The following is a 144,179-nucleotide window of genomic DNA, read 5'->3' as shown; positions in this document are numbered from 1 at the left end:
ACCAAAATTGTTTCTGTTTATAACAGACAGTAGAATTCCACTGTACATTGGTTCAGTGTTGTCTATATTTTTATGGATGGACATGCCCTGGTCACTCTGTACAAAACAGCAACCTCACTCTCCCCAGTTCCCTTTCTTCGTTTATTTTTCTCCCAAGCAATTGCCATCATCTAACACACTATATATTTTATTTACATATCCTGTTCACAGTTGTCTCCTTCCACTAGAATATAAGCAGCAGTTTTTCTCAGTTTGTTCATCTCTGCTCCCTGGAAGAGTACTTTGGATATGACAGGCACTTGCAAATATGTATCCAATGAATGTATGTATGCAAGTATGAAAAGGAGAAAGGAGAGGGAGGAAAAAGAAAAGGGTAAAACTGCACTAAGAACACACATTTCACACTTCCCTCTGCTAAGGGACAAAGGAAATTCAAACTCTCTGGCTTTTTAGGTTTCCTATATCCACACACATACATGGAAATAAAAGAAGGAAAATTTTAAAGTTATAAGTAAATTAAATGAAGAATTGTTAATTCTTAAAAACCAAATGCAACTTTTATGTATTCATGTCCCACAAATTATATCGAGTCTGGCCACATTTTCTTTCCTCCAAAAGATTTGAAATCATGCCAGTTCCCAGTGGGTGGGAGATGAAAGCTATGGTAGGAGTTAGAGAAGCTATGATATGGATATTTTTCAATGAGTGTTGAGCAAATAAATCAAGTGACATTGTTCTTCTGAATAATGCTGAACTGTATCAGCAACATTTAGTGGCTCAGTGTCCTGAAACCCCTTAGTGAAGACACTGTGCTATGCGCTTATTATGTATGAACCAAAGAATTGAAATTTCAGGGCTCAAGGTCAAGACTCAGAAGACTGACCTTTGCAACCCCAGTCCCCATCAATCGCAATGCGGTATAGCCGGCAGGCATGAGAGTGATTTCCTGCCGCTGCATCAGTAATGCTGTCTGCTGTAACTCTTCCTGAATTTGGAAAGGGCTTGAATTAGACCTGCCTTTAGAATACTTTCAGTTAAACCATATGTAATACACAATTTCAGTTGGCAGTTCACAAAGCATATTTTATGTATCTTACGCATCCGGCGGGCAAGGTGCAGTTCCTTTCCCCTGGGAAGGGGCAAAACTCTTGAGTCCCCACGGTCCTTGTGCCGGGTGTATTCCCTTGGCCACTCTAGACATTCTCCTCCTTCCTCCACTCCCTCCCCCTTCTCTGCCCTCTGAGCCTGGGAAGCCATTGGCCTGCAGCAAGGACCCCCTGCTGGCTTCTCACTGGGCTCAGCCAATGGAAGAAACTTGTAGGAGAGAGGAGGGTAGTGGAAAGTGAACCCTGAGCTTTATCTCCCCCGCTACCTTTCAACAGGGTCACGGTGAATGACCTGTACCCTGCTAGGCAGACCGCAGCTCCCTCCTGGTGGCATGTCTGGGTTCCAATTCAACCCCTTCCCCTTGCCCCTTGAGACCTAGAGATGGTATTATGTCAGTTGCCCCAAATACTGCCCTATTAGCTGATTTTCTTGAACTTGGCCTTTGCTCTGTACATAGTCCCATTACTAAACCCACTCCTGTCACTTAGTTTTAGTGTGTACATTGTTTCCTGCCAGAATCCAGCTACACATGCACTTGATAGGGGAGAGGAAGAGCAGGATTTGCACCCAGGTCTGTTAACTCCAAGTCCAGGCCTCCGCCCCTCTCTAATGGTCAAGGCTATCAGGTGATAAAGCCAGTGCCTTCAAGGAAACTCGATCGCCCCCTTCATCTTCCAAAAACACAAACGCCTCTCTTGCTCTGAGTACCGTTTATTCAACCTGCCCACCAGCAATCATTGAGAGGGCACTCTGGGTCAGGCAGTGTGTTGGGAGCTGGAAACACAAAGGTGAACAAGGCACAGCCCCTGCCCTCAAGTTGCTCACATCAGAAGGTAGGTGTCACACCTTGGGATCTCTGGAAGCTGACATAAGGTGGAGATCAGTATGAAGGAGTTCCGTGAGGGAGCTCTTGGGACCAGCACCCAAGGGAGGGCAAGAAGGAAGTAGGATTAGGGACATAGAGCTGTGATATAGCCTCAGTGGGAAGCCACAGCCGCCCCTGCAGAAAGTTCTGAAGCTCAGGTGAGTTTCAGACATGAACGTAGTGTGAGGGCTGATCCTCTCCACTCCTGTGCTGATCAGCTATTGGAGGTTGACCACCCCAGAAAAGGGGTGTGACTTGGCTCAGGGGGCCTCTTTTCAACAAAGGTGATGCCTACAAGGAGCTGTCAGCTGAGAGCTGTCTTCGGAGGCACTTCCAGAATCTCAGGGAATGTGTTCTTCATCCTGAAGTCAGAACCATGTCCTTTGCAGTAGGGAAAGGCACAGAGACAGATAATTATACAAAAATGTCCCCAGGTCAGCCACAGGGATATGCACAGAGCACTGTGGGTGCCCTGAAAGGGAACCTATCTCAGTCTTGGGAGTCTTGAAAAACATTTCTGAACAAGATCATATTCAACTTGAATCTTAAAGGATAAAGAAGACATTAGCCAGACATAGGAGGTATGTGCAAGGTCATTGTGGGTGTTATGGACAAAGGCGGAAACTGAACGCAGCATGGTGCATCTAGAAGAGGGCCTGTCCATGCACTACATTTGAGGTTGGAAAGGCAAGGAATTAAACTGGGAAAATGAGCAAGACCATATGAGGGAAGCTCTGGACACTGTGTCAAAGGTCTGGGCCTCTAGCCTAGAGGCCATGTGGAGTCACTGTGAAGAAAGAGGAAGCCTTCCCCGGGACATCACCTTCTTTCAAAGGGTTTGCAGTGTCTGGGAAGGCCCCTGTTGGGGAGAGTTTCAAGTTCTCCTCAACCAGGTTCACATTTCTGCCATGAGCACTCGGAGCTTTTTCCTTTGGCTTAGCTCCCTCTTCTGTACTTTGAAGGATGTTCTCATGGAGAAGGTACCTGCCCAATGGCAGTTGTTCATGAAATGTCCCACCTCCAGATGCAGATCTACTCTTAGCCCGAGTGAGAGCTTGGAGGACTAGATCTCATGGGGAACCACCCTTCCACTCTGTTCAATGTCATCAGCAGCAGCCCTGAGACATGTGTCCACCAGCAGCCCTGAGACGCCCAGAGGGAAAGGGTTCCTGATCCTCTTGCTTTTGCTCTTCTACAACACTAGCTGAGCCAACTAGTTCTTTTCTTCTACGTGATGCAAACCTGGAGTAAAACGATTTAATGTGAATCAGAAGGAGGTTAGGATCCTACAGTGACAACTGTCAAACACAAAACACTAGCTGGGTCAGCCAGGTGTCCTGTGTTGTGACGGATTGAATTGCAGCAATGCAGACCGTCAAACATGTTGGCTGTACCCTAGACAACCACCCCTCCTCATGATTCTATTGAGAGGACGCTTTAGAAATATGTAGGACAGGTGACCATGGCCTTTAATTCCAGTTAACAGGCTTGATTTCTAGTTGAACTGTGTAGGATTTGTCAAACATTATTTTTTTTTCCAGGTGAGACAGAGGCTCCAAGTTCAGCGTGTTTGATTTAGACTATTAAAGTGTTAGACACGTGATGCTGTGAACAAGAACGGTCTGCACACCTGGATTCTTCCATTTTCCTGAGAAGTGCCCTTGGGCTCTCCTCACTGGCCACAGAAATTGAAAGATAAAATTCCATGCAGAACATTTTGCTCTCTTCCAGGGAGTAAAATGAGAAGACTAGGGGGAAGGGAAAGCAGCTTGGGCCAGGGAGGAGCCCAGTGAGGGTCAGAGTGGAGAACAACCTCTATTTGTCCAAGCTGTTGCTATAGATTTAAAATATATAGCCACGCAGTGTTTTTGGCTGATTTCCCAGGGGTATATATGCTCCAAATTCCTGGCCCATCTATCAAGAGCTGTAAGTCGTTTAATGTTGCTTAAGACACTTTGGGTGTTGCCAATACATTCTTCCCTACAGGGAGCATTTTTCCCTTTGAATGTTTTCGTCTTGGCTTGTTTGAGGCAAAGGCTTCAAAACACATCAAGCGCTTCATCCTGGGTATCACCACCCCCTGACTGCTTCTCCTTATGCTATATCTCACGATGTACAGAAATGAGGTTTTTTTCATTCACCATGTCGTTGAGGATTATATCTGTCCCAGATACTAAGCTCAAAGGACTGAGGCAGGTGGAAAAGATCAACAAGTCAACACAAAACCATACCCAGGGGTTATTATTGCAAGAGATTGGAAACAAAGTACTTCGGGAATATTTTTCCACAAGCTTGTCCCCAACTCAATTATGGGCTTATCTCAGTGACTGTGCCTTCTTAGACTCTTCACCGTGCCCCCAAATACAAATATCTCTCTTGGAGCTCAGCCCTTTCCAGAAGGGAGCATTATTCTCCAGTCTTTCCAATGAATGGGCCTAGAAAGCCCAAGCATGTTTTGTACAAAGCTATTCATTTTTTATTCTATTACAGCTCTATTGTCATCCCCCCATCATCCAGGTCACGGGGAGATTTTTGACTCTCTTCTCTAAGGGTCCATGTCATTCCAAGTAATAGGTGAAGAAGCACCTGGGCTTTCGTGCCGGGGAATTCACGCAAGAGGAAGAGGGGCCTTCCTCTTGGAGGGTTCCATGCAGAATATGGAAGATGTGAATTCAGTCACTGGCCGAGGCACAGAGATCTTTCAAAACAGGAAGGAGTGGCAGCTCAATGTTCTTTCAGTTAAACCGTCTGAAAACATAAACACAGGAATCCCGCTTCCTTATCAATTTATTTATCTCGGGCGCCTCTGACGGATAAGAGAGGGGATCTCATATTGTTCATTTGGTTGGGTAACTATTTTACTTAACCTCTCTCGCAACAAGACATTATTTGGAATATGTTATAGGAAAGAAAAAGTAATGCCAATTTCTAAGAACAATCATGGAGAAACTGCCAGTGGAGCCGGCATTTCTTTATAAACAGTTGGCTCTGGAGCGCACCAGAGATTAACTGACTGGAAGCGGGGTCGGCCTCATCAGCTTTCACCTTGACGTCATGAAACTCCCATTGCTTGCTCTTCTCCCCCTCAAACAAAAGCACTCAGCTCCTGGTGAGTTTATATACCTATTCTTATCACCCAAAGCCCTCACACATTTAAATGTTGATGCCTCTCCAAAGAGCCCACAGCCCCACCGAACCAGGAAGAGGGAGAGCAAACAGAAGCTTATCTGCAGGACCAGAGGGTCAAACTGCTCCCGGATCTGAACCTGAGTCTGCAGCTGAGCCAGGCAGCTCGAGGATACTGTCTGGCAGCAAGCCATTGTGCGGCCCTCTGCAGAGGCCCAGCGCCCTGAAAGACTTCATTCACTCCACATGGGTGAGCAATTTCCTCCCAAGTGGCTACTCACCAATGGCAGACCCAATTACAGACAAGATTGATGGGTCTGCCTGGCGTGCGGGTCTACCTTCGTTCTTTTTTCTCTCACACACAAGAACTGAAACTCTGGGACAAATCTTGCCTCAAATAACGGGATGATTTTTTTTAAATGGAAGGAAAGAGGAAAGCCCCAAGAAATATTGCAGAAAGTGATGCAGGAAGCACTGACTTCCACACCACACACACGCGCACACACACCTCCAAAGGACAATAAATCTTGGGGCCGAGAGTTGAAGCCGCTTTCTGACCAGTGTGGGAAAAGCCATCAGCTCTGCCCACTGGAATGCCCTGGGCTCTGGGAGCTGAGTCCCCTCCCTCCCTGCTGGGCTCCTGCAGCCGGGGTCAGAAGCTAAGGGGGTGAGTCTGCCTTTGTCCCGTTTTATCTAGAATAACTTCTTGGTAAAACTCTATTCAAACCCCAAACCCTCTGAATTTCACGTACTAGCATTTTTCTCTGCAAAATACAAATGTGGGCCCCTTGTCCACAAAAGCAGGAAAAGAGATTTGTTGTTGTTGTTGTTGTTGTTGCCTCTCTTTCAGCTTGTCAAGGTGTCTTGTATCTGCTAGTTAATGTCACACCGGAGGGCTACAGAGAACTCAGGCAAATGGAAGCCTTCCGCGCAGGTGTCGGGAGCCTCGCTCACCCTGCGGTGGGGGGTGGGGGAGGAGGCATGTGCCTGGCCCCTGCCCTGTTTCCATCCGTACCTATGCCCCCACCAGGGAGAGGAGACAGCAGCGGTCACTGGGCCATCTCGGGGAGCGGGAGGCAGAGAACACAGACGTGTCAGGAGGTAAGAACACAAGAAAGCCAAGGCCCCAAACCCTCTGTTCCTGCGTGACTGTCCCATCGGACTTCACTTACAAAACACAAATTCAAAGGTAAAATTATTAAGGATTTTGTGATGATGACCACAGAGCATTAAACCCCACGTACGAACCCTTTTCTCAGCACGGAACCCCATGCATCTGCACGGGTCACCCACTTACGAAGCCAGTCATGTTTTCTTCGGCTACAGGAAACATGGATATGAAGGAAAACATTCCGAGAGCTTCCCCAAACACGCAGATGTGGATCAACAAAGGATGCGTGCACACACGCATTTCTGTGTGTGTGACCGGGCCTTCCCTGTATTGTTTTCTTAAACCGGTTGCTCAGATGTCGGATTAGAGACAAAGGTATAAACACTGTTGATGGGCGCTGACAGATTATTTTGCTGAAGGGTGTGGTGACTTCCAGCAAACCCCAGGACCAGCTGACTGTGTGTGGTTAGTCACTAGGGGGTTAGGGGGAATTCCGTGCTGTTAAACAGTTTTGTTCATGTACTATAACAAAGAAGAGCCTAATGTCATTTTCACTAGATTAAATATTACATATGAGATTTTTCTGTCTGAAATATCTTGCAATTTTTTAAACCATCAAAACTTTTAAAAACTTACAACTGAAGCCTGCTTAGTGATGTCAGGCAGCTGACACTATTTTAAAATGTCACCTTTCATGTTGATCTTAATGGGCAGGTCTGTGTCTCCCAAAAGAGGAGAGGAGAGGAGAGGCAGGAGAGAAAAAGAAAAGGGAAGGGAAAATTTAACCACCATGGAAAAGGAACTTTTCTTCATGTGGCAGTTGGACCTATCGCTTGTCATTGTTTGGACAAAGACACCTGGTCCCGATAGCGTACACTATAGGTATTCATCGTAAGACCTATATCACATGCTGCTCTTAATGTAGTTGCCTTCATGTGTGCTGCAGGCCTCACACTTCCGCCCTCAAACAGAACACAAGCCCCTCGGGTTTTATGCAGCTCTGCATGACCCCATGACACTTAGCAGCGGTAAGCACTGCGCATGGTCACCACCAGACTTTCTGAAAGCATCGGGAAAACTCAGACAGCTTACACACGTTGAGGTCCTTCGTCCTACCTCTCACTTTCACGAGTTTATGAAACTCGTAATAGAGAGATAAAGAGAAAAATCCAAAAACATTTATGCTGTACATATAAACACATATACAAATATATGCATACATATGTATACAGACAGAGGAGAATGACGTTTTTTGACACTTCAATACCTGCATTATTCCATAGGTAGTTGCACTTTTACCTAAATTATTTCCTAATTAATATCTAAACTCAGTAACTTTTGTATGTGATAGAAGAATAGTTTGTCTTTAACTCAGCAAGTAAAACTATGTATATATTAAAAGTTTAGAATTAATTAAACATGAAAAGTTTCCAAATATTATGGTGAAGCTGATAAAAATTAAAGCTACACATATCTACAGTCGAATACTTCACAGACTGAATATTTTTCTTAAGCCAGAGTTGAAATCAATAATAGTAAATCAAAATTGAATGCAAAACACTTTACAAATGGAGAAAAATACTTTTAAAGGAGATTCACCAGACAATGCAGTTACTAGACACCAGTGTCCTGGCTAGGAAGAAACCCTCTCTGTATATTTACATCCACACAAATGTGGACGATAGAGACATGGAGGTATTGTATTATGGATTATTCAGAAGACTAAGATTACCAGGACCTCCAGGAAGAGGAGGTACTATGTAAAAAGACTAACAAAAAAACAGAATTCGTTGAGCATCTTCATGTGATGGTATTCTGGATTATTTTATTTAATTCTCAAAACAACCCTAAGGAAATAGAGACTTGTTACCTGCCATTTTGCAGAAGAGGGGAGCAAGACTCAGGAAGGGGGAGTAGGTTAGTAAGCAATGGAACCACAATACAACCCAAGCCATGAAGTCCAGCTTTAGCATTTACATTTGTCTACCTCCTGTGGTGTTATGAGTGAGTAAAGCTTGGACCAAGACACCAACTGCTTCTAGTAGGAGGCCATCTTGTAGGGTTGACAAATTTATCAAATTAAAAGTGCAAGACAATGCCCTGGCTGGTGTAGCTCAGTGGATTGAGCACGGGCCTGTGAACCACATGATCACAGTTCGATTCCCAGTCAGGGCACATGCCTGGGTTGCAGGCCAGTTCCCAGCAGGGGACTCATGAGAGGCAACCATACATTGATATTTTTCTTCTTCTGTCCTTCCCTTCCCCCTCTAAAGATAAATAAATAAAATATTTTTTAAAATTCTATAATATTCACCTTTCTTCTGGTAAGCCAACTCTCTGAATAAAATCTAAAAAAATAAAAAAAATAAAAATAAAAATAAATTTTAAAAAAAGTGCAGGACACCATGTTAAAATTGAACATCACATAAACAATGAATATTTTTTACATAATTTAAAATTTATGTTAAGTGTTACATGGCACTTACTCATATTAAAAATGATTCATATTTTATCAAAAATTCAAAGTTAGCCCTGACTGGTATGGCTCAGTTGGTTGGAGAATCATCCCATAACCAGAAGGTTGCAGGTTCGATTCCTAGTCAGGGCACATGTCTAAGTTGTAGGTTTGATCCTTGGTCTGGGAGCATAAGAATTGGCTCTTGGTGTATACAGGATGGCAACAAATCGATGCTTCTTTCTCACATTGATGTTTCTCTCTCTCCCATCCTCTCTAAAAGCAATGAAAAATGTCCTCAGATGACAATAAAAATATAAAATTAAGTTAAATTCAAATTGAACAGAGTGTCCCATTTTGTATCTGGCATCCCTACTGGCTTGCCATCTCCTAGTACTTCTGAGTGGCTATCACAGTATCTGAAATGACAACAGTGTGGCTTTTTGAGATAGACAGAGAGTAATTCTAGGCTAAAGTCATTATCAGAGACAAGGATAGACCCTGTTTCCAGAGACAGAATCTTCACTTACTAGCAGCCAAAATGAACATCTCTCTTAAGCTGGCAGATTGGGTCAAATGGCTCCAGCAAGCACCTCCTCTCCTGGGCCTGTAACCCTTAATCAATATTCACAGAATGAGGCCCTTCTTCAGACTTTCAGACTTCTCACCTGGTAAATAATGATAACATTCCTCTGGGTTGTTTTGAAGGTCAAGTGAGGTTATATATGTAAACATTTACTGTAAATGCTGTTTGGGGACTCCTGTTTTCAGACATATGAAATTAGGAAGCTGTATTTTTTCTAAGAAGCAAGAATAAGTGCTGTTAATTCAAACCACTTTCAGTGGACATTTAAACCAGGAAGCCTAATATTTAAACAGATTAAGATAAAAATTAATATATTTGAAAGTCTATTTTTTAAAGAAATAATTTAAATTTTGAAATCAGCCGGAAAAAATCACTTAGCATCTGTTTAGGCAGTTACTTATTAGTAAAAATGGCTCCTTATACATGATATGTGTATTATTTATTTATGCAATGCCAACTATTTTAAATGATATCAAAAGCAAATAATAGTAATTAAAGATCATCTTTTTTCTCTTTTACCTGAAAATTACAAAAACAATTACATAGAACAATGATTACATAAAAACTGCCAGTAGCCAAGAGTACTGAATGAGAAGAGGAAAAGTAAACACGCATATCCATACAGGATGACCATGAAACAATGATTGTTGAATGAATGCTCTAATTTATCAACATTTTTCAGATATTTCCTCAAGTTCTTGTTTTTTAGAAGTCTTCTGTTTTTCTTTTGGAAACCTCCCTTAAACCTGAAAATAGGAATTTCAGACTCTCTTTTGTTCAGAAGGAAGCATTTTTCTTTTTTTTTATTTTAATCTTTTTTTATTTAATTCTTATTCAAGTACAGTTTTCTGTCTTATATTCCCTGCCCTGCCCCTGCCCAGTGCTCCCCACCTCCCTCCCATTTCTGCCCCCCACCTTAATTATTGTCCATGTGTCCTTTATACTTATTCATGTGAGTCCCTCCCCTTTTCCCCTATGATTCTCTCCCCTCTCCTCTCTGGACCCTGTCAGCCTGTTCCATATTTGAGTGTCATTGGTCATATTTTGCTTGCTTGTTTGTTTTGTTGTTTAGATTCCTGTTAAAGGTGAGATCATATGTTATTTGTCTTTCACCACCTGGATTATTTCGCTCAACATAATGCTCTCCAGTTCCATCCATGATGGTGCAAAAGGTAGGAGCTCAGAAGGAAGCATTTTTCTTTAAGAAAAAGAAAACACCTCTGAAGAAAAGTTCATTGAACAAAAGACTCACATATTCACGTTGGATCGATTGGTCAATGCAATTTGTTCCCCCAAATTTCTTGGTATATGAGCAGCCCTCAGTCTTATCAGAGTCAAAGTAACTGAAATATAATTCTACTGATAGATACTTCTGAAAGAGTTTGAAGAAACTCTGACTTTGAAGAGAAATGATGGAGCGATGGAGCAGAGAGAAATAGTGGAAACTGAATTGGAAACATGAAACATGATGATGTTCCATCATGTTTGTCATCCGGCATGTCATCCTGAGGAGCTGAAGAGATGCGGTTGTAAGGAGCAGGCTGTAGACCTTGTAAGGCCAGAAGACCTGGATTCTTATCCTGGCTCCGCTACCAACTTGCTGCGTGGTGCTGGGCTGATGATCCAACCCCTCAGAGCCTCCACATCCCCATCTTCACAATGGAGACGATAATACCTCACAGGGCTATTGTGAAGAGGAAATGAGATAACATGGCCAAAAATGCACTTACTTAAGGTTGTTACAAACAATGCTCTTAGAATATCTGTAAGGGAGTAAAACCTAAAGGCTAGATAGATTCAATGAGGGAAGATATCATAGGCAGAATTTAAAAACTTTATACAGTGAAGTTCATTTAGGTGCAGCAAGAGGAAACAGGATGGAAAAGTAGACAGAAAGTCCAGAAAAAGAATTATAGTTCCAGAAAGTTCTGAAGTTAACTGGGACATAGCCAGTTAAGTGGGAAATTATTTTAAAGACTTCCACTGTCTGTGCACTCATAGGTAAAGTCATTGCACATATAGTTGGCCCTACAAAATCACTTCACACAGTAATAACCTCATCTGTGCTGTGCCTGAGTCTAAGTGGAGACAACCCAGGATGGGAGCAAAGACTTGGGAGGGTATAAAAGGAAGGTCTTGGGTTTGGAAGAAAAATTCATGATTGGGTGTGATGGAGGAAGGTTTCCCAAGTGTCATCCAAACCAGATGGATGCATTCTGCCTGGATGATTTCACATTTTGCAACAGTTCCAAATTGAAAACAATTGGCAGACAGTCAGAGAGGAAATCAAGTCAAATAAAATCAATTTATGAGTTCAGCTTCATCTCTCCCCTCTGCTGCCTTGCAGGTAGGGATATAGGATGAATGAGGTATTGGGCATCACATTCCCCACATTCCAATATATGCATCTAAGTCCAGCTGAGTGGTTTTCTTGAAGTCCCCTTCTCAAACTTGGCTTAGGGAAAAATGGAAGTGTCTCCTGCCCCCATCCTAAGATGTGGGTTACCCCATCATGCTAAAAATGTTCTCCAGTGATATGCTCCCATTAGCCTTGTCAATCTTCTTATTAATTCATAGCCTTTTAAAAAACATAACTTCTTATAAGAGCTAATAATGGCAGACTTGGATCACTCACTTTGCAAATCCTACATATTCTGATAACCCTGGTAAAGAATGTAGGTGTTGGCACCTACCATGTTATTCTTGACTTTATGGACCTCTAGCAGAACTGAGACATCAAGAAAACCCTCAATTAACATCCCATTTCATTAGCATGTTGATTGAAACATCTAAAGGAATATGTACAGATATACCATGATTTTCAGGTAAGGGGATGATCACAAGGGACTTTAACTTTCTACCTGGCATAGTTCTACTTAGTTCAAATGTTTTGTATGTCTATTTTTCACTTTGGCAATAAGGGAAAGAATCATTAATGTGAATGTTCCCAGGATCCTAGGTTAAGGTATTCACAAGGAATGTTGACTTGAATATGAAATCCAAAGAGAGAGACCCTGGCTTCAAGGTAGGGTGAATCTGTAGGTTCAAAAGATGACATCAGCTCCCTGACCTCTCCCTTCCAATACATGGCTTTGCTTTCCCCTGAGTTGGCTTCTTTCCCAGACAGACTGTCCCTATGGAGAAGCAAGCGTGCCTCCAAGAATTTCCAAGTTCACCTGGTTTCTTGGTGCTCACAAAGTCAGGAATAGGGTAAGTTAGTCCTTCATACAGGTCATAGTAATCTGCCCAACCCCAAAGGTTCTCAGTGGCCCTGCTAAAGCCACAGGACCAGTCTCAGTCTCCAGGGAGTGGAGCACTTTAACTGGCCAGCATGCCAAGGGGCTACCATGTGACAGTTGAAATAGGAGGCACGTGCTTGTCAGCCCCATCTAAATACATCTAAAGGAGAAGAGGATGTTCCCCAAAGAGATGTAGGGCAGGCACAAGAAGAAAGGAAGAGAGGAAGGGAGGAAGGGAAGGAAGGAGGGAGGGAGGGAAGGAGGGAAGGAGGGAGGGAGGGAGGGAAGAAGAAAAGTAAAAGATGACTACTATCTCAGAAACACAACATCTATAGGGAGCATGTATTGACCGCTTACTGCATGCATGCTACTGAGTGAAGATCTTTGGAAATCTAGAATTTAACATTGAAAGTTTTAGCTATAAGAAACTTCAAAGATCCAAGGTATGATACCATACAATCAATCCTATGATTGATCAATTCCTAAACTTTGGTGTGTATCAGCAGCACTTGGAGGACTTGCACAGATTGCTGACCCAGTAAGGTAGGATGGGGCCTTAAGGTGCATTTCCAGCAAGTCCCCAGGTGATGCTGATATTGTCAGGACCATACTCTGAGAGCACTGCCCTGCATCAAAGGATTTCATGAAGGCAAAAATAAGTAAGGTGGCTCCCACAGATTTGAATCTGGTTCCGCAACAATGGTAACCTTATTTGGTAAACAAGCTAATTCAACTTCTGCATCTCAGTTAGTGGTGTTCTTGATTTTAGGAACACCCTCAAGTCTATTGGTATGTTCACCACAATTATTCGGGGTGTTCAAGGAAGTTTACCCAAGGGTCCACCCTGCAGGGCAGTGAGATTCAATGGCAAATGCTGGTTCTGACTGAAGCTAAAGCCTGGAAGCAAGTGGCCCATGATGGGGCCCTTTCCCCACTGTTGCCCCACCCTACAAAAAACAATGCAAGGCTTGGCCTAGTCAAGGGCAGCATCATAAGGAAGCCAGCAAAATAGGCAGAAAAGACACCAAGAACTTTAAACTCAAGGTGCTTTCATCTCCAAAACAGCATGTTCTTTCTCTTTGGTCCACCCAGTGTTTCTGACGGAAGTTAAATTCTTCTCTGGCATCCAAGAAAGATTTATGACTTAAAAAGAGCAGATTTTACCTGGCAGCGGGTATGTGCAAGGTTTGTTCTCTTTCATAGCAGGCCCAATTGCTCTTTATTTTGCAGATGCTAATATTAGACCCAGTTAATCATGGCACATTCCTTTTATTAGGTGAGGAGCTACATTCTTGAAACCACTCTCAGGAAAACAATCCTTTACGTCCAGACCACCCTGAGTTTAGACTAGGTTTTCAGCAGTGGTAGCACTGTCGGGCCATGTGGCAGACGTCTGGGCAGCCCAGAGACATCTGCTCTGCAGCCTCAACCCTTTGCAAGTGGTTCAAGAACTTCCTCTTTTCTTGTTCGCTTGGCCCAAGGTTGCTCCTTCTATAAACATCCAGAAGGTGTTAGTACCACCAGAGTATCAGACTTTATTGCCTCTTCCCCTGTGGGCAAATCAGCCTGTAATGAGGGCAAGGCTGTTGGAATAGGATGCATTCAATATACTTTATGTGCTGGCCCTAATTCAGACAAGTTAGATCCATCGGAGTTTTGTGCAAAATATGAAATTGTTAGACCATATTCAGTTTCATTAGTTCTCAGTGAATATGTCTTGATTTTCATAGTCATTTCTAAGTTGATTATTGGCAAATTAATAGCCAATTTGCCATAGAAACATTGTGGTTAGGTTCCGAGCCAGCCCCCAGATGCTTCCTTAACTGGTTTTGTGCCTGAAATACAGTACTACACTAATACTACTGTGAAATCTCATCACCGCATTCAACTCTGCTTTTGAAATTAAAACATCCTGAGTTCCAACTTAGGACTTCCGGGGGTGGTTGCTGAGACTCTCTCGCCCATTTCTGTTCCAGTCATGGTCATCTGCAGAGTTCGCCCCAGTGAGATGGGCCTCCCAGAAAGCAGAAACAGGGTGCCAGAGACAGCAGTCAAAGTCTTCAGTGAACATTGGCAAGCAGTAGCTGTTGAATACATTTTTACGTGGTGGTCCCAGTTCTTGCTCAGTGACAGTGGTGGTGGAAATGGGGAGTAAGGAAAGAGGAACAGGAAAAGGTGGTAAGGTGGTCCCTCACCGAAGCAGAGATACCCACAGGGAGATAAGCTTGGAGTACAGTTCACAGGAAGAAAATACTTGGGAGTCTTGAAGGAGGAAGTGGTCCACATGCTGACCACAGTAGAACCACAAACATGTTGCCAACAAATCCTTAGCAGGGTCTTTCAGTTTAATAAAGGGCATCATGAAAAAATGACTTGTTGCTAAGTTAATCCTTTGGGAAACTGTAGGCATAATGGAGTTTAAAATGTTACTATTAGTCAAAATAGTGGCTTTAAAATGGAACACTAAAATAGGTGAAAAAATCTCCTATAAGGTGTTCATCATTGGTCAGAAGGCTCTTCTGTCAGCTCGCATGATGCAATATAAACTCTAGCTGTTATTAGTGGAGAACAGCCTTCCTAATCAAAGATTTCTAATGAATTGCTATAAGTGATTATTTTTAAATACTTGATAAATCTTTATGATTTTCTTTATTTCTGTTAAACTCAGCTACAGTTAATGCCAGAATATCCTATCATTTGAGTAAATAGGTGGATTTATTATTTAAATCTAATTTTTAAGAGCTGTATTTCCTCTGGGGTTGGGGAGGTGGTGGGAAGAGTAGATAGGCTTTAACCTTTAAGTTATTGAAAATATGTGCAAACACACAGTTATTAACAACCACACCTAAAACAAAAGCAAACCAAGAGGACAGCTAGATCAGGAGTGGAACCATAGAAATGAAGAACACATGGAGGGTTAGAAACATGTGTTTCTAACACATGGGAGGGGGAGAAGGGGGGAGAAGGCACAGAAAATAGCATGGATGGTAGGTAGAAAATAGATAGGGGGGAGGGCGAGAATAGTGGGGGAAATATAGAATCTAAAGAACTTGAGACACGTGGTTATAAACTAAGGGGGGGAGAATGGTGGGGGAGGGAGTGTGCAGGTGGAGGGGAATGAAGGGGGGGAATAGAACAACTGTAATGGTATAATCAATAAAATATATTTAAAAAATTAATAAAATAAAAAATAAATATCAACAACAACAACAAAAAGAAAATATGTGCAATGTTCTGGATGTCAGCAAATATAAGTTGAGGCAATTTCCATGGTTTGGTTACTCAGCTTAAATTTTAACTATGGCTTATTTTATACATGATGGTTTAAAAGAAATTTAAAAGAAATTCAGAAAATTCACATGGCATACACACATTTTGACCTCCTGAGAAAATTATATTTATATCAGCATTGAGTTTTGGCCCATGCTCCAGTATAAGAAAGTTACTGTTTTGAAATAAAGCAGTTTTATTTCCCTGAGACATAAGGGAAAAAAAGATCTTTAAAAGACCCACTTCACACACACACACACACACACACAAATCTATAATTGACACATCGATTTGAAACATAAATATGCTTCAAAATCACTTATTTCCTAAAGTCTTTCAGCACCTGCCTCCCTGCCCCAGGTTCCTCATCAGGCTTCCCCCAGTGACTATTTTATTGACTACTCTATGCCAAGGTCAGCCTCATAGATCTATTACTAGTTTGCACAGCCTATAAAGCATTTGTTGTATATCTGAAATAAGCTCACTTGCTTTCTTCTTCCCCACATATACCCTCTGGGTCCCTCTTTCTTCCCTCATTTTACTCCTTCTCTACATCTCTGTGATTCACTTAACCTGACTAGGGCTTCCTAGACGGGCCTGTGGGTACAGCTAATTCCAGAATCTCGTTCCTGGTCCTATCCCAAGCCCAGATAGACAAGACCCTGCCTGCTCCCAGGGCAAGGAAGCGGACACCACCAATCCTGGCATAGCCCGACTGTGAAACAGTCTCTATTTCTGTCTGCATTCTGTCTCCTAAGCTCTAGTGAGATTTGCTTCTCTTTTTTTTCTTTCTCTCTCATGTTCTTCCTTCCTTCCTTCCTTCCATTCTTCCTTCCTTCCTTCCTTTCTTTCTTTCCCTTCCTTCCATTTTTTTCCTTTTGGATCCTTCCTTTTTCCTTCTCTTCCATTTTCCCTTCCTTTCGACCTTTATCTGTGACACTTTCTCACTGCTAATGAGCAGCATGGAAGAGCAGGGAGGGTATTAAGTGTATTCATACCTAACTCATACGAGGGACAGGTGCACATGTCGGTGATGAACACGGAAATCCAGAATCCATCCCCAACAGAATTCTACTTGGGAAGGCTCCTTGAAGGCATTCATAGAAGACTCCAGCCTCTTAGACTTAGTTTACACTTCATAGCATTTACTGAGTCTTCTCAACTTGCCTCTCCAACCATACTTCCCTGGGCCCTAGACCATTTCCAGTGAAACTTGGATCATACTTGGTACAATTCCTGTAACTTGGTGAGAATCTGAGACAGGCCATTCATTCCTAAGCAAACTTCTCCTCGAAAGGATCGTGTTTGCCATCTCCCCATCAGCACTACCAATAGCTCGACCCTTTCTCCTTCTGATGGTCATGGTGGTCTGTAGCTCCCTAAAGTAGTCATTACTGAGACCTGCTTGCCACTTTTCAGTCATTGCTTTTTTTATAGACACATTCATTTATTAAACTATGAATGAGTCTAAATTGCTTGGGGCCAAATGGGAGAGAAAAGCTAATAACATTTGATACTCCCAGGCTTCCCCCACCTGTTCCTTTTAAGTAAAAATCTTTCATAGTGAAACTTACAACAGACCAGGCTTAGAGGTGACTTTTCCCAGTGCACTGCGTGTAGCTGGACTTAGGCAATGTGGGATTTCGAGAAGGGAGCATGAGGTTGTGACTTGAAGCTCCTGCTTTATTACACCACGAAAGTGACCTCTTACCTCCGACCCCTTACCTCTGTGGGTCTGAGTGTTCTGAGAAGTCAGAGGAATTGCTCACCAGCCCTCTGCTTCCTAGAGTTTCACTTTTTAGATGACCCAGATATAATTAGGAGGTAGCCTGGCCCATCAAGACCACCTCCGGCAGGGGGCTTCTCCTGCAGGAGGAGGCACTGGTCCTGCCTTCACCTCTCCCTGGACATGGGGAGCACAGAGGCCAGCTCCTGTATGAGCCACCTGGGAGAAAGACAGCCTCTCTCCTGGGAGTCTAGCCAATAAAAAGAATGTTTTGTTAATCATTACTCATTATCAATTTGGCCAAAGAATGATGGGTTTGTTTTTGTTTTGTTTTGTTTTTCCATCTGGGTGGTACAGACTCTGAGCAAATTTCATCACATCAAAAGCCAGTTTATAATTCTGGGTGGTTTCCCTGGGGCAGAAACTCTCAAACTCGTCCTTCTGAACTTCCAGTGGGATCTCTTTCACCTTAAACCAGACAGACCTGGCATTCCAGTCGTCCTCTTGACTCGGTAAAATGGAATTCCCCATGCATCTCTTCAAAGCTCAGGAGGCTTTCTTGCCAATAATAATAATAGCAATAGTAATAATAATAATAAACTGTTTCTACAGACTATCATTTTCATTACATTCACCCTAAAATGGAATAATAATTTAAAACACTTCTGTGTATTCTTCTGCCCTCATCATTCGTACCACAGACTCAAGGGCCCGGCTTGCCTTTGGGGACAGGGAGACACTTCGCAGGACTGGTAGTGGGTTTAACTTTTCTTCCCCAAAATTAGTTATCCAAACAGTGACCTTATTAGTTAACCAGCAAGCCATGTTGGTTCTTCTGCCTTCAACAAGTGGAAAAATTTGGTAGAAAATTCATGGTTACACTTGTGGCTGGCGGATACGCATTATTAATGGCTCTAATCCTCAAAGGCGATTAGAAACCTGGGTCAAGTTTTCATCTCTCACGATGGCCCCTAGGGGAGTCTCAGGCAAAAATCATTTGCTTAGGTAGGCAGGAAATAATTGTTAGTATTTCATTTTGTTTCATTTCCTGAGAAGACTTGGAAAAGCTGAGAAACTTCCGCTCTTCTGATATAGGATATAGAAAAAAGTTAAAATATTCTGCTTAGAACCCACCAGAAGGCAACTTGAACTTGCCAAGATTGTCCTCATTCTAAGAAAAAGTCAACTCACTCAGGTAGAATCAAATTGTACTTTACTAGAAGGTTAATTTAAGACAGAAATTTTTAAACTTTTGTCTTTGCTACAACCCATAGCAGAACTACATCTTACATAATTTACACACATTTATGTATTTACCCGAAATACATTTTGTGAAACATAACTTGCCCTTGGTACATGCTATGAACCCTGATATTTTCTTCTCTGCCACTTCATACCATCCAATTCTGTTCCATTCTTTTTTAAATGTTAGGTGTGACCCACGAAATTTATTTCCCAAGCGATGACCCACAGTGTGAAAAAAACTATCGAAGGTGAGGAGTAAAGTAGTACATTCTCATAAATCCTCTGAATCGTCCCACTTTGGTTGGAGACACTCAAATCTCCCCATGGAGGATGTCATTGCTTTGGCTAAAAATGTTCTCTCTTATTAAAATGTAAATGGACGCTGAATAAGTCAGAGACAAAACTTGATCCATCATTTACACTTTTATGACACTAAGTACATATTAGATTACATCACATCACATCCATCACATCACATCACAGTAGAGAAAGGAGGTCAGGTTGGATAGGGAGGGGCTGGGAGTAAGAACACAAATGTTCCAAGGAAAGAATGAGTCAAGAGCTTCTGCTGAGGTCAGAGCGCCTTGGCGATTCTAGGCCTTTGCCCCCTCCCCATGCAAAGGGGGAGAGAACCTGGGCTGAAGGCCTCCTCAGCCCACCCAGAATTCCTTGGCTGCCCCGCTCCACTCCTGCACATACCATGGGACAAGAATGGGAAGTAGAGTGTGTACATGGGAGGGTCAGAACCAGGAGCCCTGAGGCCTGCACGGCTCTTCCATCAAGCACGGGAGAAACCTGGGATCAGGAGGCCCCGCCTGGCCCTACCTCTTCCCTTCCCTACACTCTTTCCCCCTCCGGGAATGTTACCCCCTTTCCTCTCCACCTTGGTTACTTTTTCCATTAAGAGGTTTCCAACTTGGCCAGCCTTTCTGCAGGTCCCAGGATCCCTTTCTGCCAATACCTCTCCTCTGTCCTTTCAAAGCAACTTGTGCATACATCCATCAATGTGTGAGAACACTGTGGATGGTATTAGGTTGTCAGTTCCTTCAGGATCCTGTGGTCATCTCTATGCCCATCTAAGTGAAGACGCCCCCTCACTCACTCACATATTCTTTCATTCACTTAAGAAATACTCATATGATGCTGGTACACTGGGCCAGGTGTAGGGAGTGCATTGATGAGTTGCACTTGTGGAGCTCATCTATTTGCTAATATTGTCTATTTGTTAACAAATAAAGATTTGCTGAATGAATGAAGGGATGAAAGAGTGAGTGACAGAACCCTATACTGCCATATATTGTTATATCACTGCTTCATCGCACACATCCATCCATACTGGAACAGTTCTAATTATGAGGATGTCCTTCTATCAAATCGGTCTGTTGCCCTGACGCTTCTGTGTATTAGTGCATAAATAGGAACCACTGATGACAGCTGATATGCCCCTGGACCATCTGCTCTCCGGAGGAAACATCTTCAGTGCTTTCAGTGGTCCTCAAGATAGATATATCAGCAATAACATTAAATGGTTTGAGTGACCCCAGCAGTATTCTTGCCTCCCACAAAATGCCCTTCATTTGGTCTATAATCTCCTCTCATCATGACCCCATAACAAACACCAGCCTCCAGATGTGCTCACTGCTGACCCTGAACTCCGCATCCACAGACCCAGCTTTCTGCTACATCAGCTTCTCCAAACAACACGCTCTTCCATTGACTTAACATGAACAACAGTGACCACATAATCACACTGGGACTCCATGGGTTATTTATCCAGAAATTCCCTTTACTTATTGAAATTTTGCAAAAGCCCTCCTCTCCCCCTCCCCATAAGCCCACTTATTTTGAGAATTGTCCCTTTTCACCTGACTCTGTTCCACTGGCTACAGGAGAGCCCTTGCTAGATTTCCTATCAGAATTCTTCCACAGACTTTCTGAGAGTCTCTCAAGTCTAGTAGCAAAAGTCGGAAGAGGTGAGACTCACAGAATTTAAGGGCCATAACTCTGGTGATGCAGGAGAGAATTTCACCCAAAAGAGAAGCTTGGAGACTGGAACAGAGAGAGCCCCAGAGCTCTGTGTCCCTTGCCTCATTTATCCCTGAAACCCCTCCTTCCCCCAGTCTGGTTGTTCTTGGATTCCAAGAGCTAGTAAATTCCCTTTTTGTCCTTTTGCCTAATTCCAGTTGGGTTTCTGTAAGTAGCAACCCAAAAATTCCTGACTAATACACCCCCTAATTTTTTCTTCCTGAATGCTGCCACGCTGTTTCTAAACCAAATATTCACGTCCTGTACTTGCGTGTTTTTTAACTCAAAGGAAGGATCTTACATTTGCTGCTGTGGAACATCACTTTGTTTTGTTTGATTCATAGTTCTAATGTAGCTAGTCACAGTTTAGGGTAACAGAGCTAGTCACCCTCATAGGACCCTGCTGGGTAACAAGAAAAAAATAAATTTTCCAGTAATGGTGTCTCATTCAAAAAAGACTTTTAAGCTGGAAGGAAATGGTTTGGTTCTTTTTAGTAAATTGTCAATTCTTTGGAACACTGCTGCCCCTTTTCCCCAAGATGTTGACTGGCTGAAGGAGGAAGTCATGAGACCACATGATGATGGAAAAAAGTCCCAAAATCCAAGTTAATTCTCTGGTCCTCTTGTCTAGACTGTGGAGCAACTTGTCCAGTCTCATCTCTGAGATGCCAAGGGCTCATCTGAGCCTTGGGTCAGCATAGCGCCACCCACAGCTAGATTCGTGGTTCTGGCCATTTACTTGTGGTCACAATTCACTCTATGTTGTAGTCAAACAAAAACAGATCTGCACTTTGTAAGGAGAGACTTTATTCAAAAGGATTGTTGCAAAAGGAGGAACGATGATTGCAGTAGCAGGAGGGGCCATTGTAAAAGGGAAGATCCCTTGATTGTAATGTCTACAGGCACCTCAAGAGTTCAGCGAAGGGTTTTTCTCTTATACAGAGGAGACAACATGGCCCAAAAGACTGGATGTGGGAAAGTGGTGTGAGAGGGCAGTGTGAAGGAGTAGCAGATTAGAGAATATTTTACCCTCAGGCCAGCCTATTTTTAAAAATGTTTTAATCCTTACTCAAGAATATATTTATTGATTTTTAGAGAGAGAGAGAGAGACAGAAGCACCAATGTAAAAGAGAAACATCATTGGTTGCCTCCTGTATGTTCCCCAACCAGGGATTGAACCCATAACCGAAGTATGTTCCCTGGGTAGGAATTGAACCCATAACATTTGGGTATACATGATGACGCTCCAAACAACTGAGCCACCCCACTAGGGCCGGCCTAGTCTTAAGAGAGGTGGTACACTGGCTCAGGCTGAAGGTGAGCCAAAGCTCAGAGACCTGGGGGAAGGAGTCCTATCTCTTACTCAAGTTTGACTAACAAGCATTTTGTTTTCATTGACCGGTACACAAAAGCAGTTCAGCTAGTCATTTATGAAGCAAATATGAGAATTCAGAGGGTGTGTGTCTGGCTTTGTGGTAGGTAAAGCACATGGCATCAGAGTTTTATCTAGGTCATATGGGGGAGAGTGATTCTTTGCAATCACTGGAGGAAGACAAAAAACGAGGGGCTTTTTTTTACCCTTCACCCCAAGACCTCTCAGCATTTCCATGTGCCCTTCTGGCGCCCAAGAATGACACAAGCGGAAGTGGTGCCCTGGGTCCATCTACCCCTGTCAGTGATCCACCACACTGAAATGATGGCTGCCCAGCAAAGAGTGAGACCAATCCCAGAGCTGGCAGGTTACCTCCAGCTACACCTAAGGAAACTGATAAGTCATCCCGATATGACCACTTATACCTATCTGGATATTCCTGCAGCCCTTGCATTGTTGGCCTTGTACAGGTCCCTCGGGGCCCTGCCATCTGACCTCCCTGTCCTGTTCTGGCTCTTTTCTCCTTTCCACAGCCTTCTGAGGTGGCAAGGGTCACTTTTCCTCTTTCCTTAACATCAGATACTTCTGTGGCATCATATCTAAGTGCCCTCTACCTTGTTATTTATATTAAAACTCAGTAATAAAAAAAGGTCCCTGAAAGCTAAAGAAGTTTAGAAAGTCTATTCTCTCTCACCAATGGCAGCCTTTCAAAATGTTGTTAGTCTGTGAGCTCAAAACTTTCCATTTTGGAATTTATAATTTCATCATTGCCTTTGTCCTTACATTCCTGTTGCAAAATCCTAATTATCCCCCAAAATAATGAATTACCTCTGGGAGGCTAGGAGGTCACCTAGAAGGAAATTCAAATACAAAGGTCTTTTTAATATAAATCAAAAATATTACTCCCCATTACACTACCGTGGAAATAAAAATGGAACCTAATTGCATCACCCAAATTATTTGCTAACTCTGATGTCATGGACTCATAAATTTGAAAAACATACTTTTGTATCTTTGTGAAGACATTGATAAAAAGGATAAAATTATTAAATAAGATAGAGGATAGAGCTTGCAGATACACCAGGAGGAACGTGTTTATAAATGACAGTGACCCACAGTGAAAATATTGTTTGCCTGGCATTTATTCCTCTGTCAGCCCAGGTAAATCATTTTGGGGGGGTTGTAGTAAACAGACCCTAAGGTGACTCCCAGTCATCCTCATCTTCTGATATTCATGCTCTTTTTCAGGTGCTACTTGTGAGTTTCTTCTAATCAATACACATAGTGTAATCAATACACTGTGGCAACTGTGATGCAATATGTTTCCTTGACCTTCTATAACTGTGTTAAGTTATAGAAGACTATCTTGCTAGAGACTTTCTCACTTTCTGGCTTTGAAGAAGTAAATGGCCATGTGAGAAGTCCACATCTCAAGGGGGTGTGGGTAGTGCCTAGGAACAGAGGATGGCCCCTAGCCAAGAGCCAGAAGGAAGCTAGAGCCCTCAGTCTCACAGCCACAAGGAAATAAAATTTGCTAACAACCTCAGAGAGCTCGAAAGAGCATACTGCTCCAGCTGGGCCTCCAGGAGAGAATGTAGCCTGGTGGATGTTATGACTGTGGCAGCCTGAATCCAGAGAATCCAGTTAAGCCTTGATCAGGTTCTCGACACTCAGAAAAAGCAAGCTATATGGTATAGGATACATACAGTGTGATAAAGTATGTAATAGTGAGATAGCAAATGTACATTGTTTTAAGACACTATGTTTGTGGCAATTTGTTACATAGCATAGAAAACCACTATGGGGCCATCGGTGAGGTAACATAGTGTTCAAATATGTGCCTCGGATCTACTCTGTGTTTCAGGTCATTTGGCCTCTTTAAGGAGGTAGCTGAGTCAAGTTCTAAGATACATCCCATTAAACTATGACCAGCAATCCCCTTCCCTCCTCTGTGCCTCATTTTTCTCACCCATAAAATGAGGACATCCTAGTGGGTGAATTCTAAAGGACTTTTCAGCTCAAAGATCAGATGTCCTATGCATCCTGCAAAAGGTAGATACCCTTGAAATGCGTTTGAACTGAGGTGAGGCAGAAAGGAATGAAGTTTAGAAATAACGGAACAGAGATGAGCAAGTACTGAAGACAAAAAGGAAATTCAGTTCTAAACAGAAAGTTTAAAAAGCCCATGTACTGATAGCCCCACAGAAACCAATGAAATGAATGGCATTGGACCACTTACAGACGAGAAGCTGGCACATCAGTCCAGGTGAACGACAGGGCCATTAATGTCACCCACTTGGTCCTACAGATTTCATTCTGAGGATATCTGGTTTTTCAAAACCTAGCTCAGATCTTTTCCAGTGAAAGAAAAAAGAACCTACCCTCAGCCCAACTCTAAGAAACTTAGATGGAATTTCTCTTCATGTTCTCCACCCCTAATAACAGACATTGCTCAGTTATTAGACCACTGTGATGACTTCTGGTCAGTCGGAAGAGCAGAGCCAATGTTCTTAGAAGTAAACCAGAGCAACAGACTCATGTGAAATAGTTTTGTGGGTCTCCGTTTTCTAGTGCTACATAAAGAAAGGCTTTGAATAGTGCTGGGTTCTGGGAAGAACCATGGTGAGTATTTTCTAAGATTTCAAAGTCAATGGGGTATATAACTGGGAACATAAATTCTAAAACCATCTTAAGCTGAATGTTGGAAAAAGAGAAGAAAGTGTTCTTTTTCAGTGCAAAAAAAAAAGAGCCTGCTCATTAGGGCCTTAGAATGAATCTACTCTTACAAGTCTAATCTATGAATAAACTAAGAAATAGAACTTTGCTTTAAAATTCCTCATGGATTTACAAGTTGCTATAAGTCCCCAAGGAGTGGGGTTTGAGCTGTAAAGTTGCTTGAGATACACAGACCCACACAGTGTAGTGAAAACCTGAAAACTGATATCTTTCCACAACAAAGACACTTCTGATACCAAAACCAGACCTATCTGGCTTGTTGTCTTCTATGTTAAAGCAGTACTTAGTTTGGACTTAGGAGTGACTCAATGGATGGCGGCTCAAGAAAGAGGCGATTCTTCAGAGATTGTTGAATGTGTGAAAGTAGAAGCACCAATCTAGAGTTCTTAAAAACCTGGGGCTTGAAATCATTTCATTTTTATTTTAAACTGATAGTTATAAATGGTTTAGTAATATTCAAAATTCTTAATTACTTCAAATACATTGGCAAAACCAAAAAACATATTTCTTTATGCCTCTTGTCAAATGAAATAATGTGTAAGATTCCAGCAAGCAGAGAGCACTCATACATGTTGGCTTCATTTCATCTTCTCTTCTGTGTTTTACTCACTTTTTTACCAAGTCTTAGATTTTATACAAAACTCCGATGAATACGAAATGTATTGTTTTGGATGGAATCAGGTAAAAACAGTCACAAAACTGGACTGTATGACAACTAAACCGATAATAGTGACTATCTTGCAGATTATACAGTCTCTGATGCTGAATCCACTTTTGAAGCCCAGTTTGGCCAAATGCAACGTTCCTTTTTTCCTCGACTGATGAAGGATCCTACTTGGAAGTACTGTATGAGCTAGGAAAATGATCAACGTCTTTAGAAGAAAGCCTGAGCAGAGTAGGGATTGCTGTGTCTTCTGTATGTTTTGATCATTAGACTGAGTCAGCAATCCGTAAGCCAGTGATTGGTAGTGACCACATGACCTTAGAAAGCTTGGATGCTCTTCATGTGGAAGACTTCAGAGGAATATTCCATGACCCTTAGAGCCCTTCAGGATGGGTTTTTATTTACCTGTAAGTTTGATCAGACTTTCTACTTTGTGTTTAAGAATTCAATTTTAAAATTTAGCAATTTCACTCAGTATTTTTAGTCACCTAACAAATATTCATTCATCAAAGAATGTATTGGTGTCCAACTATATTCAAAACAACTTGATAATTGTTGGGGGGAACAGTTTGGGAACATAAATAAAGAAATAAATAAGACATAATTCCTGTCCTCTAAGAACAGTGGGTCTAGTGAGACAAATAAGACATAGTCACAAACAACCACGATGCAAGGTAGGCTAAACAACAGGAGGAGTGTGGAGTACCTATAATATACATTGACAGTTCAAAGGCAGAGGGATTGTTTGAGTTTGGCAGGACTCAAAAAAGATTCAACAGTATTTATCACTGATGCCACAGTATAGAACAATCAGAATTATCTTAGAATCAAGGATCTCAGAAGTAGTAGAATTCTGAAAAGTCCAATCCTCTGTCCTATGGTTCTTTTCATTTATTTTTAGTTATAGTGGGCATACAATGAGTCCTAGATGTACAACACAGTAATTCAACATTTATGTATCTTAGGAAATAATCATAATAAGTCTAGAAACCTTCCATCACTGTACATAGTTATTACAATGTCATTGATTCTGTTCCCTATGCTGTATATTACACCCCTGTGACTTATTTCATAACTGTAAGTTTGAACTTCTTAATTCCCTTCCCCTTTTCTACTAGTGCCCCTTTCCTCTCCCCTCCAGAAACCATCAATTTGTTCTCTGTATCTATGAGTTTGTTTCTGTTTCATTTTCTAAGTTTGTTTTATTTTTTAGATTCTACATGTAAATGAAATCATATGATATTTGTCTTTGTGACTTATTTTACTTAACATAATACTCTCAAGGACTCTCTATGTTGCCACAAACGGCAACGTTTTAGTCTTTTTGTGACTGGGTAGTATTCCATTGTATATAACACTATGTCTTCTTTATCCAATCATCCATTACTGGATACCCACACTGCTTCCATATCTTGCTAGTGTAAACAATGCTGCAGTGAACATGGGAGTGCACGTATCTTTTCAAATTAGTGTTTTCATCTGCTTCAGTAAGTACCTCGAAGTGAAATTGTTGGATCACATGGTAGTTCTTTTTTGTTTTTTATTGTTGTTCAAGTATAGTTGTCTGCATTTTCCCCCACCCCTCCCCACCACCCCAGCTCTCCCCACTTTCTTCCCTTGCTTCCACCCGCTCTTGGTTTTGCCCATGTGTCCTTTATAATTATTCCTGAAAACCCTTTCCTCCTTTCCCCCTATTATCCCTTCTCACCTCCCCTCTGGTTACTGTCAGACTGTTGTTAATTTTAATGCCTTTGGTTATATTTTGCTTGCTTGTTCATTTTGTTGATTAGGTTCCACTTAAAGGTGAGATCATATGGTATTTCTCACCACCTGGCTTATTTCACTTAGCATAATGCTCTCCAGTTCCATCCATGCCATCACAAAGGGTAAGAGCTCCTTCTTTCTTTCTGTTCCATTGTGTAAATGTACCATAGTTTTTTGATCCATTCATTTACTGATGGGTGCTTAGGTTGCTTCCAGCACTTAGCTATTGTGAATTGTGCTGCTATGAACATTGGGGTGTATAATTTCTTATGGATTGGTGTTTCAGGGTTCTTTGGATATAATCCCAGCAGTGGGATTGCCAGATCAAAAGGCAATTCCATTTTTAGTTTTCTGAGGAAATTCCATACTGCTTTCCACAGTGGCTGCACCAGTCTGCATTCCCACCAACAGTGAACTAGGGTCCCCTTTTCTCCACATCCTCTCCAACACTTGTTGTTTGTTGATTTGTTTATGATGGCCATTCTGACTGGTGTGAAGTGATATCTCATTGTGGTTTTAATTTGCATCTCTCTAATGGCTAGTGGTGCTGAGCATCTTTTCATATGTCTCTCGGCCCTCTATATGTCCTCCTTGGAGAAGTGTCTGTTTAGGTCTTTTGCTGATTTTTCAATTGGGTTGTTTGTCTTCCTGGAGTGGACTTGTGTGGGTTCTTTATGTATTTTAGAGATCAAAACCTTGTCCGAGGTATCACTGGCAAATATGTTTTCCCATACAGTTGGTTCTGTTTTCATTTTAATGTTGTTTTCTTTAGCCATGCATAAGGTTTTTATTTTGTCATATGGCAGTTCCATTTTTAGTTTTTTGAGGAATCTCCTTGGGTTTTTAAGTGAAAATCCATGTACCAAAGTTAGGGTATTCAGACCCTCCACATTGCCTCTCATTCTGTGTCCTTTAGAGGCTGACCCTCTTCTATTCTGTCATGAAATACTAACTCTCCTCAAGGATTCACCCCAGGCCATCCAATCCATATTCATGACTTCAGTAGCTATATATATCAATGACTCCTAAATTTATCTCTCTGGACAAGATCTCATTTCTACATTCCATATATTTCACTGCCCACTTGGCATCTCCACTAGGAAAACTTAAAGGCAGGTTACATTCAATATGTTTAAGATGTACCTCATAATCTTCCACCTCAAACTTGGTCCTCTTTCATACTTTTCCCCCTACATCCATCCTAAAACCCCTACAACCCTATTTCCATGCACTAAAACTATGTTAGACTATCTTTTTTGGCCCACATCTGATCTTTGCACATTTTTGTTAAAACTTCTTTAGCAGCTTTCGATTGTTCATAAATTAAAGACCAAACCCTACACATGGCTTCAAGGTTTCAGATGCTTTGGGCTGCAAAGAACAGAAAATCCTCACTCTACAAGCTTAAATAATAATGATGTCACTTAATAAAAAGTCCTTAAAATGCTGGCTCCAGATGGATCATCAGAATCTTCAAGGACCCAGATTCCTTCCATCTTTTTTCTCTATCACTGAATTTTTTGAAGATTTCTGATTTCTGATCATCATACTTTTGGTCATGGAAAAATTTTCTTTCCATGTTAATACTTTCTTGAATTGTTACTTAAAGTGCTTTCATTTTGTCTATTAATTATAGTGAGAGCACTTTTCCAAGATATTTTCAAGTGTGAGTAGGTAGGGGGCATCCAGTTGCCATACCAGGGCACACAATTTTGAGAGTGACCACTCCCTTCACATGACCAAAAAGTGCCATGGTCCCAAACCAATTTCTTTGTAAAACAGCAGCAGCCAATGAATTTCAAGGTCAGGAGCCTTCAGTTGTATTGGGTGAAAACGTTATTAGAGTTTAGTCAAGCATAGGTTGGCACACTGTGTTGCCTTCAAACTTTCTCCCAATAAGATAAAATATCCATCAATTGTGAGTTGTAAATTCTCCTCTTGCAATGCACTTTGCTGTGTTGAATGGTTGCAGGCCTATAACTCAAGATATAATAGGGAAAAAGATATGCAAGAAATTGGATTTTTTTTTATTTTAGAGCCATGAATTAGAGGAGAGGCATGCCAGGCAGAAAGGCATCATAAGATACCCTCTTTGGGAATGGCATAATGCTGACAGGAACACAGGCTGCCAAGCTAAATACTCCATGCTCTGATCCAATATGAACTGCAAATAAAATTTGATAGAAAAGAAAGTCATTTGCCATGAAAATGATATGTAAGAGGTGGTCATTACTTACAGCCAAGGTGACCTTTCTGACCTCCAAAAGAAGCCAACCACCCCAGCATAAGACCAAGACTGAATCAGAAGGAAATGGACTCCTGTCATTCTAGTCTAGTCCAAGCATATAAAAGCTGTAGCACAATCACTGTAGCATGAGCTCACAGAAGAAAAGCAGAAGCCAAGATGAAACGGTCTTTCCATGATTAGGAAAACACACTAAACGCTTGTAAGGAGAGCTCTATAAAATTTATGCAATGAAGCCAGGTGGCATTTGGTGGTGAACAGTAATTGAGTAGTAATTTTGGATGGAAAGTAAACATGAATGTTCTGGATGTTTTCCACTATTGATCAGAAAACTCTTAATTTGTTACAGCTTCTTTGAATTTTGAAGATCATTTGCATCCCCTCCTGCCACTGAAAGTTGAACTGAGCATCCTAGGGTTGACTGATTTGGTATTTTTGAAACATCCATAATTCCAGGGATCTTATGAAGAAGTGTAAGAAAGACATTGCTACCTCATACATATTAGGATAAATACTGTAAAAATAAATAAAACAAAATAACAAGTGTTGACAAGGATGAGGTGAAACTGGAACCTTTGTGCTGTGTTGGTGGGAATGTAAAATGGAACAAGTGCTACAGAAAATAGTATGGAAGCTCTTCAAGGAATTAAAAATAGAACTCTCAGATGATCCAGCAATCCCACTTCTGGGTATATATCCAAAACAATGGAAAGCACAATCTCAAGGAGATATTTGCACACCCATGTTCACAGCAGCACTATTAACAATAGCCAAGAAGCAACCCAAATGTTCACTGACAGATGAATGTGAAAATGAAATGTGGTATAGACATACAGTAGAGTATGATTTGAGCTTAAAAAGGAAGGAAACTTTGCCACATGCTACAACATGTATGAAACTGGATGACAACATCATGCTAAGTGAAATTTGACAGTCACAAAAAAACAAATACTGTATGAGTTCATCTATATGAGGTACCTAGTAGTCAAATTCATAGAAATAGAAGGAAGAATGGTGGTTATTAGGGGGTAGAGGAGGGGGGAAAGGAGACCTGTTGCTTAATGGGTATAGAGTTTCAGATCTGCAAGATAAAAAAAGTTCACACTACTGAACCATACACTTAAAAATAGCTAAGATGGTAAATTTTACGTTATGTTGCTTTTACCACAATGAAAAAAGAAGACGTTGACAGTTCCCTCATTGGCCATTACCTCAGGAGTGGATGGGTGAGAGACATAACAGGAAGATGGACAAGGAAAAGAACACAGGGTTTTAAGGAGTCTGGACTTGATGCCCTTCCCACTAACTTGGGAGCTATTGAGTTTGTGGAGTGTAAATGAAGATAGAGCTGAGATAATAACTTTGGAATTAAGAAGGGATTGAAGAGGTTCATGCATGACCTCCCTTTCACTAAGTTCAGTTCTCAATTCTGAACGCCTTGATAGATCCACATATTTTGATAGTACAGGCCTACCCACACTCTCCTCCTTAGAATCTATACTACCTGAACTCTCAAAACAGAGTCTTCATAAAGATTTGCCTCTATCCATGTGAGGGAGAAGACTCAGAGAAAGAACTGTGTCTCAGGAGCTAAAACACAAGAGTGGATTGGGCCTGGGGGGAGAGCTGGGGAACAGGTGAGCCATCTAAGGGTAGATATTTATGTTTCTTTAGGTTGAAGCACTCAGTGAGAAACCACAAGATAACAAAGTACTGAAAACAAGGCCAGCCAGTGGGTCAGGGCCTAAGGAACAGAGATTGGTATGGACCACAGGCATGAATAGAGGCCTCTGTCCCCTAGGTGGAAAGTGTGATGAATGGAGGTTTAGGGACTCAGTCGGGTGATCCAGGCAGCAGACCCAAGAGTCCCACAGCAAAATGCAGCTGATGCCCCATTGAAAAGCTCTTTCCAAGAGTAATACAGATCACCCCATACAGAAACTCACCTCACATATCAAAGACCCTGTGATTCAGGACTTTGCTAATGCCCAACCCCTCCTACTCAGGGTAAGAAAAGCCATCCACTGTTAATCTCTCTCAATCACATTTACATCAGATTGCAAAAACTTCATTGCTGGCAGTATGGAAAGTGTAATTACCTGAAAACTGCTTGCTACAAAATGGCTAGAAGTGCTGGATGTATACAACAAGCATTCTTGTAAATGCATAGCTGAGCTCACCAAAAAGTAAGGGGAAATGCCAGAGGCCCAACATGCAGAAGAAACTGAATGAACAGTAGAGCAGCAAGAACAGGAGCCAAAGGGCCACCGCCCTGGGCACAAAGCAGGTGGGAAGTCCCCCAGTTCATGGAAACGAGAAGTTAGGTTTTAAGAGCCAGGCAGGAACCTAGAATGAGGATCTCAGAGAATACTTACAATAATTATGTATCTCTCTTGGGTTACCTTGGGTGACTTTGAGCCTACTAGTCAGAACCGGTCCGCAGCTCTTTCTCTTCATTAGCTGATCCTGAGGATAAACGCAATGAACTTTCTTCAGCACTGCTTCCAGTTATTTATCTCAGAAAGACATGGAAGCTTCATAAGTACAGCCACAAACCCTGAAGGCCCTCAGAGTCCTTTAGCTTTGGCAGCATTTAGTCACTCATGAGCCTCAGTTCCTTGCCTTCTCACCCAAGTTCACAAAGATTAAGGACACATCTCTTTGCCCCATTACAAGGCTTCTAGATTCCAGAATCTATAGCCTAGGTGATCCTGGACCTACTGGGCCTTAAAATAAACACTCAAGCCTAGAATGATCTTTCAGAAAACTTAAACACTATACCTTTCAGAAGGAGAGAGTCTGCCTGTTTTTACAGCCAAATATGGTGTTTTTCTTTTAACAAATCTCTTTAGTGACAGTGACAGCTTGGTCACAGCCACCTTAAGTCTGGAACCAGCACCCAGGAGAAGAATTGGAGGTCTCAGGGTATGGTACCAAACTGTCCTGTCAGGAAACCAGACACCTGGAGGAAAAAAGGAACACACAGCTACAGCAAAAAAGAATTCCTTATCAATGATGTTCTCTCTCCTCAGACAAGGTGTTCCGTGTTTTCCTGAGCAGGCAAATATGAGAAGGTCATTAGCCCTGAGATGACTCACTGAAATGCACCCAGAGTTACTGTATGTTCACTGGGAGACCCCCATTGGCATTGTGGGCTGTAAATTATGGTCATTCCTGAGAGGTAACAAGAGAGGTTCTGTCAGCTGTGCAATTACTTTGTTTTGGCAGGACACTTTGGAGTCAAGAAAACATTGGCTGGAGTTCAAGGCCAAGATTTTGGATCAGCTGCCACCATAATTTTTCAGAAATGTGATGACTGTTCCTCAAGAAATAGTTTCCTAAGTAGGCTGCAGGAATGTCTCCTGTACATGTTCGAGGGAAATTTAAGGAATGAAGCCCTCAGGGACCTCCCAGTTCAGCAGGGTTATTGTGGGTTCTCAAGCAAAGGGTGAGAAGTCCGAGGTGCATCAGGAATCCTCCTCACCAAGCGTAGTGAAGGAATCAGAAGCTGGCTCTCACTGAGATAGGGCCACCTGGACTCTATCTCCTGCACAGTGTATGAGCCCAGCAATGGAAAAACCTACCGGGGTCACTCAGCTAGGTCTTCACTCTGCTACATTGGAAATTGTGTGTTAAACTAAGCTGTATAAGCCTCCTATACTCAATGCTATGTTTGGATGGATGTCATAAGAGTGACGAGGAGAATTACGTGAACATCTAAATGACCCCCAGCCCTCCACAAGGGCCACCGGATGCAATGTCTCCCTCTCTTGCCTATTCGTGGACCTTCATTTCTATATCAGAAAGAAGTCAGGGGATCATTACACTTTGAATATCCAAGTCTATGGCTTGACACAGAGAACATTATCTGACCGTTTCTAAGTAGCATGACATGCAGCTAGACAAACCCTATTGGTAACACCAGATATTGTGGTTGTCAAGGCAAACATTTACAATGTACCTGAGTTCCTAAGATAGGGGAGAAAAAATTATAAAGTTGAGGTGATGGGAGGCTGGGGGTGGAGTTAAGAGTCAATGTTGAGTCAGAAATGCCATCACGGAAGTACAGGTGAGCTGCCTGTGAGCCTGGACATCCTCGGCCAGTGAGGGCTGACAGAGAGAAAACTCCAGCAGCTGGGCAGCAGGTAAGACCCTGAAAAGATGAGGCAAGCCACTAATTTATTGTCAGTTACTACACTTATTTCATTAATTTAATGGGATAAAATTAAGTATATTAAAAACACCACTTGCTCCATAAGAGACTTTGAAGAGACAGCGGTGGTCCTCTGAGAGTTTACCGAGTCAGCACAAATGGTTTCCAAAATGGAGGCCAATGCTGGATTCTTCACCATGTTTGGGGAATTTCACTCATAACTCTTGAAGAAGCCTGTAAAATTTCTGTGCATTACTATGAGTGTGCTTGGCTCTACATTCTGCATACAACATTAAGGATGTCACAAGAGATGGTATTGTGCGAACAGATATGGGTTGAAGTCTTACTTGGAGGCCTAATGTGTATCAACTGTTTCTCACTGAATTTTCATTTATATGGGCTTCATCATGTTTCCAACTTTCCCACGTGTGCCAGGTACGGATTTGTGGTGTGGGGTTGGGGGCTGTACGTTTGGGAGGAGGTAGGAGTCTAAGGGTTTCAACAGCAAAGCTTCCAATTGTCAGGGGGTTGGTGACTCCTCCTTTTGTGCCTTCCTGCTTCCCATGGCCCAGCCTCGGTGCAGACCTCACCAAAATACTGAGGGTTTCTTGTGAGATAACTCAGGAAAACTAGCTGAGACCACAAGAGCATTTTTTTTATGTTAAGGATTTCTGAAATAGGAATCAGAACCTTCACTCTCTTGGCATATACTCAGGCCAAAACTCTCTCTGGGGTCATGTTAAGCTGGGAAATTCATCCTAATATTCAAGGCTCTTTTCAGGGCCCAAGGTATCCTTCTCTCTGAAGCATGAAAAGAGCTCTAAGCCTGGAACTCTAGTCCTGGTTATCAGCTGTGAGATTGGAGCTCATCATTTAACTTCTGAGAACATCAGTTTCCTTATCGGTGAAAGAGAAGGTTATTGATGGATTAAGTCCTTGGTTCGCCTGGTAGAAGAGAATGATAGACAGTGGTGTGCTGGTGACCATTCTGCAGCCAGGTCTCACATGGGAACACACCATGGACTGTAGCATTTATTGATTTCCTGGGTGTAAACACTCATACAATGGTCCAGTTCAAGCCACTGATGTGATGTCACTGAATGTGGAACCAGGAAGAGAAATGTGGTAGCACACCATTATTTTGTATTTCTCTATGGATACCTTACAGATAGAGTATATATAGTGAACTTCAGGAACTTCTGGCCAAGATGGAGGTGTAGGTAGACACACTGTGCCTCCTCGCACAACCAAAAGAAGGACAACAAATCTAAAAACAAAAAACAACCAGAACTGTATGAAAGTCCAACAACCAAGGAGTTAAAGGAGACACATTCATCCAGACTGGTAGGAGGGATGGAGTTGGGCAGCCAGGGCAGCTGGTGGACCCAGAAAGGTAGTTGATTGTGGAGCGGGGCTCAGTGTACAAGGCGGCTGGTAGACTGGTTAGTCCCGCATTCGTGCACAGATAAACCAGGTGAAACTGGGCAGTGGGTCAGACTGCACAACCCAGAGCCCCAGCTCAGAGAAATAAAGCCTCCAAACACTGGCTGAAAATACCTGTGGGGGTTGAGAGGCAGCCTCACAGGAGAGTTCACTGGGGAGACCCACAGGGTCTTAGAATGTACTCAAACCCACCCACCCAGAAATATGCACCAGAAGGGCTCAATTTGCTTAGGGGAAGCAGCAGAAGGGACTGAAATCCAGAAGAAAGCAAAGGAAGCACCATTGTTCCCTCTCATACCCCTGTTCCACATACAGCACCACAACACAGCAACTGGGTTGCCCTGACCTGGTGGACACCTAAGGCTCCACCCCTCACTACATAACAGGAATATCAAGACAAAAAAAATGGCCCAAATGAAAGAACCAATCAAAGCTCCAGAAAAAATACAGCTAAACAACAAAGAGGTAGCCAACCTAACGGTTGCACTGTTCGAAGCACTGGTGATCAGGATGCTCACAGAATTGGTTGAATTTGGTCAGAAACTAGATGAAACAATGAAGTCTACATTAAGTGAAATAAAGAAAAATGTACAGGGAACCAATCGTGATGGGAAGGAAACTGGGACTCAAATCAACAGTGTTGACCAAAAGGAAGAAAGAAGCACCTAATCAGAAAAGAAGAAACGAGAATTTTAAAAAATGAGGAGAGGCTTAGGAACCCCCAGGACATCTTTAAACACTCCAACATCTGAATTATAGGGGTACCGAAAGGGGAAGAGGAAGAGCAACAAGTGGAAAACTTACTTGAACAAATAATAAAGGAGACCTTCCCCAATCTGGCAAAGGAAATAGACTTCCAGGAAGCTCAGAGAGTCCCAAAGAAGTTGGATCCAAGGAAGCACACACCAAGGCACATTGTAATTACATTAGCCAAAAGGAAAGATAAGGAGAGAATCTTAAAAGCAGCAAAAGAAAAGGAGACAGTTCCCTACAAAGGAGTTCTCATAAGACTATCAGCTGATTTCTCAAAAGAAAGGCAAGTAGGGGCTGAAAAGAAGTATTCCAAGTCATGAAAGGCAAGGACCTACATCCAAGATTACTCTATCTAGCAAAGCTATCATTTAGAATGGAAGGGCAGATAAAGTGTTTCTCAGATAAGGTCAAGTTAAAGGAGTTCATCATCACCAAGCTCTTATTTTATGAAATGTTAAAGGTACTTATCTAAGAAAAAGATAAAAACATGCATAGTAAAATGACAGCAAACTCACAATTATTAACAACCACACCTAAAACAAACAAAAAAACACACTAAGCAAACAACTAGAAGAGGAACAGAACCACATAAATAGAGATCATATGGAGGATTAGCAACAGAAGCATGGGAGGAGGAGAGAGGGGAGAAAAGGTACAGAAAATAAGTAGCATGGATGGTAGGTAGAAAATAGACAGGGGGAGGGTAAGAATAGTATGGGAAATATAGAAGCCAAAGAACTTATATATATATGACACATGGACATAAACTAAAGGGGGGGAATGTGTGTGGGAGGGGGTGTGCAGGGTGGAGGGTAATGAAAGGGAGAAAATGGGACAACTGTAATAGCATAATCAATAAAATGTATTTTTAAAAAATAACTTCAGATGTACAGGTAATAGTAAAGTGTAGTGAAATAATTAGAAAATTATGTTTTGAGCACTTATTATCTTTGCTTTTCATAAAATTTATTTAATTGTAAGTTTATATAATTTACTTTTTAAGAATGGCTTTGTTTGCCAATCAGCTCACAAAGTTTCTAAAAATTTAATAAATTGTTCTCACGAGCTAGTACAAGCCAGCTTTGGCACACCCCTCCGTGGGTTTGGTTTCTTTTATATGCCAGAAAAGAACCAGACAATGGCAATGAATCATTAAATAAAATTGAACAAAGGCTTTGGGCCAAGCTTCCTTGAATGAAAAGATATAAGATTTTACATGGGTGGAAATGAGAATTAAATACAAGAAAAGTGGTGGGAGGGGATGATGGGGGAAAGAAGGGGAAGGGCCAAGTCAGAGAACACGTGTAAGGGACCCACGGACAAAGACAATGGGGCTTGGGAGGGGGCTGAGTGTGGGGGGCAGGGGTGGGTAGGGCGGGGGAGAGTAGTGGGGGAAAATGAGGATAACTGTCATTGAACAACAATTTAAAAACTGAAAAAAAAATGTAAAATTTTTAAAAAACACAAGGAAAGTATCTACATCAATATAGATAGGCACCAGGGGCTTTACTTTTTCTTCTGTTCAGTCAAAGCAGCTATGCCTAGAAAAGATTTAAAGTAAAGTTAAATTAAAATGTTTTAATGTTCTCATTTTGAAGGATACACTAAGTAGAAATCTCTGATGTGTCGTAGCCCTATGATCACTGTCCTCATCGTTGTTATTACTAGCTGGTAAGCGGTGATCTCTTTCAGGATGGAAGCTGCTGGCCAACGTGGCTGGAAGGTCAGCACTGGGGGCTGCTTTGCAGAAACAGCTAGGAGAGCATTTGCAGGGAAGAGGAGGGGTCTCAGCCATTTGCGTTGCCAACGGTTTTGGTTTGAAGCTGACAAGTCAGAATGTGAGAGATCTCTCAAAGGAGGACAAAGGGAAACTATTGGGAATCTGGGCCGGGACACGGGTTTTGTGTGGCCCTTCAAAGAGTTAGCCCGCAGATATCTCTAAGTCGGTGGGATCAAAACTGGGGAAGGCTGGCCCAGAGGTTAGGATGTGTTCTCACCTTACAGCGAACACAGAAGCAAAGTCACGGACACTTCATCAGACAACAGACTAACACATTGTTTCCAGACCGAGGGGTGTCATGAATTTCAACCATTTTTGCCAACCTTTATATTCTGTAAAGACAAGACGTAACAGAAAAAAACCCACTATAACTAGTATCACTGCTGTTCAATAATAGAAAATGTATTTTCACAATCCAGACACAAAATCACAAAGTTAATCTCAGGGGAAAAGGGGGGCAGTGATTTAAACATTGAATCAATTTGTGTTTATGACCTTCACCTACTATTGTCTTAATTTTTCTTATTTCAACACAGACTGATAAACCTTCCCCACTGACACTGGCTGCAGATGGTGTTTGGGAGACTGAGCTATCTCCTTCCTGTGGCCTCACAATGGCAGTGTGGCAGGGCAGAGGTGACAGAGGATTAATGGGCGGAGGGTCTCAGAGTTCCCGCCAGACACAGCGTGTGCTGCGGCCCTGTGTCAGAGCAGGTGAGCGTTCGGTCTCTTACACACCCTGACTCTGTCATTTCCTCCCAGGGGGGCGGCGGGGTGGCGGGGAGCAGGGCTAGGGGCTTCAGCAGTTAGTGTCTCAGAGGTGACCGCAGTGCCTGCCTCAGAGGGCTGTGGTGGGGACGGCATGAGACCAGTACCTGGTAGAAGGTCCCCACCACAGTTATGAGCTATTGCCCTTGTTCTATGCCACAATTCTGTGTACACCCAGGTGTCTTCATCTACGCAATGAGGATAAGGATCAAAAAGGTGCGTGTCTCCCAAAAGAGCCTCAAGTAGGGCCAGGCTTGACACCAAGATCCTAAGAACTTGAGGCACTCAGGCAGGCTGCCTCCCGAGAACAGTGCTAGGGCTCATTGATGGAGCTTCTACTACGTAGCGGGCACCACTGGAAAATGCTGCGAAGGAGTAATTATTCTCCTGATTGTACAAGGAAGGAAACTGAGACTCAGAATGGCCTGGTGGCTGCTGAGATCCCGCAGCTCGTAAACAGAAAAACAGGGATTTAAGGTTGAGAGTCCTTTTATTAGAAGCGTTTTAAGAATACACCACTTTTAAGAAAATTTCAAAGCAGAACATTGTGGAGTATTAACACTACGATAAGTATATGGAGTTTTAGGGGTAATAATTACCCTGGCTCAGGAACTATTTTATTTTAGAATCACTTAATATTTGCCAAGCTAAAGGGACATGGACAACCTGAACTCTCAGGGACTTCAAGAGGACATGCAGGTGGCCAACGGTCATGTGAAAAGATGCTCAATGTCACTAATCAAAAATCAAAATTAAAACCACAATGAGATACCACTTCATACCTGTCAGAATGGCTATTATCAGTGAAACAACAAACAACAAGTGCTGGTGAGGTCACGGAGAAAAGGGAACTCCAGTGCACTGTTGGTGGGACTGCAGACTGGTGCAGCCACAGTGAAAAACAGCATGAAGTTCCCCCCAAAAATTAAAAATGGAACTGCCTATGACCCAGCAACTCTACCTCTGAGTATATATCTGAAGTAACCCAAAACACTAATTCTGAAGAATATCAGTTAACTTCCAGCCAAGATGGAGGCATTGGTAGACACACTGTGCCTGCTTGCACAACAAAAGAAGGAAAACAACAGATTTAAAAACAAAAAACAACCAGAACTGACAGAAAATAAAACTGTATAGAAGTCCAACAACCAAAAAGTTAAAGAAGAAACACTCACCCACACACGTAGGAGGGGTGGAGTCCAGTGGCCAGGTGGAGAGGACTGAGCAGCAGCTCCCAGACCTAGTGAGGTGGTGGCTGGTAGACTGGGCAGTCCCACATTTGCATGCGGATAAACTGGGAGGAACAACTGGGGAGTGAGACAGACCTCACAACCTAGGGCCTCAGCTCGGGAAAATAAAGCCTTAAACCTCTGATGAAAAACACCTGTGGGGGTTAAAGCGGCAGCAAGAGAAACTTCCAGCCTCACCGGAGAGTTCGTTGAAGAGACCCACATGGTCCTAGAATGTACAAAAACCCATCGCGTGGGAATCAGCACCAGGAGGGCTCAATTTGCTTATGGGAAGTGGGGGAAGTGACTGAAAGCTGGCTGAGAGCTAAGCAAGTGCCATGGTTCCCTCTCAGACCCCTCCCCCACATACAGTGCACAATGCAGCTACGTGGGTGGCCCCAACCCAGGTGAACACCTAAGGCTCCACTCCTTACTACGTAACATGCGCAACAAGACAAAACAAATGGCCCAAATGAAAAAACAGATCAAAGCTCCAGAAAAAATACAACGAAGCAACGAAGAGGTAGCTACCCTACCAGATGCACAGTTCGAAATACTGGTGATCAGGATGATCACAGAAATGGTTGAGAAATGGTTGAAAAATAGAAGAAAAGGTGAAGGCTATGAAAAGTGAAATAAAGGAAAAATGTACAGGGAATCAACAATGATGGGAAGGAAACCAGGACTCAAATCAATGGTTTGGACCAGAAGGAAGAAATAAACATTCAACCAGAACAGAATGAAAACACAAAAATTCAAAAATATAAGGAGAGGCTCAGGAACCTCCAGGACAACTTCAAATGTTCCAACATCTGAACCTTAGGGGTGCCAGAAAGAGAAGAGGAAGAGCAGGAAATTTAAACTTATTTGAAAACAGCCCTGGCTGGTGTAGCTCAGTTGATTGAGCGCGGGCCTGCGAACCACACAATCGCAGTTCAATTCCCAGTCAGGGCACATGCCTGGGTTGCAGGCCAGTTCCCTGCAGGGGCCAGTTCCCAGCAGGGGATGCACGAGAAGCAACCATACATTGATATTTCTCTTCCTCTCTCCTTCCCTTCCCCTCTAAAGATAAATGAATAAAATACTTTTTAAAAACTTATTTGAAAACATAATGAAGAAGAACATCCCCAATCTGGCAAAGAAAATACTTTTGGGAGGTCCAGGAAGCTCAGAGTCCCAAAGAAGTTGGACCCAAGGAAGCACACACCAAGGCACATCATAATTACATTACCCAAGATTAAAGATAAAGAGAGAATCTTAAAAACAGCAAAAGAAAGGAGACAGTTCCCTACAAAGGAGTTCCCATGAGACTATCAGCTGATTTCTCAAAAGAAACCTTACAGGCAAGAAGGGGCTAGAAAAAAGTATTCCAAGTCATGAAAGGTAAGGACCTATATCCAAGATCGCTCTATCCAGCAAAGCTGGAATGAAAGGGCATTTAGAATGAAAGGGCAGTTAAAGTGCTCCCCAGATAAGGTCAAGTTAAAGGAATTCATCATCATCACCAAGTACTTATTATATGAAATGTTAAAGGGACTTACCTAAGAAAAAGAAGATCAAAAACTATAAACAGTGAGATGATAACACTCAAAACTATGAACAACTAAACCTAAAAAAAAAAAACAAAAACAAACTAAGCAAACAACTAGAATAGGAACAGAATCACAGAAATGGAGACCACATGGAGGGTTATCAGCAGGGTGGGGGAGGGGGGAGAATGGAGGAAAAGTTATGGGGAATAAGAAGCATAATTTTTAGATACAAAATAGACAGGGGGAGGTTAAGACTAGTATGGGAATTGGAGAAGCCAAAAAACTTATGGCTGGGAGAGGGCATGCAGGGTAGAGGGGAATAAAGGAGGGAAAATGGGACAACTGTAATAACATAATCCATAAAATATATACTTTTAAAAGGAATATATGCTCCTCTATATTTGTTGCAACATTATTGCAGATATGGAAGCAACCCAAGTACACATCAATTGGATAAAGAAGTTGTGGTACATATAAACAATGGACTATTACTGGGCCATAAAAGTGAAATATTACCATTTGTGACAGCATGAATGGGCCTAGAGGGTATTACGCTAAGTGAAATAAGACAGACAGAGAAGACAAATTAACAAATTATTTCACTTATATGGAGAATCTAAACAACAAAATAAACAAACAAAACAGAAACAGACTCACAGGTACAGTGAACAAGTTGAGGGTTGCCAGAGGGGAGGGCTGGGGGACTGGGTGGAAAAAGGCGAAGGGAGTAAGAAGTTACAAAACAGTCACAGGAATGTAGAGCACAGAATAGGAAATGCAGTCAATAATATTGTGAAAACTACGTATGGGGCCAGGTCAGGAGGATTTGTGAGCGGTATAGTTATCTAACCACCATGCTGTCCACCTGAAACAAATATAAAGTAAAAATAAATAAATAAGGTGTCAGGGAATTCTTCAAAGATCAGCAGCTTGGAAGTTATGACATTAAAAGGATAAACAACGAGATGCCATCATTAAGCTCTACCTGGTTTTGCATGAACTGTAAAGCAGAATTTACACCGAAGCCCTGATAAGAATCAGTGATGAAAACTGGAGGTAAGGACATTGGGATCTAGCAAATTGGAGCGCATTCACTCCACCCAAAGGCATTCAAATTCCTTTTTTTTCCCTAAGCACTAGCTGGACAAACAAAATGTACCCGCAGACCGCCCATTCACAACCCCTGAGACAAACACCACAAAATAAGACAGAGCTCACCTGGAGTTGGGTGGACAAGGACGTTGACAGAGGAACCAGAGGGGAGCTGCAGGTGGAGGATGGACCCACGAGAGAGCGAGGGTTTGCAGGAAGCAGGAACAACGAGGCTGAAGAGGAGCAGGCAGGAAAGTGCAGGGAATGCTGAGTGGTGGAGAGTAAACCTTTGGGGGTCAGTCAAATCCAGCACAATTTGAAGGAACCCAAGGAATGGTGAATAATCAATTAATAAAACAAGATCGAGGGTGCAGGGCCATGAACACCAGGCACAGACTCTGTAATCTCATCTGTGGGGACTTGGGGTCATTAAAGGTCATTGAGCAAGACAGTGACATCACCAAAGCCCTAGTTTAGGAAGACCGACGTGGCAGTGGTGAGGAAATGAGTAAAGCAGGAGCACTCAGAACTAAGACGTTAGGAGGCTGCTCTCTGCCAGTTGGAGGGTAAGGTGACAAAGGCCTTGTTTAGTGGCAGTGAAAAGGGAGGACGTGGATGGGAATCGGATTGATGTGCAAGGCGATGGAAAGGAAGCCAGGTCCACCTTGAGAAAACTGGGTTGGGCAGTTTGGCACAGTCATTGTCTAGAACCAGCAGCCTCACTTCGAACTCCAACTCTGACACTTAGATGCTGGGAGCCCTTGGGAAGTTACCTAACCTCTCTGTGTCTCATTACACACCTCTAAAGTGAGGAGAATGACCGTGGTCCTACTTCACAGGGCTGACAAGATGGATAACCACATAGGCCAAATCAGTGGACGCACTTAAGGTGCTTAGCCCAACCTTGGCACGTAGAGAGCTCTCCATAAATAACTGCCACTAGTGAATGGAGAAGACTTATAGGCTTGTTCATTCTTCGCCTTCCTTCTGAATGAAATGCTGAGAATAGTCATAAAGCAGTATCCAGTTAAGATCCGAGGTGGCAAGTTCTATTTGGATACGGTCTCTTGCTGGATTTTTGCCTAAAAACATAAAATGCTATTGACACCACTCAGGATGCTCCTGCCAGGAGAAGCATCCACCGCTCGTTTTTCTGAAGCTCTCCAGGGGCCCAGTCCACCCCCGCCCTCAGGACCCGCACTGCCACTGTACTGACAGACATGGGGGTGGGGGTGGCAGGGACCGGCATGCAGCCTCTCAGATCTGCTGACCCCACCCTCATCCCGACTGTCAGAGCCCCTTCCGGAAGAGGGGTTCAGTCCCTGTCTGGCCTCTGGGCCTCTAGGCCTGGGAGAAGGAGGCCCCCCTAAGTGTCAGGAATGTGGTGTCTTTGCTGCAGTCCTTTCCCACCACGTGCATGACTCCTGTTCTCCCTTGGCCCACAGGGGTAGCTGGGGAATAAGAGCCCCCTTTGGTCTACATGGGGAAATGCCCCATCCTCTAACACTCTTCTGAGGTGCCGCTGTTGCACTGGGAAAAATCCCAGCATTCTCGAGGTGGACTTGGAGTGAGGGCAACCAGGGGTCACCAGGGCACACGTGAGGGTCCTTTACATTGTGGGGAACGAGCGCTGCTAGGATGGATTACAGCTGCCTGGTCATTGTCCCCGGGGGGTGAAGTCCAGGGAGCAGTTCCCAGGTCCCTCTCAGCCAGGGGCAGAGGCAGGCGTGTGCGGCAGGTGTGACCCACTGATCCAGTCGTGCACCTCCATTCCGCAGAGAAAGCAGATTTGAAGGAAACTGCTCTGTCCCTCTGAGCTTCAGAGGCAATGTAGCCATCAGTGACTGCCGGCCCCCCCAGCCCTTGTCATTGGGGATGGTGTACAGAAAAAGACCTCTTCTTCCTCATTGCCACTGTTCCTCCAAAAGGGCAAGTTTCAGGACTACTTGTTCTAGAGTCAAATTGCCTTGAAAGGCCTCCAAAATGGCCAACTGAGGGTTTTGTCTCCTCTTCCAAGGAAACAGGAGAGTGTAACAATTATGCTATTGAATGCTTCGCTGTGTGCTAAGTTTGAAGTCCTCAGAGCAGCCCAGGGAAGGCGGGACGGTGACTACCCCATTCTCACCCAGGCTGCACAGCCACAAGGGTCAGAGCCAGGCTGTAAACCTGAGGAGTCTGGCTCCAGTGTGTCCTCCTTTATGAAATGGGAGCGATAGAGCTTCAGCAGCCAAGGATGGTCAGGGATGCACAGAGCCTACAAAAGGAATTATTTTTCTTGGGTCTAGTTTGGTGCTAATAGATGGTTCATTAAATTGCTATTTTTTTTAAGGCACACAGACACTGGTACCTCTCCCAATCCAATAATAGTTGCTATTTAAGTCAACCCCAGAAGCCCATGAATTAGGGTTAGGGTGGGGCCTTAAGTCAATGGTGTCTGGAGCTCCCTAGGTCTCCTCCAAGGGACATGCCCCCACTGGCCACAGTCATGAGGCATCTTTGGCCCATCACGGGGTGCTGGGTATGCTTGAGGTGGAAAGATTCGAGGATGCCCTGGCCCCCAAGGCGATACGGAAAAGTAGTGGGAATACTGTGTTATAAACTGAACGTTTGTATTCCCCTAAAATCCCTCTGCTGAAGCCTAAGCCTCCAATGTGGCTGTAGTTGGAAATGGGACATCTAAGGAAGTAGTTAAGGTTAAATAAGGTCATAGAAGCTGTGCCCTGATCTGATAGGATTAGTGTCCGTATAAGAAGAGACACCAGAGATCTTCCCTCCTCCCACACACAGGCAGAGGAAAGGCCAAGTAAGCAAGAAGGCAATGTCCACGGGTCAGGAAGAGAGCCCTCACCAGGAACCAAACCCTCCAGAACCGTGAAAATTAAATGAGTATTGTTTAAGCGCCCTATTCGGTGGCATTTTGTGCTAGCAGCCCAGGTGACTGTGTTTCACCTGGGGGTTCATCCTGTGTTTCCTGGAGATTTTCTGGCCTGGCCTTCATTCCGGCAGTGGCCGCCCCCCCCTCCCAGCCTGTCCCCCACTCCCGCTCTCAGTGCCCACTCCCGCTCTCAGTGCCCACCCCCATCAGCACCCTGCTGCAGAACCTTCTCAGACCACGGCGCCCAGAGTGAGTGGCCGTGCACTCTCAGGAGACCTCACTGGCAGGCGCAGTGGCAGCAAGACAAGGGAGCATTGCTCCCACCTCGAGACCCGAGACCCGCCATGTGTTTCTGGGGCTTAAAATAAAACACAAGTTAACTTCCCAGATGGTGAGGCAACTTTTTACAACCCAGAGGCAACTGCGGCTGCTTGCAGCTGGTAGTCTGCTTAGCAGGGTGCTCTTTAGAGCGACAGAACTAACTGGGACCCGTTCAGAGTGGGCAAAGGTCCATGAGTCCACGAGGCCAACTGCGGAGCAAGGCGGTTCTCACAAACTGCAGACTCCGCATGCCATTATTCACCAAGAGTTCTCCCCTTCCCTGCCAGTTCAAGGTTGGCCCTTCTTTTTAATAAAATTACTTTCTTATTTCTGCCCAGTTTCCTTTGCTGGGCAGAAATTCTTGAGTTCTTTTCGGAGGTACCGTCAGAACAGCCGAGTTCATTACATCCACTAGTTGACCTTTTCCTTAACTCCTCCTAGGACGGCAGAAGGTCCTCAGAGAACGTGGACGTGGGCCATGTCTGGCGGTTGAATTACAAACAGTAAAACTTTCTGTGGGGTGTATTTTTTAATGAGAACACATTGTTATACTGTGAGCGTGTGGCATTCTTGCTGAGTAGAAACACGTACAAGAACACATACGCATTTGTATCCAAACACCAAATGAAGTAGATACTTGAAATGACCAGTTTGCACCAGAAATAAAATATATTATACAAAACGGGGGTTATATCCACAGTCATTAATCCTCATTTTCTACACAACACAACAATAAATTAAATCACATTATATGCAGATAGTTCTACTTACATTAGAATATAAATTGTATGTAGCTTGTGCAGCTCTTACTTCGTTTCTACCAGAATCACGGTAGGTTTGTGTTTAAATTAGCAATGACTAATGTGCCCCGGAAGACAAGGGCTGCAGAAGGACTCCTCCACAGTGTCCACACCGAGCCCCCTGGGTTCCACCTCGCCACCACCCGCAGGGGACAGAGCTCAGACTCCCAGGACCCAGCAGAGAGGTCTGCAAACTCACAGCCTCTCCAGACTGTCAAGGGCACCCCACTCTGCTTTGTAAAAAAGACACACCACAGTGAACAATTTCAGACTTGGTATTGAAGAATATATGGGACTCCCTACTTCAAAATCCAAACTCTCCTTCCTCAACCTTCTGTGCCCTGTCACTGTCTGTGTGCTCTGGCGGCTTTGCTCTCCTGGCAAACAAAAAAACAATTTGGTAGCCTATGTTGTGACTTACCCTTGGTGAACAGGCCCTTTATTCCTGGTCGCATAGAAATCTAGGTCTTTAAACATGTGAATCAGAGCAATGCAGCATTTTTTGCCAAGTCTTAATCCTGCTTGTTCAAATCTCTCCTGCAGGAATCATCCTACACCCGACACATCAAAGAGCTAGTGTGACACATGGGTTTTTACTTCTGAGCCTCAGCTCCCATGGAAACCCTTCCCCTGTGCTTGAAACAGCTTAAAACATGAACATAGGCAGCATTCGCTCATTTAGAATTGCTTCGCCTTTGGTATGAATCAACTTTAGTGGTTAATGAGAAATTTGAACAAACTCCAATTCAGCGCCTTTGGAAAGTCACTCTGACCCTGGAGTCTAGCTGTGGGGTATGCCTGCAAGAGATATCTGGGAGAGCAACACGCTGAAAACCAAAGCCAGGTTTCTTGGAGTCCATGCGCATCACGGGGTTGACCTGCCCCGAGGGCGTGTGTGGTCAAGTGAGTGTAAGGGTTGTGGTCACAAGCCAGCTCCATTCCCACAGCCAGCACCGTGCTGTCCTCTCTCCCTCTGTGGAAGTACGTCAGTCCCGCTGCAAGATGGGCAGTTTCACCCGCATGGGCAAGATGCTGACGCCTTTCTGGAGCCACGGTGGAGGGAGAGTAGGGGTGGGGAGGAAGGGGTGGGGAGGCCGGGGCAGCTTGCCCTTGTACCCTCTTCTGTTTCATTTGGGCATTCGAGCTCCTGATTCTTCTCGCTGGGTGTGGCCTAAACTTCTTGCTGAGTCTGGCTGTTGAAGAGGGACTAAAAGACAACTGGAAAAGAAACAGCACCAGCTCGTCCTCTCTGCTGCCACACTGCCCCTAAAACATACGCCATGTTTTTAAGACAATTTCAGTTTCTTTCCACAGAAAAAGAAGTTCAGTTCATTACCAGCTTCCTCATGAAGCATTCAACCACAGGGTGTAACTGAACAAACCCAGGAAACATAGATCAAAGGACCTAATTTTGATTGTCATTCAGCTTTATCACTGCATGAACTCAGCATCTAAGTTCTTTGTGTTCCAGGAAACATAGGTAGGCATGCCATTCATTTATTAACTCTCCCATAACACCGGTGGCCCTTCCACAGATGGCCACTGTATACTCACAAAAAGGAGATACCCCTGGAACCCATTTCCTGACTTCCGGTCCCCATCTGTATGGGGTCTTCACCATGGCCTTTATTTCACTGCCAGCAGCCTATCTTACCCTTCTCAACCCGTGGCAATGAGGAGGAAAGTGGTGAATTAGGGGCAACGACTGCACAGGTGCCTGGAAGAAGTTTATGACCCTAGAAGCCTGTGAATAGAGAGCAGTGTCTGGACATAAAGTCTTTGAATTTCAGGAATTCGTTTCCATATATTCCTCTCCTCCCTCCATTCAATATTGCTTCTGAAATGTAAAGAACTATTTTAAAGCCTGTGGAACGATGTCTGTGGTTCAGGAAAGGACAAGCTAATGCTTCTTCGGAGAAACATAACGTTTACAGGGGCTTCCTCGTGGAACCTGTGGTCAGTCTGGGGGAAGATATGCACTCTAAACAGAAAGTGTTTTCTGAGTCCAGGGGAAAAAATCTGAGAAGGTGACAGCGATGATCGTAAAACCTGCACTTATTCCCAGCACCATGGGTGTGTACAAAAGTGCGTACTTTGACCTGTCTCCGCGTCGGCCGATGTTTGGCCAGATGAGAAAATACTGATGAAGTATCTCTTTCTAAACCTGAACACCCTGGGCTTCAGGGTAAAAATTTATAGAATGATTTAAGAACTAAAGCCCTATTTATTTTTCTGTATGATATATGGCAACTGGCAGAGTATAAATGACTAGTTGTCAAAAATGTTGCTTAGCAGTTAGGAACTTAACTCCAAAATGTTAATCTCCACAGGTCCGAACCCAGGGTAACCTTGGGCCAAACACCTACACTTTTAGCAAAGATTTCCAACTGAATGGAGTTTTCAAAATGTAAGGGAGGTTGGTACTCATGTGATGATCTCAAGGAAGAAATAATAGACAGCAGACATAAGCAATCAATCTTAAGAAGCCTAGCATTGCTTTAAGATTGAACGAGAAGCTTTTCTCCATACATGAGAAAGCTCATGATTTATATGGCGTTTTTAAGACTGAATTCTCACTTATTTTATGATTTTATCTGGAGATAATAGTATAAGTTTAAAACTATTCCTCTACCTAAAGTAGAACTAAAAGATATTTGCTGTAAAAAATGTTCGAGTTAACGGGCCCTTATGTAGGTGATAGAAAGGTTAGAAATGTTTAAACACAAAGACTGCAACAGGTAGTGTTTTTCCCCCTGAAATAAGCACATAGGCTCAACATTTAAATGTTTCTTCACAAAGACAAGATAAATGAAAATGAATATTTCTAAAATACATGAAAAACGTCGCTGCAAGATAAACATTAGAGAAAAGTAAGTTCTCAACTCATAAAAATAGACTAGATGCAAACCTTCCATTCTGCTTTTGCTTTGAGGATCCTGAACAGGTAAATGCTTTGCTTTCTGACACGCTATTTCACATATTCTCTTTCTACATTAGACTTGCTGCAGCTTGCCTTTCTTGCCTGCTTGTTTTCCATCCTTTCTGAATGCAGTACTTCTTTCCTTCGCCTCTACCATGGACAACTACCACCTAGTTGTTTCAGTTGATCATCATTGGTTCTTTTATTACGTCCTCCAGCTGCGTAACATTTTGAAACTATACAAGGGACACACTTCACCCAGAAATGATCCATTCACTCTGCCTGGCTGAAGTAGGGGTGACAGAGGCCGCCTCTTCCAGGAAGCAGTCTGGGGCCAACTTGCAAGACACACAGCTTTTCCTCGTCCGCCTCCGCTGTTACCTGTGCGGACTACGACCACCACAACAAAGGGGTTGCTCAAGTTCCCCTTTTTTACACAGGGTCTTTCATGGACATCAAGATAATGTTTAAAACTATTTCCCAGACGCTCAGAATGTCATCAAGGACCGAGTGACACAATTGCAAGGTGATATGCTAACCCAACGATGTCTCTCATTCTTCCCTCACCATCTATTGTTCTCCACAAATCATAAATCAAAGTAGCAACCTGAATATAACGCTAAGTGCAGAGTACTGGGCACAAAGCAGGTGATCAGTGACTACTTACTCAACTTTGTCCAAATCCCTTACCTCCACACCCACAACCACTATCACGCAGCTTATTAGTGGGTGATTACAAAACCTTAGGGAGTTAACTGAAAGGGAATATAGTAGCTATTTAGATTTCCTCTTTTAACCAACATCACCACTGTAAGTTTTAGTAAAATGTTATAAGTGAATTTTTTAAATTTTTTTCATCTCTGTGCCAACTATCAAGTTCTAAGTCTCTATAATGTTTTTCTTGAGGAAAAAAGGCTGCCTCCCCTTATAAAATCCTACTTAATTCTAGTCAATTTCACCCTTGATCCTGAAACTCATCATTTGGCCAGAACTGGAAGAGGCCTTTCCCCACTCAAGTTCATGTACTCCTGTCCTATAGCGTCTGTAATCTGAGTACATTTCTAGGTCTCCAAACAGCAACTTGCGTTTGGGTGCGGCCAAGGGGAATGGGGCGACGGAGAGAAAAAGAGAAGCCTCTTCCATCGTTGTTAGTCTGTTGTGCACTTTCCCCATGCCCTTCAGATAGCAGTGAAATTCAATCTCCGAAATGAAAAAATAGACACATTTTCTAATAGCAAAATATAAGATTAAAATACTTAAACTGAAGTGTTAGTGCAGAACAGTTTTTTACATTTAAAAAATGAAACATTTTAGATTTGTTTTTCTTCTGTAAGTCCTCTCATCTCAGTGATAGTTGCCACTGCCCCAAAGCAGCTGTTATTGGGCCACTAAAGGAGGCAGGGAGGAAATCTCTCAAGATATGAAGTCAGGGCCTGAATGTACACATGGGACAGAGCCGTCCTCCACTCACGTCGGCCGGCCGGCTCTAGGGAGAGGAAGGCTGTATTTCCAACCTGAGATTTTTCATTACATTTTCCTCTTCTTGGGTGTTAAGTTCTTTCTAAGAATATTCTACTTGTAAAGATGACTTTATTCTAGCTATAAAACATTTCCTTTAAGGAACCACATCTTATAGCCTTGTGTGACATGCCCCCAAAAGCCATCAAGATATGGAGACATCAGATTCTCAAAATATATATCAAATCATATGCCCTTAAAACAGTACGAATGTTTAACAGAGTGACATGATATTCTTATATTTGTTTGTCATGAGATGAAAGGCCAGGGGGCATGTGATGATTAATAATAGTTCCTGAGCTTCTAAGGACATTTTACAACGAAATGACTAAATGCTTAAAAGAATGAGTTCTTCAAGAGCCCCTTCTGTCCCGTGGATGCCTTTCATCCCATCAATCTCCTCGAAGAATCTCAGGCCGAAAGAAAAAGCTTCCTTTTAAGCCACCGAAAAATGGGATCTGATGGAATCTTCCCGTAACTCCCGATGTTTTCCAATGTGACTTTCTTCTCGCTGGTTTCGCCTCTCAATGGTTATTCTGTATTTCTTCCTGGGGAAAGGGAAAGTGAATATAGTAACAAAAACCTCGCTGGGCTACAAAATACGATGGTTTCTCTTACAAAGAATGCCCTCAAGGGACATCTGGGTTTGGGTTGATAAATGAGAAGTGACAGAATATGAAACCCTGGTCAGAGATTAAAGTAGTGTGCCCCAAGGCAATATGCCATTATTCAAGGAGGAAAATTGGCCTGCTTTCTGAAATGCCACGGAACAAGCCTTCCCCTTCTTCCCTGGGTGCCTGGTGGGTCCATTCTTGTCTATTCTGCCACAGGAGCTCCCCCAGCTCCCAGGATAAGCCCTAGATAAAGATCAGATTACATGTACTGTGACCAAAGGAACAGGAATACAATTGTTCCCACAAAGAGTCATATACACCCAGAAGTACATTTCCATGCAGAAATGAAGAAAGCACGCTCTAATGACTTAAAACTAAGCCACAAACTCAACCACCAAAGATTACAAAGGAATGGACCGCCCTCGTGGTATGAAATTGTTGGTATCTTGGACACACAGAAATACTACAATTTTATAAGCCTCGGGGCTTAACCACAGTGGTAACCAAGTGTGTGTGTTCTCCAAACACTGAGTGTAGACCAGCTTGAGTGCATGGACTGCCCTAAGCTGCTGCCTCCTCTTCAGAAGGTAAACCAGGCCCCCATTTCTGACCTGGAAAAGCCTGAGAAGGGGTAATCTCCTTCCCCTTTGGCCTGATTCCCTATCCCCTAGACAGTTTGTGGGTGGTAGGAATCTGGGTTAGAACACTCGTCATGAAAGGGCAGCAGCAGCTCTGTGGCTCCCAGGTGGATGAAATGTAAACCCCTGCGCGCCTCCCTAGCATCCTAGCCCACCGACCACCAAACCAGGTGTCACGCCAAAAGATGGGTTTGTTCTCCTAACCACCGTGCTTTGGGGCTTAAGGGCAGGATACGGGCAAGTCGCAGAAGGATCATGCAAAGGTAAGTGACAATGACAGTAATAGAGTGAATTTTTAAACCCTATAATGAGATCCTAACCTGAAAAAGTAGAAAGCCATTAGCAAACCAGCTCCTAGTAAGGCCCCCACAACGATTCCTGTCACCGCTGATTCTTCTAGGCCACCTGCTTGAAAAAGAAACACAGATCATCAGAGCTCATTTGGAGAAACAGAAATGCCCCTTTCTAACTTGTCATTCATTGAAAGGTTTCATTCACTGGAAGGTGTTTCTCAATTTCCCACTTGAGGCAAGGTTGCCTTTCTTTTCAAGAAAGAACTCGAGGGGGTCCTGCATTTTTTCCGAGTGCAAAGCTTAAGAAGCATTTGAGAAAATACTGGATGAAAAAAAAACACTGCAACAAGGCAGCAACTGCAGTGGGAATAAAGCCAGTCCAAGAAGGATCTGAGGAAAACTGGAAACTGAAGTTTCAGCCCTATCCACACTTGTTCAAGTTCACAGTCAGAGAGGACAAGTGGACAGACCTCGGAACTGACCTAGCCCTTCTTACTTCTGCAGATGGATAAGGACACTTCAGAGTGCTGGAAGGTTTGGTGAAAACTTTGTTGGGTTCATGTTCTGTTTTTAGAAGTTCTCTCACCAAAGCCAGAGTTCGGTGTCAAAATGTCCTATATAGCTTTGTGAAAATGTGAGTAACAGTTCGAAACAATCAAGTTCAGCGGCGTCCCAGTTATTATATAAAAATGATAAGTAGCTAGCTTGTCTGTAAAGAGTTTAGGGTACAGCATTCTATGCATCATCTTATTTAATCCTCAAAACAGTCCTAAGAGTTGGGTACATTTCCTTCCTTTTATATGTGAGAAAACAAAGGCTTGAAAAAAGGATGGGAACACTCCTGGGGTCTCAAAGCCAGTAAGTGACAAGGCTGGGATTTTGAATCCAGGCCCAATAACTCCAGAGACTCTGTCCTTAACACACCTGCCTCACCCCTTCCCACAGTTTGAAGGCTGTTCCCCAAAACACACTGTGCACACCTATATTAATGTAAGTGACCACCTGGCCTGAAAGAGTGATATTAGCTTTATCCTTCCTCACTGACCTATAAAAGGGTCTTTCTGAAGCAATGACACCCCAAAATTGTCCTCTTTGTAGCCCCCTTATAAGAACAGCTACTCGTTTCTACGTCAATGACAAGGCTGCTCATGACTAACAGATTTAATTAATGCTTATTTGCCGATGTGTTAAGCATTACGTGTTTAAGGGGCATCATCTGCTTGGTTCTGAAGGGTTAAAGGGCAACTAGCAACTCTGAACGTCACAGTGAGACTTGCTGTAAAAGATGAGTGACTGAGTGATGTCCAGTGTTTGATATTCCGATTTTCTCTGAGGGGGCAAACTCAGATTCTGAGTGTTGTTCCCTTGTTCCCCTCTCCTAGCAAGTCTCATTCTGATTTTCAGTTTACTTATCACAAGAGATGCAAAAATGGGGAGAAGCCTTTTACCAGCTTAGAAAAGGATGGAAGAGAAGAAGCTTCTGAAAAAGGTGGGATGTCAGTTGGTGAATTGTTCCCTTGGGTTTCCCACATCAAAAACAGAAATCTGAGCTCCCAGATTACACCATCTCTCAAACTGGCGTCACCCTGACGCTCTTGACGACAGAACCCAGAGCAAATTAAGCCTCTGAACTTACATGATTTGCAGGGAGCGCTATTAGCGTGCTCCACAATCCTGGTTTCGTCTATTCTCAGTTTCAAAGATCCCCAAGGATATTTGATGTTGGGCCGCATTTTGAAACGACCTTCTTTCCCGAAGTAATCTCCGATAACCTGTAGAAAGGCAAAACAAAGGTAGACAAACTGAGAGGTCAAAGTTGCCTCTTTCCGAAGGAGGCACAGGATGGGCTCCCCTACGGTGCACACTGACCCTAGCAGTGTGTTTCCAAGGATTTCGTAAGTCAGGTTGCCCATGTGCTCTTAAAGTGAGCCTAACTTAGGGACAACTGTGGTTTCCTCAAGGCAAAGAAAGTAGTGACTTACACAGAAAACAAGAACCTCGGAATTCAGGGCTTGTCCCTTGCTGATCCAAGAGGGCACAAAACAGCCCCCACGGCCAGTCAACCATTGGGAAATCCTGGGCTCAGAGAGGCACTCACAGGCCCACGGCCTCACAGCACTCAGTCAGCTCTGCCTACAACTAAAGCATTACAGAGTCTCTTTCAGGAACTTCCTTTTCACCCTCCTCTACGGGGGCGGCTACTCCTCATCCTGACTTTGGGGATGACATTCTCCTCGCTGATCAATTTATCCTATTTGCATCCCATTTCCAGGCTGAATGTTTTTTCAGTTGGCTCCTTCGATTCCTAAAAGAGCAGTATTCTTTTACGCGCAGTTCAAGGTTCTCTTTCAGTTTCTAGTTTAAGTGATGTTTCCTCCCACCAGGTTCCCAGGGACCATTTCTCTTCTGTCTAGGCACAAGCACAGTGCCCCAGAGGGGCCCAGCAGCATCTCTGCCACTTTCCAGGAGCCAGGCACAGCAAGCCCTCACAGGCTAGTCCACATCCTGGTAAAAAGAATTCTAGATAATCTGCCAAATACAGCAACCACTGGTGTGCGCTGAGAACCTACCAAGTACTTTACACACATGCACTCCTGGACCCCAACAACGACCCTAGAATAGACCACTACTGTCCACCTTTTATTTTATTTATTTTTATTTTTTTAAAGATTTTATTTATTTATCTTTAGAGGGGAAGGGACGGAGAGAAGAAGAGAAATATCAATGTATGGTTGCCTCTTGTGAGTCCCCTGCTGGGAACTGGCCTGCAACCCAGGCATGTGCCCTGACTGGGAATCGAACCGCGATCGTGTGGTTTGCGGGCCCGCGCTCAATCCACTAAGCTACACCAGCCAGGGCTACTGTCCACCTTTTATAAAGCGGGGACTAGAATATACATGAGATCCAGACTGGTCCTAGTAACATTGTTTGACCTGGACACTGCCTATGTGTATCATCTTGATTTGTATATTCTTCATTTAAAGTTAACAGAGTAGTTTTCTAGGCTTCATTTCATCTTCTGCTGTCAATAATCCTGTGAGATCAAGGAAGATACGATTTCCAACTAATAGCCAAGGAAACTGAGGCAGAGAGCTCACACCCTATTAAGTGTCAGGGACTCATCTTTGCATCCAGAACATTCCTTTCTCTTCAAGATGCTACCCTGAAACTCTACCATCTTTTGAAATATTAACACATGCCCAGTGTGTAACTCTCCACCAAAAAAAATTGTTTTTTCAAATTTTAAGGGAAGAAATAAATAGTTTCACTTGACCTGTCTCATCCGGTGATCCATCCTGCATCTAAGGTGTGAAGTGGGATTTGTGGCTACTTGAAAGGCAGGACTTCCCCGGTGGGGATAAACATGAACCCAGTTCCTGAAGTCATCCCTGATACCTTCAACGGGACGTGAGCCCTCCCCAGTTGGAGGCTGCCTTGGGGACAGCTACTTGGACACCAGGACACACACATTCCTGGGGACCTGAACAAGCAGGAGCAGCTAGGGCAGAAGCCTGGCTCCTCACCTCCTGTGTGCCCGCCTCAACGTCAGTCATGGCCACCACAGAGAAGTCCCCGTACCGGTCTCCATTGGTGTCTATGGACACCTGCCCAGCAATACCTGGAGGACGAGATGAGAAGAGTGCCCAGTTAGTTACTTAAAATACTGCCTGCTGCCAAAAAAAAAAAACAAGAAAAAGAATTGACAGGATATTTTAAACAGACTCATGCCACAGGGACTCGCATCAGACGCCGAGCGTTTTTGTTGGCATTTGGGAAGACATTGTAATTTCATCTGTGTCTGCATTCCTAAATTCTTAACATTTCTCCATTTAATAATGAAAAGAAAAAGAAATAAATGACCTTCTTTGAGAAATATGTTTTTAAAAAAGAAGAGTAAGGCTAATCCTGAAAGCAGCAGGCTTATATCCGAGTTTTCTACTAATTCAAAATGAAAACAAAGGGCCAGGAGGGAGAAGTGGAGGTGTGGGTTGTTCTTACACTTCGGTGGGTTCCCATTATCACTAGACAAACATCATAAAGGAAAACCCATTCCCAGCCCAGGACCCGGTGAATGCACTCTGCTCTGGGCTCCTTCGATGCCCAGGAGGGCAGAGGGCCTGCCTCAGGGATTGCGGGAGTGTGTTCATTCATCATTTTGTCTTTGTTTTGGAGAGTTTTTTTCCAGTTTTATCAAGGTATAATTGACATACATCATTGTTTGAGTCTTAGCTATACAGCATAAAGTTTTGACTCACATAGATTGTGAAAGGATTACCACCCTGAGTTTAGTTAATATTCATGACCTCATGCAGACACAATAAATTGTCCAGTGTTTATCCAAATGTTTTCTAGGCGACTACTAAGTGTTGACTACGAGGCAAAGATGAATTGGCCCTATCTTCCACTCGAGAGCAGGGCAGCCAAGAGTAGAGACCTAGCCTGTAGGCAGTGGAATCTAAAGGTTTGCAAGGGGATCCCAGCTTTCACAGTTACAAGCTCTGTGACCTTGAACAAGGACTTCACCCTCTGAGTCTCAGTCTCCAGGACTATAAGAGTCACAGCAGCAACTCCCTGCCAAGAGGCCGGTGAGGACATGAAACAGGCCCTTGCAACAGGTTTGAGAGAAGTCGGTGGTTTTCTCCTGTTGTTATCGCTGCTGTCGCTCTGCCTGAAGTCCAGGAGAGGACCCCTGACCACGCTCACTCCGCTCGGAGGAGGAGGACTCGGTGAAGAAGCAGGTCTTTCGTAGGAACACTGCTGGAGTTTGTGGTTTGGACAAGCAGCCACCAAAGAGTGGGAGCATTTGAGGCAGAAAGGCCAGCCATGTTAGTATTTACAAAGGCACAGAAGCTGGGAGGAAGCAGAGTGGCCAGGAGGTTTCTGAAAGATGGCCCCTGTGCATGGAAGGGGGAAGTGAAATGTGTGGCTGGAACAGAGTGGCTGGAGCGTGGGGAGCCCCGAGTGCCCTCGCGGAGGCCTTGTACTTGCTTTAGCTAGCAATGGTGGCTTGCAGCAGCTAAGCCATAAAAGCAAATAGGTATCCTTAGTTGGTATTAAATGTCTACATCACAATGTTCACTAACTAAGTAACAGAGTGCATAAGGCTATTTGTTTTTGTTTCTTTCAGACTGTGGTAGACTTCGGTGTAATTGTTAGTTGATTTTTCCATTGATCTGGTTCTCTCCGGAAGTAAAACGAATGTCTGGGGAAAGGGATCCCAAGGGAAAGTTCCATCCCCGAGTGTGGTTTGGAGAGGGCAAGTATTCGGGTTTACTGTCCATGGGCTGCGGTTGGAAGGCCCGCCGGTTTTTCCAGACTTTCCTCTCCTTCGCCAGAAACAGAATGGAACTACCATTCATCCGAATGTTTTGTCTTCTGAATACAGACTGGTTACAAAGAATACACCTATCTCAAGCTCCTTTATCCTCGACAGCCTATACAACTTTTTTAAGTAATGTCAGTTTTTTAAAAATGCGTCCATCTCCAAATATATCACTTATCCAAAACCTTTTTTAATTCTGTCTGAAAGGGTTCGTGATGGTGTGTTCTATAAGTGTTTTTGCAGAGTATTTTATAAGACAAGGTGGCCCTCGTAATCCAAGACCTCATTACACTTTAAGCTATTACAATTTTCTCAAGAAACGAGGTGAGATCCCTCAGGGCGGCCACTTAGCAAGTGAGACTTCACCTGAGAGCATTGTACCTAAGGTGCGATTGTCAGGCTGACAGCAGAATTTTCCTGTGCATCAGTAATGAGACTTTCCCCCCTCGTTTCTGTGGGCCTGTCGTGGAGTTCAAGGTTGGAGCCACAGTTCTATTTACCTTGTCACTCTGACCTCTCACACACACAGAGGAAATTTAGCTTCTTCCCAGGCCATGGTTGAGAGCTGGTCGTGGGTTGCTCAGTAATAAAATCTAAATTTGTCAAACAACATCCAGAGTATTTTTCCCTTGAGAACTTAATGGTCACTTCTGGTGACCATTAAAATGAAAATTGTTTTTAATTTTAGAAAAGTGAAAGTTTTCTTAGAGTTTTTTTTATAAAATGGAAACTTACCTTGGCTTCAATGATCTTTACATTTGGACAAAGGAGATTCTAAGTTTAAGCTGAACTCTAGCTTGGTTGTTTTAGAGCTCACTTCATATTGCCTGTGCAGACCTGGCCCAAGAATGAAAGATCAGGATGGCCTGTGGGGGAATGTAGGCCATGCTCCCTACACGAAACTGAATTCCAGCCACTGTGGGCAGACCTGCCCTTCCCTAACAACCTCCCTCCAACGACCGAGACCAAACGACCACCCCACAGAGTGAGGAAGAGCTAAGAATGGGATGTGGCCTCCCAAGACTGTGTCTACACACACACATACCAGTTTCTCGGTATATTGGGCACAACTTCTGGGAAACTTGACTCTGTCCTAATATGACCCCTGAACCATCCCACTGGATTCCAGCTCCTCACCTGAAGCAGTCAGAGGTCGAGAAAATCCTGGTGACTTACTAGTTCCCATCCTACAATCTCTCTAAAGGTAAGCAGATGTCACTGTAGATTTGAGTAAGGTGTGGCATCTACAAAACCGCCTAGGAGAAATGAAACCTACTAATGGTCACCATAGCTAGGCCTGGACATTTCTAGATGGAACTTGACCCCTTTGTACAGCTCTACCCCTTCTACTAACTGAGAACAGAATGAGACAGTGGGGTGGATAGGAGTCTCAACTGAAAAAAAGTGCGTGCCTCAAATCTAGACTTGGCAGTACTTGTTCCCATCATTGAAAACGTCATCGGCTGGATTGCAAATAAGTATAGACCTAACCTCAGTGCATTAAAGGCTTCAAAGGAAGAGTTAATGTGATGTAAAACTGAAAGGACCCTTGCCAGTCACCAACTATTCCAACCCTCTCATGGTAGGTGATGGGAGAAGCCGAGGGACGGAGAGTGGAGTCAGGGGCTAGGATGCAGGGTTCTGGTCTAGTGGTCTGTACTCTAGGTCCGTGGTCTCCACATGATCCCCATCAGCATACTACAGTTTAGTTTCCACATAGCCACATTAAGGACTGCTTTAAAAACTCAGGACTGATCGTGTCCTTCAAAACCCTCTGGTGGCTTTTATCTCACTCCGGGTGAAACCCAAAATCCTTGGCACAGCTTCCAGGTCCCCATGATCTCGACCCCCAGAGCGGGTCAAACTCTCTGACTTTGGCCCCTATCACACTGCCTCTTGCATGTTCTGCTTCAGCTGCCTTGCTCATCTGGGGGCACAGGACTCTCCCACCAGACACACTTAGCATCTCTGCACTCACTACTCTTTCTGGAATGCTCTCTCCCAAACATAATTTCTTTCACTTACTTCAGGTTTCTTCCCAACCTGCCACTTATCAGAGAGACCTTCCCTGATCACTCTAATTAGTAGCCCCACCTGACGTTTTCTATCTCCCTCTCCTGCTTTATTTTATAGCCCCCGAAATGGCATATTTATCAATAACTGCTTATCACCAGCTCCCTCCACTACCATGGAAGTCCATATCATTGCAGGGAATGTCTTTAATTCACTACTAAATCCTTAGCACCTTGAACAGTGCCTGGGCACATAGTAGGTGCTCAGAAATATTGGATGGATGGATGGATGGGAAGTTGAGGCCCACGGGGCTCTGGTAGCTGCATCATTCTCATGCTGAGTCTCATGTTAATTTTCCCGGAGTGCTAGCAAGGCCAGAGGAAACCGGCACTCTATACACTGTTAGCAAGAACGGAGACTGGCAGACCTCTCTGGGAGACATTTGGCAATATCCAATGTACTTTAAAAGGCACCACCATACTTTTGGACCCAGACATCCCAGACAACTAGGAAGTTCCCTGTTGGATATACTCCCCCAAATTCATCAACATGTCTTAGATGCTTGTGATAGTATTTTGCATAACAGCAAAAACTGTAAACAACCGAGCTGTCCATCAAGAGACTGGTTAAAGAAATTCTTCTACAGCCATATGGTTGAAAAATAAGGAACTAGCATCAAAAAATGTGCTGAATCTATGAGTGCTCATATGGAAAATTCTTGGCACCCAAGTAAAAGAAGCTATGAGAAGCATGGCATTCATGGTATGATCCCTAAGGTATAAATGTTTTAGATAAGATATAATATAAATGCATATGTGCTGGCAAAAGACACAAAATACTTTTAGACTGACTCATAGGGAATTGTTAGTAGTGATTACCTTGGGAGAGGGTACCAGGGCAGGGGGAAGGCTTTCACTCTTCATTTTGTACATTCTTATACTATTTAAATTTTCCAGCCAAGAATATTCTCATTTTTGTATAATTTTTTAATGTCAACAGAGATTGCTTGAGTGATGAGATGATGGGCCATTTGGGGGTTGTTGTTCTTACACTTCCCTGTTCTTAAGAAAGCCACAGCAAATAGGCATCCTTTTAAAAGTAAAATAAAAGCAGAGGGCTCGCCGGACCTGCTCATCATCTCAGACTACACAGGTTTGAACAGAGAAATGTATACCTGGGACTTAAAGCTGATTACAAAGCTCTTCACAAACTGGTTACTTGCTGTGAATGAAGCTTGTGAGGAATTTAATTTTAAGAAGCAGGGAGTTTTTACCCCAAAACCGGAGTTTTTACCCCAAAACCAGGAGACAGGACACTTCCCATTTCAGTGGGACTCTTTCAAAGCGCTTGCACGTGCTTTGTGTCATTCAGTTTTCACTGCAAGTTTGCAGGGAGGGTTGACCTTGACTTACTATCCTGATGACCAATGAGAGAAGCAAGGTCCCGTGGTTGTAAGAGAAACAGAACCAGTACGCAGCAGCTCACTGGGCTGCAGAGTGTCATCGCCTAATGGACTGAATCCTCACCTTCAAATGTTCTGTTCCAAGTCTGCTGGATAATTTTCCCTCCGTCCTTCTTGCTGTAACCAGCTCTGAGTACTTCGTGTAAAGCCAGGACGTAGAGGAGAATGGCATCATGGAATCCTTCAACAAACATGTTAACCTGGAAAGGAAACCCCAGATGGGTGAGACCAAACAGCAAATAACTCATGTGGAGGAAGAATATGGGTGAATCAAGATGGTTAACAAGTTAGAACCCAGGCCCGCAAGCATGGCAGAGGTGGGCAGAAGAACAGCTAACAAGAATCATGACGTGATTTTCCTGGCTCTGGCTTAATGAGGAAAACCCTTCCCCAATTTGGGAATTTGGAAAGAAGACAAGATCGTACAAAAAAATCTGGACCTGTTGACTAGGTTAAGTCAACAGGGACATCAGCCTTTGCTCATAGCTCCCGCTGCACGCGTGCCTCCTCCATCCCCACATTGCTCTCTTCTTCAAGCCAACTGAGTCTAGCCTCCCCCTTGAGGTCTCCTCCACCTTCAACAGCCCCTTCAGGCTCTCCATGCTCTGAATGTGGAATATGACTAAAATATGCATTAGGATCCATTGACTCATATTCAAATGCCCTTGGATGCCTACTAGAATGCTAAGGATGCAGAGCGGAGTGGGCACAGCCATTCCTGCCTGCCAGCATTCATGCCCTCTATCCTTCAACAATTACATCTCAGCTTCTCTTTCTAATGTGTGTTCTGAGAGGCTTCGGGGCACCTGAGCGCTTCTTGCTCCACCCCCTGCCGCGCTCCCAGGGCAGGAATGGAGACAGAGCCATTGTTTCACCCCAGTTGGGTTCTGCCTCAAGGAAGGGAGCCCTTGCCCTCAAGAACTTACAGCTTCGTGTGAACTTGGGAGTCAACTTAAATCTCTTTGAGCCTTATTTCTTTCTCTAAGCACCATTCGGTAAGTTCTAATACCATATTTAACCCCAATGTAACATTCGCCAAACATGAAATAAGTAAATACAACCCTGAAACACTGCATAGCTTACAAATTCTGTACAAAAATACAACAAAAATCAAACCTTCTTATTTCAGGAGAAAGTGTTAAGAATGGCATACCATACAAAAAAATGAACTGGAGAGGACATCCAATGGGCAATCCTGTTGAGATTTTGTGAATGCTGTTCCCTGCCCCACCCCTAGTTCAAATGCAAAACCATTCACAAAAAACACAGCTCAATGCCCAGCTCTACTTGGCCTTATCCCACTCACCCCAAAGGATGGTAAGTCCTCTGTGTGTCCCAGAAGGAAGTAGTTCAGATTAGTCAAAGCCTATTACTGAGAGGCAGGTTAGAATAATGGTGAAAGAGCCTGGACCGCTACCCAGCTTTGCCACTTCCCAGCTACGTTTCTGGACCTCTCCAGGTCTCAGTTTTCCTGTCTGGAAAATGAGGCAAGTGGTGATACCTATCTTCCAATGTTGCTGTCAGGCTTAAACAAATCCATAGGCGGAGACGGTGCCTGGCAGTCAGTACTCACTGTGAGTTTTTGTTGTCGTCATTGTCTAGAGAGAGAGGACCACACCCTGGTTATGTTGTAGTGATCAATTTAGTGGCACAGCACAGCTTACGGACCCATTTGACACTTACTGGAAACAAAGGTTCCTTGCTCAGGCTTTGACACCCCAAGTAGTTCTCTTACTTCCACAGTGTCCACCCTTAGTTCCACTCAAGTATGGGTGCAGCCCAAGCTGGCCAAATGCTCCGACCCTCTGGGACGAGTGGAGGATGGAGGAGCATGCTGGTTCACAGGAGACCTCCGAGTTAGCTGCTGGACCCAAAATCTAATCCTGGCCTTGATGAGTGACTTAATCTGTCCAATCCTCCCATTTCCTCATTGGTTTAATGGGGGTTAGTGCCTACTCATCTCACAGAGCTCTCCTGGAGATGAAATAAATGAGTGTGTGTAAAACATCTCAAACAATTCCTGGGACCAGGAAAGCAAATCCTAGGCAATCACTCTTGCTCTTAGCCATCAAGCTTAATTCTCAGAGTTGTTATTTTCTTAGGCAAAGCAGAGTGTGTAGAAATAACATCTACTAGTCAAAAATAATTTTCTGCTTATTCGGCTATGCTAATTCAATTCTCCAAAGGTATATGAAATTTTCACTTATACCATGAAGTCATCCTGGCTTGAAAAAGCATGCATGCTGACAAGTTAGTGAGTTTTAGTAAGTGAACTTTAGCTGTGTAACTTAATTCTCTGGCCCACTAAAAAAAATTCAAAACTCTTTCTTCTCTCTGGTGAATATACAAAAACCATCCTGCTATAGAGGAAAGTCACAGAATCACAGAGCCATGGAATATGGAAGATGGAAGGCGCTTTACAAAAGCTCTGGTCTGATCCTCTCCATACTCTGAAGACCGAAGAGCATCGCTCACTCCGAACCTTCCTGCACTCTGTAACACAGGGTTGTGCCTTTATTCTCCTTGTTCCTGGGGTAGTCTCTGCTTCCACTGCAAAATACCAGCTGCTGGGCATCACCTGTCCACCTATCTTCCTTCTCTTCTTGACTGCTTCTCAGAATCCTAACCCAAGGCCACCATGCTACTGTAGGCTCCCTGAAGCTCTGGATGTGTCCCCAACACCACCCTTCACCTGGCTCTTCCCTTCCTTCCTTCTTGATGTTCCCTCTGAGCTGCCCCCTCTACAACCCCCGATGGGAAGAGTGATTATCTGGCTGAGAAGCATGAACTTGGGTTACTTTTGTCCTACCAGGTTTATGGTAGAAGAGAATAGATTGGTTCTGAACATATGCCCAGCCCTGAAAATATTCATTCTATCTTAATTTGCAAATGGATCGCAAAATTTACTTTCTTTCCTTTTAAAGTAGCTAAGTGTCTCCCTGTCCTGCCAAAATTAGCAGGACAGCTGCTGACCCCCACCGAGGTTTGCTGGCACCCCAGCCTGCTGCGGAGGAGGTTTCATAACACCTACCTCATAGGACCTCAGGCCAGAAGCAAAACCCTAGAGACTTCCTCTTCTTGAGGAGAACATTCTCACATCCACACGTGTTTTTAAGTGGGAGGAAAGCCCGTTAGCACATTACAGACACTGAAAATTGGAAGTGCAAATTTATAAATAAAGAAAGAAATGAAGAAGGGAGAAAAAAAGTCCAGAGCATTAAATTGCCTTTGTAACACTTTCCCCTGGACCCCCAGGCTCCAAGGAACGAGGTCACCAAGTCAGCCCCCTGCCTCTGGTCCTCACTGACAGACTGCACTGTTATTGTTACTGAGGACAGGAATTAGGGTTCCCTCTCCTGACTGCCCTGTTCTAGTGCTTAGCATCATTTCCAGCCAGCAAGCTCTCCTTACTGTCATTAGTCATAAATTCTAATTAAATCCCTCAGTGCAGCCATGCCCCTGCTAAATGCTGAACAAGCAGTGAAGGGAACAATGAATTCATGAGCCCTGGGAGTCTACAGTCTCAACCAAATAGTGTCCCGGCTCCATAGGGACTCTGTGCAAGGCAACTGTGAAGTGGCCTGTCACGAGAGACCAGCCCCAGGCCACCACTGTCTGTGCGGTGTGTCATTCAAATGAGACAGAAATCATGCATTGTCTCCTGTCTCCGTGTTGCCAGAACCCAGCAACATGCTGGCATTGACTCTCCCACCATTTCTTCTCAATTCTCTTGATTTTCCCTCTCTGGCTGGCCAGTGGTAGGTATGCCAAATGAAAGAATGCCGTTTTTGCCTTTGGCCTTTCCCTCTCGTTGCACTTGTCAGTTATGTCTATTTATTAGTGTGGGGTTTATTTTTTAATCTATCACAGGGAAAGCTCAATAGAAATCTTGCATATTTTAACTGAGCACAAAGAGTAGCCATTCACGACACGGCTCCTATCTGTAACAGGAGTGAAGTCTTTCTCATTCCTCTTTGAGGAGGCAAATTCCAGAGCAATTCCTCAATGCTGTGTTCCAAAGATGTAAGCAAAGAATGTCGCCTGGCTGGGCTGTCCTGTAAAGTGAGAGGGAACAATGCGGTAGTCATCTACCTCCCAGGTCGTCTGGGTGTCTGAGAAAGCCTGCGAAGCTCTCACACAGAGGCCATGGGGCCACAAACAACCAAATTCAATGCAAGGCTGGGCTGCCCCCAGGGTCTTGCTTATGATGTTCATGGGAACTCAAGCACATCACCAGGTGGCTCTATCTTCCTGCCCACATACCAGTGGTCCCCAGCACAGGGGCGGAAAGTGGAGAGTGTTGGGCAGCACATCTCGAGAGTCTTTTCAAGCACATGACCCTTAACCTCCCATAAGGTTGAAGAGAAGGTGGAGGGAAGGGGAATTTGAGAGATGAATTCAAGACCTGTCTTTCCCCATCACAGCAGAAACAATGGCAGAGTATCTTATCTAATTGGTAGTAAGACCCTAAAAATGAACTTGTCCTCCCTTCCTAGGTCACAGGAGATGGTCAGCAGGGGAGGGTGGCCTGGGCCTGCAGCCTGGGCAAGCCAAAAAGTTAAAGATTATGCATTTCATGAGCACTGTGCATGTGATGTCCATACAGTAAAAATAAAGATATCGTTTTCATTCCATTTTCTTTTGAATCATAAAATTTAAAATCTGCACCTTAGAGTAACAGCAGGAACTCCATAAATGAAGTGATATCACAACCTCCTCAACACCAAAGAGGAGGTTCTTACTCTTGCTGACACCATAACATTTGTTATTCTGTACTGGGACTGCCTTCACAAAATTCACCCTTGCTCACTTGTGACTTCTTTCAGCCTTGAAGAGACTGAAGCTGGAAGTCTTCATCCCCATCCTGGTTGAACTCTGAGGAAATGCAAAGGACAGGTGTCTTACTAACAGTCAGAAGATCAGGGAGAGAGCCAGGGTCCAGCCCTGTGCTTGACCGAAGCACCTCCACTGCATCTGGCAGACTCTCTTTCCCCACACTGGAGCTGTGCTTTGCTTGGGCGGGGGGTTTGCCCTGACTTGCCCAAATGACTGTCTGCATCCTGGGCTCAGCTCTGCCCCTGTAGAAATGCCCTAGGCTGACAAATGAACTCAGATCTGACACCTTGCCATGTGGCCACAGGTGAATTGAAGCAACTTTTTCTCTCTCATCATCTGAAACAAAATGGATTATACAAAAGCAGTCCTGGAAAGATCATTAATTCAAGGATGGCCATGCATTCATCTCCTCTACTGCAGTACCCGGCTCCCCTTTGATGAATGGAACAGCAGCACTCAGCACAGGGCCGCAGAGCTGGCGTATGGCATCCATTCATGCGAGCAAACCTCAGCACAGAAGGCTGCAGGGCCTGCCTGTGAGGAGAAACAGGCTACAGGAGAACTCCATGCAGCTGGACTCTTGGAATCAGTGGGTGTGGAGCACAAGCAAATGAGAAGGACTTTTAAAAATTCTCCCAGTGCTCATGCAGGAAATTCTGCTACACACAGACATCAGATATATTTGCCTTTGAATGTGTCACACACACACTAGATAGGAATACTTCCCATCATCCATCATCATTACTCTTGAAGGTTTAGCTGAGAAATGCATGTACTTAATGACACAATCACCCCGGTTTTCAGGCGATCAAATGAGCGATGTCTGCCCTTGGCCCTGATGTCCAATGAGGTGTCCGATGAGGTGTGCCCTTGGAAAGCCTGGTGACCTGGCCCCCACAGACTGCTCTGGACACACGCTGGCCTCCCTCCCAGTGGTCTGCATTCCTGTCAGGCACAACGTTGAGGGGGGTAAACACATGACCCAAAACCCAACAGGAGGAAGGCAGAGGCAGGCCAAGAAGCTGGTGCTCTGCAACGCCCCCGCTGGGAGGTGAGGCATGCCCAGGACAGGAAGTAGGGTGAGTCAGTCAAGGGGGGACAGAGACAGCAGGACACAGGAGGGCGACTTCTGGACTCGGGATTTCAGGAAGGCCAAAATCAGAAGGAGCATGTACATTCTAATTCATCCAAGTGGATGACACCCTTTTAATCTAGTTCTGAGAATTTCAGAGAGCACCCACTGAATTTCTCGAGTCACCTGAAGATGTGATTACAAGGAAGAAAAGAGTGAATGTTCAGACTTTGGATAGGGGTGACCTTTTTTCATTTCTGTTTTACATCTTAAAATGAAACCCCTCCCTGTTTACTTAAGGATTTCAAGGTGTGGTAAAGCCTGAGCCAGCTCCAGAACCACAACTCCTAGTTCAAAATTGATTTATTCACTCACTGGGAGCAGTCAGCAGCCTAATTCCACTCAATTCCCAAGTCAGAGTTTCCCGAGTTACACTCCATAGAGCAGCAGCATTCCTTAGAATGTTAACAGAGGTCCTAGAAATGCCAGAATTCTGATTAAAAGGGTTTAAAAATGCTACATTGCATGCAGTTGAGCAGTTCTCTTTATTTCCAGATAATAATTATAATAGCTAACTTTTACTCACAAAGTTGCGATTACTATAAAAATTGCTTCAGACCTGCTAGGGGAGCAATGTCTAAGGTTCAATGCCCATACAGGATGCTAATACTGAAATTCAAATATAATTTGCAGCCAGTAAATGAATGAAATTATTTTTTTAATCTTTACCCAAATTTGCTACCAAAAACACAAATAAAATAAAACTAAGTATCTTCTCCCACACAAGAAACTGAACTCCTTACATTTTTAACAGTTTATTAATGAAATTAAGAAATTACTGAAAACTTTAAGGTGTGGAATAAGTATTATAGTTATTTTTTAAAGAAAGTTCTTTAAAAAAATAGTGACAGAGGAGTTTGTACCAGTTTAACCTTTCCCCCCAAATTATATACTCTGGACTAAATATTTTTATTTTTTTAAATCTATTTTATTGATTATGCTATTACAGTTGTCCCATTCCCCCCCTTCACTCCCCTCCACCCTGCACACCCTCTCCCACCCACATTCCCCCCCTTTAGTTCATGTTCATGTGTCATACATATAAGTTCTTTGGCTTCTACATTTCCCATACCATTCTTACCCTCCCCCTGTCTATTTTCTACCTACCATCTATGCTACTTATTCTCTGTACCTTTTCCCCCTTCTCCTCCTCCCACTCCCCTGTTGCTAACCCTCCATATGATCTCCATTTCTGTGGTTCTATTCTTCTTCTAGTTGTTTGCTTAGTGTGCTTTTGTTTTTGTTTTAGGTGTGGTTGTTAATAATTTTGAGTTTTCTATCATTTTTCTGTTTATATTTTTTACCTTCTTTTTCTTAGATGAATCCCCTTCAACATTTCATAGAATAAGGGCTTGGTGATGATGAACTCCTTTAACTTGACCTTATCTGAGAAGCACTTTATCTGCCCTTCCATTCTAAATGAAAGCTTTGCTGGATACAGCAGTCTTGGATGTAGGTCTTTGGATTTCATGACTTGGAATACTTCTTTCCAGCCCCTTCTTGCCCTCAAGGTCTCTTTTGAGAAATCAGCTGACAGTCTGATGGGAACTCCTTTGTAGGTGACTGTCCCCTTATCTCTTGCTGCTTCCAGAATTCTCTCCTTCATTTCATTCTTGGCTAATGTAATTGTGATGTGCCTTGGTGTGTTCCTCCTTGGGTCCACCTTCTTTGGGACTCTCTGAGCTTCTTGGACTTTCTGGAAGTCTACTTCTTTTGCCAGATTGGGGAAGTTTTCCTTTATTATTTGTTCAAATAAGTTTTCCCCTTGTTGCTCTTCCTCTTCCCCTTCTGGTACCCCTATAATTCAGATGTTGAAGTGTTTAAAGGTGTCCTGGAGGTTCCTAAGCCTCTCCTCATTTTTCTGAATTCTTGTTTCTTTGTTCTTTTCTGTTTGGTTGTTTCTTTCTTCCTTCTCATCCACTCCATTGATTTGAGTCCCAGTTTTCTTCCCATCACCATTGGTTCCCTGTGCATTTTTCTTCATTTCACTTAGTGTAGCCTTCATTTTTTCATCTAATTTGCAACTAAAATCAACCAATTCTGCAAACATCCTGATCACCAGTATTTTGAACTATGCATCTGATAGGTCGGCTATCTGTTGGTCACTTAGATGTATTGGCTCTGGGGCTTTGATCTTTTCTTCTGTTTTGTTTTGTTTTGTTTTGTTTGGTCTGGTTGCACCTGTTATGTAGTGAGGGGTAGAGCCTTGGGTGTTCACCAGGGTGGGGCAACCCAGTCTCTTGGTTGTGATGCTGTATGTGGGGGCAGGGTCATAGAGGGAACAATGGCATTTGCTCTGCTCTTTCTTGGATTTCAGTCCCCTCTGCTGCTTCCCACAAGCAAATTGTGACCTTCTGGTGCTGGTTCCCAGGTGGGTGGGCTTGTGTACATTCTAGGATCTTGTGGGCCTCTCCAATGAACTCTCCTGTGAGGCTGGAGTCTCTCCTGGCACCTCAACCCCCACAAGTGTTCCCAATTGGTGCTTTTAGGCTTTATTTCCCATCGCTGGGGCCCTGGGCTCTGGGTCTGTCTCGCTGCCTGTTTTTGCCTGGTTTATCTGCACATGAATGTGTGACCTTGGTCAGCCAACCACCTTGCGTGCCTCACTGGGTCTGCTGGTTGCCAACTCGCACCCGGAGTCTGCCAGCCACCACCTCTTCCTGCCACAACCCCTCTCTACCGGCCCCAACTCTGCGCCTCTTACTGGTCTGGATGAATAGTTGTCGGACTTCTGTACAGTTCAATTTTCTGTCAGTTCTGGGTGCTTTTTTGTTTCTAAATTTTTGTTGTCCTTAACTTTGGTTGTCCAAGGAGGCACAGTTTGTCTACCTATGCCTCCACCTTGGCCAGAAGTCTGCACTAAATATTTTTAAAAGAACTAATTGAAGGTACTAGAAAGTGAGAAAAAGCAGGCAGAAACTGGAGGAGATTTGACCCTTGAAAGAAGGGACCATATTGCATGAGAACTAAAAGTAAAGGCCTTTCTTCAGATGGCAACTGCCAATGGGCAGCTAGAACTCGAGCGGAAAGTCACAGGCCTGCAGGCTTTGGAGTCCAGAGCCAACAATGAGGATGTACAATGAGGAAGTGAGTCCTGGGGAGAACAGATTCACAAAGGGCGGAGTGCCCAAATCTGTCCCTCAACAGATTTGCGGTCCTTAGTTGGTTTCTACCATTGTACACACACCGGGCCCACCCAAGGTAGCCAGCAGGGAGCAGCACCAGAAGACTGGAGAAGCTGAGAAATACCCGAACCACTGCCTCTGCTCGGAAGAGAGTCTGGAGCTTCGTACCACCCAGTTGGAGAAACCTGGGAACACCTCAGCCTTCCCAGTAAAACTCTATACGGGCCACACCTTAGAAGTAAAGACTGTGTCCAAGGACTAAGGATTCATCCTAAGACTAAAAGTAAACTAAAGCAGAGCCATTTTCTTTCTTCTTAAAAAAATTAAATAAAAGCACACTTCCAAAAATTCAAAGTAGCTAGTCAGTAAAAGTGCCTACTGGCATAAAATTTACTCTTCAGAGGAACAAAAGTGAATACAACCTCTGTAAAATATTGTCCACAACATCCAGTATAAAATCAAAATTTACAAAAACTAGACACATAGGAGCAGGGGAAGTGATCTATCATCAAGAAAAAGTAGTGAATAGAAAGTGACCCTAAGATGATACAAATGCTGGAATTCACCGATAAGGACTTTAACGCAGCTATTATAAACACAGAGTCTGGTAGAAGTAATGCCTGCGTGAGTGTGATTGGTAAGGTGATAATATGGGTGTAATAATTCGTAGTTTTAATTTGAACATTTCACCTAAAATGTCCTATCATGTGTTTGAGTGTGGTATTGTTATGTTACAGGGTTGCATGCTTATGATTTTGTAATAAAAGATTTTGTAATAAAAAACACGTGTTATTTATGCCAGACCCTGTATGTTCAAGGGCTTAAAAAAAAAAGACAGCTACAGAGAAGGACTAAGTGGGGACTCTCAGCAGCAAAATGGAAGTTATAAAGAAAAATAGCAGAGGTATTCTAGGGCTGAAAAGTACAATAGTGAAAAAAACTTTTTCGTTGGATAGGCTTAAAAGCAGTTGGTACCCATGATCTTAAAGATATATCAATAATAAATATCCCTGTCTAAAGAACAGAAACAATAAAAAAATCAATATACAAAAACCAATTGTATTTCTGTATACTAATAACAAACCACTGAAAAATGAATTTGTATTCTGCTTACAACAGTATCAAAAAGCATTAAATCATTATCAATAAATTGAAAACTACAAACATTACTGAGAAAAACTAACGAAGGCTCATATATGTGGAGAGGTGCCCTGTGTTCATGGATTGGCTGTTTTTAAGATGTCACTTCTCCCCCGAATTAGTTTATGCTTCAGTACAATCCCTATCAACAGTCCCAGGAAGTTTCTATTTTAGAAATTGACAAGTCAACTGTAAAGTGTGTATCAAAAAAAGAAAGAACTCAAATAGGCAAAACTTTCTTAAAAGAGAATAACAAATTATAGGACTCATCTTACCAGATTCCAAGATTGTAAAGCTACAGTACTCCAAACACTATGAAGTTAGTATAAGGACAGGCAAACAGATCAGGGAAACAAGAAAAAAGTATGAAAACCGTATTTACATGGTCATCTGAGTTTGAACAAGGCACTTGATCAACTTAACGGGAAAACAAAGTCTTTTCCACACATGATAGGACAAACTGATAAAAACGTAGGAAAAAAATTGAACTTTTATTCCTACCTCTCAGCATATGTAAAAATTCATTTGAGATGGATCACAGACCTAAATATATAGCTAAATCTATAAATCTCTGAAAGAAAACAGGAGAATATCTTTCTGTCTTTCAGGTTGGCAAATTTTTCATAAAGAGAATACAAAAAACACTAAAGATATTTAAGACGACTTTATCAATATTTAAAATTCTGCCTATCAAGAAGCTCCATTAAAAAACATGAAGGAGTAAATGAAAGACTGAAAGAAAGTAATCAGTGTACCTATACATGCCATATCCAGGATACTTTTAAAAGAATTCCTTAAATCAATAATGCAAAAAAGATAAATAACCCAATTCATAAATTGTAAAATACTTCAACAGTGAGACCATAAAAGTGAGGTAGCCAACAAGCATCTGAAAAGAGGGTAAAAGCTCACTAGTCACCAGGGGAATGCAATGTAAAAGCATAATGCAATACTATCTTACATTCTTCAGAATCACTAAAATCAAAAAGCTGACAACACCAAATGCAGATGAGATTGCGGAACAACTCTAATTCTCACCCATTGCTGGTGGGAATGTAAAATAAGACTACTTTGGCAGTTTCTTATAATGTTAAACATATATCTATGCTACAACCAAGCAATTTCATTCCTAAGTACTCATGCAAACAATAGAAATGAAGACATATGTCCACACTAAGACTTATGCCAGAGTGCTTATTGCACCTTTAGTTACAATAGTCCCAAACTGAGGTGAGAGGGAGTCCATCAATAGAAAAACAAATAAGCAAGTTGTAGTACATTTATATGACCTACTATTACTCAACAATTTAAATACAATTACTCAACAATTTGCATGCAATACCATGCACAATCTCAAAATCAGAAGATGGAGTGAAAGAAACCAGACACAAGAGGATACACTACAAGATTCCACTCATACATTACATGGTATATGACTTCAATAAGGGACAAAACTAGCATGGTGGTAGAAATAAGAAGAGTAGTTACATCAAAAACAATAATAAAATACACATAAATAAATTTAACAAAAGGGTGGAAAGATCTAGACACTGGAAACCATAAGGCACTGATGACAGAAATTGAGGGCACAAATGAAAATGATATCCCATGTTCTTGGATGAGAAGAATTAATATTAGAAAGACACCCAGACTACTCCCAAACAATCCACAGATTCAGTACAACCCCTATCAAAATTTCAGTGGTATTTTTCACATTAATAAAACAAAAAAAATCTTAAAAATCTATATAGAACCACAAAAGATCTTGAATAGCCAAAGCAGTACTGAGAAAGAAGAGCCAAATTGGAGGCATCACATTTCCCTATTTCAAACTATATTAACAAAGCTACAGTAATCAAAACAATACAGTGCTAGCATAAAACAGTAGACCAATAGAAGAGAATCAAGAACCCAGAAATAAACCCACAGATATGATCAACTAAATTTTTGACAAGGAAGCCAAAAATACACTATGACAAAAGGTAGTCTCTCCAATCAATAGTCCTGGGAAAACTGGGCAGCCACATACAGAAGAATGAAATTGAACACCTGTCTTATGCCACTCACAAAAACTAACTCAAAATGGGTAAAAGACTTAAATAAATGTAAAACCTGAAACCATAACACTATCAGAAGAAAACATAGGGAGAAAGGCCCTCGACATTGGTCTTGGCAATGGTTTTGGGGACATGGCACCAAAAGCACAAGCAACAAAAGCAAAAACAAGTAAATGGGACTACATCAAACTGAAGAGCTTTTGCCCAGCAAGGAAACCATCAACAGAATGAAAAGGCAACCTATGCAAGGGGAGAAAATATTTGCAAAGATCTTATCTGATCAGGGGTTAATATTCAAAATATATTAGGAATTCATACAACTCAAGAGCAAAAATAAAAACAATCTGATTAACGAAATGAGTAAAGGACCTGAATAGACTCTTTTTCCCCAAAGAGGACATACAGATGGCCAGCAGGTACATAAAAAGGTGCTCAATATCACTCATCACCAGAGAAATGTAACTCAAAACCAAAATGGGACACCACTTCACACCGGGTAGAATGGCTATTACAATAAAAAAAATGACAGAGATGACAAATATTGGCGAAGATGCAGGAGAAGGGGAAAACTTGTGCCCTGTTGGTGGGGATGTAAGTTGGTAAAGCTATTATAAAAAAGAGCATAAAACTTCCTCCAAAATTCAAAAACAGAACTACCATATGATCCCTGCAATCCCACTTCTGGGAATTGTATATGAAGACAATGAAATCAGTGTCTCAAAGATACCCCACGTTCGCTGCAGCATTAGCCACAATAGCCAACACATGGAAACAGCCTGAGGCCACCGACAGATGAATGGATAAAGGAAATGTACACACGCATGTAACACATAAGATACACATATATACATGTATACACATAGACACTGTATACACAATAAACACACTATGGAATATTATAAAGCCCTACAAATGAAAGAAATCCTGCCAGTTGTGACAGCATGGAGGAATCTGGTGGGCATTATGCTAAGTGAAGTTCAACAGACAGAGACAGATGAATACTCCATGATCTCAGACATGGAATCTAAGAAAGTCAAATACACAGACACAACACTGAATGGTGGTTGCCAGGGGCCAGCCAGTGAGAGAAGTGGGGAAACACTGGCAAAAGGGAATAAACTTTCAGTAACAAGTTGAGTAAGTTCTGGGGATCTAATGCACAGCTTGGCAGTTGTGGTTTACAATACTGCACTGTACACTTGAAATTTGCTAAGAGAGTACATATTAAAATCGTTCTCACCACCACCACCAGAAAAGTAACTGTGTGAGGTGATGGACATGTTAACTAATTTAACTAACATTTTTGTGGTACTCATATAACAACATATATATGTATATCAGATCATTATGTTGTGCACCTTAAATTTACACAACTTTATTTGTTAATTATCCCTCAGTAATTTGCATTGTTTGGCTCACAGTGTGGGAATGCACTGGGAAGAGATGGAATGCACTGCCAAGGGAACACCGGTCGTGCCAGTCTCCCTCACCCTGATTGGCACGGCAGCTGCACACACGTACACGTTTCTCCAAGCTGATCAAGGTGTGCAGTTATGAGCTGTGGATTTCACGGTACATAAATTGTATTTTAATGAAATAATTCAGGGCCTTATCTTTTAGATACATACTGAAATATTTACAGATGAAATGGGGATGCCTTGGAGTTGCTTCAAAATTATTAGGGTGTCAGGTAATGACGGGCAAAGGTTATAAATAACACTAGACTGAGTTGAAAATTGTCGGAGCTAAGTGGGAGGGACATGGAGTTACACTATACTGCACTCGCTATTTCTGTGTATATTTAAAGTTTCCCTAATAGAATGTTTGCCTTATTAGCCAATTCCATAAATGAATAACCAAAGCCTGAAAAATTGTGGAACCTTTCCAGCCACAGCTATTGGAACACATGAAAATACATAACAATACAGTCAATAGTCGTGCATTGTCCAGTTTTGCGTTTTCTGTCACATAACCGGTTTTTTCATTTTAAACAGATAATTATTTTTTAAAGGCATTAAAAGATCTCAAATATCAACCTAAAAGAACAGGGCAACACCCCAAGTGATCAACACCCTTCTCAATCCCATTTGGGATTCATCACAATGAACTGATCAAAATCATTCTGGAACCTGTTTAAGACAGCTTTTGGAAACTATGCAAGTAATGAGTTTCATACGCTTACTAACAACCAGGAAAAATAGGCATTCCTTGTAGTTATCCTGAAGGTATCCCCTCAGGTCTATGGTTTGAGAATTCTGTTAAGTCTTCAAATTTCAAGAAATGCCCCATAGTCTTCACAGGTTGCATCATACTACCTCTTACACATTTTGAAGAGGTACACATCTGGTCTTTTTAAGATCTTTCCTTCATAAGAAAATTGTTCCCCTCCCTTAGGGAATTACCATAGTTCTTTTTAAAAAACATTTAAAGCTAACATACTCTACCAGTATAAGGAGACTGGTTTCTCTTAAGAGAGTTACCAAAACTATGCCGAGTATTCTAGATGCAGATGTATCAGGACTGTCACGGAGGTAGTCCCAATATTTTAAGAGGTGGAATGACAGTGAGCTTGATAAATATATTGGCCACAATACAAAAGAGACCTCTAGGTACATTTCTTGGGCACTTGCATTATTTTAACCTCACAGGCATTTCATAACAGCCCAGAAAAATTACAGAATCACAAAAGTTTCCAACTCGAAGGGGATTTGGAACTCATAGAATCCAACCAGGTTATTGTGTAAATGAGAAAGTGGAGCCCACAGCAGTTGCGTGGTTCGCTCAACATCACAAAGAGTAAGGTCAGAGCTGCAAGTGGAACTCAGGTCGTCAGTCTCCAAACCAGCACCTTCGCCCTCAGTATTGATTTGTTTGTCAAGCCCAGCAGCTACCTGAAGACCAAACTAACACCCACGGACAGTGCACCAAGATTACCAGCCTTTTCTTTCGAAGACTTAATATGACTTCTCTAACATACATATAATTTCCGAGATGTTATCCACATATCAGAAGAGAGGGGAAAAGAGAAAGTTTGCCCTAGCAAAAACCTTTTCAATTGACTGGCAGGAAAATAGGATCAAAAGAAAGGAAAAGGAAATACTGGATACCAGATTGTTAAAGTCAGCTCCAGGGTTGCTTAAAAAAAAAAAAATGTGAATTGACATCGGGGGGGGGGGGGCCACGGGGAGCTTAATCTCCTTGAGCCTACTGCTCATGATGTCAATCATCATTATTTAAGGACCTGCTATATTTTTAAGAGCTGAGATATGGAAAACTCCTAATCAGAGACTCTGTTCTTAAGGGACCGAGGCATCAAAAATTCTGTGTAAAATACCACTGCCATCTGATGCAGGAACTCTCTCTCCTTCAATCCCAGGGCACAGTGAATGCATTACGGAGGCTGGCAGTCAGCTGACATTCTTCCTCTCCACCCACACTATTGCATTCACACCGAGCCATTTCAATGTCCCTGTGCATTATCCATTCATTCAATACGTAGCCTCTTGGCTCCCTGACCAGCATTCTTTGGTGAATTTCACCTCCACTCAGTTTCATCAGCTTACTCTCTCACACACATACTCTAGACCATACAGTTCACTGGGAATCTTATTCACATGCAGGTTCAGGGTCAGTAGGTTTGAAGGAAGGGGCACTAAGGTTCCTCATGTCTACAATTCCTTGGTGATGCTAATGCAGCCAGTCCACAAAACACCCTCTAAGTAGCAAGGCCCTAGACCGCACCATCACCTGAAACTATCCTTGAAAATCTCTTCCTGACACCAACCTCCTACTTTCTACTCCCTTTTGTGTGCAGAACAAGTTCTTTGAACTCACTTCCATCCTCCTGGACTCCTCTCTGTACGTGGTCCAGCAGAGCTCAGAATGGAGGTCGCAAGGGGAGGATGAAGCCGAGTAGACACAGTGTTGCTCAGGCAGAGACGTTAGCGGGAAATTGGAAGCAGGGCTGTCACTCAGGAGGTTGGACTTAGAGACATAAATTTAGATGTTATCCACACAGAGATGAGAATCCCACCCAGGTGAGTGGCTGTGCTGCCCAGAAAGTGTTTGGAGAGGAAAGGGCCAAGGGAAGAACCTTGGGAAACACAAATATTTGTGGAGCAAGTGGAAAAGGAGAAAGTCATGAGAGAAGACAAGCGACATAGGCAAAGAGCTTGGAGATGGTGGTGTCTTAGCAGCCAAGAGAGGGGAAGATTTCAAAAAAGAGAGGACCTTTCCAAACAACTCCTCCACGGAATCCCTCCATTTGAGCCAGGCTCTTTTGCTCCTTCCTAAATGTGTCTAATGCAGTCCTACTTCTAGGCTTAGATTCCCTATTTGCCTCATTTGGGAGGCATGTCTGTACCCATCTCTTCTTCCCATCCTTCAAGAGACACCCGCTTGGGTGTGAACTCTCCTCACAGGACCCTGCACAATGCTGGGACCAAAGGAGGGACTTGGGAAGTGCACAATGGTAGGAGACAGGTCTGATCAGTAACCTGTGGGCTTTACTGTCTGCACGGCAACACTCAGGGTCAAGGGGTCAGCAAAAACACATGTGCGCCCAAAGGACACATGAACTGGATCTAATATCTGGTCTACCCAAGAAATCCTTGGGCATATGGTTACCGTAAGTATACGTCACTGCTGAGTAAAGCAAAAAATGGCCTAAAATGAAAATGAATGTAATTTGTTGGGCGACAGTGGGCAAATTGGGTTGCCAATCTGACACAGGGCCATTTACTAATAAATGAAATCTCTGTAAGGTCTATAAGATAGGGTAGAAACACAGTTGTCTGACTCCAGTGATTTAGTAATTATCCCACACAGAGATAACTGGGCAAAGGAAATAGTTAATACGGGTCTCCAGATCTAGGTCAATTGTCAAATTGTTTGTTATAAGAAAAAAAAAATCTTAGGCTCACCTCCTCCCTACCTTGAAATCACAGCCCATGGGAGTGAGATTTTTAGAACTTCACAAAATTAAGCAAATTTCGCTCCAAGGAAGAAAAAAAAAAACAGAAGACAAAGACTAATCCAAAATAATTTCCTATAGCTTGAGCTATTTTCACATGTCCTAACTGGAAAGGAGGTTGAGTCCCCAGCAATATATTATTCTAGTTCCTCTGCTTTTGCAATTGGCTGGAGCCCAGAGAGGAGGTCATCTAGAACAGCTACTGTACTCTGCTCGAGGCCACGGGACGCTCTGCTCCCGGCTGCCCGGCCTGTTTTCTTTGGACACTATCACTCAAAGCGCTTAAGCTTATAAACTCCTTTACAATCATTTTTCATAACTTCCAAGAGCAACTCAGTGTGGTTTTCTCCATTTCACAGATTAAAGTCTCTGGCACACGAGGTGACATGCCCCGGGGTCATTGATTGTTTTAATGCCCATCAATTAATATTTACTGAACCACGAGCTGGGGCTCCTCCGCCACATCCACCCACGTGGACAGCAGCATGAATGGCCAGGCCTTATGAACCAGGACTCTGCCCTAAGACTTTAAAAACCTGTGGCTGCTGTCAGCACCAAACACCAGAGTCCTCTGTTAGTGCAGTGGTCAGCAAAGCCGGCAGGGGCCTGTCGGCCTCCCCTCTTCCAAGCTGGAAGGCTGGACACATGGGTATTCCCTCCTGGGGCCCATCACATTAGGTGAAATGCGGGGCCCCTCTGTTGCAGCCCTGTACGTAAAACGCAAAGCTTCACCTCAGAGAGTTCAAGTTCTGAAAGTGCCGCGCTGCTCCAGCCATGGGGTTGCCGGGCTAAAGAACTGTTTCCTGTGCAGAGCTCTCTTGTGGGAAGAAGAAATCCTGGCACATCTACTCCACCTGACAACAAAATAGCACCTTGAGATTTGTTTACTTTCCAGGGGTGTCCAACCCGCGGCCCAGGGTGGCTATGAATGCGGCCCAAAACAAAATCATAAATTTACTTAAAACACTACGAGATTTTTTTTTTGTTTTTGTTAGTGTTTGTGTATTTAATGTGTGGCCCAAGACAACTCTTCCTCTTCCAGTGTGGCCCAGGGATGCCAAAAGGCTGGACACCCCTGCTAAGCCTTCCTTTTCCAGGATCCTCTTTTCAACGCAGTGTCCTGGTAAGGCTAATCTGCCGGACCTTACACAAAGGTGCTAATCTTACACAAAGACCCAATATCTTTGTGTAAGTGAGTTCCTTGCCAAGGAGAAAGAGGGATGTTGAGATGCTGGGGCTCCAGGAGCACAGAGGCATGGGAAAGGCAAAAATGGCACACAAAAAAAGAAAAAGGAAAAGAAATCTGAGCCTCCATCCTCTGTAATTTTGCCCTGAGTTTCTTCACTTGCACTAATGGGTATAATTGTTAGAACTGATGCACATTCTTTATGTAAGCCAACTGGTACTGTGTCTTCAGTCCGTATTTTAAGTGACCTGACGATCCTAAGAAGAAATTGGTTTGGGTTTCCATTGTGAAGAACACGGACAAACATGCTGAAATGTCCTTCTACTCATGCAGTAACAATGGGGGGGGGGGGGGGAGTGTCACAGCCAAGCCTTTCATTTGTGAAATGTATTCCACACTGTGTTGCTATTTTAGTCATGCATATCTGAGCATATTGTCACCATTTTTACAAAATATCTTTCTAACTGAAGTTATATCACCATATATAATGGTGGGGGAGGAACCCACAGAGGTGGTCCTTTAAAAGGTTAAAGTGAAGCCTATTGTGTGGAAAAGCCATATGTCATAGATATAGTGGTTTTTCCTTGAACATTTTCAGATTACACCAGTTCGATATGTTTTTGCAATTAATAAATCCACATCTGCCAAGATGTGGAAATTATAAGCAAATGGATACTTATTTATAATCAAACAAGTTTAATCAGGAAATTCCCAAGTTTTCTTAATATTCTAATTTAGTACAAATAAAGCTATTTAAAATATACAGAAATAAATAGCTTTATAGCAATTTTCTATTTTATTTCAAGAAAATGAGGGTGATTTTTTTTGGCTTTCAGTACACCTTTATTTAAACATGTTTTGAAAGGTAACTACCATTTCTTTGGCTAGACAAAAAGAATGGCTTTTAATAAGTCATTTCTCCCGCAGTGCCTGGCCCACCTGATTACATTTTCCTAATAAAACTAATCTTATTAATATGTTGGCATGTGAACTCATTATTTTTCTGTTGTTAAATGCCAACTTGTGGTTTGCTTTTATTCTTTCAAATACAATTAGCAAAGCTCTCCAGTGCCTGAAAGGGCCTTTTCATTTGGACAAATTATTCTCTGGCTGGTTTTAAAGAAAGGGGGTGAGGGCAAAGGGGGGTGGCATTGGAGGGGGAGTCGCCTTCTATTCTGATGGCACTCTGGCAGACACAAAAGCCTGCCTGTGCACAGTCTCCCCAGAAAGGGGGCAAATGCGCCCTTTATCTGCTGCATTTTTTTCTTTCATTAGTTTTACTGAATAGCTAACTTTTTAAAACTTCAGTAAGAGTACAGAGTTCCAATTAAATGACATTATGTAAGACAAGAGGGGGTGAAGTGTCTGGCCAAGGTTCTATTGATGATCTGATAATTTTTCAACGAAATGTTCCCTCCCACACTGCTTCTGTGCAAAACCAGCGTCAAAATACAAGCTGGTTTAGACAGTTTAACTGCTGGGCCTTCCCCTCGATGGAGGAAATGAGAGCATTGTTTTTCAACATTTTGGACTTGGTGTAATGTCTGGCCTATCTGAACAATGATTTATTAAACCCCGTCCGTGTTCAGACACCTTGGCTACATAAATCGCCTGCTCCCCCGGCTCCCATTCTGCAATGCAGCGTCAGAGGGCGGCGACCCAGGGGACGGGGAAAACCCAGCAACATCCCCAGTCTCTGACAATGCTGCCGGATGCACTACCAGCGCTGCCAGAGTATTTGTTTAATTCGTTAAATTTTCGACTTTTAAATAACAAGAAAAAACAAGCTATGGGTGGCCCGCTAACCTCAAACGAGCAAATATCCAAGGTTATAAAATCACCCCCTGCTCAGAATACCTGGTTAGAAGTAAAAACAGCATTTCCCAAATTCTACCCTGCGACAAGAACAGAGGTCGCATTAACAAGTACGAAACTGAATAGGAAAGCTGAGGTACTAAGGATGTCCATTATTTCATAAAAAGATGGACTCCACACACTGTTTGTAACTAAAATACCTTTCTCTAACAACAATAACAACAAAAAATTATCTCTGAGAGTCATTAGAAAAGTAACTAAAAAAAAAAAACGCTTCTGATGGTAAAAACCAGGCTCTAATTTTGTGTCTGCAAACTACACTTGCTGCTGTGTCCCTGCAAACGCAAACTGGAAAGAAAACACTGTGATCACCTACTTTGTACACACAAAGTTGAGTTTCGTGAAAACAAACAGTCACGCCATAGAATGGTGACCAGTTTGGAGTTGAAGAAGAGCCGGTCCTTTGTACTTTAGGGTTGGAGTAATGAAAATCTCCCAGAGAGCTCTCTGTTGTACTGTCACAAGCAGTAAAGACCTTATTGGGGTACAATTTTTCTAACCTGATGGGATGGGCTAGGTGTGGGGGAAGGATGATTGTTTCACTGTGATCTTTCAATAAGGGATAAGTAAATTCCACACCCAGACAATGGCAATGAAATGCAGCCTCTATGTCACAGGTGACAAACACAGGCCCAAGGTGCCTTGTGGCACCTTGTTTCTACCTGGTGGCAGTGCCAAGCTCTCACTTTAACTGTTAAGAAGTAGTTACATGTATACAGTCCTAAAATGACATTCGGCCCTTTGAAGGCAACCGCAAGGCTGATGCGGCCCCCGGTGAAAATGAGTTTGACACCCCTGCTCTATGTTAAGACTAAAGTTAGAAAAACACTTTCAACTCCTAACAGAAACCTGAGAATGGGAAAGCCCCTGAAAGGGATGGCCCAAATCTTGGGTTTTACAACAGAGGGAGCCCTAAGAATAAAGGCACCCAGCCAAGGGCATTCTGGGCCCAAGCCCACTGTGCCAGCCCAGGGTCACGTGCTCCGCCTTCCCTCGCCTTCTCTCCAGAAGCTCCGTGCAGCTGGGCTGCCTGGGCTCTAGCTGCGGTGATGCTTTGGGGAAGTTACTAGAGAGTGGGTCCTCTTCAGAACACAAGGCCTCTGCCTGAACCAGTTACATCAGCAGGTAGCTGAGCCCCACATGGGCACTCTCTCAACATTCATGTCTTCAAATGCTGTTCAACTTTTCTTCTGCAGTATTCAAAGAGTCTTAAGAGATTCTAGAAAGGGTGTGAAATTTCTACCACTGCATTGCTGATGAATTACAAATAACTTGCCAGCACACATGGGCACACAATGCAATATACAGGTGATACATTCTGGAAATGTACAATGGAAACTTGTATCATGTATTAACCCACATCACCCCAATAGTTTGATTTTATTTAAAAATTTTTCTCCAAAATCCCCACCAAAATAACAATAAACAAATTTTTAAGTTGTAAATATACAAGTTGAAAAACTCTGGAATTTGGACAGGAGTAACTGACTTAATAGACCTGAGAAACTAAAACCAAAGCATTCACAGGGCTGAGAACTCCAACAAGAAGCAAGGACCTCCCACCCAGAGGCTCGGGAAATGGGGACACTAGTCACCTCTGGTCAGGGAGCATGCTGGGGGTGGGGAGATAGAAAACTAGGAGGATTGTTGAAAATTTGTATAAGGAGCACACCCCTCCACCCCCAAACCTTGGAGGACAAACAGCCCCTTCCCATCCAGGCAGAGGACAGGAGATTTACTGTTTGGAGATGCTGACAGGGAGAAGACCCGCCTGGGTGGGTATCGGGCACAGCTGGAGAACCAGTGCCACCTAAGATGCAAATCTGAGGTGTGAGTGAAAAGTCTGCAATCCTAAGGGTGACTACTGCCTGTCCCTGAATGTGGGACAGCTCCCAGGATGGCTGACTCTCAAGAAGGGGTCTGGATGACAGTTCTTCAGTGACACGGACCAGCCTGTGAGAAATACCCTCCAGGTCATCATTCTTGGAAATCGCCCTTTGGAAAAGTGAGCTTGAGCCCTGTGACCCCACAGCAAGCTCCACCACTAGGTCAGTTCCCAAACACACAGATATTCTGGAGAGTCCTTTAATAGCTCACCCTTAAACAGAAACAGATAGCCAAGGATTATCAACAGTTTAAGAAAACCTTGTAATGTGAAAGACAAGGAAGTCAAAAATATTATTTTAAGAAAGAACTTTAAAGAAATAAGCAATGCAGGAAGTGAAAGAAGACTTTTAAAAAACCCTTATTGACTTCCGGCCCAGATGGAGGCGTAGGTAGACACACTGTGCCTCCTCATACAACCAAAATAAGGACAACAACAATTTAGAAACAAACTAACAACCAGAACTGACAGAAAGTTAAACTGTATGGAAATGGGACAAACAAGATAAAATAGACACATTCATCCAGACCAGTAGGCGAGGCGGAGTCAGGCAGCCGAGCAGAGAGGGATCGTGGCACAAAAAGCCATGGCACAGGGCATGCAAGGCACCCCGGGCACGCAAGGCACCTCGGGCACACAAAACGGCAGTGGGCAGACCCTGGGCATGCAGGCAGTAGCTGGCAGACACAGGGCTCAGGGTGGCAGCAGGCAGACCCAGCGAGGCAGCAACTGTGAGGCAAGACACTGTGTGCAAGGTAGCTGGCTGCATGGTCCCCCATTCGTGCACAGATAAACCAGGCAAAACTGGGGAGCCAGAGAGACTGTGCAACCCAAGGTCCCAGTGCTGGGAAATAAAGCCTCAAAACACTGATTAAAAACACCTATGGGGGTTGAGGTGCCAGGAGAGACTCCCAACCTCACAGGAGAGTTTGTTGGAGAGACCCACATGGTCCTAGAACATATACAAGCCCACCCACATGGGAATCAGCACCAGAAAGACCCAGTTTGCTTGGGGGAAGCTGGGGAAGAGACTGAAATTGACAGAGAGTGGAGCAAACATCATTATCCCCTCTCAGACCCTGCCCCCACATACAGCATCACTGCCCAGAGACTGGGTTGCCCCGCCCTGGTGAACACCTAAGGCTCCACCACACACTACATAACAGGTGCAAAAAGACCCCCAAAAATGGCCCAAACAGAAGAACAGATCAAAGTTCCACAGCAAATACAACTAAGCAACCGGGAGATAGCCAACCTATCAGATGCACAGTTCAAAGCACTGGTGATCAGGATGCTCACAGAATTGGTTGATTTTGGTCACTAGTTAGATGAAAAAATGAAGGCTACACTAAGTGAAATGAAGAAAAATGCACAGGGAATCAATAGTGATGAGAAGAAAACTAGAACTCAAATCAATGGAGTGGACCGGAAGGAAGAAAGAAACAACCAAACAGAAAAGAACAAAGAAACAAGAATTCAGGAAAATGAGGAGAGGCTTAGGAAACTCCAGGACATCTTTAAATGCTCCAACATCCAAATTATAGGGGTACCAGAAGGGGAAGAGGAAGAGCAACTAGTGGAAAACATCTGAACAAATAAAAAAGGAGAACTTCCCCAGTCTGGCAAAGGAAATAGACTTCCAGGAAATCCAGGAAGCTCAGAGAGTGCCAAAGAAGTTGGACCCAAGAAGGAACACACCAAGGCACATTACAATTACATTAGCCAAGATTAAAATGAAGGAGAGAATCCTAGAAGCAGCAAGAGATAAAGAGACAGTAACCAACAAAGGAGTTCCCATCAACTGTCAGCGGATTTCTCAAGAGACCTTACAGTCAAGAAGGGGCTGGAAAGAAGTATTCCAAGTCATGAAATCCAAAGGCCTACATCCAAGATTGCTCTATCCAGCAAAGCTATCATTTAGAATGGAAGGGCAGATAAAGTGCTTCTCAGATAATGTCAAGTTAAAGGAGTTCATCATCACCAACCTCTTATTTTATGAAATGTTAAAGGGACTTATCTAAGAAAAAGATTTAAAAAACATGCATAGTAAAATGACAGCAAACTCATAATTATGAATAACCACACCCAAAACAAAAACAAAAACACACTAAGCAAACAACTAGAAGAGGAACGGAACCACAGAAATGGAGATCACATGGAGGGTTAGCAACAGGGGAGTGGGAAGAGGAGAGACGGGGGAAAGGTACAGAGAATAAGTAGCATAGATGGTAGATAGAAAATAGGGGGAGGGCAAGAATAGTATGGGAAATGTAGAAGCTAAAGAACTTATGACACAGGAACATGAACTAAAGGGAGGGAATGTGGGTGGGAGGGGTGTGCAAGGTGGAAGGGAATGAAGGGGGAGAGAATGGGACAACTGTAATAGCATAATCAATATAATATATTTTTAAAAACTTTATCAGTAAATGTAAAGTACCAGTGACTACAAGCCCCTTTGTTTCAGGTGCCCTTAGAAAGAAAAATTATGAACGGCCCACCAATTATTAAATGAACCCCAACTTTAAAATATGAAAGAAGTGCACTCTATAACTAATGAAAGGGTATCCTCAGAAAAATAAGATACTAGGAAACAAGGTGATTTTTTAAAAAAGAGAGGCACTCAGAATAAAAGAGAGCTCCTGGAAATTAAAAACATAATAGCAGAAATTAAAAACTCAACAGACAGTTTGGAGGATAAAATTGAAGCAATCCCTTGGAAAATTAAAGGCAGAGTTGGAAAATAGGAAAGAAAACTGAAGACTTAACTGAGGAGCACCTACACCCAACCTTTAAATTTCCAGAAAGAGCAAAGTGCCCAGAACAAAGATTTTTAAAAGATCCACATCATTGCTAAATTTCAGACCAGCAGTGAGCCAACTGCCTGCCTATTTCATCTCCGGTCCTTTCATCCCCCTCCCTACCTCTGCTCTGCTCTGTCCTACCTCAGAGGAGGAGGCCCTGCCAGGCTGCACTGCCCTGCCAGCTGACTTCCAGTCGGTTCAGACAACAGAAGCCCTGGTGGAAAAGCCAGGAGAGCAGGGAGCCGGGCTATCTCTCCCTCTCCCTCTTTGCCTTAGGTAGCATCTCTGGCAGAGTTTCTTCCCAGCTTCTGGCTCCCATGAGAACTCCAACTCTTGGTTCCTGGTAAAGCTCTCTCTTTCTTGTCCCTGTAGCTCTGGAGTGGTAGCAACTTTCTGCTCTTGCTAATCTCTGGCTTGCCTTACTCTTCGATTTGGCATGTCAGCATTTCTTACACCTTCAAGTTAGTTTCTCCCATTAAATTTCTTCTGTTGAATTATTGGGTGTAGACTAGACCCTGACTGATTTTTTTCATAAGTTAATAATAATTTTTCAACAATGAGGAGAAAATGCTAAGGGCTTCTAGAGACAGATAAAAAAGAAAGTAGCATGACAAAGATAAATAATCAGATTGGAAACACCAAAGGTTGGAAAACAGCACAGCAATAACATTTTTAAGGAAAATCATCTTCAAACTAAAATTTTCACACCCAACTAAATGACCAATCAAATTTAAAAAAAATAAAACAAAATGTTTTTGATATGCAAAGTTTCAAACAATTTTCCACTTATACCCTCCTTTTCCTTAAAAACTAAGGTGAAATTTCAACAAAGAAGAAGATCAGTATCCAAGAAAAAGAGGGTCCAGTACAGGAGAGAACTGAAGGTTGATATAGAAGGAGGACGCAATTACTCTTAACTGGGGCAGGAAGACAAAGGGCTGAAAAAAAATAACAACATCACATAAAATTTTTGATTAAGAGAATGACAATGAAATAGTAACAGCTACATGAAAGCAGATTTTAAAACTAAGGAAATTATTAACTCCAGAGAAAACAAAAAGCTACATAAGAAAGAAAATGTAATCATAGAACACTACATGATTCTGTTGTAAATATAAACATATATGGCATAATAATACTAAAAACTCTGAATATGGTGAGTGCTTTACTTCAGATTTTATTTTGTGAATATTCCTTTAACTAAAAACTATGTAATGAAATATTGCCCTGGTTGGTGTGGCTCAGTGGACTGAGCACCGGCCTGTGAACCAAGCGGTCACTGGTTCAATTCCCAGTCAGGGCACATGCCTGAGTTGTGGTCCGGGTCCCTGGTATGGGACATGTGAGAAGCAACCACACATTGATGTGTCTCTCCCTCTCTTTCTCCTTCTTTTCCCCTCTGTCTGAAAATAAAAAATAAAAATAAATATTTGGAGGGGGAGAGGAAAAGTATTAGTAGAGAAAGAGTGAGTAAGGTAATCAAGGGATAATACAAAAACTTTTAATATAAAAGGCAGCAATATAAATCAGCTATTTTGGAAATATGGGGAGAAGTCATTGAAAACATTAAGGATCTTGCCTCTAAGGAATGGGAGTCAGAAGTGGCGAAGAACAGGAAATATGTTTGTGTTAACTCTCATAGTACTATGAATTTATTGTTAATTCAGGGTGGGCTTTTTAATTCATTTTATTCAGTCTGGAAAGTCACGTATTATTTTGATTCAAACAACAACAACATCAGGAAGGAAGGTGAGCTTCACCCAAGGGCAGAGCCAACTGTTAAAGGGCCAGCGAGTAAATGGGCTCAAAGGTGCCAAACACAACAGGGAAGATGGGGCAGGGCCAAGAGTGGGATTTACAGGACCAAGAAGTCGGAGCGACTGCCAGGGGGAGAGATGTCTCCAACACTGGCTCAGTCTAAGATGAGAACTAGGAGCAGGGACAGGTTAAAGTCTACCTCTTCAAGGCATAATGAGAAAACACTGAGACTTGGAAAGACTGGACTGACTCCCTAGTCCAAGAGGAAGAGATGAGGAAATGCATTTCCATCTCTTTCATCTCCCACATAAAACTAATGGTTTTAGAATGTTAGCTTAGGAAAGAATAGGGCCTTCAGGTGTTCTTTTATTCCAGGGGGAGTGACTCTCCTCCATGCGGCCCTGCACACACAGTGTTGTGCCCTATCCAGGTGAGGAAACCAGGCTTTAGACAATAACTGGGCAAATGGCATGTAGACCAGCCATGGCCTGGTTAAATTATTCCCATCTTGTTGCAGGACTGACCTCACTCAGAATCACACAAGGGATGTTGTCACCCCTCTTCAGAAATATACGTGTGTGCACGTACACACAAAAATTTGTACATAATTGTAAAGAACTGATGCACCCTAAGTCGAGGAACCCTCATCCACTTAAAGAGGTCATGGAAGCCTGCATGACTTTGGACGTAGTGTCCTACTAAAGTGAACCCACTCCACTCTGTTTCATTTCATTTCTCTGGGAACCTTGACATTTTCACACATGTGCCACAGCTGATCTGCTATGACACAAACTGTCCAGACCTCTGTGAGTGGCAGTCTGTCAGAGTGCTTTACACTGAGGTACATGACGGCTCACATCCACGCCGGCACAGAAATGGAGCTGGTGTGAGTTCCAGAGTTCACGGCCACGGATGTTTATATTCCTGCTTAACAATTTTTAGGTGATGAGGACCCTGCCCCAGACAGGACCTCTGCATGGTGCAGGATTGAGCTGCTCACAGCCCTGCTCCCAAAAGCCCTCCATCAACAGCATCTGACAATCTAGGAAATGACAGGTTACACGTCAGAAGAAAGCAGGTAGCTGCAGATGAAGAGACAGAGTCCTCACCAGACTTTGTCTAGTGTGTCAAAGAGTTGAGAGAAACTGATATCTAAAAAGTGTGTATTGGGGCAGGCAGGGCAGGAAGAAAGGAAGGACATGCTTCAGTCTGCGTGGCCTGCCAGGCTCACTTGTAAGGCCTGAGACACTTAATCCTCAGGTCACGGGTTTGCCGCCACACGGGGCACATTGCTGTCAACAGAGGGGCCAGACTGATGTAGTGGAAAAAGAGACCGTGCACCAGGAAGCTGGGGTGCAACTAATCTTGGCTTGGCCACCACACAGCGCCTTCTAAAACCAAACACCAGTTCTGGAACCAGGACCACGGCATGGCAGAGGCCGAACACCTCCATTAAGACACCCCTGAGTGAACACCGCTGCACATGTGAGCCACCCAGTAAGAGCCACCAGAGAAGCCAGGGCCGGCACTTGGCAAATACTGTCCAAGCCGCACTGAGCACCCCACCAATACCTGAGAGCCTCTCTAATGGGGCTTAATACTAACTTTAGATTTCTGATGACCCCTCAGAGGGTCTTCAGAACCCCCACTGAGATAACTCATTACTACCCCCAAACATCACTTTCCACAGTGTAAGGGAGACCGAACTCCTAGCTTTGCGAGCCTGACGAGGTCCAGGCACAGGACTGTGCCGCCTCCGAAGGTGTTGTGCTGGTTGCAGCCCGTGATTACATTTCAAAAGGCCACCTCACCTCCCTGTGCCTCAGTGCCCACCACTACACAAGGAGGGTGTTGGAGTCTATGTCCTCGGGTTCAATAACAACTAAAATAATGCACATAGTCATAATAGCTTCCTTTTATTGGCTGCTTCCTATGTGCCAAGAACACAGGAGGGGAATGCAAAAGTGAGCAGAAATAGACGTGTTTCTACCCCCACAGAGTTCACAGTCTGGTAGAAGAGGCCCCATTAACTAGAAGACCCCACACCTAGGCTGAGGGACTGCAACCGGAGAGGCATGCATGGTGGAAAGGAACAGAGGGCCAGGTGACAGTCTGCAGAGTCAGGAAAGACTGTCTTGAGAAGGTGGGTATCTAAGGTTGGATCTGAGGGGTGAGTAGGAGTTCTGGGTCCATCGGGCATGCAAGAACGTCACATCCATTGGTCTGGAGTACAAGAAACAAAGATTAAAGAAATAATAGCCACCACCCCTTGAATATTTACTAAGGACCTGGCATTGTGTTAAATATTGCCTGCATATATAATTCTCAAGTTCATTCAACAGCCTTCTCAGTTAAAAAGCTATTATCTCCATTTTATACAGTCAGTAAACTAAGGCACAGAACTTCAGAAATGCGCCCAAGGTAAGACTAGTAAGAGGCAGAGCTGGGTTTATGTATTCTCAAGCCTGCGTGTTTAACCATTAGACTACACTGTCTCCAGCAATGGCCATTGGGCCCTATTAAAACATAATGTATCAGAATGGAATTGGTTTCCATCTGGTTCACTAGTAAGAGGACAAAGGTACACTTTAAAACATTATCATTTTACCCATAGGGATGGTGGAGATACTGTCCTACGATACGTGAACTAATAACTAGCCCGTTACAGCACATGCAACACCCGCAGCCCCAGTGACAGCCCGACTCACCACACACATGCACCAGCCCAACCAACCACCAGAGGTGGATGAAACAAGAGTAGATATTTGACCTGGAGATGCTAATGTACAGGCTGCAATAGCCTTGGAGATGACCCAGCCCAGAAAGCTCCACCTAGACAAACTTGTGTAGGTTCAACCGACCGTAATTATATTCTCCAAAGTATGGTCTGGGAAATAGAGAAGTTCAGAGTGCTGATGTACAGAGAGACCAGAGTTATTAGTTCCAGGAGTGCAGAGACGACTGAAATGTGGTAATGCGGGTGACTAAAGGTACAAACTGAAACTCATAAGGTGAGTGAGTTCCGGGGAGCTAATGCACAGCACGATGGCTATAGTTCACAGGGCCGCAATGTACACTTGAAAGTTGCTAAGAGAAAAAAATTTGTGTAACTCTGCGAGGTGATGGATGTTCACTAAAGTTATTATGGTGATCACTTTGCAATATATGCATATATCAAATCATTACATTGTACATCTTAAACTTATACAACATTACGTATCAGTATATCTCAACAGAACTGGAAAAAGAGAAAAAAATCTAGCAATACAACAAACTGCAACAGAAGAAAGAAAAAACATCTGATCATCTCAGTAGCTATAGAAAAGGTATTTGATAACATGCAAATACCCCAACTACACAGGTGACAAACTGCATAGAATTTAATACACAAACACATACACGCATACAAATAAAACTGAGAAAAATGCATGTAAGATCAGTGCATTGGATCAGTGTCCATACTCATCTGTGACCTTATATACAATTGTCCAACACATTACCACTGGGGCAGACGGGACACGCATACAAGCGATCTCTCCATGTTACATCTTAAAACTGCATGTAAATCTGCCATTATCTCAATTAAAAAGTCAACATTTAAAAGGGTAAGAGATGGGCATGGAGGGAGGAGAGTGGGAGAAGGGAGGGGGAGGAAGAAGATACCAACTATAAGGAAACAAAATTTCATTAGTCCATCAAAATTTGGTAAATTAAAAACACGGAATAATAATTTTGTTTTAAAAATTATAGCCACTCCACCTTTCCAATGTTTCAACATAGGCTTATAAAAGTTTTAAAGTTTCAGAGCTTTGCATTTTGAGAAGATCACCTTCCACCAGCATGCTAATATGATGAATGTGATACTAACGAATATGCCACGGAGCAGGGATATAATGCAACTTACAATGCCTGCAGTAAAACCTTGTGCCCAAAGCCTTTCCTCAACTTACATTACGTAAACTGTGATTTTGTTGTGTTTTGTTTCAGTTATCCTAATGAAAGGTGCAATTTTTCCAAAACAAAACATCATAAACAAGGAATAAAACGGAACCTCCATATTTCATAAAGCCACCCCCAAATGCCCCACAGGCAACATCATGCTTACTTGGCAGGATGAGCAGATAGGAAATCTGTTGTGTGTTCTTCAAATTAAAGTTAAGAACAAGGCAAGGATGTCCACCATCACTGCTCATATTTAATACTATATGGGATCCCAGCCAGGTCCATCAAAAGTTTTTAATTTAATTAATTATACTTTATTTCATTTAATCGACCTAGTTAAATATACTTTTTATTGTTGTTCAGTTACAGTTGTCCCACTTTTTCCTGCTGTTGCTCTCCCCTGCCCCACCCATCCTGCCTCCCACAGTCAATCCCCACCCCATTGTCCATGCCCAAGGGTCCTTTATACCTGTTCCTTGACTTGCCCGTTCCCCTTCTTCCCCCCCTTTTAATTAAGCATTCTTAGAAGAATTGAAAAGAAACAAATTCATCCCTATGGGATGGTTTAGAAAATGCATGGTAAATTTTAGAACTAATCAGAGTCCATCAAAGTTTCCGGATGTGAGATCCAGAGCAGGGGCTGAGGAGCCCACCATGGGTGTCACGGACTGCAGTTCCGAGTAAGCAGATGAGTACAGGTAGAGAAGCAGAAAGCCCCGGGAAAGAGCTGAGCCCTAGAATGAAGACTACCAAGTCTTGTTAGTCTCGTGAAGCATCTCCTGCTGCATTTGATCAACGTGAGCACAAGGGTGTCCAGCCTCTTGGCACCTCTGGCCACACTGTAAGAAGAGTTGCCTTGGGCCACACATTAAAAACACAAACTCTAACCCTGGCTGGTGTAGCTCGGTGGATTGAGTGCGGGCCTGCAAACCACACGATTGTGGTTCGATTCCCAGTCAGGGCACATGCCTGGGTTGCAGGCCAGTTCCCAGCAGGGGACTCACGAGAGGCAACTATACATTGATATTTCTCTCTTTCTCTTCCCCTCTAAAGATAAATAAATAAAATTTAAAAAAACACACAAACTCTAACAAAAACTGATGAGAAAAACAAAAGGTCTGTGCATAATTTCTGTGGTATTTGCCACCACAGGTAAGAAAATAATAATCCTAATTATGCAGTGGCCCTCTCGATAATCTTTTAAGTTCGTCAAGCAGGTCCCAAGTGTGTGATCACTAATATAAAAAATGCACATATCTAAGTAATAGAACTTAGTAAAAAACTTAGTAATAAAACTAAGTAATGTTTTAAGTAAATTTATGATTTTGAGTTAGGCCACATTCATAGCCATTGTGGGCCATGGGTTGGACACCCCCGGACAGCACATGGGAGTGACGGCCACACTAGCTCCTGGTCGTGGGCACCCATATCACCCTCTTCCGCAATGGTCACCACAACCACCTGTCCGCCTGTCTGCCCTGACCTGACGGACCTCCGCAGCTGGCACTCACAAGAGCCCAAGAAACACACCATCTCTATGAAAGACACACACATCTTCAGAACTGCAGTAAGTTATTATAATTAACTTTAATTTCTACATAAAATGATTGTTTTTATTTATAAAGTCAGTTTTAGATGCTCCCACCATCAGAGAGCAGCAGTATCATAATCTGCAACACAAATAACATCTAAAGCATTTGATCTGAATGGACCACGGATCTTTGCAGCGAGTCTACCGTCCCAAAGAGATTTCTCGTAGACTGCTCTTAAACTAAGATTTAATATTCTGAATACAGAAAAACTAATCACCAAAAAGAATTACCCAGGAGTGTTGGAATGCCCACTTTTGCCCAATGAGTATCATTACGTTGAACAACCTATACTGAAATACTTGAACTTCAACAACCTCAGGAAGGATGCCCACAAAAAGACCACATTGTTGAGCTTTTAAGCCATAAAGTTAATATAAACCTGGTAGAGTAAAATAAATCAGTGGCTTATGTGAGAGACTTAGATGCTTTCCATTTGGCACAGGCCACCTTAGCACCACTAAGGGGAGCTTGGTGCCCTTGGTGTTCTTCCATGTTCAAGTGGCAAAGGCTCTCGATGATGACAGTATTGCCAAAGGTTTCCTTGAACCTGGGCTTCATTGCAGGAGGCCTATCTCTGTCGTAATTCTGAACACACTGTCCAGTATAGTGGCCTCTAGTCACATATGGCTAGCAAACCCTTGAACTGAAGATCTGCTATGAGGGTAAAATACACAATGGAATTCAAAGACTTTGTACAAGAAAAAGAATATACAATCTCATTCATAATTGTTACAATGATTAAATGTGGAAGTAATATTTTATAGGTGAGTTAAGTAAAATGTCTGTCTTATTAAAATTAATTTCACCTGGCCCTCTCCAGTGTGGCTCAGTTGGTTGGAGTGCTGTCCCATGCATGGCAAGGTTGAGGGTTCGATTCCCAGTCAGGGCACATACCTGAGCTGAGGCTTCAATCCCCACTCAAGGAGCCTAGAAGAGGCAACCAATCGATGTTTCCCTCTCACATCAATGTTTCTCTCTCTCTCAAAGCAATTTTTGAAAAAATGTCCTCAGATGAGGATAAAAATAACAATAAAAAATAACTAAATAAGTAAATTTTAAAAATTAATTTCACCTGGTTTTAACTTTTTTTATATGGGGCTTCTAGAACATTTTAAGTTGCATGTGCTCTCACATGTGACTTACACTGCATGTCTGCTGGACAGTGCTGACTTGGAAAGGCAAGAGGTATTTTAAATGAAGTATGTATAATATCTAACTTCTAAGACATTAGCAAATATGTTTATAAGACCCTTTGTATGTACAGCAATAGTATAAAAGAGACATCATTTATTGAGTTCCAACTTTTTGAAAGGGATCGTGCTAACTGCTTCTCCAAATAATTTGGATCAGCAAGACTAAGTTATTTGCCCCAGATCACACAGGTAGAAAGTTCTAGATACCAGCTCTGACCGGAGGTCTGCTGGAGGCCAATGCCTAGCCCCTGCAAAGGGAGGAATTGGGGGAGGCTCTGTTTGAAAGTGACCCTCTCTTATAAAGTTGGTCACTGTCTACCTTGGGCAGGGACTGTCAAAGCCATATATCTGTCAGCCATGAGGTGTTCCCACAGAGACTAGACTGGTGATTGGCAGAAGGGAGGGAGTTGGGGGACTGGGCAAAAAAGGTGAAGGAATTAAGAAGTACAGATTGGTAGTTACAGAGCAGTCACAGGGAACATTATGCTAAGTGAGATAAGCCAGTCAGAGAAAGACAAATGCCATATGATTTCGCTTATATGTGCAATCAAATGAACAAAATAAATAAACAAAATAGAAACATACAAACACAGAGAAAAGACTGACAGCTGTCAGAGGGAGGGGGTTGTGGGGCTGGACGAAAAGGGTGGAAGGATGAAGAAATACAAATCGGTAGTTACAAAGTAGTCACAGCGATGTAAAGTAGAGCACAGGGAATATTCTCAATGACATTGTGACCAGTATGCACAGCACCAGGTGGGTACAGGAAACATCAGAGGGGACACCTTGTAAAGGATGGGACTGTCTGACCACTGCGCTGTGCACCTGAAACCAGTACAAAATAATACTGAAAGTAAACTGTAATTGAAAAATTAAATAAACAAGTAAATTTTGAAAAAAATCAAGAAGGCCCTCCCGTTCCAGACCGGACGCCGTGGAGTGAGCCTTTCCACGGCGGCGCAGAGGGGCAAGGGGCCACGCAGCAGAGCGCGCCGGAGGCAGCAAAACAGCGGCCCCCAGTGAGCTGTGGGCAGCCGTCTTCAGTGCCACCAACGAGACGAGTCCCTCTGTTCCATCCATAGCCCGGCCTAACCTTCTGACTCTGGCCCGCCCTTGGAAAATGCCTCTGTAACAGCAGCACTAATTGAGTGGGAAGCTCCGGAATACTTGGGTAGGAAACAGCTCGCAGCCAAGGGGGGCAGTAACACAGCCACAAGAGAGAAGCAGACCCGCTGTGGAGCTGAGACGGTCTGCCAAAAGAAAGAGTCTTCTAAAACCCAAAACATCTTCTGCCACCAAGCTTTGGAAAAATTAGGTATGCAAACCTTTGGCCCTCTTTCATGCGTCTTCTCCCCCAACACGCTCCCGGCCGACTAAGTGATGGAAGTCTACAGACATCTGCTCAGCATTACCGCAAGTGCCCACAGAAAGCAATTTTCCTTCCTGCAGCAGTTGGAAAAGCGTTAAGTGAGGGGTGGGGGTGATGGGGTGGGGGCAGGGGCAAGGAGGAAAGGAGGAAAGCTGGCCAGAAAAAAAACACACACACACACAGAAAGCACAGTGACATGCAGACATGAACCTAGGAATTTCTGAATGGTTCAGAATGGGACACTTTGTCACCTCTGATTTAATTAGAAGACTGTTTTCAGAATGCTCAAGGTCTAGGCTTGTAATCAAGCACTTACGTAATCCTCCTCATTGAGCCCTTGTTTCTCAACAGAACTTTTCACCTCCATGGAAAACTTCTCAAACTCAGGTTTCACTGTCCTCAGTAGAGTGATTGTCTGGAGGGATGAGTATGCCTGCTTAGCTTCAAAGTCGTGTTTGTCTCCTCTCTTCCACGAGCCATCTCCTACGGGAGAAATAAAAATATTTATAATTCCAAGCCAGTCACCATAAAGGGGCCATTCTCCTCTTTCAACTGTGATGTGTCTCTACATGTCACTCTTGGCAGCCGCGATTAGAGGCATTGTCATGGTTTTGCACCTGGGTATAATGTGACAATGTCACGATCCTCAAAGGAGAAGAAGGCTCTTTAGGACACGTGTCCCTTTGAAACATGAGAGAAAGGGAAGCACTGTGGTGTTAACTACCTTGTAATAAGCATGTAACTGTAATTTTCAGCCCCCAAGAATGACAGCGTTGTGGGAGCAGGAAGGAAGTTTTATTCCTCCTCTTTTGCACTCAGTTTTCAATAGCTACGGTCATCTGGGGAGGTCAGACAAGGTGTTGCTTTGGGGCAGTGAACCTGATGTTATGGAGATGTGGTGGCCAGTGTGGCTCTATGTGACAACAGGTATGCACACGTATGATAATGGGGCACTGTTAAAACAAAAAAGTTTGAGATTATTGATAGTTCTTAAAATATTGCTGGAATCTCTCTGGAGTGAGAAGTAGCTTAGGTGAACGGGAGCATTTGCATCTCTAGCTCTGGTGACATCATCAAATTATTTATTGGACCGTGTTTAGCAGTGCATCAACAGCAACAGAATGAAAACCGCTCGCATGTATTGAGCAGATAGAGAAAAATACAATCACCTCCACTGAGCACTTTATGTTTAGAAACTCGCTTAATCCTCACGAGACCCAGTGATGTGGGTATAATCACCATCTCTATCTTACAGATGAGGAAACCGAGGCATGAGAAGCTGGGTACCCCGCTGCTTCACAGCTCTCCCTACACAAAAGCAAAGGCAAATCACATGGGGAGAAATCACCACTCTTCTCTTTATGATTTTATTTTTTTTAGGCAGTATGTGGCCTTCAGGGCCCCGTTCTTTTGGGCCTCAACCTTTTGACAATGAGCTGTTGTTTCTGTGAATTATCAGGATGATCCCTGCAGATGTAGAAATAAAACAAGGAATTCAACCTCTGCGGTCCAACGCCAACATCCTTTGTCCGCGCTGAGCCCCCGGTCCACGGCAGGCGCCCAGGGCCCCGTGGCTGAGCAGTGAGGACGGCTCCGCAGTGCGAGGCCAGGGCTCTCACTCTCCTCTTACCAGGAAAAGAGCTGGTGGCCTTGGAATTTCTATCCCAGCTTAAGTCAGACAAACACAGACCAACTGAAAAAACTGTGTTCAAAGTCTGTGGCAGCCCTGGTGGGCATCATAAGTGTCTTGAACAGTCTCCAACACCTTCAAGAGGTGGCTAGCGGCTTACTGGGGTAGGGAGGGAAGTCCGTGGATACGAAGAAACAGTGAGGAGTACAGAGAAAGAGACAACCAGCCCCATGGAAAGAGGGTTCTCTGGGAGGAGGAGGAGGCATCAGCTGGTCCTAAATGTGTGAGTAGGATTTCGCCAGAGAGGAGGGTGGAAAGGCATGCTGGCCCCACCTAAGGCATGACACCCGGTAGGCAGCAAGCCGTTAAAAGATAAGACAGAGCTGAGGACAAAATTCATTAAGGGCTACATCTGCTCTCAATGAACACAAGATTAAATTTCAAACCACCAAACAGAACTTGAGAGAGTCTTCCTCCTCCCACACGAAGCCCCCCAGATGCCGAGGGGGCCTCAGTGGAAAAGCCCGCAGAGAGCTGGTGATCTGCGCATCTGCCACCAGCCAGGGCGAACCCAGCTGGGCGCTTGGGACACAGCCATCGTGGCCTTTGTGACGGGGCCAAATCCATGTGCTGGGAAGACCCCAAAGTCTGAAAATGTCCAGGACATTCTCATCCCATGGAGGGACCCATTTCTCCTAAGTGTGCATCAATATTTATTGACTCAGTTTCAGCTGATTTGAGGTGTCAGGACTCAGCAGGAGTAATGTTCCTTAGGCAAAGAGGGTCAGAGTCCCTCGGCCCTGGGAAAATTCTCTCCTGGGAAGCCCTAACCCCACTGGCCCTCCCAAGGGCTATGCTGGGTCATTAGGAAGCACACACGGAACTGGAAACAGCAACGCTCTCAGTTACTAAACTAGTGACTGAAAGGAAGGCGTTTTTGTGGGGTTTTTTTTTGAAAGAAATGAAATCCAGTACAATAAATCTGTCTACCATAACCTAAAAGAGAATAACTTTGAAGTTTTGTTTTCTAAAGAAAAAAAAGAGTGGAAACAATAGTGTTCAATAAATTTAAGCCAATATAAATAGGTATCTAGCCCCACACTTAATGGGCACTAAATTTCCTGCTTTTGTGGGGTAGTCTCTCATTATAAAGTGTCAGTAACATCTTCCATTTGGGACAGAGGTTGGCTCGGCAGGACAGCCCATCAGTGGGACGAATTTAGTTCAGTGGACACCTGGGTGCCCCTGGAGATTACTGGGTGGAACAGAAGAGTGACATGATCAGCGCTGTGCCTTGGGAAACGGCAGAGGACTAGAGTGGGGAGACACGGGGGTTTCACGGCCACAGTAATCAGGCAAGAGGTTACGAGAGATTAAATGTGGGAAGTCACCCACCCCCCAAATTAAACATGGTTCTCTGGGGGGGGGGGTCGAATCATGGGCAGGTTTCCTTTTCTTTCCTTGTCTTTTTTCCTTTCCTTTTTATGTGTGGGTGTGGGTGTGTGTGGGTGTTTCTGGATCTGAGAAGTTTTCAGTAATAAATGTTTACTGCTTTATTAATCAACAAGAAGGTGAGCCCTTGAGAATGAAAGCAGAGGAAAAGGAATCTCAAAAAGAATGTGCAAAAGGAATCTCAAGACTCCACAAGAATGGAGGAGTGAGGGACACCAGAGAGGGAAGCGCGTCGCCAGTGCTGCGGAAAAATGGGGTGTCACTGGAGGAAAGAGCAGAGTCAGGCAGAGGAGGTGGACACGGAAATTATGACGATTTCAGGGAGGGTCATGGTCAGTCCAAGGTGATGACTACAGAACGCCCAGGTGACAACACCAGGCTGGGGTGGGAAATAATGGTCTGAACAGAAAAAGGAGCGAAGGCTCGAGAGGGTGTTGGCTGTCACTTCCCTATGGCTTCGAGTTAGCGCCAGGGACTGGCTGGCTGCCCTGGGTGAGGGGGTGCCGGGGAGGAGGGAGCAGGGTGGACCCAGACACGTTGCGGATGCCGCTCCCAGAGCAGAAGGAGTAGGAGGAGATGGGGAAGCTTGCAGCAAACCAGAAGAATGTGGTGCCACCAGAGCCAGGGAGACAGAAGGAAACGGGTAGACACAATCCTGAATGTTCTAAAGCTCTAATAGAGTAGTCACTAGCCACATGGGTGACTAATTAAACTTTAGTTAAAATTAAATAGAACTAAAACTCCAGTTTCTCAGTTGCACTTGCCACATTTCAACACAGAATAGAACACGGCTGGTGTCCCAGAAGGTCCCACGGCACAGCACTGCTTTCCAGGCATGAGGCACAGCCCGAGGTAAGGCTAATGGCCTTGGCAATGAGGCGGTCACCGGTGGCCTTAAGTATAGCACTCTCAGAGAAGTGGTGGGCACTGATGTCATAATCTTACAGTGGTCCTGAACAAGGGATTAAGACTTAGAGGAGAAAGAAGTCTTCTCATGATAAGTAGGGCAGAGAAGGCGAGTCTTAACAGTTGTTTCAGGAATAAGGGAAAGCGAATTTGCCTTGCTTTGCTTGGCTTTTTCTGTTTTGTTTTAAACATTTCGAGTGAGAAGGGTACAGAATATCTGTGAAAGAGGAAACGCCCTGTGCTCAGCAATCCTGCAGCCGGGGAGCTGGGAGGGGCAACTGGCAGTTCCCACGTTAGGATGGATGACTGTGTCATCCTGTAGCTCTCGCTCCTTACCCAAGACCCAGCACACAGTAGGCCTTCAAGAAATGCAGGCTGAACGACTAGCTGTAACATTACCGAATACATCCAAGAAATGAATGCCTGGAGTTCCTCTGAGCTTCCACGCCTGAGCCTACCCTCTCCAAATGTCCAGGCACGCCATGCCTGCCACAAGCGAGGCTGGTCCAGTTCCTCCCACCAGCAACAATGGCACCACGTACTGGGTGACACCATTGCCAACGGCGTTGCCTGTACCATTTTGTTCTTTGATCCACATAAAAACTCTGTGAGGTCGATTTAAGTACAATCCCCATCTCACAGATGAGGAAACTGAGGCTCAAGGAGGTTAACGTGCCCAAAGTCACTTAGCAACAGAAGCAGGATTCAGACGCCAGCCAGACTCCAAGCACTGGAGCTGTGCCTGCTCCACATAACCGTGCATCAGAGTCCGGGGTGTTCGAAGATGTAAAACTGCAAATGCGATGGGGTGGCAAAAAATGTTAGAAACAAAGGTAATGGGAAGAAAGACCAAAAGGAGAAGTGCCTAAATGTAGTTTAACAACCGTTTCAGTTGAAAGACTGTGTCAGAATTCTCTCTTGTCTCATTGTCCCAAACTGACTTTACTGTGCATATAATCACTTTGATAGCAAAGCGTAATAAATCCAATCCCTCCCCTTTTCTGCCATTTTTCCATTTCTACTGAGTCAGACGACCTGTGTGCATCACCTCGCTGTACTGCACTTCCAACCTCACCTTTCTTAGCGTCCTCTGAGTTCCCAGGAAGTCAAGAGAGCTCTTAACAGGCCCAGGCGGCACAGCCCAAACGAATAACCTTTCCCGCAGCTCACATCCGAAGATGACCGATGAACGAGAATGCCAACACGTGCTATTTAAAACTCTCCAGGACAAAATTAATCATCTTCTCTCTAGATTTTTTAACCTATTTTTTCAATCTTACTTCCCGTCACTGGAATTCCCCCATGATATATTCCTGAACTCCTAGAGCAATACAATCTAGGCAGATGTGAGACTATTTTTGAGTGTTCAATAAGACCCAATAACTGAGTAATCAAGAAATATGAACACACTGTCAGCGTGTTTTTTAAAAATCCAACATCAGTAAGTATTAACAAAATAGACCATTTTTCCAGAATGGGTACAGAGTGTGGCGTGAGGAAGCCCAGAGAGAGGAGCATGTTGAAGAATTGCTACAAACACACACCTGACTATTTGGGCACAACATCTCCAAGAAGGCCCTTTCCTGCGGGACACCAGACCCTTGGTCTCGGTCCCCCTGCCGGCCACACAGTTCTGTTTACTGTTTCTGCTCTGAGGAGGGAAGGTGCTTCAGGGTCTGTGGCACACATGGACAGTGGCCTCTCTATGTGCATTTTGCCTCCTTCCTGAGTAACAGATTCCTAATGTGCTGTGGGGTGGCGGTGAGTTCAGCCAAAAGCACACATTTCCTGGCTCCCCTCACCAGTGGGGCTAGGCAACAATATGTCAGCAGGAGTTAGTGAGTGGGGCTTCCAGAGAGCTCTGCCGACAGAACTGAGTCAACCGAGAGGATCTCTTCTTTCCCCTCTCATCTTCTCCTCATTGTCCCGACTAATATCAAGACGGGATCCCTGCAGCCCTAGCCATTCATCACCTCGTGTCCTTGAGGACAGAAGCCATTCGCTGAAACTGAGGGAAGGAAAACACAGAAGCAGCTTGGATCCATGGTTACACGATGGAACCACCATACCTGCCCAGGACATCTTACAGGTGAGATAATAAACCTCCACATTGCTTTAGGTCAACAATCACCATTGCTAACCATCTTGGTTATTGGCAATGCAGACATAACTCCCAATGCACCCGGGTCTTTAGGATGTATTAGATAAAAGTCAGTTAATTTGGTAACAAAATATGGCCTAAATCAATCTATGAAACTACATCCCAGAATAATGTACAAACTTAACTTATTTTTAAAGTTCCATGTGTAATGGTCAAAGTAAACTAAGACTAATAATAAATATAGCTAACATTAATTGAATGCTCAAGAAGCTTGCTACATACCTCACATACCTCATCTCATTTATCACTCAGCCTGATGCCATTAGGTAAATACTATTATTATCACCATTAAAAGAAACTAAGGCTTACATGCAAGGGCAGGGTCACTTTCATGTGCCAAGAGCTAGTATATGGCACAGCCTCTCAAGCAGACTGACACCTGAGCCCAAAGCCTGAGCAATGAGGCTTAAAAAGGAAAAGACTGGGAAATCTGATCAGAAACACTGAGGATACTTTGTAGGTTGTATAAAAGCACACTGTACACTGTATAACTATAATGTTTCAAGAAGCAAAAAAACTGAACTCAGGAAAAATAAGCTTTAAAAGTTGGCCCCAAATCACCAACAGTGTCATATACGTATATATGTACCTAAAGACAAAAAGCCAGAAATTAAAGTACCACCATTGTTACATAATATTATTCTAGAAGCTCTTGTCAATACAATAGGAAAAGAAATAAGATGTTGGCTATCAGAATGAAGGAAAAACTTGTTATTTTGAAAATGATATAAAAATTATTGGAATGTGAGTTTAATATGTGGAATTCTTGTGAAATAAATAAGCAAAACTCTTAGATGACAGTTACAAATGCAGTGAGAAAAGGTCATGATCACAGTGACAACTGGAAAACATAAAATGTCTAAGAAGGAACTCAACAAGAGTGTTGCAGAATTCAAGTGAAAATAGATGCAAATCTTTGCTTATGGACATGAAAAGAAACTAAAATAAATTAAAAAATTGAAAAGTTAGGTGACACAAAGTTGACAGGGCTGTGGGAAAACACAATCTCGCACATCCCTGCACAAGCGTAAACGGGCAAACCGCTCTACGGGACAACCTGCCGGATCTCTCAAGACTTAAACATGTGTAGTCTTTGACCCAGAAGTTCTACTTCTAGATATGTGTCTTACAGAATAAATACGTGTGAACACGTGGGCACACGTGTGTACGCACATGCATGTGTACTCAGGGCAACTCAATATATCCTCGTTCTTAGAGCAAAAAGGCTGGGAAGAGCACAAACACTTAAAAACAGGAGACTGAAGCAGTAAAGGTGGCATGTCAACATGTACCCAAGACTGTGTACCCATTTGATAAATTGTGTGACCATTTTATTTTTAAATTTTTTGTAAATATAGATATATAGAGAGTAAAATAGACAGGATGGACACACTTCTAAATATCACCATGGCACTTTTATCTGGGTGACAGAATTATGGTAACTCACTTTCTTCCCTGTGCTTGTCTGTGTTTCTCAAACCTTCTGTGAGCCTCGTGTGTTGAAATGACCAGAGGAAAGGGAAGCGTGCAGATGGGAGGGACCCCGGGACCTGATGTTTGCAGGGCATTTGCCCATTCGCCATGCGCCTCCACACCCACTGCCTCCAACTCTATCTTTGCAGTGGCCAGTTTGCAAAATTCAGAGTAAATGTTTTTCATTTCATTTTTCACCAGTCTCCACCGCTATCTCAACGAAGTCAGTACTGCAGCCAACAATGTACTTACATTCTGATTTGGGGTCAAGAAGCGAAACTGCCACTCTGCTTGTGAGAAAAGGGGGGGAATGATTGTGGCAGCAGGAGGGAAACATCAGGCATTAATCCTAAAAGCCTCCCATCTCTGATTTATCCACTACAAGAAAGCAGTGAGCACTTTTCATTCCACAACTTTTTCTGATCAGCATGAGCTGTGTGTTTTACTGTCTGTATACATGCAATGTTTAATCTACTGAGTAAGCCAGGGTCAGAGTGGGGAACTGGGGTGTGTATTACAAGGTTCAGACCCTGTCTAACGCTCTCTCAGCAGCCAGAGCTGGAAAGAGGGGCTGGGCGCCAACGTGCCTTCTGTGACATGCAGGCTCAGTGCCCTCAACTGCCGCAGGGCAGTGTCTGAGAACATGGCCTGTGGCCTGACAGTGTCTACGTCAGAGAGAGCTCTGACCACACTGGGAAAAACGCTCGGTACTTGTGATCTCCATGAACTCCTTAAACACTCTTCCATCACCCTGGAAACTTTCCCAGACCCATTTGAAGAAAGTAAATGCTTTCAATCCAATCCTGTATGTTGATGGTTCGTGAACTTCTATATGGGAGAAGCGTAAGGAGCAGTTGTCAAAAATGACGGGAGCCTGGGAGCAGTGACTCTCAAAGTGGTATACCTTGGTTTTACAGTAATGGTTATTTTATTTGTCTCACAGCACGGCCCATTACAAACATGTGGGTAACACACATAAATATACATACACAAACACACAATCATGTACCTAAAATAAAAGTTTCATGCTACGTGTGACACACTTTGATGTGTTCTATTCTATTACATGGATATATTCTAGTCTATTCCATTCAACAACAAATGCTGCCCAAATTTCACTAAAATTATCCCAACTGTCGACCACGGAGGCAACCCGCAGTTGGAAACACACTAGGGAGGGGCCTTTAGGGCCTGGACTTGTGACCATTTGGAGACAAGTCCCTTGGCATCACAGGTACATGGGGGGTGGGGGTGTAGTTTGGGTTTGGGTTTCTCTCTCTCTCTCTCTTTCTCTCTCTCACTTGGGTGCTCAGAGAAGAAAAACTTAGAAATGATGACTGTGTTCAGAACCACAGACTTCTACAACCCTAGCTACAGAAATCAAACGTGTTGACGTAGCTCCCACTGTTGACCCTTTCTGGCCCCTTCCCGACACCCGGCCGCGCGCGTGGGGAGGCGGACTCGGAGTTACCGTAGGAAGAGCTGTTGAAGAGCTCGATGTTGAAGAAGGCGTAGTCTCCGCTGGTCATCCCGTGTCGGTGCGCCGCCAGCATGATGCCCCGGACCGTGTCGCCGCTGGCACACATGATCACCACTGGGGACGGAGCAACAAACAACACGCGTGAGACGCTGAAGCCAGGGGGCGGCTGACAAAGCACAAGGTACTTCCACCGTCCTCAGGTGTGAGGTGTATCCTCACAAATCACGTATCACAACAATTACACGGGCGGCAAACAGTAACTTCACAGTGGAGAAATCTAGTGGACGCCACCATAACCAGGCGATGGAAGCCAGAGTCACCAGGCATGGGAACGGATTTCTGAGCCTCCTGGTGTAACACACCCAGGGCCAAAACCGCCAAAATGGGTAGCCGGAAGCTAATCAGGAGGACACAGCAGCAGATGCAGCCTGGGGACAGTCTGTGGGAGAGCTGGCCTATGCTTTTCCAAACGGTCTATTTCAGGGGTGTCTAACTCGTTTTCACCAGGGGCCACATCAGCTTCTCAGTGGCCTGCAAACGGCCAAATGTAACTTTAGGACTGTATAAATGTAACTACTCCTTACCCAGGGGCAAGGAGGAAACATTCCAGAGTAAGAGACACTAAGAGGAACAGAAAACTCAGTGCAATGTGTGATGCTGGGTTGGATCCTAGACCTTAAAAAAAATAACAATAAAAGTCTTGCTATGTATTATCGAGACAACTGGAGAGATTTGAGTAGGATCTGTAAGTTAGATAATAGCATTCATTGCATTTGTGGTGATGTTCCTGCTTTTCATAATTCTACTGTGAATATATAAGTGAACATCCTTTTTCTTAGGGAATACACAACCACTTAAGGGTCAAGGAGCATGATGGCTGAACTTGCTCTCAAATGGTTCAATAAAAGATAGTGCCCTGGCTGGTATAGCTCAGAGGATTGAGTGCGGGCCTGCAAAATAAGGGATCTCGGTTCGATTCCCACCAGGGCACATGCCTGGGTTGCAGGCCAGTTCCTAGCAGGGGACACACGAGAGGCAACCATACCTTGATATTTCTCTCCCTCTCTCCTTCCCTTCCCCTCGAAAAGAATAAAATCTTTTTAAAAAGATAGTAATACTGGTGTGATACATATGTGTCCATGTTTGGAGAGGGGAGGGGAGGAGTGGGGAAGAGGGAGGGAGGAGAGAGGTTTGGAACGGTAAAGCATAGGCGGCAAAATGTTAACAATTGGTAAAAATCTGAATGAAGTCTCTACAGAGGTTTTTTCCTATATAATTTCTTACATCTTTTCCAAAAATGTAAAATAGTTTTTTAAAATGCTTCGAAAGAATCACCAGATTTGCCCAATGTGAGACAGTGATGAGCGTCAACTGCTTTTTAAACTTAATTGCAGGGTAAACGCATTTTCCTGAAAAAGCAAACTGGAGGTTTCAGGAGGACCCTTCGTTTGGCAAATCAGAGGACCCAGCACACTAGTGGCACGGGCTTCCTGCTGTCCTCATTTTCAGACATTCCTCCCAAGCTGTCTCAACATGCCTGGGAAAAGGTCGGCAAGACTCCGGCTCCCTGCCCATACCCTCTCAATTTTCATCCACATTGTCGGATTTGAGAGGCTTCAGGCAGCTCCAGAATGCTGTTGCCCGCCTCATAAGAGCTTCAACAGGCTGGAGTGAAGTGGGAACCTGGCCGTGACCCAGTTAATTGGATCATTGTTGCTGACCCTTGTCTCCATGAGGGGGACCACTGTGTTTTGCTGCAAGCACAGAGAGGAGAGGAGAGATCCGGAGAGGCCTGGGCGCTGTAACCACACTGTCACCGTGCAGGCCAGCTCTCGGAGGTGTGTGTGCTCTTTGTGAAAGCGCCGGTGCTGAGAGACGTAAAACAAACTCCATGCTGTGCCAGAGCTGCCTTGGCAACACCCGGAGGGCTAGGGCTTGTTGATATTTTGTTCACTGCAACCTGCATTGACCGTTAGATCACGACTCGGACATTCCTCAGTGCCAGGGGGCTCCGTGGGCAGGCTCAACGCTCTGGGGAAGCTTGTTTTTAAACAATACAAAACTCATGAAGAGCTGTCACTGTGGGAGTGGGAGTTGTTTGTGACCAGAAGTATAGTGACGTATTTGAGTTACACAGTCAGATTCCAAGAGGCCTCCGTGAGGAAGCTTTCAAAGAAACACCTCGTTACTCATTGTGACTTAGACCCTTGTTTTAGCAAAGTTTCAATTCTAGTCCCTTCCATTAAAAAAAGAGCCAAGGTGTCCCACAAAGTAGCCAATAAAGGGCTGAGGCCAGATAAGTTTGACGAGTGTGAATTCCAAGCGGGGCAGTCTTGGAATCGACACTCCCCAGGAGGGTCTAGTGGACTGGGGCAGACCGTCTGCCAGGCAGCCCTCATCATTTCCGATCAGTTCACCAGAGCACAGAGTCTGCCTCTGAAGCCCCAGGCACAGAACACATCAGTCTGTCGGCACAGACATGGCAGTCACTGCCTGAGGACAGAGTCCCAACAAGCTAACTCAGATGTTTTTACATCATCTGAAATGCACATTACTTCAACTCAACGAGAACCAAAACGGCCACAAACACATAACACGCACCTATGCATGCTCACTGGGGAGGAAAATTATAAGGAGTGGGGTGTCGGTGAGGATGAAATCAGATTCAGCTAAGTCGGTTGAGTGATTCAGGCATCAAAAGCCATCAGGACTTGCTAACTCTAAGTGTCCATCTGAGAGATATACACCCAGCCCCGGACCAAACAGCCTGGGTCCTCGAGCCAGAGCACGAGCTTCCCTACGCCCTGGCCAGGCTCCGTCCAACGCCAGCCTCGCTGTCACCTCTTTTTTTATTTCTACAGTCCTGGCCCACCTCCATCTCGATCCCCATCACCACAAAGACCAATTCCTCTGATGGACACCGTCCTTCTTCAAGTCCAGTGCCTGCCTAGATTGAGCATGATTGACCCACCAGCATTGTGTCCATCTGAACAGCTTTGATTATTTTAGATCTCATCCATTGTGTTTTGACCACGTGGTTTAACTCTCAAAAGGCACCTTTAACTTCCAAGTCCATGAGCAGGGTTTTGTCTTCCTTGCATAAAACCCATAGTGCACAATATGGTTCAGTTTAAGTTGCAGCTAGCACTCAAAGACGCTGGCAAAGCAGTCAGAGTGCAGAATCCTTCCGGATTTGGAGGATAATCCCTAATCTCTTATGGTTGTTTCATTCGAGCCTAATTCAACAGCAAGTATTTTTAGCTACTTGCCTTTACATAGTCCATCAGAAGATTAAAATAGTTTTCACTAAAATAGCATTCTCTCCCTACTCATGTTTCATCAGTTTACATAACTCATTAAACTACATACTTAAAATAAGCACAACTGGCATAAACAGATTTGGGGACAGCTCTTGGAAAGTATGTGGACAAGTGCGAGAGGTCTGCCATCATGCTCAGGGGACGGGTACTACCTGGCAGGGCGTGCCAGCAGTCAGTAAGGTTTAGAGAGAAAAGAGAGCGTCAGCTAAGCCTGTGAGTAGAGGTCGTGTAAGGCAGTTTTAAAACAGTTCTGCTTTATTTAAGTATATTTAAGTATATAAATACTAATCTGAGGGTCGAATTTTTAGAATTCTAAAAGGGGGGTGGTGTGATTCTAAGTTGCTGAATAGAGTTTTTGTCATCCTGCCCTATTTTCTCCAACTTCTCAAAGTCCTTGCTGTGGTCTCCCCCGTCCCCCACAACCCGATTCCCCAGTGTCTTCTGTAAGAGGCTCCTCACAGCCTCAGCACTTTCTTCCCATCACTCTAAGACCTGCAGAGAGAGTGCCAAGAGGTGGCTACGGAAGTCAGTTCAGAGAGCCGAGAACACTCCAGGTAGCATACCTGAGCTGGGGGTGGGCATCCCTTTCCCCGGGCTCCTGTCCCCACAGTGGAGCAACCTCTAATAAGCTGACACTCAGGGTGCCTTCGTTCACCCCTCTCTACCCCCACTCCCCAGGGGAAAACTGTCTGCCTCGTGAGTGGGAGAGAAAAAACGGGGCACGTTGGCTAGGCCCTTCTTCCCTCCTCTTCGAGCACACATTCTGGGTGACTCCAGTCATGGGGGAAGGGGCCTGTCCTGGGGGTGACCTGCAGCTGCACCGCTGATCGGCAATTTAGTGGATGAACCTGCCTTATTCTGAGAGAAAGTAACAAGCAGCCCTGTGGGCAGCAGATCTAAATCCATGTTCTCTAATAGGTTTTATCGATAATAAAAACAGTGCTTTCATATTGTCTGTGTGACTCCTACATCCACCTTCCACTTAAATCTAAACCTGGAAGAGAAAAGAGATGTGACTGTGTGGGAGCCAGGGGACATGTGCCATGTGCCGCGGATTGAAAATATAACAACAGCAATGGAAGGCCGAATCTCCACAGTGAACTTGGGAGTTGACAAAGAAATACCTGGGAAAGAGAAAGTATAGGGTATCAATCCAGGAGATCTAACATTCAAATAAAACAAACTCTAGAAAGAGAAAATGAAGGGGATAAAATCACAAAAGAAATAATTTAAGAAATTTTCCCAGAACTGAAAGACGTGAGTTCCTGGATTGAAGAGGCCTACCCTTCAATATCTTCAAGTGCATAAGGCAAAATTCTGGCATAAAAATATATCATAATGGAATGTGAAACAACAACAAAATAGTTTAAACAACAAAAATAGTCTAAAAATTTCCAGGAAAAAATACATCAAACAATAAAGAAGCAGAATCAATTCTAGCTTCTTAATAGCAACATTAGAATTTAAAAGACAATCCTTTAAATGTTAAGGGAAAATGATTTCAGACCTATAATTACATATAGTGGTAAAATAAAGAAATTTTCAGTCATTAAATGTCTCAAACTTTAGCTCTTATTCATCCTTTCTGAGAAAGCTCCTAGAGGATGTACTCTATCAAAAAAAGAGCATAAACCAAGAAAGAGAACACAGAAGAATCCAGCTGGAGAGAGGGGTGTGGAAGTTGCGGGATGATGTTGAAGAAAGAGCCCAAAGCTACACCTGTGCAGCCTGTTCAGAAAGTAGTGAACTTGAGCAGCTCAAGAGACTTAAAATATAAAATACGTAGATGATTGACTTATGAGTCCATAGGGAACTAAGCAAACAAACAAAAATAGACTTTTTAACCCCAAGGAAAACAAGTAGGGCAAGAAAGAAGTGTCAGCTAGTCATCTGTGTGGCTCAGCTACAAACAGCATTTAACGTAGACAGTGAATACTGCTGAGCTAACCAAAAATTACAATACAGTTGTATTGGAAGGATGACCGGAAGGAAAGCCTGAGCCTGTGGTTAACGGGGGAATAGACGACAACTAAGTCAGCATCTCCCACTTGGGATGACAACAAACAAAACCTAAAACTGAAAGAGTAAAAACTAACATGTGATTCGGAGGTCGGAGGCCAAAGACCTGCAGAAAGTGCGGTAAGAGTTGGGAATAGTTGCCTCTGGGAAGTGAGACGTGGGGAGTGAGAGGCAGGAAACCTGCTCCTAATGACACATGTGATTTTCTTTTTAAAATATACAGCTGTATCACTAACTTTCATAAAAATAAAATCTGTCTTTGAGAAAAAATACTGCTCTCTCTGGCCGTTGGTACACTATAGAGCGATAGGTTTCATTTGCACAGGAGAGGTCGCACCTTGGTTTTGATGTGCACAAAGTCCCACCTGCCCCTAAGGCTTCAGAAGTTCCACAGGGCAGCCTACAGGCTCCTTTTTCCTCCTGCTGTGTATACTGAGTGATTTCACTTACCATGGGTTCTTCGCTGTGAAATTCTGCTGATCAACCACTTGGGCATTCCCCCCACCTAATTCTAAATATACACGACTCTGTACTGATATGTCTACAGTCGTTATGCAGGCCCAGGTTGATGACATTATAATAACTAATAAGATAAAGCTATAGTTCTTCACACAGAATGCATGTAAAACACTTCTGGTTCTGTATCTTATATGTGGACAAAACAACCGCTGGCTTTTTACTGTTTGAAAAAATATTGTTCAACTTGCCTTTTTAAAAATAAATTTATCATTGAGGCTAGAATATTTAGGGGAGTAGTTAGGTGGCCATATAATTGAATTGGATTTAAAGAAAGATCTTTTTCTCTGAATAACATGCCCAGATGTGTGTATTTCAGTGATATTGTATGTTGGCTAAAGATATGAGAGGAAAAAACTTTAATTATTGACTTCAATGGTAAACTCCTAAAATGAAAGAACAATTAATATCCCTTAGTTTGTCTTTCTACAGTACAAAATGTAGGCAAATGAAATTTCACTCATGTTATTGTTTGAAATAGTGGCATCATCAGTGTTTCCCCTGTCAGAGATCCAAACGTGTGATCTGGCCCTGGCTGGTGTGGCTCAGTTGGTTGAGCGTGGTCCCACAAAGGCAAAGGCCGAGGGTTCGATTCTCAGTCCCGGCACATGCCTGGTTGCATGTTTGGTCCCTGGTCAAGCAACACATCCATCAGTGTTTCTCTCTCACACTTTCTCCCTCCCTTTCTCTCTCTCAAAACAAAAATAAGTAAATAAAATTTTTCTGAAAAATCGTGATCTGATTTTAAACACAAACTTCATTCTAAAAAAATGCTAAAAATATTCTCTCTAAAAGCGGTACTGGGGACTGTCTAGTTCAATGGTGTTTACTATAGAATTCTTAAAAACAAAATCACAGTCAGTTACACTTTTACACTTGAGTGAGCACAAACCAGAACCCCGAACATCAGCCTGAAGGGGCCTGAGCCTCATGCCAACTCGCCGTTCCCCAGAGGAGGAAACGCAGCCTCAGAAAAGGTAGGGGACCTGCCCAATCCAGAGCGTCTGCTGCTCGAATCCCAGGGTTTTTTCCCCGGGATCTGGTCTCTCCTCCGTCTAGTGCAGGTGACTGTCGCGTGTATAAACTGATAACCACGGTAATAAGACCGCACGTTTACTAAGCACCGCTGCGCCGGGGCTGTTTCAGCGCGTTTAGCGCGTTAGCTCAATTAATCCTCCCAGCACCCCTAAGACGGGGGTGCCCCCACTACCCCCACTTTACCTGAGGAACCGGAAGAAGAACAGCAGTTTAGTAGCAGTCCGAGTTCACCCTCCAGGGAGCGCCTGAGCCAGGACAAACACTCTGGAAATCAAACTCCACTGAACCCCTGTTTAACCCATTAACTGCTTATAGTAAGGTAATGGTGATTAGCAAAGGGTGAAAAAGCCCCACAGAGAGCTGTGTCATTAAGCAACATTTTCTCTTGAGGGTAGGGGATTTCTGGGAGGGAGGGAGGACTTAGGGGAGAAACTATTTTGCATTTCCAAACACCCCGCCAAGTCTCTGTTGGCAGCTGTCCTAGAAGCAGGGATGGCAACCTTTGTCACCTGCAAAAGACCCAGATCAGCCCAGCGAACCAACTCAGACTTGGGAGGGAAGGGAAATAAAAGCAAAGGGACTGGGAACATCGAAGAGGCTTTTGGAATTCAAAAATAATCCGCAGCAGCAGAACGCAGTCCAAACCCTCTGAAGCGCCCAGCCCCCCCGCCCCAACAATGCTGCCTTCCTTGGCCCCTCCCCTCAGCCACCCCTTATGAAGCTGAGGGGGCCCGTGGCGTAGCCGTGATCTGCCCTCATCTGGAATGACGGATCCCCTCAGCCAGGAATCCCAGGCCACGTGCTCAGAAATCACTCCTGTCATTGAGACTTTCAGAGCAGTGGCAACGCGGAGGGGCTGGCAGAGCTGGATCTTGCGGGTAGGGGGACACACCCCCATCCACAGCTAGCCCTGGGAAGTCTCCAACTCCTAGCTCCCGGCCCTGGAAAGCCGAGAGCCCAAGACTCGGGTTCCGGGGGCCAGAGCAGCCCGAGGTCTGCAGTAACCTGGGGACTAGGGGTTAAGAAGTAGGTGTGGGTTTCTCGGCGGGGCGGGGCGAGTCCGCAGCCGTTGGAGACAAGTGCCCTTTTTCATAATCAGCAAAGCCTGCGAGCCCCGCCTGCTTGGCTGGCAGGGATTCGGCGCAGACAGCCCGGAGTTCGAAAGCTCAAAACTTGGCCACGCATTCCCACTGTCAACACCTCCCGCCTCCATGCTCTGAAAAGTGCGTTCTCTACGAGTCCGAGGTGGCCGCAGCGCCAGCCTCCAGGGCTCCGCTGTCCACTCTCACCTGTTCCTGAGACTCTCAGCCTCCAGTCTCGCTCTCTCTCACATCCAGGGCCCAGCTACCGGGCCGTGACCAGTCGTGGGCCAGCCCCGCACCTGGCTCAGCCTCTGTCCACTTCAGTCTCCCGGCGTGGGGTCGTGGGGAGCTTTGCTGGGATTGCTTTGTTTACAATCCAGGCGTGAGCCGGAGCAGAGGCTGATTCCTCCAGCTCTCTCCTCCCCAAACCTGAATCCCAGAGGAAGGAAACTGCGTTCTGCTGTGATCTCAGCCCGCCATACCCGCGATCTACTCTGTAGTAAGAGGGACCGCATTGGGGGCTTTTTTGGTGCTGTACCTGCGACCACCTGCTTCCCCCACTCCCTGTAGCCATAGCCACCATCCTCAGCCTTGAGCTCTTCGTCCAGTTTGGTGCTTAGTCAAACCCCTAAAGACCTGAGCAGAAAACTTGGGGAGCACGTGGGAAGGAGGCTCAGCGCCCACTTCTCCAGAGCACGCTCCCGCAATGCCTCCTTCCCGGCGCTTCAGAGATCGTGATGCCCGACACGCTCCGGGAACCGAGTGTTGCCTGAGCCCAGACACAGCAAGGCATTTTTGGTAGAAACCACAGAGGCTCGTTTATAAGAGGCTGGAGGAGCCGTGGAAGGAATGAGAAGGGCGATAAATGAGCCTTTAAAAGAAAGCCTGGGTCTGTGGAACGAGCAGCCGGGAAACCCGGAGACCTGCGCTCGCCATGTGGCTGCGCGCAGGCTGCAGAATCTGCACACGCTTCTGCACTAGGAGGGGGCGCGCGTCAGGAAAGGACAGGGAACAACTTCTTTCAGCCACCTCATGCCTTCAAATCCTAGTCGGAGCAAGGCACCAGGAGGGTGGCCCTAATCGCTAACCTGGCGCAGGAGAGGGGAAGCAAGAAAAAACCCAGGCGGTTTGACAGCACCTGTCGGAGCTGCGAGTAAGACGCCCCTCCCCCAGGCTCCATCATGTCCCCGAGACCTTCTACGTACACCCCCCCAACAGCGATGGTCTCTGATTAAAGCTCGAGGCAGCCATACAGAGCACACCCGGGCAAGTCCCCAAACGCTCGCCCTCCCAGTCCTTAAGTGCGACAGGGGGGGAAATGGGGTCCACAGAGGAGCGGTGGGTGTGGAGTGAGAGTGGTTGGGTTACCTCCCGCAGGGGCCCGGGGCCCTCTCCTGCTCACCTCGCTCACTGGCCTGGATGTAGCGCACGATGTCGTCCAGGTCCAAGTCTTTGGTCTCATCGAAACTGTAGGAGGATGTGTGCAAACCCTCCTCCTGGAAGACCTCGTGGATCCCCTCGAGGGTGAAGTAGCAGTTCCGCTCCAGTTTGTCGTCGCTGTACACCAGGGCAGCGCGGCTCCACTGGTGGTGGCGGAACAGAGCGAGCATCATCTCGCCCATCTTCGCGTACGCGGGCGAGACCCGCGTGAGGTGCGAGTATTCCGTGTCCTTGTGCTGGAAGCCGGCGGCCAGCGCCCCGGCGGACAGCATGGGCAGGTCCCAGTGCGACGCGAGCCGGGCCACTGGCGCCGCCGCATATTCGCACACTGGCCCGAGAATGAGGTCCGGCTTGGCACCCCGCGCCGCTGCCACGCGGTCCACCAGGCTGAAGAGCGCGCGGTTGCCGCAGTCCGAGTCTTCATAGGCCACCTGGAAACGAGTGCCTGGTGGCAGAAGACGCTGCCCAGTCCCGTTGCCCTCCACACTGCGCAGCGCATATTCGATGGCCGGCCGTACACGGGCCAAGGAGAACAGGTAGGAGTCGTCCTGGGGCAACAACACCAGCACCTCGATCTTCTGCGGTGGCAGAGCTTCTCTTTCCCGGCGCCCGCCGCTCGGGACCTCGCCCCCGCCGCCGCCGCCCGCGCTGCCGGTTAGCAACGCCCAGCCAAGCAGGACGCAGGAGGAGAAAGTCCGCACCAGCAGGGACCGCATCGTGCCGCAGGAAAGCGCCTGCCCTCACCGCCGACTCGCCCTCTGCCCCCCACCCAGTCTTCCTCTTTTCTCCCCACTCTTCTCTCCGAAGTCCCTGCGCCCCCTTGGGCGCTCCAAGAAAATAAAATACCCCCTTCGATAACTCGCCAAAAGATAGAGAGAAAGAAGCGTCCTCCTTAGTAATATCACTTGTTTAAAAAAAAGAAAGAAAGAAAAAGAAGAAAAAGTTCACCGGGTGTAAACCTGTAGGCCTGTAAATATTTATATATACTTATTATAAATATATATATATTCGCCCTCCCTTTATATATGCTATTTTGCTTAGAGGTGGCTTCTATATGGGCGTTGCTAAGGTAGCTTTTGAAAGCTTATTTGTAAAAGAAAAAAAGTTAGACTTTCCAAGTGCTTGTAATTGACGGTGCATCTCCCTCGCGTTTGATCTCATTGATTCGCGCCGGTTCCTGGATCCATAACCGGCGTTTAAATAGCGTGGCAGCGGCGGAGCGTGTTACCACACATGGCGCGCCAAGGACGGCTTGTATTTCCAGCGGGTGGGGAGGTGGGGGTGGGGAGTGGTGGGGGTTGGGCTGGGGGAGCCTCTCATTAGCATTCTTACATCAGGACTCCTCCCCGCACCCCTTCCCTTCCCTTCCCATCCCACACTTGTCTCTAACCCTACTCCCCGCTGGCCCTCGGCCTTTTCCTTACAGCCACAGTCGCCCAGGTCTGCACCCGCGGGAGACCCCACCGCACTGCAACGCCTCCGGGGTCTCCGAGACCTCTCCCTTGCCCCGCTCAGGAGCGCTCACTCCAGCATTAGGCTTTAAAAAAGGAAATGCTTCCGAAAGGACACAAATGCGTGCAGGCACACTCACTCACATCGTGCAAAAATAAACAACAGGATTAGAGAAAGGGGTGGTCCTGAAAATTACTAGTTTGGGGGCAAAAAACCGTAGATCCGGTTCTCTCTTACCTCTTTCTCAGTCCGGCCACATTCTTTCGAGATGCGCGCAAACTCCAGCAGGCACGCGACCTTACCTGTCCCCCCTCCCCCACCCCCCGCCCCGCCCCAGCTCAAAGTGAGGGAACAGGGACCAGGGACCCTATGCTGGAGCCTCGATCTGGGACCTTGAAAGCCCTGCTAGCTGGGATGTTAGTCGCGCCACTCCTTCCCCAGTCTAGCTTCAGTCCCCTGCCACTGGGCTACCAGGGTTCGAGCTAGAGTCACTGCGTTGCGGGGATGACCGTGTCCCTGCGCACAGACCCTCTGGCGGCATACTTCAAGCAGGAAAGCAAAACTCGTTGCTCCCAAAGGCGAGCGAACGGTTCGGTTTCTGGAGGTGATAGAAAGTCTGAGAAGCATCTTCAAGAGGTCCTCCGAGCTTTGTTTGCTAAACCAGATAACTAAGTAAAGAGACTTTCTCCCCAAATCATTACCCTGAGGGTCCCCTGGGCACAAGCGCACACTCAGCTCCAGGTCTAGCGCTCAGAAATCCAACCACGTCTCCTCGGGAGCGCGCGAGACTGTGCTCTGGATTCTGCAGCGCCCGGAAAGGTCTTCCCTCGGAGACCCAGTCCTGTCACTGGTCACAGCCACAACCGCAGTAGAGACCAGGATGGAAACGGCCGGCCGCCGAGAAGTCCGTGGCCAGAGGAGTCCGCCGCGCTGCAAGGCCGGTCCAAACGGAGCTTGACCCTCTGAACGTGGTAACTAACACACTGAGGTCATTTGCAATGGGAACGTGCGACACTGGACAGGCAAGTTCTGAAACTTAAGTCCCACAAATTAAAATAAATTGAAAAGGTTTTAAAATGTCTTTCATTTGACTACTGGGCACCGTGTCCACAAATGTGTATTTGTCTTAGACTAGCGCCCTCTGTCGGCAGAAACTTGAAGCGAACTAATATCGCTGGTGCCCCCATCCCAGGCGCTGCCAGTTTGTTTCTCTGTCCGACTGTCTGTTTAAACGTCTGTTTAAACGCCGAGGCCAGAAAGAGCAATCCCTCTGGCTCTCGTTTGTGACCGTGAAAAGGCAAATAGGGATTTCCAGAGATGGGGCAATTTCAGGCATCAGCGCCCGCTGCCGTCAATAGCATCCTCCTTCGGTCTTTTCTGGAACGGAAAATGTAGTTATGGGTAACTTTTTATCCTCTGGATCATTGAAATTGCAGATTATTCACTATGATTCCTGATGGAGGAGCCTCTAACTCCTACGAGAACTTTCATTTATTTAATTAGAGCTGCTAATCAGTAAGCAGAAGAGGCGTCTATTCGTGCAAAATTTAAATCCACAAACAAGGTAATATGCACAGTGGAAATTCAAACTTAGAGCTTCACAGCAATTAAATCCTTTCTGCACTCCTAGGAAGAGAGAGAGAGAAGGGGGGGAGAGGAGGAAGGAAATAGAGAAAGAGGGAAAGAAAGAAGGAAGGAAGAGAGAGAACAATGGCTAAATCCAAGGGTCTTAATGGCTTTCCAAACCGGTTGCCTGGAGACGTCAAGGAACCGGGGTTTCCTATTACTGCCGGCTCTGCGCCGCGTCCTCGGAATGCCGGCCAATGGCGATAGGGTTCTGCACACCGTGAAGCCCGGGCTTACTCCGGAGTCTGGAATCTCAGTGGCACTGGGCGTGAATGCCTCCCCCCTTCGCAGGAGCTGCCCAGGGAGCAGAGGGGCAAAGGGTCACACGCAGGGCAGTGAGTGTACGTTTGGGGATCGGCCTCTCGGTGGCCTTTGGATTAGAGCTCTCCACTTCCAGCTTGTCACTCAAGAGCACCGACAAACCAGGCTGTGGCTGGGAAGAGCCCCTGTACCACTGCCCAGCAGAACCAGAAACGCCAGCGTTACCGCTCTCGCTGACGCTCAAAGCACCCCTTCAAACTTTCCAAAGAGCAAAAATTGGGATTTTTTTTCAAAGTTTGTTCAATGAAAATAGGCACCAGAGGATTGGATGACCCACTGAGTAATACAAGTAGACCGATTTTTAACATGATGAGTTTACTTTCCATCAAATTAGTTTTTTCCCAAGCTTCTGAAAGTCTGTAAATATTATGAGTGCCACAGAAATCTTCAATCTGGAGCCTGGAAAAGACCTTAGAAGTCACCCAGCCTGACACCCAACACTCTCTAGATAAAGAACTGAGGCCCAAAGACTACAAATGGTGTATTTAATAACTCTTCATCCCCGAGAATATTTTCATGTGGAATTGGATTCCAAATAAAGCATGTCCCACCTATGACACCACGTAAAACAGGGAAGAAAGTCCGCTTTCACTCTAAGTAATAACACTCTTTATATCGAAACTTTACTTTGAGAATATACAGCACAGTAAAATTGCTAATATTTTATAATAGAATTTTTGCAATGTAAAAATCACGAAAATGAAAGAAACCCAGAAAGAAGGGGAAAAACAAAAAAAAATGAAGTAAACTCATCCCTTAGACTCAATTTTAAAATATTGTTCCTTTCCAATCTAAAATACTGAAAAGGGGGAGGGGAGCACTTTTTTTAACATTTGAAGAATTGCTAACTGTTCACTGAATGCGTGCTTTCAGGCTCCAATTGCTGGATGAAAACAAAAGAAAGTCACAGAAAACAAAAGCAAGCCGCAAAATAAAATAAAATTAGCCAAATGAAAGCCTAAAGGCAACATTAGCCCTAAACATGGTGTGACAGAAACCAATACTTCTTATAGGATTTAGAAATGTTCTCATCAATATCCACAAATCTTATTTTTTTAACTTTAAGTTGCTAAAATAAAGTGGCAAATTTTCTATAAATTATATAGTTATTAGTTTTTCAGCTCTGTGAAACAAAACCAGTGTCTATATTTACTCTCCTGCTACCAGGAAAAGCAGCATTATGTAGGGAATCTTCACGTGCGATTCTTTGAAATGTGTTCGAAAGGCTACCAGAGAGAAGTTTTCTCCACCAGCTGTGATCGTCTGTATGACCACCTCCCTCAGAGTCCTGGTGGCAACTCTGAAGTGAGAGCCCTTGCAGATTTCCAGAGAGATTCTCTTCTCCCTTTTAAGCCAGCCCTGAAGTCACACTGGAGAGTATCGCTTGATGTCTGTAGCCTGCAAAGAAAACCTTCAGAGGACCGAATTGTTGAAAACACACTTCCCCCTAGAGGCAGAAAAGATGAAAGAATATTACGCATAACTCCAGAACATTCCAGTAATGCAACGAGCATTGAGATCTTATTTTAAATATAGTTGGTGTTTTAGAAGGAATGTTCATGATGCAGGAGAAAGATCAGTGAACGCCAAAAATCTGAATTAAAACTTCACACACACCACTACTGACTTTAATTGGTTTATTTGGTTGTACACTGCATTATTTCTGGGGGAAAAATTTGAAAAGACACATTAAAAAATGGGATTTTAGAAAAGTTTCCTTGGAGCAAAATGCAGCCATTGGGTCCTATTCTCTTAGATGCTACTTTGTTTTTTAAGCCTTTACTAATGGTTCCAAGCTCAGCAACATTTTCCTCCCCTGAGTTTCCATAGTTACCAATCACACTCCATTTTCTTTCCATCTACAGAGAGGTGGTCTGGGTGGAGATCCAGTCTATGGAGAAGTATGTTGTGGAAACAGCAGGCATTTGGAAGTCTCCCCAATGTGTCCAGAGGTTACCGCCTAGCCTCTTTGACCTTCGCTTTCCTCACTTGCCTCGATTTTCTTACTTCTAACACAGAGATAGTAATATCATCCTGGTGTTGCAGAGGGGTCAGAACTGATGGGTGCAAAGTGCTTCGAGTAGAGTAGGAAATTAATACATGGCAGTCCTTGGTATTATAGTTTCTTTAACGCCTGGTAAAGAGTGTTACATACCAAGTATGCGTTCAATAAATGCTTGTGAAATAAAGGAATATTTGAAATCCCAAAATAATATGGCTGAGTGTATGTTGTTTGGAGTTAGCTATTGCCTAGCCACAATCGATCTTATTTAATAATGTTGGTTTGGTGACAGTGGCCTTCCTGTGGGAATCTCCTTGGCCATGACTCTGATATTGGCCCTGGATTCCCACACTCAGATATTTCCTGGTAAGCTTGAGACGAGAGCTGATTCAATATCCTCTCTTCTGTATGTAGTTTTGCAAAGACAGCAGGAGCTCAGGCTGCTGCCCCAGAGCTGCCATGAGAGCTATGAGGCTTCAGAAGCTTCGGCTGCTTCCAGCCTTAGGGAACATAACAGAGCAAGGGGACAGGGATACAGCAGAGTGATTTTAAAAAACACAGGAAAAATTAGAAGTGGCTGTACAAATGGGCAGGACTTTGAGGATGAGGGGAGGAACATGCAGACTATATGGAAACAAAAGAGGATTGTACTGGAAGGAATGTATTTAATTTCTAGATCAAGGGTATTATGACTCATGATAAAAAAAGTAGAATGTATCCCGATGTACTAAATAGCTATAAAGATGTCAGGCCCAGGGCTTAATTCGCTTGTTTGATTCAACCTTTTAAACACCCACAGTGTGTCGGGAATGACGGTGCTCTAGCTTAAACCTATTGTAGCAGACATTCTTTTTTTTTCTTTCTTGAGAGTGTGATCTCGCCGAAGTTATATCTAAACCTTTAATATAGTCAATCGTGTTATAACAGACAAGTAAGCAGGACAAAAATATATTTAATTTCAAAAATATCTTATAAAAGTCATTTTCCACCCTGAAACACCAATCCAAAAGAACCTATGCATCCCGATGTTCATAGCAGCACAATTCACGATAGCCAAGAGTTGGAAGCAACCTAGATGCCCATCAGTAAATGACTGGATCAAAAAACTATGGTACATTTACACAATGGAATTCTATGCTGCAGAAAGGAAGAAGGAACTACTACCCTTTGCAACATCATGGATGGAACTGGAAAGCATTATGCTGAGCAAAATAAGCCAGGCGGTGAAAGACAAATATCATATGATCTCACCGTTAACAGGAATCTAAACAAACCAAACAAGCAAGCAAAATACGACCAATGACACTCAAATACGGAACAGGCTGACAGGGTCCAGAGGGGAGAGGGGAGGGAATCACAGGGGAAAAGGGGATGGACTCACATGAACAAGTATAAATGACACATGGACAATAACTAAGGGTGGGGGCGGAAATGGGAGGGAGGTGGGGAGCGCTGGGCGGGGGGCGGGAAGGGCTGGGAATATAAGACAGAAAACTGTACTTGAACAAGAATTAAATAAAAATAAATTAATTTTTAAAAAGTCATTTTCCTAGTGTCATTACATCATACTATTGAACACTGTGTGCTCTAAATTAACTATCACTCATCCATTATAATGTAAACTCCATGCAGGCTACAATTTTTCCCCTTTCATCCTGCAGTCTCTCCTTGAGTGATACAGGTAGTAGGCACCCAAAATTTCATTTCAGCAACGATAAATGCAAAAGAGAAATTAGCACATGGATATAAATTCATATGTGTAAACTTCTAAAATAATTTTCAGAATATTCAAATATTATCATCTTGTGATTGTGCAAACAATGTAAGAAGTCAAATATCCTAAATAGTGACTTTTGGGTCTGAGCACACTAATATACCAGCACCTCATCACTCACACTTAATTCTTGATTATTTCCTTGCTAATGGAAAAATGCTATGTCAAAAAAAATCAGTACATTATTTTTTGTAATGCTATAAACAGAAATTAAAGGTGATGAGGAAAATTTTTGTTACCACTATGTGCAATGTTGGAAGATTTATTTTTTTAATTTCTTTCCAGCAAGTACATTCCACTAGGTATTAAATCTTAGATAGCTGATGCATGAGACTAAAATAGAATAGAATGCCATGAGGAAAACATCAGGAAAATTCTTAACATTTGCCTTCTCATATTTTTGGTGATCACATTGTTAACATCAAATTTCACCCTGACATTAATGGAGAAAGTTGTTTCTTCAAACTGACATTGTTTTTGTAATTTTTCTTTTTGTGTGTGTGATTCTTTTTAAAATATATTTTATTGAATATGCTATTATAGTTGTCTTAATTATTCTCTCTTTGCCTGCCTCTACCTGGTACCCCCATTCCCTCCAGCAGTCCCCCCTTAATTCATGTCCATGGGTTATGCATAGAAGTTCTTTGGCTACTCCATTTCCTATACTGTTCTTAACATCCCCCTATCTATTTTGTACCTACCGATTTGTATTTCTAATTCTCTGTACCATTTCCCCCTTTCTCCCCCTCCCCACTGATAACCTTCCAAATGTTCTCCATATCTATGGTTCTGCTTCTGTTCTGCTTGTTTGTTAGTTTGTTTTTTTAGTTTTGGCTGTTGATAGTTGTGAATTTGTTGTCATCTGAACACTCATAGTTTTGATCTTCTTTCTCTTATATAGTTCCCTTTAACATTTCATATAATAATGGCTTGATGATGATCAACTCCTTTAGTTTTACCTTGTCTGGGAAGCACTTTATCTGCCCTTCTATTCTAAATGATAGCTTTGCAGGATACAGTAATCTTGGCTGTAGGTCCTTGCTTTTCATCACTTTGAATACTTCTTGCCAGTCCCTTCTAGCCTGCAAAGTTTCTTTTGAGAAATCAGCTGACAGTCTTATGGGAGCTCCTTTGTAAGTAACTATCTGCTCTTCTCTTGCTGCTTTTAAGATTCTCCCTTTATCTTCAACCTTTAGCATTGTAATTACGTTGTGTCTTGGTGTGGTCCCCTTTGGGTCCAACTTATTTGGGGCTCTCTGTGCTTCCTGGACTTGTATGTCTATCTCCTTCACCAAATTAGGGAAGTTTTCTTTCATTATCTTTCAAATAAGTTTTTAATTTCTTGGTCTTCCTCTTCTCCTTCCGGCATCCCTATGATTTGGATGTTGGTATGTTTGGAGATGTCCCAGAGGCTCCTTATTCTATCCTTGATTTGTTTTGTTTTGTTTTTTAAGTCTTTTCTGCTGGTTGTTCTGATTGAATGCTTTTTTCTCCTTGTGTTCCAAATCGTTGATTTCATTCTCAGCCTCATCTCCTCCACTGTAGCTCCCCTGTGTGTTTTTATTTCACCTAATGTCATCTTCATCTCTGTCTGGGTCTTTTTTGTGCTGTCACAGCAACCAGAGTTCTTTGAGGATCTTGATAACCAGTGTTTCGAACTGCGCATCTGATAGATGGCTTATCTCCATTTTGTTTAGTTCCTTTTCTGGAGTTTTGTTCTGCTCTTTCATTTGGGACATATTTCTTTGTCTCCTCAAGCTGACAGCTCCCCTGTGTCTGTTTCCATGCATAAGGTGAAGCTGCTTTTACTCCCTGTCTTCATAGTGTGGCCTATTGTAGGAAAGAACATCTGTAAGTGAAATTGGAGCCTTAGGTAATCGCCAGGGCAGGGAAACCCGTCTTACCACTTTGTGACTCTGTGTGGGGGAAAGCTGAAGAGGAGACAGTGTTGTGACTTCCTCCAGAGTTCCGCCCTGGAGGAAGCGGCCTCCTGGCACTCACCCTGTTGCCAGTCACTCTGCTTTCTCCCTGTATGCCACTGTGCCCTTCCAGCCATTGCCCTAGTGCTGAACCCCAGAGGAAGTGGGTCTGTGTGAGTCCTGAGAACTTTGTGGGCCCTTTAAGAGGAATCTCCTGAGAATCTTGCAGCTTCTTCCACCACCCTAACTCCACTGGTTTTTACAGCCAGAAGTTATGGGGATTCATCTTCCTAGCACTAGAACCCTGGACTGAGTGGTCTGGTCTGAGGCTGGGATCCTTTGCTCCTGAGGTATCCCTTCCAATTTTATCCCACAACCTGTGAGTGTGGGACCACCCACTCTGCGCCTCTCTCTGCCACTCAGCATCTCTGCGCCCCTCCCTGCCTCTTTTCTCTGCATCTCCGCCCCTCCTACCCGACTGGATGAATGTGGTCTCTTTAAATCCTTGGTTGGCAGATTTCCATATAGCCCAATTTTCTGACAAATCTGGGTGCCATCTGTTTTGTAACCTAGTTGTAAAGTTTGCTGTAGCTGGGCAAGGAGCTGAAGTGTGTTTACTTGTGCCTTTGTCTTGACTGGAACTCTTTTTTTTTATAGCTATGTATTTATTGCCATTTTTAATCTATTTTTCCTTCTTCTTCAAGAAAACCCATGAACGTTTCTTTTTTAATTATATTTATTATTTTAATTTTTTAATTTTTATTGAACTTATTGGGGTGACATTGGTTAATAAAATTATATAGGTTTCAACAGTATAATTCTATAATGCATTGTGTGTTCACCAACCCAAGTCAAGTCTCTTCCCAGCAACATTTATCCTCTCTTAACCCTCTCCTATCTCTTCCCACCCCCTTTCCCTCTGGCAATCACCATACTCTTATCTGTTCTATGAGGTTTTTTCCTTTGCTTAGTCCCCTCACCTTTTTCACCCAGCCTCCCCCCACAACACTGTTATTTTTCAAGTGTTGGCAACTCCTTTGACATTAAACGTTCTTCTTTGCTCTTCATCCATCCTACAAAAATATTCTTTTTGGCCTTTGTTTCTTTTTCACTGCACTAACTTCTGGAGGTGGGGGGGAGAGATGATAAAAAGTATTTTAATCCAAATCTGATGTTTTACAGACTCTTAGAAGTCTTGACCTATGACATGGAAATGACTTTTTACATGGGCAATTTTTTCTATTCAAGTGTACAAATTATTTCAACATGTAAATCATTCATGCTCTCATAAATTGCTTTGGTTTTTTTAACCTCAGGTACAAATTCTTTAATCAACTGTATCCTCAGTTCTTGGCATATTCGGTGTCAGTCTGCAAGGTTCCTGCCTTAACTCCTTCCCTTCATTTTTCTCTTCACATTCTTTCTCCTCCGTAGGACTCTCGTTGCTTTTAACATATGCCATAGATGGGTCTGACTTATTGAAAAACAGGATTTCTTGTGCATGCATGTTATTTCCATATAGAAATTGTATTATACCATTTCTCATTTTCACAGAGAATGACATGGACAGATCTTACTCATTATATGAAAATTCTGCATTATCACTTTGGTTCAAATTTTTAGAACTGGCCATCTTTTTTCAAACTTTCTTGAAGAATAATTGAGAAATATGTGCATATTTGAAGTGTACAACTTGAGTGGTATCACTGTGGGATGTTTGCCAAGATGGAAACAACTGGCGTCTCCACCCTCTCCTGTCGTCAGCTCTGAGTGTGTGTATGCGAGGTGCTTACAATCCACTCTTAGCAACTTTCCAGTGCTCAGTGTCATGTTGTCAACTGCAGCCACCATGCCACACAACCGGCCTGCAGGACTTCTTATCCCTGAGAGCCCGCACCCTTGGCTTACATCTCCCTGTTTCCTCTCCCCCCAGAGCCTGGCAATCACCATTTTATTCTCTGTTTCTATGGAATCATCTCCTTTTTAGTCCACATCTGTGACACCTTACAGTATTTGTCTTTCTCCATCTGACTTATTTCTCTTTGCGCAATTCCCTCCAGTTTCTCCCATGTTGTCCCAAATGTCGGCATGTCCTTCTCTGTGTGGCTGAATAACACCCCATGGTACATTCACTGTAATGTTCCATCGTGTGTGCGTCCCGTTTTCATTACCCATGCATCCCTTGAAGGGCGTTTGGGTGGCTTCCCTGTCTTTGCTGTTGCGAATAATGCCGTGATGCACCCGGGGGTGCAGACATGTCTTTGGAATGCTGACTCCTCCTCCTTTGGATACATTCCCAGGAGAGGGATTGCTGGATCACGCTAGTTCTTTTAATTTCTGAGGAACTACCACACTGTTTTCCCTAAGAGCTGTACTAATTTACATTCCGACCCACAGTGTGTTGTTTCTTGTCCTTTTGATAGGAGCATCCACAGCATATTACACTACAACGATTAACTACAATGAGTCACCTAGGGAAGAGGTATGATGCTCTGACTGAAAACTGAAACCAATCAGGACAAGCCCAGAGAAGTATTTGGCTCTTCTGTCTCAAGCGTGCCCAGGGAGCACCGAGGTAGTGGGCTCTACAATACCACCTCTTTGTGGGAACTGCACAGAAACCCCAGGTACAGACAAAACACGGCCAATGTGGCTTCAAGCTCTTGCCAGCTTTTTGGAGCTGGAGGGCAACTACTGAATGGGGCTTCTGAGCCATGGAAGCAATTTGTGACAAAGAGGACTGGTTGTCCATCCGGCACCCATTCTCCCCTTTGACCTCAGTAACAGAGCCCATTCTATCCAAGGCAACAATCCTCTCTGTTTAAAGCACTGTGCTGATTAGGCTCCCATGACCCTGAGCATGGCCATGTGAAGCTAAGGATGGCTAATCAGACGGAAGTAGGATTTGTTGGTTAAAAATAGTGTAGGAAGGCTCTTTAAAGGGAGTCCCTTGGCCCTTTCTCTTGCACCTTCCTGGGAATTTCACATGATGGCTGGGGCTGCAACAGTCATACTAGAAATGTCCCTGGGGACCAAGCCTTCGTGCTAGGGGTGATAAAGTAGGGAAACCAGGGTCTGAGTCTCTAATGACAGGCCTGCAGATTTCTTTCTCAAAAGTGAATAAACATATGTTTTTACACCATCCTTTGAGTGTTTGGCCAATACATCCGAACCTAATTTTAATTTTCACATCAAGGTAGGTTGAATAACTTGTAATATGTAATTTGGGCTGTTTGTGGCTTCTTAAAACTTGGTATTTGTTTTCCTTCTGTTGTTCCTGGTATACAGAAAAGTATTTTGAAGACTTTTCTCCCTGTGGTGTCTATAGACCCAGCAGACTGACTGCGGGCCAGAGTCAGGACTCCATTTACTACCTGGTCTCCCGCCTGCCCCCACAATAAACGTGGTCCACAAAAACAGTCTGGGTCCCCAGAGAGCAATGTCAACTCTAGGTCCCATAGCCCTGGAAATGTTGGATTGGTTATCTTAGTAAATGGTCATAAGTCTCTCAGGGAAAGGATCAGGGGAATGGTTACCTTATATACTTGCTGTGGTGTTGCAGGGTTTTTCCTCCCGAAGACATGGCCTCTCCTTAATTCAGAAGTCCTGGGTCTAAAAACTGGGTCTAAAAACTGAACAAGGAAGCATGACTTCAGGGCTGCATTCAGCCTTCTTATCACCTACCTTTGATTTCTCTTGATTGCATGAAGTGAGCCATACCCATGGTGCCTGCCACCTGTCTTGCTCCTAGACATTGTCTATTACCCAACCCTATAGCCTTCTTAGATGTCAGACCCACTTATTCCACGCCACCCCAATTTCAGAGCCTCGCTGCTCCTGGTGATTGAAGACCAACTGATCTTCATTTTGTTTGCCTCCTGTTATCTCCTCGTCATCAGGCAGCCCAGTTCTAAACCAGCATCTCCTATCATCAACCCTGTCCTGTGGGGACAAATACCAATGAGAATGTCAGAGACCCCAGCGCCCTCCGACCAAAGTGTTCTTTAACAGGAAGTCCAGGCAGCTCAGAGAGTCCCAAAGAAGTTAGACCCAAGAAGGAACACACCAAGGCACATCATCATTACATTAGCCAAGATTAAAATGAAGGAGAGAATCCTAGAAGCAGCAAGGGATAAGGGGACAGTCACCTACAAAGGAGTACCCATCAGACTGTCAGCGGATTTCTCAAAAGAGACCTTACAGGCAAGAAGGGGCTGGAAAGAAGTATTCCAAGTCATGAAATCCAAAGACCTACAGCCAAGATTGCTTTATCCAGCAAAACTTTCATTTAGAATGGAAGGACAGATAAAGTGCTTCTCAGATAAGGTCAAGTTCAAGGAGTTCATCATCACCAAGCCCTTATTATATGAAATGCTAAAGGGACTTATATAAGAAAAAGAAGATGAAAAATATGAACAGTGAAAGGACAGCAAACACACAGTTATTAACAACCACACCTAAAACAAAAGCAAACCAAGAGGACAGCTAGATCAGGAGTGGAACCATAGAAATGAAGAACACATGGAGGGTTAGCAACAGGGGAGTGGGAGGAGGAGGAGGGGGGAGAAGGTACAGAGAATAAGTAGCATAGATGGTAGGTAGAAAATAGATAGGGGGGAGGGCAAGAATAGTAGGGGAAATATAGAAGCTAAAGAACTTGAGACATGTGGACATAAACTAAAGGGGGAGAATGGTGGGGAAGGAGGTGTGCAGGGTGGAGGGGAATGAAGGGGGGGAATTAGAACAACTGCAATGGCATAATCAATAAAATATATTTTTAAAAAGTGTTCTTTAATACATTGATGAATGCCTGTCCTGTGGGTCCTCCCCAGAACAGAATCAGCCCGTGGGCTTTCTGGCCTCCGAGTGCATGTCTGCTCCAGCATGCCCTCTTCGCTTGGCCTTCAGATCTATTTTTTCACTGTCTGCCACCACAGTCCTATAATTTCTATTTCCTGGATGTGAGCCTTCCCTTTCTTAAATTTCCAAGAGCCATCATTCCCCAGGTCATTGCCCAGTCGTATCCCATGGAAGAATGCTCCCATGGCAAACTCTCCTCCCTTCGGGCCCCTCAGGATCCAGCTCCCTACACTTCACCCTTCCCGCTGCCGTAACCAAGATCCCGCAGTCCCTTCCTCAAACATTCCCTGTCCTTCTTTAACCGGCCTGAATTTTACTGTGATTTAACTCTAATCACTGGCCTGCTGGCCAGGATACAAGATGGGTGTAGATCCCAGGACGGGGCTGGTGGTGGCGCTTCTCCTTGTCTCACAGGGCAGAGGCTTCCACATCATTTCCAAGCACGGTCCTTTCACAGGGAGCAGTGTGCCCCTTCTGTGAGCGCAGGGGGCTCAGGGGACTCTGGAGATTCAAAATTCTCTAGTGGGCGCCACTCTCTCCCAGTCAGGGCCCTGAGCTTGGTGCCACCGACTGGATAATGTGCAAAGTGTTCTTGGATTTATGCGCCGGGACCCCGCCCTTCGACCCTTCCGCCCTCCCGCTGCAGGGGAGTCTATTCACATACCGCCACAGAGGCCTCTGTCTTTCATGTTCAGCCTTTCATGAGCGACTAACACCCCTGAGTTTTTCATTCTATTTTATTCTTATTCTATTTGATTAACTACCTCCAGCAAGAGCCATACAGTTCCCAGGTCTCATAATTACTAGTTCCACCCAATTTCCCAAACACCTGTAGTATTGCCCTTACCTCTGCATCCCTGTCCACAAGCCACCGATACGTTCCTTTCCATCGGCATCCCATCCCATTGCACCAGCAGTGAACGTTTGAATAAATGCACCGCTACAACAAGCCAGCGGTAATAGATGTTCCACCTGCCACCAGCCAGATGATCTTGCTCCAAAATCTCACTGCTTCCTCACGCCACACCCACACCCTGGTCAGAGGAGTGGGTCTCTGAGAGGAAATGCGCACGCTGGAAGTTTCTAGGCAAATGTTCTCTGGAAAACCATCTGCGGCAGTGGGGGCAGGAGAACCAGGCCGAGGGACGAGTTGCCCCACGATGCAACCCCACCAGTAGCTCGGCAGCTGGAATGCCCAATCGTGAAGCAGGGTGCCCGGCTCCATTGACCTCAGGGGTGGAGGAGATCTCGGATGAGGTGGCTTTCTCCAGCTGAATGCAATGCCTGGAGAGCAATTCACCTGAAAACCCTCAGCAACCAACTTCCCAGCAGCTGGCAGGATGAGCACCTCCGTCCTAACAAAGGGGCCCCAGACAGCATAATACGCATTCATGGTTGCTAGGGAAAAGCTGCAGGTGAAACGCTCTCTTCAATGCCAACAGGAATGGGAGCATGCCACATGTTAGAGACGCCGGAGATGAAGCAGCAGTGCCCAACAATGGGAGGTAAAATAGAAACACGTGATGACTATTATACGGGACCGGGGCTAGGGCGAGGTAATGGGGCACCTAGGACACCAAAGTCAGGGAGACATTCCCTGTCACAGTTGTGCTGGTGAAGGGCTCAGTGCTTGTGTTACCCTGAGAGTGAGTGGCTCCTTAATTTTGTATCCTAGCCACCTGATTGCCTCCCCTCATCCCCTTCCTGCTGTTACAGACAGTAAAGGCATCGTCGTGAACAAAGTGGTCTGAGCCCACGTGGAAGGAAATGTTTTTATACGTGGGAAAGGGATGATTCCCATCACATGTTCATTTTTATGTCCAATTTGGCTGAAAGGAAAAGAAATGAATCTTGGGCAATGACGATGAGTTATTTGCTGTCTAATCAGGTGGAAACGGCATTTGCAGTTGTCTTAACAGAGGTCGGCAAAGCAAACAGCCCCTGGAAACCGTCGTGCAATTCTTGACTATCAAGTGACTTCTCCAGCCCGGGAGTTGGTGAACTTTCCCTGCAAAGGGTCAAAGAGGAGATATTTTAGACCTTGCAGGCCGAGCAGTACCTGTCTCAAGGACTCACCCTCTGCCATCGCAGCGTGAAAGCAGCCATAGACAGTCCAGAAGGGAGTGGATATCACTGTGTTCCAATAGTTTTATTTAGAAAGACAGAAATTCGGGCCATTGTTCACACAAGGGGGAGTCCCAAGTTGGTGCTAAGTAGTCTAGGAGTGTCCATCCCGATTCTCGCCGCCCCAGCACCTCCGTGCGCTCCATCCAGAGTTTACTGCCCGCACCTGCATCTCCTCAGAGGCTTTCCTGAAGGCAGGATTCAACCAGAATGAGGGTCAAACTTGCCCGGGTCAACTGTCACTCCCAGACTGGAGAGTGACTTGGAGCCCCTGCCTGCCAGCCCAGATGGTGGGCCCCCGGCTCCATCGCTGCTGAGCTGCCCTCCTCGCTTGGAGAAATAGTTGTTAGAGACTTTGCCTTTTAGCCATTAATCGTTGTTTCATTTCTTCGTTATAAAATGCAAATACATGGGCCTATAGTTTCACATAAAAATACTCTGAGGTAAATCATGAAATATACGCACAACACAACAGGTATTTAAAGTACTGTGGCTCGTAAACAAATCAACAAATAAGTGCTATAGAGGATGTAGAGAAAAGGGAACCCTAGTGCACTGTTGGTGGGAATGCAGACTGGTGCAGACACTGTGGGAAACACTGTGGAACTTCCTCAGAAAACTAAACATGGACCTGCCTTTTGACCCAGCAATTCTACTCCTGGGATTATACCCTAAGAACCCTGAAACATCAATCCAAAAGAACCTATGCACCCCAGTGTTCATAGCAGCACGATTTACAATAGCCAAGAGTTGGAAGCAACCCAGATGCCCATCAATTAATGAATGGATCAAAAATCTATGGTACATTTACACAATGGAATTCTATGCAGCAGAAAGAAAGGAGCTCCTACCCTTTGAAACAGCATGGATGGAACTGGAAAGCATTATGTTGAGTGAAATAAGACAGGCGGTGAAAGACAAACACCATATGATCTCACCTTTAACAGGAACCTAAACAACAAAACAAACAAGCAAACAAAATATAACCAGACATTGAAATTAAGAACAAGCTAACAATAGCCTGAGGGGAGGGGGGCAGGGGCAGTGGGGGGAAGGATTTTCAGGAACTACTATAAAGGACACATGGACAAAACCAAGGGGAGGGCAGAAGCAAGGGAGGTGGGTTTGGCTGGGGTGGGAGGGGGAGGAGGGAATGCAGACAACTATAATTGAACAACAACAAAGTAGTTTTTTTTTAAAAAATACTGTGCCTGAGGAACAATGAGTAAAATGGGAACTGCGTTCAACATACTTAATAAAAAATGTAAGTTATAAAATTCCATGTTACATGATCTGCTTTTCTGAAGAAAAAGAAAACTATTTACAAACATAAAGAAGAAAGTCTGGGAGCCCTGGCTGGTGTAGCTCAGTGTATTGAGTGCAGGCCTGTGAACCAGAGGATCACGGTTCAATTCCCAGGCAGGGCACATGCCTGGGTTGCAGGCCAGTTGCCATCAGGGAACACATGAGAAGCAACCATACATTGATATTTTTCTCCCTCTCTCCTTCCCTTACCCTCTAAAGGTAAATAAATAAAATCTTTTCAAAAAAGAAGAAAAAAGTCTGGGAAGATACGCCCAAGATAAGGGCCATAGTTATATGGGCTGTGGAGTGATAGTTGATTTATGTTATTTTTTCTCCTCTTTTGTATTCTGAACATTTCTATAATAAGCATGAATTATTTTGTAAAATTGAAACAATAAAAGTATTCATTTTTATAATACTGGAGTTCCTTTTCCCAGAGAAATTCTCTCCTACAGTTGGTCCCGTGGGGTCATAAGACTCCAGTGACAGGGATCCATGCTTCAGATTGCTGCGGAACCATTCACTCTGGGTGGCCCAGTGGGTGAGTGAACGCAGCATGCCCAAAGGGGGTATCCATGCCTCCCAAATCCAAACAGGCCCACTCAGCTGTGCACCTCATTCTCCGTGGTGAGCAAGGCGAGCTACGACAACACGTCCCTCACTTCAGAAGGAATATCCCCAAAGGCCCAGGTCACTGGACTCTGGAAACTCCCCCAGAGGAAAAGGCCCTAAACTTGCTCAGAGCTCATTTTCCGTCCTGCAGCATGCCGTGGGTCGTGCTGGGACACCAAGGCGCTTGCTGCTTCCTGACCAAGTCCCGCCAGCGTAATTCCATCTGCAGTGGGATATCAAGGTGATCAATATTCCTTCAAACTGTATTGTAATAGAGAGCAAGAGGGCCAACCTAGCCCTTGGGATGGGAGAGATATATATTCCAGACACCTTGGAAAGAACAGTCTGCCACCCTGGCTGAGTCCAGATTTGAATTAACCGGTTTGGCACACCAACAACGACACATTAAATCTGGAATCCTGGAAGAGCTCTCCAGTGTTAACAAATTCAGGCCAAAAGAGCTTTACATGTTGTCCTTCTTGGCCTAAAACCTTGAGAATTTTTTCCCATGTATGCTCCTCAGACTCCTGCCAACTCCCATCAGTGACATCTCAGAACAGGTGTATCAGCTCTCTTTTCCCAGACCAGGCTTTGCCCCTCTCCATCAAGAGCCTAGAGGCAACGCGTGGTGACACTGGGTTTGGGAGGCAATTGCCAGGCGTTCCCATGTAAAAGACTTTTAGCAGAGGAAGGCTTGTTCCCTTGGAAAGGGAACTTGGAGAGGGGTGGGGTTCCCCCCGCCTCCTGCTAGCAGAGGAGTTAAGGGGAACTGCCAGGTTCAAAGTTCTCAGTCTCCTTCCTGTCTCCTCAAATGTCCTCAAGCCATGTCTCGGTTCCCTGATCCAGCCCCAGTGGTGCCCTGACCCTAGCTAGGGTCAGACGCCTGGCAGGTTTAAGCATTTAATTGGCTCTGTAACTCTTCACCCTTGACCCCTCAGCCCTTTTATGAACCCTGCAATTGCAGAAGATGAAGGATTCCTTCAGAGCTGTCTCTGGGCTCCCTCTGTGTCTTAAGCCTATGTTCAAAGCTTTTCACTTCTCTTGTGTCATCTAGGGTTCTCACAAGAAGCCCGGTGACCCTGCAATCTTTGCAAACACAGCCAGCACTACGGCAACAGAGCCCCACAGCTGCGGGATCTCCCCGCGCCTTGCCCGCCACCTCGCCTCGCTTCCTGCTGTGCTGCAGCCGTAACTCTGGGTGGGCCCGGTGCCTCTGCCTGCCAGGAGCTGCCCAGGTCCCCTTCCTCCTGTCAAGGAAGCACTCTCCGCTCCGTGAACAGAGGCCCCACCCAACCCCAAATTCCTGTTTCAAGGGTCTGCTTTCTGAGCACACAGTGGACTAACAATTATAAATAAAACTAGGAGTTGTCCCTTCGTCAGTGGTCCCACACAGAAAGCCAGACATAAACCCAGGTGACCACTGTTCCCTCATTCTACGCAGGCTGGATCGTAGCACGTCACTTTTCACTCTAGAACCTCCAATCTGTCATTCTCCGGCAGGTTGCAGGTTTCTCTTCCCTTCCCAACTTCACCGACTACTAATTAAGCATTCCTGCAGGTGCTCACTTCCTTGTTTTCTACCTGAAGCAGAATATCGATGCACTTCTTCAAAGCCAATGGGTTTTATGAGAAGATGACAGGCGGATTTAATTTCTCTTCTCGGATTATTTTTGCAGCCCCAGCATGCAGCTCACTGATTGTCATATAGAACATATCAATATTATAATAATAAAATCATACTTCATACAGGGTGGGGGGGAAGTAGGTTTGCAGTCATGAGTAAGGAAAACACAGATTGTTCTTGTATTATTATTATTATTAATTATTATATTATTTTTCATATGAACAACTGTAAGCCTACTTTTCCATGCAACCTATATTTTGAATGTTTACTATATATTTTATATGCCTTCTTTAATCATCACAGTGCCATATTGTATAAACTATTATTATTCCCAGTTTATCTGTGAGGAAGCTTGAGGCTTCAAGTTTAAGTATCATGCTCAAGGTCACACCTGGCCTATAAGCAGCGAACCAGCTCTCTCTAACTGAAAAAACATGGGCCCCACGGTCTTTTTCGGTAAGTGTTTACAGAGTGGATACCCAGGTGAGCAGTCCCGGTAAATTCTCCACGTACAACTTGCTTTCTGCGTTATTTTTGTCAGCCCCAAAGTTTCCTGGCCTTGTCACTAACCAGGCTGCACTCTTATGAATGACTCCATCAATGGTTGCACATAACAGAAATCGACGGTGGCTAAATTAGTCAAAATTAAAGGGATCTGTTGAAAGATAAGGATTAGCCCACAGAATTAAAGCAACAGCCAATCAGCTGTCGAGAAAGACAAACTCCAGATAAAACGAGGGAACAAAGCAGCAGAAAGTAGTCGACTGCCCCTCTGGGCATCCTCCGCAGGGATGAGTCACCCCCGACGATTTTCAGTCCTCGTGTCTCTCTGATCCGAGCCTCACATGCCAGAGAGAGGCTGGCAGACAGCATTTGGATCCCCTCACAAGCCCTAGGCCGGCGGGGGGCGGGGGCCACTGCGATAGGCAGTGCCATCACGAGTGCATTCAACAGCACTGTGGGTGGGATTGCAGACTGGTGCAGCCACTGTGGGAAACAGTGTGGAACTTCCTCAGAAAACTAAATGAACGTGCCTTTTGACCCAGCAATTCCACTCCTTGGATTATACCCTAAGAACCCTGAAACATCAATCCAAAAGAACCGATGCACCCCAATGCTCATAGCAGCACAATTTACAATAGCCAAGAGCTGGAAGTTACCTAGGTGCCCATCAGAAAATGAATGGGTCAAAAAACTACAGTACATTTACACAATGGAATTCTATGCAGCAGAGAGAAAGAAGGAGCTCCTACCCTTTGCAACAGCATGGATGAAATTGGAGAGTATTACGTTAAAGTGAAGTAAATCAGACGGTGAAAGACAAATACCATATGATCTCACCTTTAACAGGAACCTAATCAACAAAACGAACAAGCAAGCAAAATATAACCAAAGACATTGAAATCGAGAACAGGCTAACAGTGACCAGAGGGGAGAGGGGAGGGGATGATGGCGGAAAAGGGTGAAGTGTTTGCAGGAATAAATATAAAGGACACATAGACAATAACGGGGGGGGGGGGGGGAGCGCGGCGGCAGTGGATGGGGTGGGGAGGTGGGCAGGACTAGGGTGGTGGGGAGGGAGGGGTGGGGGAAAAGGCAGAAAACTGTAGTTGAACAATTTAAAAAGGGTTAAAAAATAAAGTTATACTCAGATGCTGGAAAAAAGTGCATTCAGGAAAGAAAAACAGAGGGGGAGTAACTAAAGAAGGCTCCGTAGGCTCTACGCAGGCAAATACAGAACATCTGCTAGAATGACTTTAACGCACTTGTGACCAGAGGAGGAAGATATACACTATTGAAAGTATCCAAAGAAATGCACTACAAGGCAGTTCTTAAAGGAAAAGTCCAAAATATTTAGAGCACTGTTTCTTTTTAAAGAAGGAATATAAAATTTTATTGACACCGTCAGGAAACTTTCATCTAAAAAATAGAACAAAGTCAAATACAGTATATCCACTACCAATCAGCTAACATTGCTAAGCATTGTATTGGACAGGACAGCGTTTCCTGTCACGTGTTACATTGTACATGCACACTGACATTTAATTCCTAAGTACTCACTGAAGGAAAAAATAACTGGGTGTCTTTTCTTTTAGGGAGCTCTACTGACATCCCGCTTTTTTCTTATGCAAAAAAAAAAATTTAAGGATCACTTTTAATTTAAAAAAATAAAAAATTTTCAAAGAAAAGCTCTGACAAATCATCTAGTGTTGTCTGAAATTACTTTTTCTGCAACATTATTAGATATGTACAAACATAAAATTAGGGGGGTGGAAGAAATCTTTGGATTTATAGCGCTTATTAAATTATAAAGCCACAACAAATTTTAAATTTCAGTTCAAACAAATTGACGTAAGCAATATAATTCAAGTCACTCATGTGACTTTAACTTGCCAGGTGACATTTTCTGGAGTTGGGCTGCCACTCCTAACGTGAATATACCACTGACCACGGGGCGTAGGCCTTCTGGGGTTCGGCACCACTGTGCCAGCGCGTGCCTTGTGACGACCCAGTGCTCCCACTACTCTTACCCCTTTAACCCACCGGGAGCCCTTGAGATGGCAGGGCTGGGCCAAGTTCAATTGTATGCACAGTTCGAAATGAGTTAATATGTGGGTAAAAAAAATCAGATGTTTCTGCCTCACTGACCCCTGCATAATGTCTCCTTTTATAGTACCCGATAAGAGAAAGATTAGAAAATTGTAGAAATACAATATCAGAACTGGATTATCCCTTTCCTGCAGAGAGTGTCAAGGATATCCGAGCCTTTGTTTCTAACGGGGTGTGAGAGAGCCGATGAGCATCACGGGATGGAATGGGTGAGCTTTGCAACCAGCCAGGTCTGGGGCTGAACACAGGCTTTGCCATTGGCAAGCTGTGTCATCTTTCTTTGTGCACGTCCTTAACCACTCTGAACTTTGTTTCTCCACCCAGGTGAAGAGGGCAGTAAGACACACCCACAGGAGTTAGGGGACTTGGTTTCTTCTCTGGCTCCCTCGTTTTCTCTGTGAGTTTGCCAAGCCACACGACCCCCCCCCCCCCAGCCCTACATGTCTGCGAGTGCAAAGGAAGGTTTTAGTGGCTCTCAAAAGAGTGTCACTTTTCCCACCCCAGGGACACTTGGAAATGTGTGGGATGTTTTTACCTTGTCACAAAAGCTACTGGAACCCAAAACACAAAATGCCCTGTGACGAGGAGGACGGCCCCAGAAACACAGCATCGTTTCATCCGAGAAACCAGCGCAGCCTTGTTGTGAACCCTGATTCCCCTTTGAGGTTTCTTCCCCTCTGACACTTCACATTGTGTCGTGGTCCTTTCCAGTTACTCGGGCGAACCAGATAACACACTGCCGTGAGCCCCACAACACACAGGAGCGGGTTTGTGAGAATAAAACGTTGTGGAGAAAGAGCCAGCTTGTTTGGCGGGAGGAGCCTGCTCCCAGCAAGTCTGAGAGCATGTGCAGGCCCTCTGACCCCCGGTCGCCCACTGAACCCACACAGCAGCCCTGGGCACTAAGTCCTATTTCCCTCCTTTTGTGAGTGATAAAATCCATCCCTGGCTCCAAGGATTCCTTTTCTAGTGTAGGCAACTTAAATTGTGTGTGTGCGGGTGTGTGTTTACAAAATCACGGAAGAGAAGTAAAATACAGAGGAGAGATTAAAATCCAGCACCAGGGCTGGGCTCTCTCCCCATCTGCCTGCAGGGCACATGGCCCAGGTTTCTGACCATGTCCGCTTGTCCACCACTGGGCCTTCCTGAACCCCAGCCTCAGAGAAAACAGGACGCTCTTCCCCCACCTGGCATTCTCCCACCTCCTTCCCCGGGCTGACCTTTTCCCAGGACAGCTGGTGGTTGGACTGTCCATTCCTTGCTGGGGAAATTCCAGCCTCTGCCCCCAGAACTGCAGTATTGTTTTTTAGCCCCAAAAGACATCAGAACCCATTCTCTAGAAGAACCCTTGCCAAGTGGGCTATTCAGTCTTTAATAACACCACGTAGGATCAGCCATAACCCCGTCAGGCTCCCTCTGCTCCCAGCAAAGTTCCTTGGCACCATCTCCCCTCCAGCCGAAGGCGAGAGTAGATCATGGCCTGTGTGCGTCCCCAGACTCTTCAGGGCCTCGGCTCCCACCACGGGAGCAAGAACGCGTGTGGCTCCAGTGTCTGGAGCTGCAACATGCAAAACCCCCAGCCCGGCTCTGGATCTAGGAGCTTGCCATGGGCAAGTTCAGGGCGGCAAGGCAGCCTTGTCCGAGAGCTGCACTGTGTGCAGAACTCAACAATTCACTCTCCCTTCTAGAAAGAGGTCTTTGCTCCACTTTTCAACTAAAGGCCTGTCCTGACTAGTTTCCCCCCGAACACAGGAACAACCTACTCAATAAATGAAAAGCCAGGAGACAGAAAATGACCGTTTTTCTGGTTTCGGCTCTTCACTCAAACATCGTAGAGCACGATCTCCACCAGCACCGCTGGCTACAACCCCACAAACACACACCGACTGCTGCTTTGGTGCCAGGTACAATGCCCAGTCATACAACCAAAAATAATTATGGAAAAAAGCTCCAGGCTCGGGAGTAAACGTGTATGGAAATTCAGCCACAAGTCCCTGATAGATACGTTCTGGCAACAAACCGAGGCCACGATACATCTCTCAGGCAAGCCTGAGAATTTTGATTTCCCTCCGGGAAACCTACGTTGTTCCTGAGAGGCATATTTAGAAAAGGAAGACCAGGGGTGGAAGCGGGATTGTTGAAAATGGAAAATGAAGGTAAATCATAGTACATTTCTGCAGTGAAGCCTGAGAAAGAGAAAGGAAGCTGAGAGAAGCCTACTTCCTTGAGATTGTGCCAAGGCCTGCCCAGGAGGAAGGAACTAGGACATACATAAGGGGGCTTGACAGCCAGGGCGACGCAGAGACACGGGGAGTCCCAGGAAGGCCCGCAGTGTAGCATGTTTCCGAAACGCTGTTTTTAAAAATGGCTCAACATTTACTTAGCGGGGTTAAGGTTAGGGGCTCTGCATTATTAAAAAGTACGTATAATTCCTCCTCCCCCTCCGTCTCCTGGACCTCCTCCACTGCCCTTCTCTTTTCTTCTTGAACAATCTGGCCCTAAAGCTATCAGGTGAGGCAGAGCAAGGCCAACTTCCACACCACGAGAGGGAAGAGCTGTGACAGCCAGAGCAGGGTGTCAGCACTCCGCAAGGAAAACCCAGCATTCACACACACGGGACAGCCCAGTGGGGCGCATCCGAGAGCTAGCACAAAGGGGAGGGTGTCCCACGGGGGAAACGCTAGGTGGGGTGCTGGGGCAGAGGTGAGAAGGATCTCTCTCTGTGGAAAGGCAGCCCAGCAAAAAGTGGCAGCACCCCGCGAGTGAGGACATCTGGGCAGGGTGGGATGACGGTGAAAGTGGCAGCTTGGTGACATTCAGGGGGTTGATCAAAGGGATAAATAAAGTAAAGATAATGGGCCAGATTCCTCATACAGATGAGAAGAGTGGAGAAACAGTGCGTGTGTGGTGATAACGTGCAGAGCAAAGCCGGTACAAAGCACTAGGGACTAGAAAAGAATGGGCAGGAGGAGCGAATTAAATGCCTAAGTGGCAGTCAGTTACTTTTAAAGTTGCCTGTAACATTTTGTGTAAGGCAGAAACACAGACCTGGTGAATGAATGAAGCTGGACTCTCGTGTCATTATTTGGACATTCGACATGATTGTAGTGAAGAGGTAATTCTGTATTCACTACAAAAATTTTATCTAGCACATGTTTCCATCTAGTTCCACAGAGAAAATTAATGTCTGTTGCGTAAGTCCCAGCAGGGGCTGGGGGAAGGGGGTGAGGAATTCTGGAACCCTGACTTTACCCTGCAAGCTCATGCTGAAATTATCCAGCTAGAGAGGGTTTTAGTAAGAAATAGCGTTGATATAAAACCCCATCCTCCTCTTTCCTAGTGACATTTGTCAAAAGGAAAATGAGAATGTGCTCTCACTGACCAGCTCTTCAGAGAGACAAGGGTGAAAATCGCTAATTACATACCAACTAATTGCACACCAGTTTGCAGTTTGAGTGCTAACTCAGTTTTCAGTTAGGGACCGGGGTGAAAAGCTTTATGTAACTCATTCACTGGCTCAGTATGTAGTTTGACTTCATAATGGCACCATTTCAAATTCCTTTTTAACATTAAATTATAGAAAACAATTGCTTTTTAAAATCATCCAAATAACTACACTGTATTGTATGCTTAGAATTTTAAATTAATTACTACTTTATTGTTAAATATTTCAAACTCTGCAGGAGAGTGTAGAGGATGGTACTGCACACACACAGTCTCTACCATTCAACTATAAAAAATGTTTTCCTTTTGCCGTATTCACTTCAACTTAAAAGTCACAATGTGAAACGCACCACTGTGGCTGCTGTTCTCTGCGTGGCCTCATCCAGGGCCCAGAGGCGGAACCCACTGCTCTGAAACTGGGGCATCCCTCCCAAGCATCTGTTCACACTTTTACATCCTAGACATATAAACAATCTAATTCTACTGTTTTCACCTAGTATTAACGTTTTAATACTGTTCCATATCAATATACATCTAATTCACTCACAATGATCACAATAGGGTGATCACCCCTCAGCTTGTTCGCCCATCCTGCTCCTGAAGAAAACCTTAGCTGTTTGCAGTTTCACACCATCACAAACAAGACGGTCGTGAACACGTGGGGTAGTTTCTCCCCGAGCACAGGCAGAAGAGTTTCTCCAGAGAGACACATGCATCCCATTTGTGCAGGGGGCGTACTCAGCTGCAGGCAGGGACCAGAGGTTGCTGAGCGATTCTTCCCCTCATGGAGAAAAATGCAACGGCTGGAAGGGCTTTCTGCATGATTAGGTCTGTAGCGTGTGCAACAGCCCTTGCAGAAGCCCACCTCACAGGGGGCGCAACACGCACCTCCAGTGACTACACCCAGGGCTTGCAGCTCCCACCCTGGAGGCACCCGCACAGGTGCTTCTAAAACCCAGCACAGACCAGTGGAAACATTTCGGAAATGACGTGTGCGTGTATGAGAGGGACAGCCAAAGCTGTTCGGAGATTCAAAGGCCAACGTGACAACCCGGGTAGGCTGACAAACAGCCCCCCAAAGATTTCCACATCTCATCCTCGACACCTGTGAATATGTGTCCCCACAGGGCAGAAGGAACATGGCAGGTGTGGTTAAGCGAAGGGCCTGGAGAAGAGGTGGTTATCCTGGATTACCTGAAAGGGGAGTGAGGCCCAATGTAATCACAGGCCCTGGTGAAACAAAAGCAGGAGACTCAGTTAGAGGTATGATGGGACGGGGCTGGGGGGGGGGCTGGGGGGGAGGTGGCTGCCACCTGTGAAGACGAAGAAAGGGGCCGCGAACCAAGGAACACAGGGGATCTCCAAAAGCTGAAAAGGGGAAGGAAAGGAACCCTCCCCAGAGCCCCCAGGAAGACTGCAGCCTTCCCAACACGGTGGCTTTAGCCCAGCGAGACCCATTTTTGACTTTTGACCTCCAGGACTGTGAGATAATGAATCTGTGTCCTAAGTCACTCAGGGTCTGGTCGTGTATCAAAGTGGCAGCATGAAACTAACAACATCAGAGGTGGTGAGGATCCACCGCGTGGGCCGCCCCAAAAGAGGAGGCTCACCACGCCTTACCCACCCTGAGATCAAGCTGGCCGTCGCGCAGACTGACCTGAAGAAGACCACCCGCCAGAACTGAAGCCGCTGACCCCACTGGGCTCCATGGCATGGCGCTGTTTGGGATTTGACCGCCAGTCCCTGCAAACAGTCAGAGATGACTTTAGCACATGTGGGTACAGCTGGTTGGAGTAAATCAGGGTGTTGTTTGTGCTGACTTTCCCTTCTCGGAACTGGAGGAAATTCCCTCTGGCATCACTTGGCTCCGCCTCCATTCCCTGAGTTTGGAATCTGAGGCATTGTTTTCCGCCTCCTGTTCTTCATCTGAGGACCGGATCGTGACCTCACCCAGCTGGGCTCCTGCCCTCCATCCCAGGGCGTCCCAGCGGACCTCCTGCCTGTTTGGACTCCTGCCTGTGCCCTCTCACTTAGATCGGCCCTCTGGACGGCGACTCCCAGCCTGTTCCATCTGAGCGTGGCCGTGCTTTATGACAATTTTGGATCCGGCTGCCCCATTCCCCGGACCTCTGACCTGGTTCTGTTTGCATCTGGCTTGGCCTGACCACTGAGACTTAGACCTTGCCCTGACAGTCACATCCTGCTCTCTGTGACTTTTACACAAAGTGCACTTCCTAGCTAGTCCTTCCACCTGCTCAGTTTAGCACTCCTGGGGAAAGGAAGGTATTTCGCTTCTGCAGCCAGAATAAGAGAGTGGCCATGATGAATCCGGCCCAGTCCCATGCTAGGAGCCCTGCCGGCAGCTGTCCACACACCTCCCATTCAACCCTAGAAGATGCCAGGGTGTCAGAGCTTGGAATATCAGTGCTCAGCGCCTCCTCTGAGCACACCCCTTCTTTCTTTCCCTGCTGCCTGTGACCCCATGAAGACCCTGTTGATATAGTAGATGCAGCTAATCTTTAGTCTCTACTCTCCCAGCCACTGTAGTAACACGGGAACTGAGCTGATTAGAATGCGCACCGGCCTATTAAGATCAGGCTTGTGACCTCGGGTCAAAGACTAATCACAGCCTCTCTCCCAAATGTTTTAAACAGAGCATGAAGCGGGAGGAGCCCTTTCCAGGCAAGGAGGTGAGGGGGCAAACTAAGTGGTGGGAGCCAGGCCTCGAATCTCACAGGGCACGTCCATTGCAGAGAATGAAGCAGACCCAAGGACACGAGAGTCACACAGAGAAAACAAACCCTGACAGCATTTAAGTCCCTGGAGACACAAAATGCATAATGATTCCAAGTGCAGACTGAGAGTCAGGCTGCTTGGGTGACCTTGGGAAACAACCCCTCCGAACCTGAGTTCCCACTTTTGTAAAAAGAAGATAATAATGGTGCGGAACCCCTGGGGCTCTCGTGGTGCTGGAACAAGCAACGCACAGGAAGCACATTGAGCGGCGCCCACAGGGGTCACTGCGCAGTGCACATGACTGCTCCTGCAGTGGTCCAAGGCCTTCCCCGTTCTGGTCCTGCCTTAAACTTGATTACCTGAGCAAATGGTTTCCTCCTTTTGCCATAACTACTGTCTGGTGTCTATTACTTGCCACCTGGAGAGTCCTGAGGATTATAGCGATTATTTCTCTAAATTCCTGAATCCCATGAGATGCTTTAGGAGAAAAAGTTTATATGGATAAGTTTGGGCAACTCTCTGGTATTCATTGTGTTTTCATTTTTATGTGGCTTCCCTCTTTGACAGTTTCATTCTACTCTGATATAGTAAAGGCTCTACGATTAAAAAGCCAGTTGAACTTTGGCCAACCTAGCACTTCCGATACAGTTTAACTCTGGTTACCGTTTTCTTTCCTGGGATCTTTCTTCCCTGGCCTTGTAGGCGTTCCCCGGAACACTCTTTGCTGTGATGAACAGAACATAACAACGAGAAGATTGAAGGTTCTGCTGAGTGACAGGTTGGGAGCATATGCTCTTCCCACAATTCTGTGCGCACATCCACAAATACAACACAAGTATCACTAATCATTTGGGAAGCAAGTGGAAAGCAAGATCTACCGATTTTGAGTTTAAGCAAGCTGTAAGTGTTGCTTTCCCAGAGAACAACGTCTTAAGTGCTTGCTCTTAAAGATTCATGTACACCACACAAAATTACGTAGAATTAAATCTTTTAAGACAATTTTGAATCAAAATTATCTGAGGCACGCAATGATCTCTTCTTTGAAAAAATTATAAGAAACATGGCTTTTTTTTTTTCTTTCTTGGTTGCCAGAGCCAACTGTGAAGAACTCGAGGCTGGGGGTGTGTTTTCAGAGTTCACACCATCAGATACCTTTGCCTTCAGCTGCAGGTTGGCCAGTCTGTTGCACAAGTTCTCACATGTCCCTCTGGGCCAAGTTCTAGCTTCTGGGGGTCCAAAGCTGTGTTCTTGAACTGTAGGCAAAATCTGGATGATTGATACTATTATCATCCTCCTCCTCATTATTATTATGGATGGATATTGATTG

General features: G+C 44.4%; 1 protein-coding gene across 2 annotated transcripts; it reads right to left on the bottom strand.

The window, feature by feature from the left end:
- Nucleotides 1-45,998: 45,998 nt before the first annotated feature.
- On the bottom strand, nt 45,999-116,109 carry NPR3 (natriuretic peptide receptor 3). Of its 2 annotated transcripts, none has more exons than XM_037063134.1 (8): nt 114,406-116,109; nt 105,020-105,142; nt 96,243-96,409; nt 61,128-61,263; nt 55,790-55,884; nt 53,902-54,037; nt 52,293-52,380; nt 45,999-51,268 (listed from the first exon to the last, which is right to left on the bottom strand). In XM_037063134.1, the coding sequence occupies exons 1-8, from the start codon at nt 115,157-115,159 to the stop codon at nt 51,157-51,159; spliced, it is 1,611 nt and encodes a 536-aa protein (XP_036919029.1). In that variant the 5' UTR covers nt 115,160-116,109; the 3' UTR covers nt 45,999-51,156. The 2 variants fall into 2 exon arrangements, with proteins under 2 accessions (XP_036919029.1, XP_036919030.1); XM_037063135.1 differs by having other exon boundaries at nt 52,293-52,377.
- Nucleotides 116,110-144,179: the final 28,070 nt, after the last annotated feature.

The sequence above is a fragment of the Sturnira hondurensis genome, unplaced genomic scaffold (assembly GCF_014824575.4).
Source record: "Sturnira hondurensis isolate 20B ecotype Veracruz unplaced genomic scaffold, ASM1482457v3 Scaffold0014384, whole genome shotgun sequence".
NCBI classification, from domain to species: domain Eukaryota; kingdom Metazoa; phylum Chordata; class Mammalia; order Chiroptera; family Phyllostomidae; genus Sturnira; species Sturnira hondurensis.
This window is presented reverse-complemented; position numbering and strand designations above follow the sequence as displayed.

Coding starts and splice junctions, on each gene's coding strand:
- NPR3 (XM_037063134.1), bottom strand. CDS start 115,159: ATGCGGTCCCTGCTGGTGCGGACTTTCTCCTCCTGCGTCCTGCTTGGC. Junction 55,885..61,127: donor TTGGAACAGAACATTTGAAG/GTGAGGATTCAG, acceptor CTCGTCCTCCAG/GTATTGCTGGGCAGGTGTCC. Junction 51,269..52,292: donor ATGGCTTTCTACTTTTTCAG/GTTAGGATCTCA, acceptor CCCTTTCCCCAG/GAAGAAATACAGAATAACCA.